We start from the raw sequence: 144179 nt of genomic DNA, 5'->3' as shown, positions 1-144179 counted from the left end.
AAAAGGTCCTTTCAACATGTGTCCGGAAATGCATCGTTACCACGGTAGATGATGCTGACGAATGACAGCTTCTCTGAGCATGTACCGTGTGTCCCTTTTGTCTTGCAGGCTGCACGATTGATGCAGCATTCTATAAGCAGTAGAATGGTCTGGTACTCATGTCCGGAACAAGCCGAGATGGTGTTTGTGTGCGACCAAGCACATGAAAATGGTCAAGAGGCAGCACAGTCCTCCAAATCTGGAGTACACACTGTCTGCCTACTCATCTGTATGAAAGGACCCGTGATCACACAGACGGCCAATACAGCTAGATATGTTGTGTGATGTGGTTAGTATCTATGAGGATACTTGTTTTGGTATAGCCATGCTCCCACTTGACTGTTTCCACCTGCTCGGCCGTACACAAGCGCCATCTCGGCTTGTTCTCCAACATGAATACTGGACCATTGTGCTGGTTACAGCATGCTGCATCACTCACACAGCCTGTAACACGCAAAGAACACATGGCACGTGGTCACAGGAACTGTCATTCGTCAGCGCTATCTACCACGGAAACAATGCATATCCAGACACGTGTTCATGGGACCTTTTATCCTACACTTCCACTCAGGATTCCAACCCTGCAGTTTGTAGGTTTTATTAATGTTCACCCTGTATATAAGTGCTGTCTGTTCTTTCACACATATCCAAAAGAACAGACACTATTTTGATGCAGCACCCACTATGAATTAAGACACATCGGAATTGCAGACATTGGCTGTGAGTGGGCACTGATTTAAATCAACGGGAAAAGTTGAAAATTTGTGTCAGGCCAGAATTGGTACTAGGATCTCCTTCTTACTAAGCACATGCTCTGACCACTAAGCCATATGTGGACACAGTGGTCATTGCAACTGCTCAGACTATCCTGGCATGCTTCTCATCTGCAATTCCTTTGTGTTTGAAATAATAAACAGTTTACTCCCTTTTTTCCATTGACCTCATTTTCATTAGACTGCCCCTTATACAGTATCAATGAGTCACAATCATAGTCAATCAACTCACACAAATACCTGGGTGTAATACAAGGGTCACTCCAAAAGAAATGCACACTATTTTTGTAAAAGTACAGTTTTCATACTGCATGTGTGAAAGTTTTACAGTGTGTAGATACATCCTTCCCACTTGTTTTCAAACTTAGTCAACCTGTTCCTGTGAGTGGCGCTGTCACAGTATGTCTTCGAGATGGCTGCTACATTTGACGTTCGTCAGAAGCAACGTGCTGTCATAGAATTCCTGTGCTGTGAAAACGAGACAGTGGGAAACATCCACAAGAGGTTGAAAAAGGTGAACGGAGATGCTGCTGTCGATCGCAGTACAATTAGTCGGTGGGCAAGAAGGTTACGTGATGAAAGTGTGCACGGCAATATTGAGGATTGTCCTCGCAGCGGCAGGCCTCGTACTGCACACACTCCAGACAATGTGCAGAGAGTTAACGAATTGGTGACTGCTGACAGACGCATCACAGTGAACGAATTTTCACACTACGTTGGGATAGGGGAAGGAAGTGTTTGCAGAATACTGAAAGTGTTGGCGTTAAAAAAGGTTTGTGCCAAGTGGGTTCCCAGGATTTTGACAGTGGCTCACAGAGAAACAAGAAAAACGGCATGCAGTGAACTTTTGGAACAGTACGAGAATGGTGGAGATGAATTTCTTGGAAGAATTGTGATGGGTGATGAAACATGGCTCCATCATTTTTCACCAGAGATGAAGAGGCAATCAATGGAGTGGCGTCATGCAAATTCACCCCAGAGAAAAAGATTCAAAACCACACCTCCTGCTGGAAAAGTTATGGCTACGGTGTTTTTTGATTCCAAAGGACTCTTGCTTGTGGACCTCATGCCAAGTGGAACCACCATAAATTCTGATGCATATGTGGCAACACTGAAGAAACTTCAAGCTAGACTGAGTCATGTTTGACCACATCGGCAAAAGCAGGATGTTTTGCTGTTGCACGACAATGCACAGTCACATGTCAGTCAAAAAACCATGGAAGCGATCACAAAACTCGGATGGACAACACTGAAACACCTGCCTTACAGTCCTGACCAGGCTCCATGTGACTATCATCTCCTTGGGAAACTGAAAGAGACTCTTCGTGGAACAATGTTTGAAGATGATGACTCCCTTGTGCACCAAACAGTGGCTCCAACAGATTGGTCCAGAATTTTACCGTACGCGTAATAAGGCACTGGTTCCAAGATGACGTAAGGCAGTTGAGAGGGATGGAAATTATGTGGAAAAATGAAAATATTGTTCCTAAAGGATGTGTCTACACACTGTAAAACTTTCAAACATGTAGAATGAAAGATGGATTTAAAAAAAAGTAGTGTGCATTTCTTTTGGAGTGACCCTAGTAATTTGTGGGGATATGAAATGGAGTGATCACAAGGGCCTAGTTGTAGGTAAAATAGGTGGCAAACTTTGGTTCATTGATAGCTTTAGTTCATTAATAGGTTACCGGTAAGTGCAGTCAGTGAAAGAGGCGACTGCTTACAAAACACTCATGCAACCCACACCAGAATATGACTCAAAAGTGTGGGACCCATATCAAATTGGATGTTGATAATGATAATTACAGGTTTAAGCTAAATATCTATGGTCATCAGTCTCTTATTCACCCTCCCAGGATGGAATCTGTGTACAGAGTAAATTTCATGTGAAAGTATGAAAATATTTTCTACACGTTTCTGTAGAGTGCATCTGAAGTGGAACTTGAACACTGATCCAGTATTTACAAAGTCGGATATATGAAACCACCTAAAAACCACATCCAGACTGGCCACCTCACCACCCCTCCTCGTTAACCGGCTAGTCAGACTCGATCCAGGACAGATTCATCTTTCCAAGTCTGAGAAGAGGTGCATTAACATACGCAGGTGTCTTGGCGGGTGCCAGATACGACTAACAGGAGATACTGAATGTATACGTCTGTGGGTTTGTTTGGCCTGTGGAAGAATCAACATAGATGGTGAAGAAACTGAACTGGCAGATACTTGGAGATAGACATAAACTATCCTGAGAAAGCCTTCTTACAAAGTTTTGAGAACCAGCTTTAAGTGAGGACTCTAGGAATATACTACAGTTACCTATGTATTGTACCTGCAGGGACCACAAAGATAAAATCGGACTAATCGCAGCACACACAGAGGTGTTGTGCCATGTTGGTACTTGTCGATAGTCACATCGAGGGGCAATGACCTATCTTGTAGGCTGGGAAGTTCTGGCAGGCTCTCTGGCACGGTGGTCAGCTGAGAGGGTGGTGGTAAAATATAACTTACTATTTATATTTTACTTGAAAGAATGTTAAATCTTGTTAAATAGAGAGAATATTTTATAATTGAGATGATTTCTATTGACAGTAAATAGTAACTTTTATAAGTTAAGTTAGTAACATGAAATTTACCTTTTGTATTTTCTGTAGCGAAGTTCTGGAAGAAGTCATTCAATGGTAATTGAATGTGCCAGTAGAGTCAGTGTCGTCGTAACTGCCGTCTGCTTCACGTCTGCTGTGCAGCGAGCTACCTTAATTTAAGTATTAACTGTATTTTTCTTACTTGTCACTTCTTCCGTGCGTATTTGCTTTTAGGAACCTTTAATTGTCGGGTGCTATTAATATTCTTCCATAGATTTCGTGTTTGTTTTGAATACAGTCAGAGAGAGTCCCTTTAGTCAGCCATAGTGCCAGTAGTGCTAGTGTTTGTTTTCAATACAGTCCAGAGACAGGTAGTGCTATTTTCATTGTTTTCTACAAGAAGTGCCTAGCAACCACAGTTTAGTTAATAAACAGCCGCCTTTAGTGAATTAGCAGTCTAGTTAAAGGTTGATTAACTCTCTTCAGTAAATTGATTCCTTAGGATGGATAGGATGTGTGACTGCTGTGTACGGACGCAGGGGGAGCTGGCCACTGTTCGCGAACAGCTGAGCGTGTTGATGGCAGCGGTCAGCCGTCTTCAGGCTGCTGCCTCGGAGTGTAGCGGCAGTGGGGAGTCTGGTGCGTCGCAAGGTACACCCCAGGTGTTACATGCTTCACCCACTGTCCCTGCTGTCGAGACATCTTCGCGTGTACTGGGCGCGGTTGGGCCACCCTCTCCCCAAGGGGAGTGGCGGGTTCAGCGGCGTTCGCGGCGCACGAGGCGGAGGGTCAATGTGGAGGCTGGCCGTGTGGCATCGCCCACTCTGCCTGTGAATGGACATGTGGCTTCTCCTTCAGCAAGGTCCGAGCAGGTACACGGGGGGAGGGGTTTATTAGTTATTGGGAGCTCCAACGTTAGGCGGGTGATGGAGCCCCTTAGGGAAATAGCGGGAAGGTCTGGGAAGAAGGCCAGTGTTCACTCTGTCTGCTTGCCGGGGGTCTCATCCGAGATGTGGAGGAGGCTCTGCCGGCGGCGATAGAGAGCACTGGGTGCACCCGACTGCAAATTGTTGCTCATGTCGGCACCAATGACTCCTGCCGTCTGGGTTCAGAGGTCATCCTCAGTTCGTACAGGCGGTTGGCGGAATTGGTGAAGGCGGAAAGCCTCGCTCGCGGGGTGAAATCAGAGCTAACTATTTGTAGTATTGTTCCCAGAACCGATCGCGGTCCTCTGGTTTGGAGCAGAGTGGAAGGCTTAAACCAGAGGCTCAGACGATTCTGCGGAGATCTGGGGTGCAAATTTCTCGACCTCCGCTATCGGGTGGAGAAATGTAGGGTCCCCCTGAATAGGTCAAGCGTGCACTACACGCCGGAAGCGGCTACAAGGGTAGCGGAGTACGTGTGGAGTGCACATGGGGGTTTTTTAGGTTAGAGAATCCCCTCCCTAGGCCCGACAAGACGCCTCCTGAGACGCAGCAAGGTAGGAATAGGCAAAATGCAACAGGGAATAACAATATTAATGTGCTAATAGTAAACTGCAGGAGCGTCTACAGAAAGGTCCCAGAACTGCTCTCATTAATAAACGGTCACAACGCCCATATAGTACTAGGGACAGAAAGTTGGCTGAAACCAGATGTAAATAGTAATTGGAATGTATACCACAGAGACAGGCTGGACAGTGAAGGGGGAGGCGTGTTTATAGCGATAAGAAGTGCAATAGTATCGAAGGAAATTGACGGAGATCCGAAATGTGAAATGATTTGGGTGAAGGTCACGGTTAAAGCAGGCTCAGACATGGTAATTGGATGTCTCTATAGGCCCCCTGGCTCAGCAGCTGTTGTGGCTGAGCACCTGAAGGATAATTTGGAAAATATTTCGAGTAGATTTCCCCACCATGTTATAGTTCTGGGTGGAGATTTTAATTTGCCGGAAATAGACTGGGAGACTCAGACGTTCATAACGGGTGGCAAGGACAATGAATCCAGTGAAATTTTTTTAAGTGCTTTATCTGAAAACTACCTTGAGCAGTTAAACAGAGAACCGACTCGTGGCGATAACATATTAGACCTTCTGGTGACAAACAGACCCGAACTATTTGAAAAAGTTAACGCAGAACAGGGAATCAGCGATCATAAAGCGGTTATGGCATCGATGATTTCAGCCGTAAATAGGAATATTAAAAAGGGTAGGAAGATTTTTCTGTTTAGAAAAAGTGACAAAAATCAGATTTCAGAGTACCTGTTGGCTCAACACAAAAGTTTTGTCTCAAGTACAGATAGTGTTGAGGATCGGTGGACAAAGTTCAAAACCGTCGTACATAATGCGTTAGATGAGTATGTGCCAAGGAAGATCGTAAGAGATGGAAAAGAGCCACGTGGTACAACAACCGAGTTAGAAAACTGCTGCGGAAGCAAAGGGAACTTCACAGCAAACATAAACATAGCCAAAGCCTTGCAGACAAACAAAAATTACGCGAAGTGAATTGTAGTGTGAGGAGGGCTATGCGAGAGGCATTCAATGAATTCGAAAGTAAAGTTCTATGCACTGACTTGGCAGAAAATCCTAAGAAATTTTGGTCTTATGTCAAAGTGGTAGGTGGATCAAAACAAAATGTCCAGACACTCTGTGACCAAAATGGTACTGAAACAGAGGATGACAGACTAAAGGCCGAAATACTAAATGTCTTTTTCCAAAGTTGTTTCACAGAGGAAGATTGCACTGTAGTTCCTTCTCTAGATTGTCGCACAGATGACAAAATGGTAGATATCGAAATAGACGACAGGAGGATAGAGAAACAATTAAAATCGCTCAAAAGAGGAAAGGCCTCTGGACCTGATGGGATACCAGTTCAATTTTACACAGAGTACGCGAAGGAACTTGCCCCCCTTCTTGCAGCGGTGTACCGTAGGTCTCTAGAAGAGCGTAGCGTTCCAAAGGATTGGAAAAGGGCACAGGTCATCCCTGTTTTCGAGAAGGGACGTCGAGCAGATGTGCAGAACTATAGACCTATATCTCTAACGTCGATCAGTTGTAGAATTTTGGAACACGTATTGTGTTCGAGTATAATGACTTTTCTGGAGACTAGAAATCTACTCTGTAGGAATCAGCATGGGTTTCGAAAAAGACGATCATGTGAAACCCAGCTCGCGCTATTCGTCCACGAGACTCAGAGGGCCATAGATACGGGTTCACAGGTAGATGCCATGTTTCTTGACTTCCGCAAGGCATTCGATACAGTTCCCCACAGTCGTTTAACGAACAAAGTAAGAGCATATGGACTATCAGACCAATTGTGTGATTGGATTGAGGAGTTCCTAGATAACAGGACGCAGCATGTCATTCTCAATGGAGAGAAGTCTTCCGAAGTAAGAGTGATTTCAGGTGTGCCACAGGGGAGTGTCATAGGACCGTTGCTATTCACAATATACATAAATGACCTTGTGGATGACATCGGAAGTTCACTGAGGCTTTTTGCGGATGATGCTGTGGTGTATCAAGAGGTTGTAACAATGGAAAATTGTACTGAAATGCAGGAGGATCTGCAGCGAATTGACGCATGGTGCAGGGAATGGCAATTGAATCTCAATGTAGACAAGTGTAATGTGCTGCGAATACACAGAAAGATAGATCCTTTATCATTTAGCTACAAAATAGCAGGTCAGCAACTGGAAGCAGTTAATACCATAAATTATCTGGGAGTACGCATTAGGAGAGATTTAAAATGGAATGATCATATAATGTTGATCGTCGGTAAAGCAGATGCCAGACTGAGATTCATTGGAAGAATCCTAAGGAAATGCAATCCGAAAACAAAGGAAGTAGGTTACAGTACGCTTGTTCGCCCACTGCTTGAATACTGCTCAGCAGTGTGGGATCCGTACCAGATGGGGTTGATAGAAGATATAGAGAAGATCCAACGGAGAGCAGCGCGCTTCGTTACAGGATCATTTAGTAATCGCGAAAACGTTACGGAGATGATAGATAAACTCCAGTGGAAGACTCTGCAGGAGAGACGCTCAGTAGCTCGGTACGGGCTTTTGTCAAAGTTTCGAGAACATACCTTCACCGAAGAGTCAAGCAGTATATTGCTCCCTCCTACGTATATCTCGCGAAGAGACCATGAGGATAAAATCAGAGAGATTAGAGCCCACACAGAGGCATACCGACAATCCTTCTTTCCACGAACAATACGAGAATGGAATAGAAGGGAGAACCGATAGAGGTACTCAAGGTACCCTCCGCCACACACCGTCGGGTGGCTTGGAGAGTATGGATGTAGATATGTAGATGTAGATGTAGAAATGGTAATTTTTTTTTTTTTTTTTTTTTTTTTTTTTTTTTTTTTTTTTTTTTTTTTTTTTTTTTGCTGGTATACCGGCTAGCTTTTAAAGATCAGGATAAAAACTTTGCTAAGAAAAATATTTTTTCTTATTAGTGACCAGAAGTGGGGTTGACTAACGATGAAATATAGAATATCTGAGACTCTGGAAATCTAACTAATAAATAATTTTGTGAAAACCATCCCATTTTTATTTTACAATAATTCAGATTATTATTTACAAAAATTGTTTTGTACATTTACATGTTTCATGGCAGACATCTTCTGCAAGGAAAACACAATGGCATATGCCAACTTACGTGAAAATTAGTTATCGTTTGCAAAGTTTAGTCCTGTTTAGAAATTAGAATGCTCATCAGCAGAGGAAATCATTGTGGAAAATAATAATATCACAGTAATTGTGATGCATGATATGTCATAAGACACAAGGAGTAATTATAATATTAAGAAATAGAACTCACTAGAACTAAAATGTCTGACAAGATAGAATCTGATAGTCCGAGAGACTAACAGAAAGGCGCTAGAACAATAGGGAGCGCAAAATCGGTCATTCATCGTAATTTACAGTAGTAACAGAGACGTTAATGCTGTGCCGATCACAGTAAGCTTTGCATTAACACTCAGACAATCAGCATTACATGATCACTGCAGTTAACACAAAATATATCTTCTATATTTAAAAACAAAGATGATGTGACTTACCATATGAAAGCGCTGGCAGGTCGATAGAAACACAGACCGACACATACATACACACAAAATTCAAGCTTTCGCAACAAACTGTTGCCTCATCAGGAAAGAGGGAAGGAGAGGGAAAGACGAAAGGAAGTGGGTTTTAAGGGAGAGGGTAAGGAGTCATTTTAATTATTTCTACCGGGTCAAGGGAGGCATTATTTCACAGTGGTGGTTGTCCGGAGTGTGGCAAGCTAGAAGTGTGGCAGGCACACTGTGGCTGGTGGGCCGAGGGTGTTACTGCAGAGGTATCAATGATTGATCAGAAAATGTAATAGCTTCATTTTGTTCCAATGTAAGTGCGTAGGAAGCGGACGTTTGAATTGAAGTATGATTGTACTGTGGCTCTGGTGAGAGTTTACTGAAGTAGCCTATTAGAACTGTTCACTGCTGTTGTCACGGCCTATCTCTTGTAAACTGTCACGTACAATTTGTGCTTCAGAGACAAGGTGCTAAATTTAATAGTGGTCAGTCCATCGCAATGTGTCAATAGTGTTTTAAAAGGAATCCCAAAGGCATCCTTGTAGGGAACCGAAGTAACAGAGTGGTGTTTCTTTAATAGTTTTGGTAGCAGTCTGACACTATTTATCTCATTACAGGTGCTTGTATATTATTTGTTAAACTGATGAAATGATGTTGTTTCCAGTGTGTAACATACATCTGTTACAGGTTAATGAAACCACTGTCTAAGTCCTATGTATATAAAGGCATGGTCTGTGCCGATGAACTCCATGTAATGCTGCTTCTGTAAAAGGAAAATGCACTATATACACATTCTATGCAGCTGAATAACTGGACAGGATAGTGGGAGTGGTTTTGGCATGCTGCAACAGAAGGGAAGCAGCCTTTTGTACTCATTATAGATTTGAACGAAGGGTATTCTTCTACGGGCTTCTAACCTGGATCGTAACACCAGTGGGTTTCACAATAATGGTTTGCTTGATAAAGTGGATAAATCGAGATGACTGTATTATAGTTCTATAAAAGTAATAATTTTCGATTTGTATTTGTTGTTTTTAAAGATTCTTGTCTTAACATCCTGTTGTCTTTCATTACCAGAAGCTATATCATGGAAATTAAAGGCTGAGGACTGTTTTTTCATGACATTTTGCTGCAGCAATTCAATTTTTGGTGGCTTTACCCCATTAGTCATTCTTATTTTAACCTGCAGTCATTACTTTGTACTAAGTATTCTATTTATACTTGAGGTCACTAATCTGCACTTTGATAAATAAATTTGACCTTGCATTGTAAACTCAATCAATCGATTCCATGAGTAATTATTTTAGGACATAACATCCTTCTCCCATAATAGTGTTTAAGGAGTCATTCTTCCCATGCTCCATATGGGAAAGCAAAGAGACCCTAGTAACTGGTACAACAGTACATACCCTCCGCCATGTGATCCACAGTGGTTTGCAGAGTATGACTGTAGATGTTGAAGAGTTGTTAACTTTTCTCCTTCCATTATTTATATTCTGCTGTAGAGGTGTAGAGTAATAAATTCAAGAGTGTGGCTATCCAAGACAAATAATTAGAAATAAAGTCAACTGCCATTAGTATGAAATATCATCACCTGAGAATGGCTTGCCCAGTTTTGTTGCTTGTTTTGTTTGTGTTAGGACAAAGTTTGTACGGAAGAAAATTTTTAGATAAATCCAACAGAAAAGTCAGAAATTAACATCAGTTGCCACATGTATGAAATATCATCAATTAGGAATGGGTTGACAGATTTGGCTAATTCTTGTCTTTGTTATATTTCTAATTATCAGGTCAAGATTTGTATGTAAGAAAATTTTTGGAAAATCCACCAAAAAAGTTGGAAATTAAAATGAATTGTTAAAGATCATCACTTGAGAAAATGACGATTGATTTGCTTTTTTTAATTGTGTTTGTAATTGTGCACAGTAATGGTATTTTTGCTTTGAAAAAGAAATGAAATAAAAAAAATCTTTTCATAACAAAAAATCAGTTTGGGAGTTATTAAAAAAAAAATAAAGGGACGTATAGTCACCACATATCTCAAAAATTTATTGACTAATTTACTTCAAATTTTTATATGATACTCTAACAAACGTTCAGGCAGATGTAAGCAGAGAGAGACACACACCACTGGCCATTAAAATTGCTACACCAAGAAGAAATGCAGATGATAAACGGGCATTCATTGGACAAATATATTATACTAGAACTGACATGTGATTACATTTTCACACAATTTGGGTGCATAGATCCTGAGAAATCAGTACCCAGAACAACCACCTCTGGCTGTAATAACGGCCTTGATACGCCTGGGCATTGAGTCAAACAGAGCTTGGATTGCAGGTACAGCTGCCCATGCAGCTTCAACACGATACCACAGTTCATCACCAGTAGTGACTGGTATATTGTGACGAGCCATTTGCTCAGCCACCATTGACCAGATGTTTTCAATTGGTGAGAGATCTGGAGAATGTGCTGGCCAGGGCAGCAGTGGAACATTTTCTGTATCCAGAAAGGCCCGTACAGGACCTGCAACATGCCGTCGTGCATTATCCTGCTGAAATGTAGGGTTTCGCAGGGATCGAATGAAGATAGAGCCACGGGTCGTAACACATCTGAAATGTAACGTCCACTGTTCAAAGTGCCGTCAATGCGAACAAGAGGTGATTGAAACGTGATGGTACGCATTTCTCCTCCTTACACGAGGCATTACAACAATGTTTCACGATGCAACGCCGGTCAACTGCTGTTTGTGTACAAGAAATCAGTTGGAAACTTTCCTATGTCAGCATGTTGTAGGTGTATATCAGAGTAGCACTTGCAACCTATGTCCTCAATTATTTGGTGGAGATATCCAATCTCTGTACAGTTTTTGATCTCTACAACTCCCTCTAGTACCATGGAAGTCATTGCCTGATGTCATAAGAGATGTGCAATCATCCTGCTCCTTCTTCTTGTCAGTGTTTTCCACATATTTCTTACCTTATCAGTCCACCTAATTTTCAGCATTCAACTGTAGCACCACATCTAAAATACTTCGAATCTCTTCTGTTCCGGGTTTCCCACAGTCCATGTTTCACTACCATACAATGCTGTGCTCCAAATGTACATCCTCAGAAATTTCTTCCTCAAATTAAGGCCCGTGTTTGATACTAATAGACTTCTCTCAGTCCAGAATGCCCTTTTTGCCAGTGCTAGTCTGCCTCTGATGTCCTTGCTCCATCTGACATTGGTTATTTTGCTGCCTAGGTAGTAGAATTCCTTAACTTCATCTACCTTGTGACCATCAGTCTCAATGTTAAGTTCCTCATTCTCATTTCTGCGACTTCTCATTACTTCTGTCTTCCTTCAATTTACTCTCAGTCCATATTCTGTAATCATTAGACTGTTAATTCCATTCAGGAGATCCTGTAATTCTTCTTCACTTTCACTCAGGATAACAATGTCATCAATGAATTGTACCATTGATATCCTTTCACCTTGAATTGTAATTCCACTGCTGAACTTTTCTTTTATTTCCATCATTGCTTCTTCCAATGTATAGACTGAACAGTAGGGGAGAAAGACTACATCCCTGTCGAACATCTTGCACCATTTTACATTGTCAAATGCTTTTTCCATGTCAACAAATCCTATGGACCTTTCTTGATTTTTCTTTAGTCTTGCTTCCATTATAAATCACAGCTTCAGAATTGCTCCTCTGGTGTTATTACCTCTCCTAAAGCCAAACTGCAAAAAGGTGGGAATTTAAGGAGATGGGACCTGGATAAACTGAAAGAACCAGAGGTTGTAGAGAGTTTCAGGGAGAGCATAAGGGAACAATTGACAGGAATGGGGGAAAGAAATACAGTAGAAGAAGAATGGGTAGCTCTGAAGGATGAAGTAGTGAAGGCAGCAGAGGATCAAGTAGGTAAAAAGACGAGGGCTACTAGGAATCCTTGGGTAACAGAAGAGATACTGAATTTAATTGATAAAAGGAGAAAATACACAAATGTAGTAAGTGAAGCAGGCAAAAAGGAATACAAACGTCTCAAAACTGAGATCGACAGGAAGTGCAAAATGGCTAAGCAGGGATGGCTAGAGGACAAATGTAAGGATGTAGAGGCTTGTCTCACTAGGGGTAAGATAGATATTGCCTACAGGAAAATTAAAGAGACCTTTGGAGAGAAGAGAACCACTTGTATGAATATCAAGAGATCAGATGGCAACCCAGTTCTAAGCAAAGAAGGGAAGGCAGAAAGGTGGAAGGAGTATATAGAGGGTTTATACAAGGGCGATATACTTGAGGACAATATTATGGAAATGAAAGAGGATGTAGATGAAGATGAAATGGGAGATAAGATACTGTGTGAAGAGTTTGACAGAGCACTGAAAGACCTGAGCCAAAACAAGGCCCCGGGAGTAGACAACATTCCATTAGAACTACTGATGGCCTTGGGAGAGCCAGTCATGACGAAACACTACCATCTGGTGAGCAAGATGTATGAGACAGGCGAAATACCCTCAGACTTCAAGAAGAATATAATAATTCCAATCCCAAAGAAAGCAGGTGTTGACAGATGTGAAAATTACCGAACTATCAGTTTAATAAGTCACAGCTGCAAAATACTAACGCGAATTCTTTACAGACGAATGGAAAAACTTTTAGAAGCCGACCTTGGGGAAGATCAGTTTGGATTCCGTAGAAATGTTGGAACACGTGAGGCAATACTAACCTTACGACTTATCTTAGAAGAAAGATTAAGAAAAGGCAAACCTACGTTTCTAGCATTTGTAGACTTAGAGAAAGCTTTTGACAATGTTAACTGGAATACTCTCTTTTAAAATTCTGAATGTGGCAGGGGTAAAATACAGGGAGCGAAAGGCTATTAATAATTTGTACAGAAACCAGATGGCAGTTATAAGAGTCGAGGGGCATGAAAGGGAAGCAGTGGTTGGGAAGGGAGTAAGAGAGGGTTGTAGCCTCTCCCCGATGTTATTCAATCTGTATATTGAGCAAGCAGTAAAGGAAACAAAAGAAAAATTCGGAGTAGGTAAAATTCATGGAGAAGAAGTAAAAACTTTGAGGTTCGCCGATGACATTGTAATTCTGTCAGAGACAGCAAAGGAATGGACAGTGTCTTGAAAGGAGGATATAAGATGAACATCAACAAAAGCAAAACGAGGATAATGGAATGTAGTCAAATTAAATCGGGTGATGCTGAGGGGATTAGATTAGGAAATGAGACACTTAATGTAGTAAAGGAGTTTTGCTATTTAGGGAGTAAAATAACTGATGATGGTCGAAGTAGAGAGGATATAAAATGTAGACTGGCAATGGCAAGGAAATCGTTTCTGAAGAACAGAAATTTGTTAACATCGAGTATAGATTTAAGTGTCAGGAAGTCGTTTCTGAAAGTATTTGTATGGAGTGTAGCCATGTATGGAAGTGAAACATGGACGATAACCAGTTTGGACAAGAAGAGAATAGAAGCTTTTGAAATGTGGTGCTACAGAAGAATGATGAAGATAAGGTGGGTAGATCACGTGACTAATGAGGAGGTATTGAATAGGATTGGGGAGAGGAGAAGTTTGTGGCACAACTTGACTAGAAGAAGGGATCGGTTTGTAGGAGGTGTTTTGAGGCACCAAGGGATCACAAATTTAGCATTGGAGGGTAAAAATCGTAGAGGGAGACCAAGAGATGAATACACTAAGCAGATTCAGAAGGATGTAGGTTGCAGTAGGTACTGGGAGATGAAGAAGCTTGCACAGGATAGAGTAGCATGGAGAGCTGCATCAAACCAGTCTCAGGACTGAAGACCACAACAACAACAACAACAAAGCCAAACTGTTCATCACCTAACACAGCCTCAGTTTTCCTCTCAATTTTCCTGTATATTATTCTTGTAAGTAACTTTGATGCATGAGCTGTTAAGCTGGTTGTGCGATAATTCTCACACTTGTCAGCCCTTGCAGTCTTTGGAATTGTTTGGATGATATTTTTTCCGAAAGTCTGATGATATGTCACCAGACTCATACATCCTACATACCATCGTGAGTAGTCATTTTGTTGCCACTTCCCCAATGGTTTCAGAAATGCTTGTGGAATGTTATCTATCCCTTCTGACTGATTTGATTTTAAGTCCCCCCACACCTCTCTTAAATTCTGATTCTAATACTTGATCCCCTGTCTATTCTAAATTGACTCCTGTTTCTTCTTCTATCACATCAGACAAATCTTCCCCCTCATAGAGGCCTTAAATGTATTCTTTCAACCTATCCACTGTCTCCTCAGAACTTCTGTTGCACTCTTAATGTTACCACACTTGCTTTTAATTTCACCAGAGGTTGTTTTGACTTCCCTAAATGCTGAGTTAGTCCTTCTGACAATAATTTCTTTTTCAAATTCTTCACATTTTTCATGCAGCCATTTCATCTTAGCATTCCTGCACTTCCTTTTTATTTCATTGTTCAGTGACTCGTATTTCTGTATTCCTGAATTTCCCCAAACATTTTTGTACTTTCTTCTTTCGTCAATCAACTGAAGTACTTCTTCTGTTACCTTCTTTGGATCTATGTTTTTCTTTCCAACTTTTGTGATTGCCCTTTTTAGAGATGTCCATTCCTCTTCAACTATACTGCCTACTGAGCTATTCTTTATTGCTGTATCTATATATAGCCTTTGAGAACTTCAAGCATATCTCGTCATTCCTTAGTACTTCCGTATCCCACTTCTTTGTGTATTGATTCTTTTGATTGATTTTTGACATACATGCATATATACGCAATATATAAAGGGGGAAGCATTGTTACCACAAATCTCGAAAAATTCTTGACTAATTTACTTCCCATTTTTACACAATACTCTAATGAACATTCAGATGCACATAGGCTATACATGTATATGTAACATATAAAGGGGAAATGTTACCAAAAATCTTGAAGATTTTTATGGATTTACTTGAGATTGCACTTCTCCAGTATTTCACCAATGAAATGGAGTCTACCACCTGCTTTACCCACAACTGAGCCTTTGTGATCGTTCCATGTTATATCCCTGCAAAGTGTTACACCCAGGTGTTAGTAGAGTTGGCTGATTCCAACAGTGACTCATTGATATTATAGTCAAAGGATACTACATTTTTGTTTGTTTTGTGAAGTGCACAATTTTAGATTACTGAACATTTAAAGCAAGTTCCCAATCTTTGCAGCACTTGGAAATCTTAGCATGATCTGACTGGGTATTTATGCAGCTTCTTTCACACAGTACATCATTATACGAGGGCTATCCACAAAGTACATCATGTTTTGGAATTAAAAATTAATAAAGTATTGGAATTTTTTTTTTATTATATACAGATGAAAGCCACACTTAAATACTACTTTTCTACATAGTTGCCATTTAAATTAAGGCACTTATCATAGCGATGGACGAGCTTGGAAATTCCTTCGTCGTAAAATTCGGCCGCCTGCGCCTTCAACCACGTAATGACTGTCTTTTGGGACAGAAAAGGTGTGATTTTTGTGGATTTCCTGGAAAGAGGCACTACAATAAACTCTCAAAGGTATTGCCAAACTCTGCACAACCTCAGAAGAGCAATACAAAACAAGCACAGGGGAAAGTTGGGCTCAAAGATCTTGCTGATTCACGACAACGCCCGGGCCCACAAGGCAAATGCCACTCTGGAAGTTCTCGAATCTTTTAAGTGGGAGTTGTTTCCTCATCCGCCGTACAGTCCCGACCTGGCACCGAGCAACTTCCACTTATTCCCAGCAATGAAGAAGCGGTTGGCTGTGCAGCGTTTTGATGACGACGCACAGCTTCCAGAAGAGGTAGCCACGTGGTTGAAGGCGCAGGCGGCCGAATTTTATGACAAAGGAATTTCCGAGCTCGTCCATCGCTACGATAAGTGCCTTAATTTAAATGGCAACTATGTAGAAAAGTAGTACTTAAGTGTGGCTTTCATCTGTATATAACAAAAAAAATTTCCAATACTTTATTTATTTTTAATTCCAAAACGTAATGTACTTTGTGGATAGCCCTCGTAGATCACTGCATCATCTATGAAAAGGCTGAGGTTAGTATTAATATCATCTGCACAGTCATTAATATACAATGTGAACAACAGAGATCCCGAAACATTTCCCTGGAGCACACTCAAAGTTACTCCTATGTCTGATGATGAGCCTCCAGCCCAGATAACATGCTGCATCCTCCCTAGTAAAACGTCCTCAATCCAGACACAAATTTCACTTGAAACCCCATTTGATCATACTTTTGACAATACATTTAGATGTGGTACCGAGTCAAATGTTTTTAGAAAGTCAAGAAATACTGCATCTACCTGACTGCCTTGATCCAAAGCTTTCAGTACCCATGTGAGAAAAGTCCAAGTTGGGTTTCACGTGATCAATGTTTTTGGAATTAATGCTGCTTGGCATTGAGGAGATCATTATTTTCAAGGTATCTCATTATGTTTGAGCTCAGAAGATGTCCTAAGATTCTACTTGGCATTGGGCCACAAGAGTCGGTACTGGATTACTGAAAACAAAAATTGAAGTAAAAATATTTTAAAATTAACAATACCGACACCCCCTGGACTGGCCAGGTGGCCCACCCATTGGCAAGGGATTTTCTACAACCACATTCTCAATTTTCTTTTAATAGAATACAGTGAAACCCTTTGTGGTAGACAAATAATGCAAGAATTGTAGGTCCCTTATGGCATTCACAGTACATACCTACATATATATTCCCCCAAAACAACATAGTTCCAAGAAAGTATACTCCCAGAAGATTACCCACAATTTGTCTCATTTACAAACTTGTTGATCTCTTGACATCTTGAGTGTGCAGTGATTAGTCACCTTCTTGCTTCCATTAGTTTTAGTTTACAATGTTTCCCAGTTTCTTATCTTATACCTTCAGGCAGCTTCTTTTTTTTTAAAAAAAAAAAAAAAAAAAAAAAAAAAAAAAAAAAAAAAAAAAAAAAAAACACCTCTGAACCAGACTACAGATCTCCACAAGAAGGAAAAGCCAGCTTGGATATTACTTTTGGGTCTCAAATTGTGGCTATGTTAAGGGGAGGTTTACTATCTTTTGGTTAAAAAAATCGTTTTTTTTTTTTTTTTTTAAACTGCATTTTTGGGTCCATAAATGTGTTTAGAATCCACCCCTGAAACGGTTTTTCTGAATACGGAACGGAAATGTTTGTTATTCGTGGTTGAACAAAAAAAATGCACCTGCCTGAAATCGGCCTTTTTCACGCACCAGTTTTTTTCGGGAATTTCGGCTCTGTAGCCATGAAAAATTACTCTATGTGCTTGCCCACGACTAAAACTGATAAAGTGATCAAGGAGATTACGACGTCCTACGGCTTGGCAATCCGACAGCATTCCAATTTGGTGGAACAGATGAAGAAGGCAATTTGGGCAACGTATTTCCACAAATGTTCGACGGATGACCACCCACAACACCAAAATTGTCCGGCTGGGGAAACTAGTTGGTGCAAGTGGCGCATTGCAGAGGCTACTGGACATCTGGACAAATATCAACATGACCAGCAGCTCTCCAAAGAAGTTCAAAAAGTGATTCATACGATCTATGAGGCCCTTCCAGAGGACGAGTTCTTGTACTGGTGCTTATACCTTCAAGCAGCTTCTTTAAAAAAAAAAAACTCTGAACCAGACTACAGGTCTCCGCAAGAAGGAAGAGGCTGCATGCATACTACTTTTGGGTATCAAATTGTGGCTATGTTAACGGGTTATGTAAATGGGAGGTTTACTATCTGTTGGTCCAAAAAATTGAGGAGGAAACACACAAAATTCAAATGAAAGTTTGAACGCGTGTGTTTGAAAGTTATCCCCCAAGCATTTGCATTCTGGTGTGAAGACTGTGGAGATGTGACTTTCCTAGCAGTGAGCAGTTTCAATGAAGGGTATTCATCAATTCTGAAGACCATGAAAACGATGGACCTCACCCTGGGACTCTATTTGATGCGGTTTGCCAAGCATTCGGATGACCACCGGATTCAAGAGGCCAAAAACTGCTTTTCAGCAGCCATTCGAGCGGTTCTGGAGCAGTGCAGGATGGGCCAGATTCCTCTGTGAGGAAGAGGAAGGACTAGTTTATGGACCCGGAATAGCAGATTGAATGTAAGTTGCATAATATTGCATTTATATGTAGTCAAAACTTCAAATGCTTTTTTCTCAAAATGATTTTTTTTTTATCGCGTGGTATGGCAACTTCAAATCTACTGAACCAATTGGCATGATTCTTTGTTTCTGATGATGCTAACTACATTGTCTAGGAGTTGTACCACTTTCATTCCGATCCATCAACTATAAATATTTTTACTTGGCCGACAAAGTCGAAAAACCAGTGAAAAAAATCCTTTTTTTTTTTCAAATGGCCGCCATTTTGCTTCCTATGGTCCAAATAACTTCAGAGAGGTACAACTCCTAAAGAATCTTATATACTTCGCTAACGTCGACTCAGTTTCGATTTCAGACAAGCCGGCTGACCTGTGACATACCGCGCGTGGTCTACATCGAAATTTTGTTTCGTTTTGATGGCACTTCCGCCTTTGCTCTTCATTTACGGTCAAAAAAATTCGAATTTGTAGAGGAAATATCAACAAACATTTTGACCAAATTTGACATTGATATCTATAACACATCCCGAGAAAAAAATTCCCAAAGAACCTGCTTTTTTCTCGCCAAAGATAGTAAACCTCCCCTTAATCAGAGAGAGAGAGAGAGAGAGAGAGAGAGAGAGAAAGACTGATTTACAGGCATTCAACGGTGAGGTTCTAATCATCCTTTGTAATGTTCCTTATTTGACTTCTGGTTGAATTTGTCAACTTTCATAGTTCTGAATTTGTGTTTTGGCAACGGTGGTGCAGATCTGTCAGACTACACCGCTGTTGCAATCTTGAGTCTTGCTGGAATCAGAATCTTCAAAATGATATGAAGCTCTGGTAAATGAATAAGAAGATTTTCTTCTACAACAGCCTTCGCATATTGTTCCATAAATATACAACAACTTTTTCTCTAGAAGACTTTTCAACATAGGAAACATCTCATAAGACTGTGCACATGAGTTTGACAGGGTTAGGATGAACAGACGTCCCAGTTTTGATGGGACAGTCCCAGTCTTCACATAATGTCCTGGTGTCCCAAGACAATCATTCAGGACATATAACTGTCCCTGTTTTTATTGAGTAACAATCTGTGTGCAATAACATTTATCATTTAAGTGGAACCTAGAAGTTGAATGTTATAGAAATAAATATTTTCACAATACGTAGGCCTACTGCATTTGGTTTAGCTAGTATTAGGCTTAAAGAAAGAGTAAGAGATATGTTGAATATTTCCTATGCCAACATGTTCATGGGCCATCTAGCGCAGACCTTCCTAGCCTCCCAAAACACCATACCCTTAGTCTGGTTCAGGTTCATTGATGATATCTTCACGATATGGACTCAGCGCCACAACACACTATCTTCATTCCCTCACAATCTCAACAGCTTCACTTCACCCGGTCCTCCACAACCCAGCGCGCCACCTTCCTAGGTGTTGAGCTCCTCGCCTCTGATACCTCCACCTGCACCTCTGCCCACAATAAACCAACCAATGCTACCTGCATTTCAACAGCCGTCATTCCTTTCCCACCAAAAAATCCCTCCTGTCCAGCCTGGCCACCAATGGATGGCGTATCTGCAGTGACAGGAACTCCCCTGCCCAGTCTCATCGAGGCCTTCGCAAACAGGCACCACCCCCAGACTAGTCTGCAAACAGATCTCCCTTGCCATTTCTCCTTACACCTCACATCCTCCCACCACCCCCAAGAACCAGCCACAAAAGAGTGCCCCCCTCATCACACACTACCAACCCAGACTGGAAGAACTGAACCACATCCTTTGCCAGGGCTTTGATTACCTATCGCTGTGCCCTGAAATGAAGGACATCCTACCCGAGATCCTTCCCACCCCTCACAAAGTGGTGTTCTGTCATCCATACAACCTGCTTGTCCATCCCTATGCTACTCCCAATCCAAACCCCTTTCCACAAGGATCATATCCATGTGGAAGACCCAGGCCTGTCACAGGTTCATCCTACCACATCAGGGGCCAAGCCACTTGTGAAAGCAGCCATGTCATTTACCAGCTCTGCTGCAACCATTGCATAGCTTTCTATATTGATATGACTACCAACCAACCGTCCACCTGCACGAGTGGCCACTACCAAACTGTGGCCGAGAGAAAAGTCGACCACACTGCGGTACAACATGCAGCTGAGCATAACATGCTCGATTTCAATGGCTGCTTCTCTACCCGAGTCATCTGGATCCTTCCATCCACCACCACCTTTTCTGAAGTGCACAGATGGCAGTTATCCTTACAACACTTTCTCTACTCCTGTAAACATCCTGTGGTCGATCTACAGGAACATACTGTCCCCACACCCTCCATCCGACAGTTTCCATCCTCTATGTCCTATCGTCTCCTCCCTGTTCTTGTCTCCCAGCCTCTTTGTTTGCTGCCCTCTGTTCACGCACCTGTCCATCTTCCCCTGCTCCTATCCTTTATCACCACCTCCCTGCCCCACAACCTCCTGATGTCGCACCTGTTGACATTCTAGTCCGTGTACACTCTGCCAGATAGTGTTCCTGTCTCCCCACACATTACTATACCATCCGCTTCTGTGCCCCCTCCAGACTCCTACTGCCATCTCATGTGACAGATGCATTCTGGCCCGAGCTGCTGGAGCTGGCGGTCATGTGTGCACGAGATGTGCTTGCTTTTGTTTATGAATAGTGTGTGTTTCTCTGTTCCTCTTTTGCTGATGAAGGCTGTGGCCAAAAGCTGTGTGTAAGTATCTTTTCATTATACCTGCCTGCAACTTAACATGTCTTCTTTATGATAAGTAGTAATTAATCTTTTCCTGTATTCCTGATATTCCTACATGGATTTTCCATTAAAACAAAAGTAGTAGAAGGGGGAGGCTAAAGTAATTACATGGGTATATCTGGCTGGCTGGTCACTTATAAAACACAGCGAGGGGCCAGATACCCTGAACAACACATTAAAAAGTTCTGCCCACAATTCTAGGGAACGGATCGGACATTTCACACAACCGTGAAAACTCATTCCACAATTGTGTCATTGTCAGTTCAAATACAGTGCAAATCTTAAAGTAAACTAGCTGTTGCCCTCTTGTTGAAAATACACGCAAAACGCTTTGCATCACCCTGGTTCGCAGTATAGTGGTTAATAAAAAAGAAAAAGACATGAAAAGAAAAGAAAAGGTTGAAAATATGGGAAGAAATGGTGAATAAAAAAGGGGTTTTAAAATCATTAATGACCATGAAAAAGGGAAAGAATGAAATGCAAATCGGACTTCGTATTACAGAAAAGCTATGGTTGGGGTGGTCCTTGTGGCGTTTCTGAGCAAAATTTAAACCAATTTCCACTACAAAAATTATTGAAAAAGAACAGAGAATAACAAAATGTAGCTGACAGGGGGAAATGGCGTAGATAAGAGTTCATCCTTTACCATGTTAACATGTCTTCTTTCGTGCGGCGTCCAGGTCTTCAAAAATCTCCTACTTCATTTCTGCGTGAATAGTCTGCTCCGAAATCTTGCAATTGTCCAGGAATCACTAATTTATACAAATTAAAATCATCTTGATACTGAATGCAATTTATTTTACGTTGCTACTTCCATCCTCCGAATTTCATAACAACTTCCACAATATGTCTACACATTAATAAGTTTTTCCGTCTTAATCAGATCAAGACTAGCTAATAAGTTTTTTACGTCTGAATTAAGCTTCCACTCTTGAGAGACAATAGATGGATAGAAAAACAAAAAAAAGAGTTACAATTTTAGTATTTTCTCTGCCGTCGAGCATCAATACCGCTGCGACGGTGTAATTCATATCTGAGGGAACGAGTGTAGTACAGCGAAATTCAAAGTCCCGCTACATCAGAACTCCTGAAAGTAGGCATTGACTGTGGATACTGTATCACAGACACAGTCCCTTTGACTGTTCAGAGATGTCACTAAACCCGCCCAAAGACGTAAACACCCATGGATGAGCAGCACCTATTAGACAATGTGGGTCCAACAGCTAATCAGTTCCAGTCATTCCACCAGGAAGGAGCTACACGGCTCATGTTGTCTGTAGTTCAAAATGCCTAGACAGTCAATACCGCAGTTTGATCGCATCTGCATTGTTACTTCGTGCCAGAAAGGGCTCTCAACAAGGGAAATGTCCAGGCATCTCGGAGTGAACAAAAGTGATGTTCTGACATGGAGGAGATACAGAGAGACAGGAACTGTCGATGACATGCCTCTCTCACCCCGCCCAAGGGCTACTACCGCAGTGCATGACTGCTACCTACAGATTATGGCTCGGCTCGGAAGAACACTGACAGCAACACCACCATGTTGAATAATACTTCTCATGCAGCCACCGGATGTCGTGTTATGATTCAAACTGTGCGCATTAGGCTGCATGATGCGCAAATTCACTCCATGGCGAGATCCATCTTTGCAACCACGACACCACTCAGTGCAGTACAGATGGGCCCACCAACATGCAGAACGGATCGCTCAGGATAGGCATCATGTTCTCTTCACTGACAAGCATCACATATACCTTCAACCAGACAATCGTCGGAGACGTGTTTAGAGGCAACCCAGTCAGGCTGAATGCCTTACACACACTGTCCAGCAAGTGCAGCAAGGTGGAGATTCCCCACTGTTTTGGGGTGGCATTATGTGGGGCCGACATATGCCGCTGGTGGTCATGGAAGGCACCGTAACGGATGTACATTACTCGAATGCCATCCTCCGACCAATAGTGCAAACATATCGGCAGCACATTGGCGAGGTATTTGTCTTCACGGATGACAATTCATGTCCGCATTGTGCACATCTTGTGAATGACTTCTTTCAGGATAACGACATCGCTCGACTAGAGAGGCCAGCTTGTTTACCAGACATGAACCCTATTGAACATGCCTGGCATAGATTGAAAAGGGCTGTTTATGGACGACGTGACCCACCAACCACCCAGAGCAATCTACGCCGAATCGCCATTGAGGAGTTGAACAATCTGGACGAAATGCCTTGATGAACTTGTGGATAGTATGCCACAATGAATACAAGCATGCATCAATGCAAGAAGACATGCTACTGGGTATTAGAGGTACTGGTGTGTACAGCAATTTGGACCACCACCTCTGAAGGTCTTGCTGATGGTGGTAAAACATGCAATGTGTCGATTTCATGAGCAGTAATTAGGGCGGAAATGATGTTTATGTTGATCTCTATTCAAATTTTCTGTATAAGTTACAGAACCAAGGTGACACAACACTTTTTTTTGTGTGTAAAATACATTCTACTAAAATGTGGTGCACTGAGACCTGTACACCACACACATTGAGGGCCCTATTGCTGGAACAAGAAGCTGTATATCACAGAGCTGTGTCCTGTGTGAAGACAAGTTAGAAGGATCTCATCCTATCTGCATGGGTGTAGTTTCTTGACTGTCGCTAGCAGCCACCGATACACAACCAACCAGTTTTCGAAACACATTGCACTGATTGATAGTTCATTTAGGACAAGTAAACACCAGATTTCAATTAACAGGCTAATTATAATGTCAGGACAGTGTTGAAACCAGTACTCTCTACCTTGTGGACGATATAAAATATAAATATCTATGGAACATCAGCACATCTAATTTACAGAATTTGGTCAGCTGGTAAGAATGTCAGAAATTAAAGTATTCTGTTGTAATTAACATGTAATGAAATGATACAATACAATGTTACTCATTTTTGTTTATTAGTCAAAAATACCTGAGATAACATCTGAACTGCTGCTGTTAATCTCTAAAATAAATGTACATAATGTTAAGTCTTTAATTTTATAAGTAATGAAAATAGTTTGTTGAATAATGCAGCCTAAAACATGTCAACAAAATTATCAAAAAGTACTTTCAGTCTGAAGACAAGAACTTCTGTTTATGCTAACAGAAAGATCTAATTTCCATTGTAGAACATTGAATCTAATTTTGTCTTTATGTAATGAAGAAAACTAATAAATTCATTATTTATTTTATATATTGATGTAAATTTCTGTAGTAACAATGTAATTTGGCTGAATTGTATGTCTAAAACTGATAAGTGTATTTGAAACTACTTTGTGACTATGTTAAATCGATTTGATGTAGTAATCTTTAATTGTAATATTAAAAAAAAATGTAAATTTAACAATGTACATATATATATATATATATTTTTTGACTCCATCATGAGTTGTCTGCACCAAGACTGCCTTACAGCTTGGAAGCAGCTAGCCCATCTGCATTTGCAGCTTCGGCCTGACAAGTATGCTTCACTGATATTGCCAGATATTGCAACTGTATTTATGAGTCCACTTGGCTTTAATACTAGCACTGATGATGGTCACACAATGATTGAAATTGATTTGCAACAGAAATAGAGATTTCTACTTCCAACACTGACCCTCTTTTTGTTATTAGTGTAAGAATTGTCTAAAAGGGTATATAAAAATGAGGGCTGGTCCACTGGGCATCATTGTTAATCAGAGATTTTGTCATGCACCATCTATGCCACTTCGTGTAGTAAAAATGTAATGTAAAATATAAAGATGTATCTGTTCCCTAATCCACATAGAAAGCTGAATGGACCTAAAATATTTATCCCGTTCTCAGTATGAACTCCAGCACAATGAGCATATATCAGGTTAAGTATCCTGAGATGCACCACCCATTTGGACTGTTCATATTTCATTGAGCGTAAAATATAAGCACGTTTATATCATTTGAACTGTAAGAAATAGATATTATGTTGCATAGTGGTTAGAATATTAGGAACTAGTCTATAGTAACATCACACTACGAGGTGCATTCAAGTTCTAAGGTCTCCGATTCTTTTTCTCCGGACTGGAAAGAGATAGAAACATGCGGATTGTTTTAAAATGAGGCCGCGTTCATTGTCAATACGTCCCAGAGATGGCAGCACCGTACGGCAGATGGAATTTTACCGCCAGCGGCGAGTATGAGAACTGTTTTAAATACTTAAAATGACGACGTTTTCCTTACTCGAACAGCGTGCAATCATTCGTTTTCTGAATTTGCGTAGTGTGAAACCAATTGAAATTCATCGACAGTTGAAGGAGACATGTGGTGATGGAGTCATGGATGTGTCGAAAGTGTGTTCGTGGGTGCGACAGTTTAATGAAGGCAGAACATCGTGTGACAACAAACCGAAACAACCTCGGACTCGCACAAGCCGGTCTGACGACACGATCGAGAAAATGGAGAGAATTGTTTTGGGGGTTCGCCGAATGACTGTCGAACAGATTGGCTCCAGAGTTGGCATTTCTGTGGGTTCTGTGCACACAATCCTGCATGACGACCTGAAAATGCGAAAAGTGTCATCCAGGTGGGTGCCACGAATGCTGACAGACAACCACATGGCTGCCCGTGTGGCACGTTGCCGAGCAATGTTGACGCGCAACGATAGCATGAATGGGACTTTCTTTTCGTCGGTTGTGACAATGGATGAGACGTGGATGCCATTTTTCAATCCAGAAACAAAGCGCCAGTCAGCTCAATGGAAGCACACAGATTCACCACCACCAAAAAAATTTCGGGTAACTGCCAGTGCTGAAAAAATGGTGTCCATGTTCTGGGACAGCGAGGGCGTAATCCTTACTCATTGCGTTCCAAAGGGCACTACGGTAACAGGTGCATCCTACGAAAATGTTTTGAAGAACAAATTCCTTCCTGCACTGCAACAAAAACGTCCGGGAAGGGCTGAACGTGTGCTGTTTCACCAAGACAACGCACCCGCACATCGAGGTAACGTTACGTAACAGTTTCTTCGTGATAACGACTTTGAAGTGATTCCCCATGCTCCCTACTCACCTGACCTGGCTCCTAGTGACGTTTGGCTTTTTCCAACAAGGAAAGATACTCTCCGTGGCCGCACATTCACCAGCTGTGCTGCTATTGCCTCAGCAATTTTCCAGTGGTCAAAACAGACTCCTAAAGAAGCCTTCGCCGCTGCCATGGAATCATGGCGTCAGCGTTGTGAAAAATGTGTACGTCTGCAGGGCGACTACGTCGAGAAGTAACGCCAGTTTCATCGATTTCGGGTGAGTAGTTAATTAGAAAAAAAATCGGAGGCCTTAGAACTTGAATGCACCTCGTACTCTTCTTCCAATCTGCGCATAACTCTGTACGCCAACAGCGAGGTGACAGCACGTAGGACACCCGAGCGAGTTGGTGCAGTGGTTAGCACACTGGACTCGCATTCAAGATGATGACCACTCACACCCAAATCCAGCCATCCTGATTTAGGTTTTTTAAGTCACTTCAGGCAAATGCTAGGATAGTTTTTCTCAAAGGGCACGGCCAATTTCCTTCCCCAACCTGAGCTTGTGCTCTGTCTCTAATGACTTTGTTTTCGATGGGACGTTAATCACTAATCTTCTTCTTCTCCTCCTCCTCCACCACGGCATGTAGTGGGATGGCACACTGAACTGTCTAATCATTGTGACACACATCTTTGACTGCTACATCTGCCATTTTGTTTCTCTTAGTATCTGTGTGCCCAGGTACCAAACAAAAATACACTTCCTTCCCATCATTGTAGGTGGAGAGGGGTGTTCTGGGAATGTTTAGATTAGTACTTGTTCCATAGAGCATGAATACGACACTTCGTACTGATGTCGAATGTGTCAGGTTAATAAAAGGTGTCCATGCAAGATATTGCATTACACAAAATATTACATGACACTTAATAATTTTATTTCTTTTTATTTCATTTTTTTGTGGGGGTTGAGGAAATTACCCACATACTATACCCAAAAATTCGTCTAATGAGTAGAAGGAGTTATCTGTCAGGCTTTTGATGCTATTAGATAAGTGGCCAAAGACTTTTGTGGCAGCATAATTTACCCCCTTCTGCCCCAAAGTTAGATTTAACCCTGAGTAGTGAAATTCATCCTTTCTCCCAGTGTTGTAGCCATGTACACTGCTATTACTTTTGAATTCATTCGGATTGTTAATAACAAATTTCATAAGTGAAAATATATATTGTGAAGCTACAGTGAAGATCTCTAGCTCTTTAAATAAGTGTTGCAGGATGATCTTGGATGAGCTCCAGCAATTATTCTGATTACACGCTTTTGTGCAAAGAACACTCTTTTACTCAATGATGAGTTACCCCAGAATATGCCATACGAAAGCAGAGAATGAAAATAGGCATGGTAAGCAAATTTACTGAGATGTATACCGCCAAAATTTGCAATGACCCTAATAGCATAAGTAGCTGAACTCAAAAGTTTCAGCAGATCCTCAGTGTGTTTTTCCCAGTTCAACCCCGCATCAATGCATGCACCTATAAATTTTGAATATTCTACCTTAGCTACCGATTTCTGATCAAAGTCTATATTTATTAATTGTGTCATTCCATTTACTGTGTGGAACTGTATATACTGCGTTTTGTCAAAGTTTAATGAGAGCCCATTTGCAGAGAACCACTTAATGATTTTCTGAAAAACATTGTTTACAATTTCACCAGGCAATTCTTGTCTGTTGGGTGTGATAGCTATACTTGTATCATCGGCAAAAAGTACCAGCTTTGCATCTTCGTGAATATAGAATGGCAAGTCATTGATATATATTAAGAACAGCAGAGGACCCAAGAACGAACCTAGCGGCACCCCATTCTTGGTTGATCCTCAGTTTGAGAAAACACCAGTTTTTTGCATATTATGTGAACTGCTTATTTCAACTTTCTGCACTCTTCCAGTTAGCTATGATTTAAACCATCTGAGCACTGTCCCATTCATACCACAGTATTTGAGCTTATCTAGAAGTATTTCATGATTAATCAATCACAGTTCGTGATAATGTAGTTTTTGCTTCTATTATGAATCACTAACATATTTTGAGACTTAAATACAGTAGGGAGTGATAACGTGGCCTATGTAAGGCATGTGGTTATCTGAAGTGCAGGCAGTGATGTGCCGATGTACAGTTCATCTTGAGCATAGGGAAGATTCTAAATAGTAAAGGAGCTGTGGAAATGTCACCATCAGATAACAGTAGTGAGAAAAGACAAAGGGATTAAAAGGCATTTCAGTTAATGCCAGAGAGATAAGATAGGTGATAAAGGAGAAACTGTGGACAGGCTGGATGTGTTGTGACAGTTGACTACAACTGAGTCTGCTCCTGTCTTGTGTGAAACTTTACAAGTAGGGTTTGTACGTAACTAACAGCTTTTCAAATACAAGGAGCCCACAAGGGGGAAAGTAAATTTGGCTGCTGAGTGTCATGAACTGGGCACTTTAGAGGCACACTAGATGCAGTATGTTGCTTTCTGGGTAAAGGATTTCAGAACACAGCAATAGCAGAGACAGAAGTGTAAAGTTTCTGAAATAGACATAAGCACGAAGTACGTCTTTTACAATTTTACAAAAAAAATGCGCAATAAATCTGTTGTTGTACAACTCACTTTACCTCCCCCCCCCCCCCCCCCCCCCCCCCCACACACACAAAATAAAATATTCAGGTTTAAAATTTATACACTTCACCCCGACATCGATTCCTCCAAAATGTGGGTTTGCATGGATTCACCGGACTTTCAAGCTGATGAAAATCTTTGTCGGCACATTTTTTATTTGAAGTAGGCCTAGTTAGTTTGTTGTGTACTCCATACAACAAATGTTATGATCTGAAATGTGTCAATTTAACACACATAGGGCATATATTTAAAAAAATTATATGGCTAAGAGACAGTCATTTACAGGGTTATTTTCAGTATAAATGACCAATTATTTCTGCTCAATAATCCCTCTGTCCTATATGACTTGTTTTGTAGAAATATCTTTAATCTGTATTTGAAAACATAGATGCTATCTGTTGGTCATTTAACTGAGTAACTGACAAAGAGTTTTATAGCTCCAATTTCACCCCATTCTGTGCCAAAGTGATAATGCAGATCAGTTTTGTTTCTAGCGCTGAACTTGTAAATATCTCCCCTACTCTCATACTCAGATGGACTGTTGATAAATTTTAAATGTAAATGAATGTAGTGTGAGGCTGTGGTTAATACTGCCAGCTGCTAAAAGGATACCTGTAAGATGCACACAAGTAAACTTCATACATAATTCCAATTACTGTTGTCTGTTCAATGAATACTTCTTTTGTCTAAGTGAATACTTACTCTGGAATATTATTCCATAAGGTATCAGTGGATGAAAATATGCAAAATATGTTAATGTACTGACTTCTATAATCTCAAAGTTGGCAGTTATTCTTATGGCAAAAAGTAGCTGAACCTTCATGTATTCACAGGTCCACTATATGGTTTTTCCAGTTTTAAGTTTTCACCAGTATGCATACCTAAAAGAACTTACAAACTGCTACATTGTTTCCTCATAAGATCTTTTTAAATGTTCCTTTGTGTTCCTTCATGTAATATTTTTAACAAAGAAGAAGAAGAATGGTACAGTGTAGCTACTTAATGTGTTGCACACAAATGCAATGTCAGTCTCCAACGGCAATAACTGTACTACAAAACTTCGGTATTTAAAAAAATCTCAAAATTATCGAAAATCTACTCTGTGAAAGTAACCAACGACAATGTTATTTAACACGCTGCGGTATCAAATTAATACAGCTGCAACAAAAAGTTATGCACTAGAACCCGAAGGCAGGTCTTCCATTACGGTCCATCATTTACAAATTACAAATATTTTTAGATTTCGTTCTACTCTACAATCTGTTCAACGACGGTGTTCGACTTCCACTTTTACGTTCTTAAAATTTATAATTTTCCTCCTAAGCTGATGTCAACAGGAAATTCGATGAGACTATTGTTCGTGTTGTAAACGAGTGAGGAGAGAGTGAAAGTTACTGGAGTCCTTAGTCCCAAATGTATGAGTAGTAACGTGCATAACCAAGTTATATGAATGCTTAAGTTCGTGAAAATGGACTACTCTTTAGTTCGCCTTGGACGTTTGTAGAATGCAGACACAGCTTTTTCACGTTTCTGTGGCAAGGACCAAGAAAACCCCCACAATCACTACGCAAAACTGGAAAAGACGCCACCTCTTTCCTAAATTCCTACTTTTCTAGGCTCACGAGTCACGAACATACTCGACTATGGATAATTGGATATCAGGTTTGGTTTCGAATTCGATACACCCACTGCCGTCAACTCAAGTCGGCTCTAACTGACACTCTCCCGAATTGAATAATTTTTTTCCAGGTGTCACATGCTATGCGACCATCCTCACATTCGCTGTGCATGAGGAAAATTGTAGAAATAGATGTTCCTCGTTCTTTTTTAGAACGTGATGGATCACTTGTATTGAGTATTTAAGGTTGGTATTAATTCCATAGATGTATTTGCACTGCCGGCGCACGGAAGCTGCCAGAGTCCTCTTTCGGTAAAAGTGTTGTCCAAATTTGTTTTATGGTTTCGTGCACGTGAAGAATATTCCTAGTGAAGATCTATCGAGTAAGCTATCAGTTATATTGTATGCATGAAATGATATGATGAACTGAGGTAATTCTGCATGTGTGCAGTGTGGTGCAAAATTAATCCTAAAGAGCTTTGACGTCTGGGTTGCTGGCTTTTGTTACGCTTTTGTCGTGGCTCGAGTTTGTCATCGTGAATTTCCGTGGACCGAGGTTTGTGGAAATGAAGCAGTAGAGCAGTTGATGACCTGAATGTATTGCTGGAAGATTTGTTGCGATACCTTGTGAGTGCATCATTGTTTCCCGTCAATACCACCGTTTTCTTACGCCTCGCAGTGGCTGTCGTTTCATCTCAGAAAACGAAATTTGTATTCTGACGTAGAAATTCTCCGAAGTTTTGGCGTGACGTGTGTTTGGTTTTAAGAACCGTATCTAGAATCGTAAGAATGGTTCTTATTGCTTTTACTCTAACGCGACTCCTGCTTTGAAATACGCTTGACTTGCTGGTTGGAGTACCGTTAAACTGATAGTTTTTTTGGCGCTGTTGGCAGTCTTTTCGGAGCTAGACGAGATAATGCATACTACACGGAATTTGAAGGCATTGAAGAATGGCTTGCGTTTACCGGTACCGTTTCGTTACTGAGAATGAGAAAGTAGTAGGTCATCTCCATAAAGAAAAGTATAAACTTACTTTTGGAGAGATGCAGATTATTATTTTTTTTTTAATTAGCCACAATGTCAAGTCTTGTTTTTCAGTTTACTGCAGTGCTCGGAAATTTTATAAATGGTTCTTCTCGTTACTTCTTTCTATCGATCAGATAGTGTAATTTAGATGTAAGCTATAAATTAAAAGAAGGCATGACAGAGCCTTCATTTAAATGTTGCCTTTATTTCTGTATAAGTCAGACTCTTATCAAGTCCTGTTAACTATGTGCCACTTGGTCGTACATTGGTTGGTCACATTAGTAAACTCAAAGATGCTTTGTTTACTTGCGTAAAACGCATGAAGCTTGTGATAATGATTTTTTTAACATACCAATGTATTTATTTCCAAATACTGTACTATTCCATTAGCTATAAATAATCATTTTTATTATTATTTTATGGTAGCTTTCTGTATTTATACTAAACTCCACTCAGTATTTTGATAGTATTTTTGTTTTGGAGGTGCAAGGAGCATTGTGTAATAATGCTATTTTCTTTTCCCACACTTGTTCATTTAGTTACCCAACCTAATTTATCATTTCAAAACACATTTTTGTCTTTTTTGAGGAATTAGATTTTGTAACTAATAGTGACAGATGGTTTGGTGTGTCAGATGAGCTGTGATGAGGCACTCTCTCCTCAACCACCATCTATTTTCATCATGCCTGTTAAGAGCAACACAAGTTAAAACCATTGTTTGGATTTGCTAAAACAGTTTTAATACTAAAAATGTTACAGCTGACCCTGTGCCGAGTATTTGATTGCAGTATTCAGACATTTGCTTAATTTTTACCCTCAATACTACATTGAAGTAGGTCTAGTGTGACTTTGGTGGCGAAGACAACTTACAATGAAACACACTACACGTATTCACCAACTGTGGTGTGGCAAATACTGAATCTAGCAACACCAGATGTGGTTTCACCTATGACATGATTGAAATAGCAGAGATAAACAATGTTTTGGCATCCAGTGTGCTCCATTGAGAAGTACACTTCTTCTCAGTACATCACATTCTTTGCATTCGCCAGTTCTCAACGGAGCAGTCTCTTTCCAACCCAAACAAGATATCAGGCCCTGCCACAGGTTGGTTTGTCACAACAACTGTTTGGGGGGGGGGGGGGGGGGGGGGAATTGGAATAGAAGCAGATAAATATTGTGCAGTATTCTGTCTGTGTATATACACATATGTTGTCATATATCCCATCAGGGGTCAACCTGACATCCAGTAGGCCGACTATTGCTTTCAACCAGACTCATTAACTGTTAATTTGTAGTCTGTATACTCTTTATGTAAATCAGCATTCAGAGTTATGTACTGAAGAGGTTAACTTAATGGTCTGATTCAAAATTGGATTTGCAGTACCTACATCTAACTTCTACTTTGACCCATAATGTAATGTTGATGGGCATGTTATGTCATCTGTGTGCAAATAGCTAAGCAGAAATCTGATGACAATATTAATTTTGTTCCATGTAACATTTGGAAAGCAGGTTGTGCTGACAAGCTGTTCTGTATTGTAGCCCAAAGCCTAATTGGGCTGGAAGGTAATAACTCAATTAAGTTAACAAAGCCATCAAATGCGATGTCATGATAGGTCCTGCAATTCTCGCTATGTTGCCTATTGGTTTGCGGCAAGTCATTCATGTTTGCCATTATGATGGCTTCACATCTCAAAGTAGACAAATTTAGGAAGATTTAGTATTTCCTAACATGCTAACACAGCTTTTATTTTTTATAGCAGTAATTTTTGCTGTTAAAAGACACGCAAATGGTGTTTGGACAAAAAGTGTTACAAGAAATCAGCTAAATTATTGTCAGTCACTACAAGTGGTAATAGTGCAGTTATGGTGCCTGTTGCTGTTGTGTTGCATGTTGATGTTGATAACTTGTGGATGAATGATATAATCTGGATACGACGAATCATGAATCGGTAGCCATTGAGTATGCTTTTCTGTAATTTTCTGGGGTTTAGAAACAAATTTAGGTAGTGTTTTGTCTTACTACGTTAGAATTTAAATGCATTGGCATTACTGACAAAATGGGAAATAGAAAATACAAATAAGTTATTGCAATGACAGTCATATATTTTAGGCTACGCTAAACGCAGTCCATTAAAACAATCCTCTTTATGTGTTGAGATCATTGGCTCTGCTAACTTAAAAGCAAGGTGTCACAGTCCACCTAACCAAACCTAGACCTGGCTTTGCTGCAGATCGGTATGTCATCTCATCTAGCCCTTAACATAATAAATACAACAATAATCAGATCAACAAAACTTATTCTGGTGTTCTCCGTATCAATAACGGATGTAATGAATTTGTATTTTCCACCAAAATAAAACATTAGGTTCAGCAATTCTCGTCGGTTGCCATATTGACACCCAATTGGATACATCCAGTGTCAGCACACGATACAAGAATTAGTTGAGATGCACTTTAGCTGTGGGTGCAGCCGTTGCTATAACCGTTGCCTGACATCCTGCTCTCCTGGCAGGTAACAGTAGCGTCCAGCAGTCAACGCAGCCACCAACATGCCATCTGACGCAAAGAAGAGAGAGCAGCAGCGAAAGAAGGAGGCGGCCAAGGCACGGCAGTCGGGCCGCAAGCCGCAGCAGAGCAAGGCGCAGGCCGTGGAGAACGGTGCGGCAGCTGGCGACAAGGACAAGGAAACTACTCCGCCCGCAGAGGCCAATGGCATCGCCACTGAGAATGGTGACCGGGAGATAAGTGCAGAAGGTGAGTGGATGGCTGGAGCTGTTTCTGATTTTCGTAGATTTTTCTGATTCCATTTGGCTAAAATATTTTATACACCTTAGGTGAAACATACTGTGAATTGCGTAAATATATATGCTGGAAAATGCCACTTGAACCACTTACTGTACAATCTTTATTTATTGGTAATATTCTGCTGGTTGGTAGTACAAATTTTCACTGTTTCATTATGCCAAAACAAAAGTGTAATTTTTAGAGGAATACAACAAAACTGAGTTCACTTTTATCACTGGCAGTGGAGAAACTGTTGAGTGCACATTGTGTAATGAAACCTTGCAATTGGGCGGTCTGACATTATGCATTTTGTTAAAACAAAATACATCGCACTAAGTTCGAAGTAAAATACGCTCCTTGATAAAATGCATCATTGTGAAAAGTATGGTGACAGTGCAGCAGACTAATTTTAAAGTCACTTGGGATCACCTGAGTGCATGACCCAAATGTAAATGTCAGTGTAAATTTAATTTTGTCAATACAATTTTTTTCTTAATTGTCCCTGGATTTTTCCTAAACTTATTTTTAATAAAATTGATATGGACGTCCTAGCATAGGTGAAATCTCAAATAACTGATGTCCTCTAAAAATGGTAAGCTTAAGGGGAGTTGGAATGCCCTATCTCGCCAATGTTAAATTTGCTAACTTTGTGTACCTTTTTCTTTGGAACTATTATCTTCAGAACTTTGAAATTCTGGCAGAGGTTTTCAGCATATATTGTGAGCCCACTGAACTAGAACCAATGTTTTCTTTTTGTTGGTATAGTATTTATGAATTTTTTACCATTAAGCCATTTTTTATTGGAAAAAGTATAACATAAACTTCCCTAGTTCAGAGAATAAGCCAGTTCTTGTCATGATTCTAGTTCAGTGGCCTCTTTGAACTGTTTTGCAGCATTTCTGAAAATTTGAATGTTGTTGGTTGAGTGGTTTATGAGATAAAGGTACATGTAACACTAAAAATGTCAAATGCCAGAAAATGCGATTAAAGTAATTTATTATGAAAATTCACAAATACCTTTTATTCTATTATCAAAAGTGTCCAGCAGAGTAATCAGGGTCATCTTCTAGTTCTTCTTCTTCACCTAGAAGCTTTCTTCTCCTTGCTGCCCTTGCTTTTTTTGTATTAAATTCAGCTGCATACTGAGCCTTCCTTACTCGCACGCTGTCCAGAAGCTGAAGACCTCTGATGGTGTTGATACCAGGAGCAATGCCGAGCCTTGCCATGACCTTTAGCCTACCCATATGACCATCATTGAATGAAATAACAGCATCACTGACTCCCCATTTCAATGTTTTTATCCCAACAAATACATTCTTAGGTACACGAGTCCAAATGAGGTTGTTGAACGACTCGTTTTGATTCTGGGTACAACCATGAAGACATTTTCGCAGAAGATCAGGATGCCCCAAGTCTCTATATATTGGTTTAATTACTTCCATAACAGCCAATGGAATATAATTTTTATGGTGATAAGGATCCCCAGTAGCTTGAGATTTTCTATAATTGCACCATGACTGAGGACCATCTGGACAAGCAAAATGTTGAGGATTATCATCAGTTGATGATCGATGTAAATATGTGGCCCATACAGCTTGTCTCATTTCCTGCAAATTATTTGCATTATTTCTTATTGCCATACCATAGTATTGTTGTAATTCATTTATAATTTTATCTGACAGGCGACCTCTAATGGTTTTACCATCTGACAAAATTTTGTCCTTCAGATTCTGTTTCAGTTTCCTTAGACGAGTGCCCATTCGTTTCTGAACATGACCGACACATTCTAGTTTAGTTATTGTCTTATTGACATATGGCATGGATTCTGTAACACTTTTGTATGCCTTGGAGTCCCCATCTCCAAGGAATTTTGTGTAAAATACTCCCCGTTCTTTTTCTGATCTGCTAAACATTTTCACAGCAGCGGCAGCCTCCATGCCTCCACTCGTACCTTCATAATTCTTGCTACATATGTGAGCTGCTTCTATCTTACCAGATGCACAATGGTAACAATGTTTAGTGAGCACTTCATAGTCCAAAACTTTACCGCTGTCCACACTAGTAACAGTAGCAACAGCATTTTTGGATGTGTGACCCCTTTTCTGCCAGGTTCCATCAAAAGCAACAGGGATATCTGGGTTTCCTTCATTTATATATTTTGCTTCACTGGCAGCAGCTTTCATTGATAAATCTGCTACAGACTGAACAGCATCTCCTATCACTTCAGTGTAATTGTCAATTTTAGCAGGTGGAGGTGGAAGATTCATTATGGCACAAAATGTTGAGCAGCAGTATGTCCTTTACCAATTGCTCTCATTGCATACATTAGCCTGATATTACTCTCAAACAAATTGCTACTGCATGTTTTAGAGCTCCAAAAACAGGTCTCATTTTCACAACTGGCACAAACTATAGCAATTTTGCAGGAAAGTCCTATAGATTTTGTTATGTTCATATCAAAAGAACCTCCACAAAGATTACAACACAAACATTTCTTCATAAACTCAGTAAAAACAGGAAAGTCGACTAAAACATATTGTTCATTAGAAGCTTCATCTGTAATTTCACTTGCACAGTTTGATAACTTCTTTTTTGATGCACTGGTGGGCGTGTCTCCTTCACACATCTCAGCTGTACAAACGTCAGAACTTTCACCAGCATCAACAGGTGCTGAAGCAGAATCACTTGAACAAACGTTATTTGTAAATCTATTACCGCGAAACTTTCGCTTTTTAAATAATGATGCACTCCTAGGCATCGTAGAAACTACGCACTCACCACTGAAAGTCAAAACAAGACAGATAACAAACTCCAAATGAGCGACAAACTAAACTCGAGGCTCAAAACAAACACTCACAGATCAAAAACTGAACAATAAACACAGCTAGTCGTAAAAACAATGGTACCTATGGAAGGATCAAAGATTCTACAACTGAAGAGTGAAATCCACAGCCTTCTATATGTAATGTTTTCGGAAATGCGAAGATTTAAATGTGTACAAATCACAAGATGGGTAACTTTGCTGGGCGCACATGTAATTTTGAAAAATTAAATAAAAATACTTCCAATTGGAATTTCTTAACAAATTTTGCACCATTTTAAGCAGAAAATTTCAAATTAAGTTATAAGGTTAAAAACTGAAAATGTGAATTTTTTCCATTTTCCGGCATTCCAACTCCCCTTAATCTGTGAAAAATCAAGAAACAGTTAGCAGGCACAGTTGGACTGGGCTGAGATCTGAAAAGGGGCACATCGCTGGTGGTTGCGAACTAAAGTAACATTATGTACACAGTTTAATATTTGTTATTGAAACAGGCAGTTCATCATGACCGTAAGGCACCAGCACTAAAATTGTAGCAAACCAGCCCACCCATTCTGAATGGGATTGAAGGAATCTCCATTATGTGATTTATCGTATGGGGGTGGAAATGTGTAGTCTACTATTTTTGTACACCACATAAGAGAGGCGACAAAAGTCTTTCATTTCGACGTTAGTTAAGGTGGAGCTTGCATTCTAACATTGGCAGCAGTCTCCCTGTCAACACAGAGTGGGCTCACCTGTATCTACATGGCTATTCTGCAAATCACACTTAAGTGCCTGGCAGTGTGTTCGTCGAACCGCCTTCACAACAATTCTGTTAGTCCACTCTTTAACAACGTGTGGAAAAACACACGTATATATTTCCATTATTTTATTATGATGGTCGTTCCACCCTACGTAGGTTGTCATCAACAAAATATTTTCACATTTGGAGGAAAAAGCTGGTGATTGAAATTTAATGAGAAGATCCCGCTGCAATGAGATACTGAGATACACCTTTGTTTCAATTATGTCCACCTCAAATCCTGTATCAGGTTTGTATCCCCCCCCCCCCCCCCCCCCCCTCTTTCTTGATAATACAAAAACATACTGCCCTTTTTTGAACTTATCAATTTACTGTGTTAATCTTACCTGTATGGGTTCCACATCACACAGCCGTATTCCAAAACTGGACAGATAAGTGTAGTGTAGGCAGTTGGTTTAGTAGATCTGTTGCAGCTTCTAAGTGTTATGCCAATAAAACAAGTCTTTGGTTTGCCTCCTGCACAACATTGTGTGTTCTTTCCAATTTAAGATGTTCATAATTGTAATTCCTAGCTACTTAGTTGAATTTATGGTCTTTAGGTTTGATTTATTGTGTGACCAAAGTTTTAATGGATTTTTTAGCCACGTGTTTGACCTCACACTTTTCATTATTTAGGGACAGTTGCCAATTTCCGTACCACACAGATATCTAAATTGTTTTTCAAATGGTTTTGATGACTTTAGTAGATGATAAGACAGCATCATCTGCAAACAACCTAGGATGGCTGCTCAGATTCCCTCCTAAATCTGTTTATATACAGAAGGAACAGCATAAGGCCTCTAACATTTCTTCGGAGAACACCAGAAATGACTTCTGTTTTTCTCAGTGACTGCGTCTATTACTGAACTAAATTTAATGTTAAATGTCTTAAATATTTGCCAAGTTAGTTTGATTGTGGTATGCAGCCATGAGTTTAACCCCCTAATGTGTTGCCACCAGGGCAACAATTCTGTCCCATTGTACCAATTATTTTTTCTTTCTGTTACATTCAGGTATGAAGTGCAGGAAGAATGATTGTCCTTATCCTCACGATCTCTATGTGAGCGATACGTTATGGATTGTAATATATTCCTAGTTTAATCGTTTAAAGCTGGTTCTTGAAACTTCATTAATTGACTTTCTTAGGATAGTTTATGTCCATCTTAAAGAGTCTACCAGTTCAATTTCTTCATTATCTCTGTGACATTCTGCCACAGATCAAACAAACCCATGACCATTCATGCTGCGCTTCTCTGTATATGTTAAGTATCCCCTGTCAGTCGTATTTCATACAGATCCCACACATTTGACCAATTCTTGTGGACCAATGAAGACCGTGTTACACTCGAAGGATGTGTCGGCAGAATTTGGGCTACCAAAAATTCTAGAACTGTCATGGTAACCCCATTGCGTGAAGAGACCGTCATGCTGTGGTGTGGATTAATCACATAAGTTGTGGTCGGACACTTTTACGTAGAGGAAGTGCAGGGTGCTGTTTTTCGAACTGCCAGCGTGAGTGTTGTGAGGTATGCTGCTGATAGTTACAATATCCTTTGCCTGGCTGATAGGAACCTGCTGGAAGGTACGACTTTTATGCATGATGGTGCTCTATCCCATATTGGTACACATGTGAAACATCTCTTGCACACATTGGTTTGGTGAGGATTGTGTGCTGAGCTGCAACTTCTGTCATGGTTGGCCTCCCAGTTCCCCAGACCTCAATCCTTATGGTTATTGGTTGTGGTGTTACCTGAAGTCAAGTCAACTGTGATTGTCTGACCTCATTAGGGATCTGATGGCAATTTCTCAACATACCTACAGATATGCTGTACAGTGCTGTTGACAACACTGTACCTGAACTACAGGTTCTGTTGATGAGTGATGGCCTATATGGTGAACATGTATTATAAAGATCATCATCTTTGCTAAAAATAAGTTGCTGTGCTAATTATTGATTTCGTATTACATGAAGCATTGGACATTTGTGTACTTTCTTTTGGTTTCAATAAAATCCCCGAGTCATTTCAAGCAAGTGTGTCAATTTTTACCTCTCTACTTACACTTTTTGGTGAGTACTGAATTTTCAAATGTTAATGTACTTCTGGTTCACACTGTGTGTGTGTGTGTGGGGGGTGAATATCTGACCATACAGTATTTTCCAAATGACAGTAAATATGTAAATAAATGTCAGAGTTTGATGAAAAAAAATATTAAAAGCAAACTGAACAAACATCTCATCGCAGAGGCACTGTGCATGAAGCTGGAGGCAGATGCGCGGCTGAATGCGGAGGCGCGGGCGTGCACGGGCAGTCTGGCGGTGCATCCTCGGTCACGTGACATCAAGATTGACAACCTGTCCATCTCGTTCCATGGCCACGAGCTGCTGCAAGACTCTGTACTGGAGTTGAACTGTGGACGCCGCTACGGTCTGCTGGGGCTTAATGGCTGTGGTGAGTGCCTAGAGGCTCTGTCTGTGTGTTGTATGCATGGACAGGATTATGAGTCAGTGGATGGAGGGAATGTGAGGCAAAAAGTATGGTGTAGGTGTTAGACCATATCTGGTATTGGGTTTCAGGGAAGTCGACACTATTGTCTGTGCTGGGGAATCGGGAGGTGCCCATTCCAGAACACATAGACATCTTCCACCTAACACGTGAGATGCCGGCGTCAGACAAGACAGCTCTGCAGTGTGTCATGGAGGTATGTATGGCCTACATTGGCTGCACTTGCTGTAGGGCTTTAGCTTTAGGTATGTCAGGGCCCTTGCAGTTGTTGCCTATTAAGGTGCTGTAAAGGATCATACAGTTTGCCAAACTTCTCCAGTTCTGCAGTATGTAATTGTATTTGTGGAACACTAATCTCATTGAGAGAAATTTCGATTGACATCCAGATTGACACAATGTGTGAAATGTTTTGTGTCGATGTAGGAATGCAGTGTTTCATAGGCAGTATTACATTACTATGTTGTAAACAGGTTTGTTAGTAAGAAATGTCTTGCAGTTGCCATTGTCAGTACATGGAGACTACTTGGTTTGCAACTACAGATTGGAGGACCTGAAATGGGCTATTCGGTCTGACTCTATCCTTGAAGCTGGTTGTACCAGGTATGAATGCCAACTACTGCTCAGTGAACTCAGTGCATCTTCTCCTACAACACACATGTATAGTACTTCCATTATTACTGTTCATTGCTTGTTACATCCAACTTAGAATCAGATATTACCACTGTTCTCAATAGTTTTGTCTATCTCATCTGGTAGCTGTCTGTTAGCCAAACAGAACTGCATTTTCTGTTGTGACAGTGGGATTGTCATGAGCTGCAAGGGTCTAGGGTCCACAGTGTATCTCCTTAACAGAACGGAATGATTGTCTAAATGGCAAGTGTCGCAACGGGAAGTTGACCGTCCGTCCATTGTCCCATGTTGCGAGTGCACTGTGTCCAGCCCTCCTCATGTCACAGTCACAAGAGTACAGGAACTTCCCACACGACACTTAGCTTGATAGTGACCTCTCAACTATTAATAATATCACTTAGAAATCCTGACTATCCTTCGTCAGTTGGGACAGAGGTGTGGGGGATAACATAAGACTTTCTCAGAAATTCTGTTAAATCTTGCTGCACATAAAGTGAGTTTTCATTACACTGTGTCCCACTGATCATCAGTTTCTGCAATTGTGGAAAGTAAGATCAAAAGATTACGTGCATAAAACCAAGATTACTAGCAATTTCCACAGTGGTAGTGGGTTGCATCTTTTGCAGCCATGTATTATACAGGAAGAAATTGAGAAGAAAATGAATATTCTTTGTATGACAGTATAATTGATTTCTTCATCTGTTAAATTAATTGGAACATTGCATTGAAATATGTATTAAAGCATACAATGTAATGAGCAATCAAAAATTTTCTGTTTGACGATGCTACAGCATGCATGTAAAGTAGTGTCACTCAGAAGCGGGTACATAAGCGTTGACACGTAGGTAAGGGATTAGTGAGATGATAGTGTCTCTGTGACGTGGGTGCGGTAAATGCAAAGATGTTTACTACCAAAAGCATTCAAACAGGACCTCTGCGCTGTTGTCCTTTCCGTGGCTGCCAAAGGAGAAACACTGATAGACATTTGTTGAAGTGTGAAGAATGTGTATAGGCCAGCATGTCTGTGCAACAAGGCTTGCTGCTGCTTCCTGAAAACTCACAATCCCATATTGCAAATTTCAAAATGTATGAGTTACACCAACTCGAGTAGGGGGCCGCATGGCTACGCTCCCCAGTCTGAGGCCCCTTGCCACAGTTCACACGGCTGCTCCCGTCGGAGGGTCACGTCATCCTTTGGGCATGGCTGTGTATGTTGTCCTTAGTGTAAGTTAGTTTAGGTTAGATTAAGTAGTGTGTAAGCCTAGGGACCAATGACCTCAGCAGTTTGGTCCTATAGGAACTTACCACAAATATAAAAAAAAAATTTAAGTAGAGGACATTCAAGCACTGACCCTACAGTCCTGTCTCCCTATGTGATTATCACACATTTGGTCCCTTAAAAAAAGGCATTGAAGGGTCGGCGATGTTGTCAAACGAGAATGTGCATCAGGCAGTTATTGACTTCTTCATGGAGTAGGACATGGTGTTTTGCTAAGAGTATCTTCAACCTGGTGTGTCAGTGGGATGATTACCTCAATTCTCACGACGATTTTGCCCAATTGGCATACTGATTCTGGACTGTACGGCCTTCAAATGGAAACTCTTTGATCACTGATTTTATGTTTGCAACAAGAAATCATAGACGACAGAATGAAATGGTTCATTAACTTCAAAAAATAGTTGTGAAAATCTGAGTGGTAAAATATTTTGCAAACAAGTTCTGATCAACATAATTTGGTGTCAGTTGGTCTAATCACCAGGTTCTGAATGTAACATTCTGTTGACAGAATTTGGTGGATATATTTATATCTCAATGTCATTTATTCCCTGCACCAACCTGTTGTTTACTTTTTCTTCTCTATATACAGTGCTAAAGTTAGTGCAAGAAGTGTTTTGTCTACATTGATAGCCATTCAGACTAGTCTCAAAATTTTACCCTCATGATATGCACAGTGTGAGAGCTGTTTCAAATGTCAGGTTAAACTTGCCATACTTGGGTTGAATATCTGCACGTTTGTTTGACGAACCAATGGAAAGCAAATAGCAAATTCCATAAAAAGTTTGTTTGTTTACAGTGTTCCTTAGTGCCCTCTCAGATAATATTAATATTGACATCACACTTTCTGCAGCTAATGTGGTTGTATATAACGAAGTTCTATCTGAAAAAAGCTGCACCAGTATGTTGGATCTGATGACATTTCAAAGTAGTACGAAGATTGGCATCTTGCTTTAAATGTTCAGAAATGTAAAATTGTTCATTTCACAAAACTGAAAAGTAATATCTGTAGAGTACAGTATCCACAAGCCACAATTTCAGTCAGACGCCCTCAGTTACCAGAGTGGTGTTACATTTTGAAAGTATTCATTGACAGCTAAATTGTTTAAATTAGAGCACTAACCTTCTTCCCACAGGTAGAAGGTAAGTGACTGACAAATTTGTTATTCATGAAAATATTTTGAGGTCCCTATGTCTGTACCTGTCAACAACAGTAGTTATTCCTTTTGGTGTCTGCACTATAACCCTTATTCAAACGACAGAAAATCCAGGATTGGTTCCTTTACCACACAATGCCTGCTTGCCACTATTGATGCCACCTCCCTTTACACTGACACCCCAATGCCCATAGCCTTGCTGCTAATTAACACTAAGTTTTCCGGTGCCCAATGAATTCCAAACCCACAGCCTCCTTTCTGGTCATGGCGATCAGCTATATCTTCACCCACAGCTACTTCATATTTGAAGGCATCGCCTACAAACAAATCTGTGGTGCAGCAGTGGGCACCCGCATGTCACTATCCTGTGCCAACATATTTGTGGCAATCTAGAGGAATTCTTCATAACCACCCAAAATCCCAAACCCCTCATCTGGTTCAGATTCATTGATAGCATGTTCGTGATCTGTATTGAGGGTGAGGACACCCTATCCACATTCCTCTTGAACATCAGCACCTGATCCCCTGTTCACATGACCTGGTTGTCTTTACTCCAACAATCCACGTTCCTCAATGTTTACCTACACCTCAAAGAAGGCTACATCAGTACCTCTGTCCGAATCAAACCTACCAACCACCAGCAATACCTCCACTTCGACAGCTTCCACCTATTCCGTACCGAGAAGCTCTCCTGTACAACATACCCACCTGTGGCTGTCGCATCTGTGGTGTTGAGCAGTTCCACTCAAAATATACTGAAAATCTCACTGAGGCTTTCACAGTCTGAAATTATCCTTCCAACCCTATATGCAAACAGATCTCTTGTGTTTTCTTTCTCCAGTCACCCACCACCTCCCAAAGCCTCGCCGTCTGACCACAGAGGAACATTCCCCCCATGACTCGATACTATCCTGGACTGGAGCAACTGAATCACATTCTATGACAGGGTGTTGACTACATCTCATTGTGCTGTGAAATGAAGAATGACCTTCCCACTATCCTTTCCGAGCCTCCCACTGCGGTATTCTGCCGCCCGCCAAACCTACAGTACCCTCTTCCATCCCTACTCCATCTGTAATACCCGTGTTCCCAACCCCTTACCTCATGGCTCATATCCCTGTAGTGAACCGAGATGCATGACCTGTCCCGTACATCTTACCACAAACATTGCATTCCCATCAAGGCAGGGCTACTTGTGAAAGCAGTAGAGTTATCTACAACCTAAGCTGCAACCACTGTGTTGCATTCTTTGTGGGCACAATTACTGACAAACTGTGGCTGAGAAACAGCGGGACCACTCAGTTGCCGAGCACGCTGCCCAATAGAACCTTCGTTTTACTGAGTACTTCACAGCCTAGTGCCACCTGGATCCCTCCTACTGATAACAGCTTTTTGACTTGTGCAGGTAGGAACTCTCCCTGCAGTATATCTTTTTTTTCCCGTGGCCCTCCTTGCCTCAACCTTGGTCTCTCCCTGTCCTTCACTCACCCACAGCCTTTTTACCCCCCCACCCACCACCCACCCTCAATTTTACTGACTGCACCTAGCTGTCCTACCATCTGTCCAATACCATCATCCACCCCTACCGTATTTACTCGAATCTAAGCCGCACTTTTTTTCCGCTTTTTGTAATCCAAAAAACCGCCTGCGGCTTAGAATCGAGTGCAAAGTAAACGGAAGTTCTGAAAAATGTTGGTAGGTGCCGCCACAACTAACTTCTGCCGTCGAATATATGTAGTTCTGCCGTCAAATATATGTAGCTCTACACAAAAGAAAGAAAGGAAGAAAGAAAGGTGTAAGACGAGCTTTTTTCTCTGCCCAAAGTTTCCATATTGTTCATCTTCGAATGTAGCAGCACTTCAATGTACTACGAAAATCCGACTGGCAAGACTGTTGGGATGTTGTCACTATTGCCAACTATACGTTCTGAATTTTTTCCTACCTGTGAGAAGAGATGGTTGCTAATAGAAACTTTTATGAATTGTGAATCACATGCAGTATTCACTTCACTGTAAGAATAATACGAATATAAACATTTTGCCATGTATTCTTTCATGTTTGCTGCTATCTCATTTAAATCCCGTCTGCCTAATAAATTACGAAACTAGAGTGAGACAACAGCAAACGCGGAAGAATATACATATCATGTCATGTTTCTATTCGTATTATTCTTATGCCTAATAGTGATAGTCAGAAATGAAGCACGGCAATTGACTAGATTTGTAAATCTAAGATGACTCTAATTTCTGTGCAGAATGTAATGTAGTAAAAAGGTGTCTGCAAAGATTTTCAAACGGAGAAAAATTTTCACTACGCTCTCGTTCAGAACAGCTATCATACGCAAACTATTATTTGGTTCTTGTTGATCATTATCAAAGAAAGCAGCAGTGTAAGTAACAACAAATAAGTCTCTTGCCATTGTTTTGCTAATGAGACTATTCCTCTCTCTTTTTTAAAATTGTAAGCGGCGGTAGCGCGCACAAAAGCAAGCCATGCCGCGAGCGCCGTCAGGCCATAAACACTCATGATCAGAATGCAACAAACAATGCACGACACAGTACAGTAATGCATTTTCAGCTAAGAGTGACGTAAACACCTATAACAGAGAACGGCACTTATCAGATCAAAGAAAAATAATCATTCAATTCAAACCAGACGAAGCACGTGAAAAAGGAAGGGTACCCGTAAAAATACGGACGGAGCGCCTGACGCATAGCAGTGGCTACCTGGTAAAGCTTAACTGCTAAGCTTACGACTGGAACCAAACTACTGTAGCTGTATCGTCATTCATTTGACCTAAATTGTGTCTCGCATTACAATGGACCAACTTTGTTTCGATTTGGAGGTGCGGCCTAAAACTTCTCTTCAGGTGCGGCTTAGATTCGAGAAATCTTTTTTTTCCCTTGATTTAGAGTCTCATTTTTCAGGGGCGGCTTAGATTCGAGTGCGGCTTAGATTCGAGTAAATACGGTAACCTGCTGTCCCTTCACCCTCACCACCCCAGCCTCCCCTCACCTCCCACTACCTAGATTGCTTGTCACATTTGCTATTGCTTGCAGTCTGGCCTTTGTGGCCATGGTGTGTGTGTGTGTGTGTGTGTGTGTGTGTGTGTGTGAGAGGGGGACTCTATTTCAGGACGAGGCCCCTTTGGCCAAAAGTGTACTTGGTTAGCAGTCTTTTTTGTTGCCTGTCTATGATTCAAAATCCGCACTAAATGGTAGCAATCTATTCTATTACCCTTTTTCTCACTTGGCTCTGCAAGCATTTCCACATCCTGTCAGTGTTATCATGGAGTGCAGCTTTCTTCTCTGGTGACTCGTAAGAAGTGGGAGAGGAAGGACAGGCTGAGTACAGAGCACGGAGTTAGTTCTCTCTCCCCGGCACCCCTTTCTCGTGTGAAACAGCAGATATTGTGCCGAGGCAACGTCACACTGAAATTTGCATTCTAAATAATACAGAAGAAGAGAGTTACACAAAATAATTCTGCTGTCTGCTCACTTTTTTTACACTGGCCATTGTAGTGTTCTATTTAAGAAATTGTTGTAGAGGAACTGGAACTAAATTGTGTTACTTGCTGAGGTTTGTACAGTACACGTGTCCCACCAAAAGAATTTGAACTTGTTTTAAGCTAAATTCAGTTCAGATCATACGTGCTGAGATTTGTTGGGACGGTTGGCCCGACCCAGAAACTGTAAACTGTATGGAGCTCGCATGTCGGCAGATCTCGGACAACAGTTGTGCACGTGCTATTACGTGCACCAGCAGCTGTTTGTTGGTATTCATGGTCAACTAGATGGAGTCGGAGGCCTGACAGACAGTCAGTCGAATCATGGACCAGGACCACTCCGATCTGTTTATCGAGTTGTGTATATGAGAGGACACTGTGCAGTGTGAGAGGGTTCAGATACCTTAGGCAGATGGGTCAGCGGCTGTATTTACCGGTCAGCGTCTCGAGAATGTAGCAGAGGGGCGGAGGAAAGAGAGTGCCGACAGATTGCCGATCCTGCATACTTTTGTGGAAGTGAATGACAAGCTGTTATGGTGCCCAGCCAGAGGACTTGGACGGTTTCTGCAAAGTGGGACATAATGACTGACATTAGTGGTGTATTTCCTAGTTGATGTAGCTCCTTTGTCAGTAGCATAGCGAGGCCTTGTGTTTGTTTGGTGTGCATTTGATTTTGGACACTCGTGCAATATATTTGGAAATTTACATCTCTGTTGGCATTTTTTGGTTCTGACAAATGACATGACGATCCACATCGTAATAGATTGTAAATTGAAGTTCTTCTTTTTTCTTGTAAGTATTCCAGTAGTGTCTGTAGGTACATGGACAATCTGAGGCTGCAAGAAAGTACAGGTATAGTCAATTCATTTCACAGTTTTAATTAACTGTTTTATTCAGCCCGATCAGATTAGGGCCTTCCAACCTTATTCAGGTTGGTCCTGGGGCTATGCGAAACAACAGTTTCGAATTTTGATATTTTGTGTAATTGTTGATCTAATTTAAAAATTAAATATTCAGTTGTAATCTAATTGTGAAGAGAGGAGATGATTTTATGTTAAAAGTTTAACACAATAAGACAAGTATTACTGTTAGAAATGGTGTAATTGTCTTGTGGCAGTGTAACTCGTGGTATGCGAATAACTTGAACAGTATTCATCCAATATTTTGGAATGAGAGCACTTAGCAACTTCTGACAAACTTTATTTGTATTTTCAAACTTTTGCAAATCTTTGTCTGACACACCCTACAAAATGTTGGAAGGAAAAAAGTTTATTGTTCAGTACATTTTAACTGTTAGTGCAATAAAACTTGAGCATCAGGCATAATATTTTAATTTATTCCTTCCTTACTAGTAACTTCATTGGCACCACACTTTCCAGACAGTATCTTCATATATCACTGAATGTGCCATTGTAAGACACAGTTCAGGAGATGGAACATGATAAACATTAAGATGCATGAAAAACTAGCTAGGCGTAAAATATAGCACAAATTAACCAGTTCATATTCATCCAGTGTTACATAATGATAACACTTTCTCAGCAACTTCCGAAAAAGGTTAATCTCAATTCAAAACATTTACTAAGCTGTTTCTCGCTTTCATGCTTAATGTCAAGTATTAAACACGTTAAATCATTTGTAAAGTAGTCAGATATTTGAAGCTGTTTTGTACATAGAAGTTCAGTTCTTTAAAAATTTGGGATTTTAAAAAGTTCTCAGTTTCTACATGTACTTGTGGTTCAGTTATGTAGATCTGAGATATTGTGGTGGTGATAAAAATTATCACTAATGCTAATAATAATAATAATAATAATAATAATAATAAACCCCGTGGAGGCCCGGGAAAAGAATAGGCCTCCGGTATGTTCTGCCAGTCGTAAAAGGCGACGAAAAGAACAAACCACTAATAGGGCTAACCCCCCTTTTAGTGTGATTACTTGATTCAGGACAGAACTAAAGAAGCCTCGGACAAGCGCCGTCATGGTCGGGGACGACGCTTGAACCCTATGCCCGCCCACAATGGTAACGACACTGCTAGCCAACTGGAAAATGATTTAAATCCAAATAGAGGTGTTTTGCAGGATATGCTTCCTGCAACCACCCTAGAAGGAAAACAAAGACAGAGGATGAGATGGTCAGATGAAGTTAATCGACACCTCATGTTTTGTTATTACCAAGCAACAAACCTAGGAACCAACACAACTGGATACAGATCACAAGTATACACAACATTTATTACCAGATACCCGGAATTAAAATTTTTAACAGAACAACGACTAGCTGATCAGATCCGTGTAATAATAAAAAATAACAGGATACCCCAGTCAGAATTAGAAAACATCAAACAACAAGTACAACAAATACTGGAACAAAATAATGTGCAATCAGAAGAAGAAGAAAATGCAGTAATGGACTCAAACATCCCAGAGCAAACAAACAAAGAACAACACGCATCAATTAAACAATCAGAGGAAAACGAAATCTTAAGACAGCCACCAGAACAAGCACAAATAGAACACGAAGTGACACACATGTTAGATATAGAAGAAAAATTTCAGCTGACACATATAGAATACAAGGACACAAATACAGACATTAGACCATTCTTGCATAGACCGCCAAATAACCCACAAGTCGAAACAACAATAAAAACTATCAACACAATCATACACAACAAAATAAATGAAAACATAACTATGGAAGAGTTAAAACTACTGGTTTATATAGGAGCACACACTAGGCAGAGATCAGAACCAACCAACACACAGAAGAAACCCACAAAACCAGCATGGCAACACAGGCTACAGATCAGAATAGAAAAACTGAGAAAAGACATCGGACAGCTAACACAATTTATAAGAAATGAAATGTCAGTATATGTGTCTGTATATGTGTGGATGGATGTGTGTGTGTGTGTGTGTGTGTGTGTGTGTGTGTGTGTGTACCCGTCCTGTGTATGTTTGTGTGTGTATCGACCTGCCAGCACTTTCGTTTTGGTAAGTCACATCATCTTTGTTTTTAGATATATTTTTCCCACGTGGAATGTTTCCCTCTATTATATTCTTATCACAAATTCTTTAACAGTTACATTGCAGACCCATACACATTCCCTGATACACTTTCACATGGAATAACTTATCTGAAACCTAAATATCAAGCAGACCCAGCTAAGTATCGCCCCATAACATGCCTACCAACAATATACAAAATATTAACTTTACTATTACACAGAAATTAGTGACACATACAACACAGAACAAAATTATAAATGAAGAACAAAAAGGCTGTTGCAAAGGAGCACGAGGATGTAAAGAGCAACTGATAATAGATGCAGAGGTGACATGCCAAGCTAAAACTAAACAAGTGTCACTACACTATGCATACATTGATTACCAAAAAGCTTTTGATAGCGTACCCCACTCATGGTTACTACAAATATTGGAAATATACAAAGTGGATCCTAAATTGATACAGTTCCTAAACATAGTAATGAAAAATTGGAAAACCACACTTAATATCCAAACAAATTCAAATAATATCACATCACAGCCAATACAGATTAAGTGTGGAATATACCAAGGAGACTCATTAAGTCCTTTCTGGTTCTGCCTTGCTCTGAACCCACTATCGAACATGCTAAATAATACAAATTATGGATACAATATTACTGGAACATACCCACACAAAATCACACATTTGCTATACATGGATGATCTAAAACTACTGGCAGCAACAAATCAACAACTCAACCAATTACTAAAGATAACAGAAGTATTCAGCAATGATATAAATATGGCTTTTGGAACAGACAAATGTAAGAAAAATAGCATAGTCAAGGGAAAACACACTAAACAGGAAGATTACATATTGGATAACCACAGCGACTGCATAGCGATGGAAAAACAGATGCCTATAAATATCTAGGATACAGACAAAAAATAGGAATAGATAATACAAATATTAAAAAAGAACTAAAAGAAAAATATAGACAAAGACTAACAACAATACTGAAAACAGAATTGACAGCAAGAAACAAGACAAAAGCTATAAATACTTACGCTATATGAATATTGACCTACTCATTTGGAGTAGTGAAATGGAGTAACACAGACCTAGAAGCACTCAATACACTTACACGATCACAATGCCACAAATATAGAATACATCACATACATTCAGCAACAGAAAGATTCACATTAAGCAGAAAGGAAGGAGGAAGGGGATTTATCGACATAAAAAACCTACATTATGGACAGGTAGAGAATTTAAGAAAATTCTTTATAGAACGAGCAGAAACTAGCAAAATACACAAAGCAATCACTCATATAAATACATCGGCTACACCACTGCAATTTCATAACCACTTCTACAACCCTTTAGATCACATAACATCAGCATATACAAAGAAAGTAAATTGGAAAAAGAAAACACTATATGGCAAGCACCCGTATCATCTAACACAGCCACACATCGATCAAGACGCATCCAACACATGCCTAAGAAAAGGCAATATATACAGTGAGACGGAAGGATTCATGATTGCAATACAGGGTCAAACAATAAACACCAGATATTACAATACCACAACAGATAAATGCAGACTTTGCAAACAACAAATAGAAACAGTAGAGCACATCACAAGCGGATGTACAATACTAGCAAATACAGAATACCCCAGAAGACATGACAATGTCGCAAAAATAATACATCAACAGCTTGCCTTACAACATAAACTTTTAAAACAACACGTTCCTACATACAAGTATACACCACAAAATGTACCGGAGAATGATGAATACAAATTATACTGGAACAGAACCATTATAACAGATAAAACAACGCCACACAACAAACCTGACATCATACTCACCAATAAAAAGAAGAAATTAACACAACTAATCGAAATATCCATACCCAATACAACAAATATACAAAAGAAAACAGGAGAAAAAATTGAAAAATACATCCAACTGGCTGAGGAAGTCAAAGACATGTGGCATCAGGATAAAGTTGACATCATACCAATTATACTATCAACTACAGGAGTCATACCACACAATATCCACCAGTACATCAATGCAATACAGCTACATCCAAAGATATATATACAACTACAGAAATCCGTAATTATTGATACATGTTCAATTACCCGAAAGTTCCTAAATGCAATATAACACATACTGTACAGTTAAAAGGAAATGACGCTTGATCAAGGTCCGCGTCACTCCATTTTTAACCGGACTTAACGTCTGAGAAAGTGAAGGAAATAATAATAATAATGGCAAAGAATTAGCCCTGATTGAAGCCAACAACAGAAAGCTTCTGAAGGTACAGCAAATTATGAATCGATGCCAGAAAGCTGTAGTTCAGTGCTGGACTGTCAGCTTGTGCAATAATGCGTTGCAGGAGAAGATCGGAGGCAAAAAATAGTAAGGAAAAGACCCAATCTTGGCTGACCAGTGGAACACTGAAGAAGAAAACTGGAATCATTCTTTCTGTGCAGAAGACCAAGCTATCGGAATGAATGCCATCAAATCCAGAATAATCAAGAAATTGGCAAAAGATCCGAAGTGTGAAGAAGCTGATGAAACAATTTATCATGTCTTCTGCTGTTCCAAAAGGATTCCTCAGGCCAGTTTAGAAGTACAGGCACAGTGATGTGCCACAAATGATACAGAGGAACTAGGCCACAATTACCATCTGCTGCTGGCAAGAAATTAGTGGTACAAAGAGCCAGAGAAAGTTTTAGAAAATGAATTTTCCAAATTACTGTGATAATCAAAATTTTGGACAGATTGAATGCTGGAACACATTACACCAGGCATCACAGCTGTGGAGAAGGGTGAACAGTAAATGATTGACATTGCTGTCCCAGCTGATTGCAGAATTGGTGAGAAATAGCTGGTACAACTTGGCAGGTATTTGTGCTTTATGAAAATACAACTACAGCAACTGTGGTGTAAACCAGAGAATGAAGTCCCAGTGGTTTGTAGCATATGCAGTAGTTCAGGAGATCTTGGTGGGCTTTTGAAGATCAATGATATTAATAAAATATACATCTGACAACTACAAAAAAGGAAATTTACTGAGATCTGCAGAAATACCTGCAGCTACAGCATGCAGTCATAAATGGTTGGGTATTGTCAGACTGACACACACACACACACACACACACACACACACACCTCCAGCATTTCCGGCCAGAGATGCTGCTGTGTGTGTGGGTGTGTGGGTGTGTGGGTGTGTGGGTGTGTGGGTGGGTGTGGGTGTGGGTAGTTTTTTTTTTTTTTTAAAAACTGATGAAGGTTGTGGCTGAAAGCTTTATGTAAGTGTCTTTTAATTGTTCCTGTCTGCAACTTGATGTGTCTTTACAGTAAGTAGCAATCTGTCTTTTCCTACATTGTTGATATTACCTCCATGAGTCTCCATTGTTTAATAACAAACATTGGTAATAATAGTGAAATTGGTTTAGCTCTTTTGAAGCTGTGTTTAATGCCATTAGAAACAGAATGGATAATGACAGAAGATGGGAGTGACAGAGTAGCTGTTCAGAAATAAGTTTATATGAAGACTCAAATGAAGAATGAAAATTTGTACCAAAGCCAAGATTCGAACCTGGGTGTCCTGTACAGTTGGCAGATGTGCTGCCAGGCGGGGTAGCCACACGGTCTGAGGTGCCTTGTCACTGTGTGGCTCCCCTCTGTCAGAGGTTCGAGTCCTCCCTTGGACATGGGTTGTGTGTGTGTTGTCCATAGTGTAAGTTAGTTAAAGGTAGATTAAGTAGTGTGTAGGCTTAGTGACTGAGCAGTTTGGTCCCATAAGACCTTACCACAAATTTCCAATTTGCAGATGTGCTAACCAGTACACCACCCTGGCACAGTAGCTTTGCACGACTGCACAGACTACCCTAGCACACCTCCGTCTTCAAGCCAAATTCCCTTTCACTCCTCAGTGCACTTGGTTTTCCCCTTAAACTCGAACAGCTTTGTAGAGGCTCTCCAACTATGTTGGAATAGCATCTTGGCATCATATGAAATGGATAATCCTGCCTGAAATGCAGGCGTAGGTGCTTTGACCAAATGAAGCTATTTGGTTCCAGAGACGTTTTCAAATCTCGGACATCTGTTACGTATATATGCAAACTGAAGCAATGAATTAAAATTTGTAAAAGGCTGGGATTTGAATACATTTTCATTGGTAGCTGCAGTTTGCCTGCATGCATCATCGCGTTTGAGACTTGAAAAGGCATCTGGAACCAAATAGTATCATTGGTTCAGAAAGATCAGATGGTTTAGAGGTATGTGTAGGTGGGGGAGGTGTGGAGGAGAGGTGGTCTTTGTAGAGGGGGGAGGTGTGGGTGGAGGAAGGTGCTGGCGCGGGGGGGGGGGGGGGGGTTGTGACTAAAGTGAACTGCGGAAGACATGCATGTCAAAGAAGAGAGAACTATGGTGGTAAAGGGACCATTAACTGTCTTTTAAGCCAGGAAGGAGATTTTTGGTGAAGATCAGTCCAAATTTAGGTTCCCAATATACAAATTGTTTGAGACATTGGCTGTGTTACTCAGTGCTGTAGTGAAAATTTTGATTTGGGCGGGGGGGGGGGGGGGGGGGAGGGAGAGAGAGAATTTCCTTTACACTGTTTGGGCACTAGCATTACAAAAAATGACATTTTGTTAGGCATGGCTTAGAAAATGGGGAGAGACAGAAAAGTAGCCCAGAACATTGGCTCAATGGAGACTTACTGGATGTGATGAGGAGGAGACTGACTGCTGGCGACTGCACTCATTGCATTGGACAGCATTTCAATAGCCCCATTTCTCCTGGGCATTGCTGCTTCTGTGTCATCCAATTCAGACAGAGTCAAGTCGCGACTTGTTTAACTGCGTAAATTTGAACATTGTGACTCTCTTCATGGGGTTTGGAATTAAGTGGGCATTCTGGGGTAGATGTTCTGTCTAACATCCTTTGTTCTTCTCGCAGACACAACAAATGTTTGACTCCATACGTGGTCCAAATGTTCCAGGCTGCCTCTGTCACACATCTGCTGAACTCGTTCAGAAAAATAAGTCAGAATTATTTTGATTCCTCCACTTGGCACTCCACTTTCTGGTGTCCATAACGCCACTTGCTTTTTTTTTTTTTTTTTTTTTTTTTTTTTTCCCCAGGTGACCGTATGTAAAATCAAATAGCAACAGTGAACTACAAATGAAAAATGTCAGTCAATAAATAAACTCAAAGCAACTCGAATACCAATGTGCAAAACAAAGATGCTATGAACTTGTGCACCAACGTAATAGTAAAAAGATGAGTTTCACAGTAGCAAAGATGAAAATGTGCTCGTACTTTAGGTACCCATTTCACAGCCCATGTTACCAAACATTTTCATCTTGTTTTGGTCCAGACTACCACCTTTCAAAATGTGGTACACATTTTTAACATCCCATATAGACAATGTGTTACAAAAGGAACTGAGAAAAGAGAAAGAAAGTATTTATGCTGGGAGTGGGACTGTAGCAAGTGCAAGTATTGCACCTCACTATGTCTGACACTGCCAACAAGCACAGGTATTAAAGTGTCTGCCGCTGGCAGGTGGACGAGGAGCGCATCCGCCTGGAGAAGCTGGCGGAGTCGCTGGTGTCATGCGAGGACGACGAGTCGCAGGAACAGCTGCTGGACGTGTACGAGCGGCTGGACGACCTGTCGGCGGACACGGCGGAGGCGCGTGCCGCCTGGATCCTGCACGGTCTCGGCTTCTCGCCCGACATGCAGCGGAAGCGCACGCGCGACTTCAGTGGAGGCTGGCGCATGCGCATCGCACTGGCCCGCGCCCTGTATGTGACACCGCACCTGCTACTGCTGGACGAGCCGACCAACCATCTTGACTTGGACGCCTGCGTCTGGCTCGAGGAGGAACTCAAGTCGTGAGTAGTGCGAGGGTGTGGGCTCTGTCACTAGGAGCAGGTGGGACTGTTCGTTTATTACGAGCCGGTTCTCAAGTTGTTTCCTCTGTTGTGCTTTTCGTATTATACCTGTGTGCCCCAGGAGGAATGGTCAGTATTCAGAGATATGAGAACACTCGTGTGAAGGAAAAAACTTGTGGACTTGTACCCTATTCCAAATGGTGTTCAAAACTAGGACATTAATGTATATTTGTTTTTGGGCTAGTGCTGTGTAGATAACATGCCGTACCCACCCAACCTCTTTGATGATATATTGTAGCCCAACCTAGATCGTTGCTGTAAAGCTCTTTGCGTGGACTGTCTTTCTGTTATTAAACTAGCCTGTTAAATACACAGTTGTCTGCGGTGTGTTGAGAGTCAAGTTGTGCTCTAGGGATTGGGATTGTACTAGAGAGAAGCATCGGTTAACTATTTGTACATGTGTTCGCTAAAGTGCCACACATCTACACTAACAAAGAATATGCAGATATGGTGTACATTTATGGGTTTTGTGACAGTGCTCCTACTGCTGTGGAATTATGTCGGCTGCACTTTCCGACACATCGGAATCCTGATTATAGAGTATTTACTAGAGTTTTCAGCACATTTCGTGTCACTTCTTCCTCCAAGTACCCATTTTTCTTATACATATATATATAATAGAGGGAAACATTCCACATGGGAAAAATTATATATAAAAACAAAGATGAGGTGACTTACCGAACGAAAGCGCTGGCAGGTCGATAGACACACAAACATACACACAAAATTCTAGCTTTCGCAACCAACGATTGCCTCATCAGGAAAGAGGGAAGGAGAGGGAAAGATGAAAGAATGTGGGTTTTGAGGGGAGGGTAAGGAGTCATTCCAATCCCGGGAGCGGAAAGACTTACCTTAGGGGGGAAAAAAGGACAGGTATACACTCGCTCGCTCGCGCTGCGCGCGCGCACACACACACACACACACACACACACACACACACACACACACACACACACACACACACACATATCCATCAACACATACAGACACAAGCAGACATATTTAAATATAAGCTAGAATTTTGTGTGTATGTTTGTGTTTGTTTGTGTGTCTATCGACCTGCCAGCGCTTTCGTTCGGTAAGTCACCTCATCTTTGTTTTTAGGTATATTTTTCCCATGTGGAATGTTTCCCTCTATTAATATATATATATAATGATTATAATTGAGGGAAACATTCCACGTAGGAAAAATATATCTAAAATCAAAGACGATGTGACTTACCAAATGAAAGTGCTGGCAGGTCGACAGACACACAAACAAACACATACACACAAAATTCAAGCTTTCGCAACAAACTGTTGCCTCATCAGGAAAGAGGGAAGGAGAGGGAAAGACGAAAGGAAGTGGGTTTTAAGGGAGAGGGTAAGGAGTCATTCCAATCCCGGGAGCGGAAAGACTTACCTTAGGGGAAAAAAAGGACAAGTATACACTCGCACACACACTCATATCCATCCGCACATACACAGACACAAGCAGACATATTTAAATATATTTTATCCACTTTATATTATGAAATTGTAATATTTAGGAGCATTGTTATTAAAGTTAACTCATAAAATTTTCGTATATAGGCTAGTGACTATAGTCTTTGACAGTGGTAAAGTTTGTAATTTTATGTTCAGATTGTGATTTCACATTCACCTCAGGCAAGAGGCCTGGTAGTATTTGTGTTTCAAGGATGATATCCGCCTTCCACCTATGCATTTGGCCATTAGACCTTCCAAGACATTTACAAATTGTGGGGAAATGACAAATTGTGGTTTCCCTCAACATGGCTTGCCTAAATGGCCTCCCAAGACTCCAGTGAAGAGTGTGTTACAGTAGTGTCAGTCTCTCTGATTATGAATTACTACTATATATGTTATGCAGAAATTAAATTATGTTGAAAACCTGAAGTAACAATTGAGCAGCACTGGCAAGGAGATGTCCGCAGTTGTGGGATTGACTTTGTGAAATAATCTGTATTATGATGCATGTTAAGCTCCATGGAATCATACCCTACAACAGTTCACCCTGGTGGATGTCAAATATTTAATGTTTTTACTGGTGCTTCTTAAGAATTGTCAGCTTTCTGAATCAAATATTTAGCGGTTTGCATTTTTTGAAAAAATGCAGATTTTAACCAAAATACTGCTCTGATCAAGTTGGGGCTTGTAACTTTTGTGATGTACAATTTCATATTCCAGGGTGTATACGACCCAGGACAACCAGGAGATCCGGGAAAAGCCCGTGAATTTTTTCATTCGGGAGAAAACCGGGAAGAACTTGGGATTTTTTAGAATTCCGGGAATTTAGTTTTAGTTTTCAGTTAAAAATTTCGTGATTTTGATTGGTAAGAAATGATGCTCTAACAAATAATTTTACTTTAGACCGCTGCAGCAATAAAACATAAACATTGGAAAGAAAACCGAAATAAACTTAAGTTGCAAAGGAAATGCGCCATTTCCAATGACAAATGACAGCGCACACAAAGTGCCTGCCAACACCAAAATGTGTCGAAGGTTTTAGGACGAAGACTATGCAATACTTAATAACAACAAACTGCTTCTGATTACTGTGAGGTCACAACGGTTTGCACTAGATTCGTTTGAGCAGTTGCCAGGGGGCTTGTGCGCATGCGCAGTTGATTCACATATGAGCAGAACCTGCTCCCGCTTATGGCTATTTAAAGTATGGCTGTTAGCTGTATCAACTGTAGCAACAAGCATTCACACACAGCTGGAAAAATTCTTCTGGTGAGTCCAAGATGCCAAATTCGCGCATGCGCAGAGTGGTTTAACTAGCAGTGGAGGGGAGGGTAGTCTCCATGTGACCCATCTTTAGATTTAGTGATTTTGCTGTTTCTTCTTTGTTGACAACTCTCACGTCAAATGAAAACAAAATGAATTTCTGTGGCCGAGAGCTAGCAAGTGAATTAAAATGGTTATTACAAAAGACTGAAATTTTATTAGTTTCAGTTTCCTGATTTTATTTTAATTCCAGGTTTTTGGCAGTCAAGCATTAATTGCTTTTCAGAATACTGAAGTAATTTTTGTTGATTTGCTAAAAAAAATGTGGCTTTTATTAATCTTTCTGGCAGAGGCAGTCTATTTATTTGAAACGAAGTGTTTTATTCCACAGTATTGGCTGGTGTCAACTGTTTGCTGAATTACAAGTGCCTGTGTTTATCCCCTGGCTCATGTGGTGTTATGCTATAATAAAGAACCAAACATTAGATACTGGTACTCCAAGGAAATTTTCAGCCCGAAAACCACACTGAAAAGCTTAACATCAGTTTGGGGGCTATTTCTTTGTGAATCTGGACATATGAATATGCACTTTCCGCCGAATTAAGCATTTTAGTCTGGTTTACGAAATTCCGATGCTCTTGGAGTACCCTCTGATATTCTGTTTCATTTACGACGTAATATAAGATCTCTTACTGCTATATAGGTATGAACGTGTAGGCTTCCTACATCATTGTAGCTGCACACGCGCAGTAACACCGTTTTCTGGTGCTGTCTGACAACTGCTGAAATGAATTCTAACATGTTGCGGGAAAATACTGTTAATGGTGGTTGAAAAACGTTAACTTTAAAAATAAATTTCATTTTACGCAAGATGAATTATGTTACGTTTGCGGATGTGCTTTGAATTTCTTAAATCACGGAGCGTTTGATTCTCATTTAAAGCTTAACACTGTGACTGCCAACCACTTAGCAGAATTTCGTGCCTAGACGTTTAAGTTTACTAGCACCTTTGTGTGATGTATATTAAAGTGTAACACGTGCAAAAAAGACTAGCATTATATGTGAAAGCTTTTCTTGTAGCTACACCGTGTGTATTAATCTAAATCATTAACTTTTCATATTTGTGTGTTCGCGCCACTGAACAGTGATGTTGGTTGCTGTTTGTACGTCGTGTCGTTTGCTCCAAAGATCTGCTATCATCGGTTGGTGAGATCACGTGACGTCAGCTATGATTGGCTTACTAAAGCGCATCGCCGTCTTGGTTTCAATGCGTCGGAAACTAATGTGTTGTGTTTGGTGGAAGAAATATATACTTTCGTAATACGAAAATATGCAGTGTACATGCTGCTGCACATGAAACACCTTTCAAAATGATTCTTTTTTTAGGAGGGAGGGGGGGGGGGGGGAGAGGGAAGTGCCGGGAAGTTCTACACAGGTGTATAAAATCTGAACCATTCAAAGGGTTTCTAAATTTTATGGTTCAGAGAGGAAGTATTCTGTCACCTAACACAGAAAAAGTGTCTTTTCACCCGGGACAGTGTGTTCTTTTACTGGGACATCTGAGAAAAATCTGGGAATTTTTTTCTATGTCCACGTATACACCCTGTATCCTGATCAGTTTTTAGCTTTGTAGTTTAATTATTCAGCACCATTTAAATTTTTCTTAAAATCATATTTTGCTTAACATATTCATTTGATCATCCTGAGACTTTGCAACGTTAACATTAATGTACTTAATCATACACTTATGAATTTTTAATTTCACTCTTCAATTATGGTGCAATCGTTTGCGTGTTAAGCACATGCACGTTATGACGACGTGACGCTGATAGTAGTGAACTGGGCACACTCGCTCGCCTCCATACCTCTTACAACGGTACAGCACTAGTTTCGCCACAGTGACTCACATAGGAAAATTAGAGAGAACTTTGGAGAAAACAAAAGGAGCTGTACGAATATCGAGAGCTCGGATCACAATGCAGTACTGAGTGAAGAAGGGAAGACTGAAAGGTGGAAGGACTGTATGGAAGGCCTGTAAAAAGGAAACGAACATGAATCCAATATTATGTTAATATGGAGGTGGTATCTGTTCTTTTGGACATGTCTGAAAGAACAGATACCATCTTCACATAGATAAGGCTTACTGGCCAATGATCTTCTTCTGTGCGGATGCACTCATATTGCCCGAACTCTTACGGGAATCGGTAGACTGACTGCTACAAGTAATGAGTATAGTGGGTAGGGGCACTACTAATGTAGCGTGTGCACTATAAGTTGGAAGTGTGGGTCTCAGGGGGAGCGTGCCAGAGGTAAGGCCGGTATTACACAATCAAATTTCTTTGTCAAAGATTTGATCAAATATTCCATCAAATACGTTTGACAAAGATCTTTGACGTAGCGCTAGAAGGGATATTACATGGTCATCATATTTTTCGTCAAAGTTCAAGATGGCTGACAACAACAACAACAACAACAACAACAACTTGTTATTAACCGCAGTAGTTGCATGTACCACAGTTGCACTGTGTGCACATGCGGAGGAGAAGCGAGGGGAAAAAAAAGGAAACATCCACGTGGGTGAAGCCGTGGGTTTTACGACGACACGATAAAAGCATTCAACAAAACTTGTTACGTGAGCTTATAGTGGAGGACGTCAAGTGGTACATCAATTACTTAAGAATGGATGAGCATACATTTCTGTATGTGCTCAATGAAGTGTATCCTTATATCACAAAGCACAATATTCACTTAAGAACTGCTACATCTGCAGAAGACAGGCTCACTGTAACTCAGACTCCTTCCAACAGGAGAGGGTTGGGTTGGGTTAGGTTAGGTTAGGTGAGGTGTGGTCTGGTCAGGTCAGATCAGGTTTCCAATCTTCTTAATCTATTTTTGTATTCAGCATGCCTCACGTTGTAAAGCGCCTCATCAGCTTCATACATCTCTATTAATTTTGTAGTTGTCGGCACACATCAATTGTATTTACAGGCAAAGTTCATAAAATCACAACAGACTACAGAATGCTGCAGCGATGCTAGCGCTCCACGTGGTAACATATCACATTGCAGTGAACAGAAGACAAGCGACTTCTTTGATCAAATCTACAGCGAAGCCCTAGATTTGATCAAATATTGGACGACATTTGACAAAGTTCCCTATTACACCATCAAATATCTTTGACAAAGATATTTGATAGAGTAATACCGGCCTAAGACCCTGTAGTCGCACTATCCTGTGTGTCCTCGCTGGCTCAGTCGGATAGAGTATCCTCCATGTAAGCAGGAGATACTGGGTTAGAGTCTCGGTCGGGGCACACTTTTCATTTCAACTGCCCCCGTTGATATTTATCAATGCCTGCAAGCAACTAAAGGTCTGGATTTCATTGTAATTTCAATGTTGTGTAAGTTGATGAATATGAAATGGGAGATTTGATACTACAAAAATTTGACAGAGCTTTGAAAGATGCAAGTCAAAATTAGGTCCTTGGAGTAATTATTGATATAATTGGAGAACTTACCATGACAAAACTACTTCACGCAGTTTGCAAGATACGTGAGATGGGGGATATACTCTTGGACTTCAACAAGAAAATAATAATTCCACTTCCAAAGAAAAGTGCTGACAGGCGTAATAGGGAAGTGTCAGTTTAAGAAATTATAGGTACAAAATACTGACTGAAATTATTTTCAGAAGAAGGGAAAACTGTGAGAAGCTAACGTCTGGGAAGATGGATTGGGGTTCCGGAGAGAGGCAATACTGATCCCCACATGTAGCCTTGTACAGTAGTGAAGTGTGGATGATAAACAGTTGTGACATAAAGAGAGAGTAGAAGTCTTTGAAATGTGATACTACAGGAGACTGCTGAGGTAACCAATGACGAGGTACTGAATGAAACTGGGGATAAAAGAGATATAAGGAAAAGTTAGTTCGGTAATGGAGGGAAGTGTGAGGTGTAAAAATTGTAGAGGGAGACCAATGTTTGATCACAGTAAGCAGGTTGAAGTGGGTGTGAGCTGCAGCACGTAAGCCGAGATATAGGGGCCTGTGCAGGATAAACTAGTGTGGGGAGATGTATCAACCAGTGTGTGCACTGAAGGTCACAATACCAGTGTAAATTGTAGGTATTGGTAAATAAAATACAGTGTCATTTTTGTTGTGTAAATGTTGGTATTCCTCAATCTGTGGACAGAGGCCAACTTAATGTGGTTGGCTTAAATTTTGCGTCTCTGCCAAACAAGTTGTAACATGCTACTATTTACATTCAATTGTGAGGTTTATTTCAATGTGACTTTCCCTCACTTCTTCCACAGAACTCATATTTACTGAGGAGTGTGGTAAATTGGTTAAGACAGTGGTTTCCATTGGAGCAACTGGAGTCCAAACCCCTACCTTGGCACCTTCATTTAAACAATTTTTGTACAATTCACAGTAATATGTTTGTAGGTTTCCCCAAATAGATTGAAGTGAATGCCACAGTAGTTGGTCTTGAGAATACATGGACGTTCTCATCCCGCCAACTGTAGCAGGTGTTGTACCGTGCCCTGTCGGGCCATCTATGCCTTGTGCTCCACCCTCCTTCCTTCTTTATTAAAGTTAATTTTTTTGCAAATGTTAACGAGAGATGTGTAACTGAAAGTCCTGATGTGTGTGTATCACTTTTTACAGGTACAAGCGAATCCTGGTGATAATCTCACACTCTCAAGACTTCCTGAATGGTGTGTGTACCAACATTATCCACTTAGACAAGAAGAAATTAAAGTATTACACGGTGAGTAGTTTTTTTTTTTTTTTTTCACTGCACATATTCAGACTCATTTGACTCACTGTAGTGGGACCTGAGACACAAGTATGTCCGAATGTGTGCAGTACTGGATGTGCTCCTCCAGGCACTCATAGGATGGATACTGTTTAGAGTGTTCGCTGTACCACTCGGATACTGACTGCTGCTGTCGTGTCCGAACTCTCAGACGGGGTGAGGGCAGATTGTCGATGCCTCATTTACCAGTCACTTTTGATGAGTTGCAGACTTTCTTCTCTGTCTGTGATCTGTTAATCTTAACACAGAGCTCTTGGGGCTGATTTGTGAGAGGAAAGTTGATTTTGAGTGGTCTCGCAATCGTCAGTCTCTCCTGAGCTCGCACTGGAGGTAGAGAAAAGGTGTAGTGTATCTGAACAGAACTACTTTACCCTCTTCAGTACCACTGATAAAATAAGTAAGGAAAAATGTTTCTGTTTTGGATTTTATTGTTGTTAAGCTTAGTTACATTCTAAATAAGAGGATCATTTTTAACGTAAAACAGTGCGTCCTGTCACGTGATGTCCATCCACGGTCGGCCACACTTGGCCAGTCTCTAACTGTGCCACCATTACATTTCACATCTCTGCCGGTGTTGATTATACTGCTTCATTTGTCACCATGTCGATCAGCAATCCTGCCGATTGTGAAGCACACTCAGTAATTTGGTTCTTAAATGTGAAACTAGTTCATCCTGCTGAAATTCACTGGTTCAAGAATGGCATAGGAGTAATAGCCTCAGAGTGGTGAAGCATCTTAAATCACCTAATAAAAGCAAGTCTTATGGACCAGATTGTATACCAATTAAGGTTCTTTCAGAGTCTGCTGATGCAGTAGCTTCATACAAAAATTTACAACTGCTCACTTGACGAAAGATCCATACCCAGAGGCTGGAAAGTTAGGCAGGGCAGACCAATATTCGAGAAAGGCAATAAGAGTAATCCACTAAATTACAAGCCTATGTCATTAACACCGATATGCTGCAGGATCTTGGAACACATATTGTGTTCGAACATTAGGAATTACCTCAAAGAGCATTCTGTTGATACACAGTAAACATTAGAAAAGGTAATTATTGAGAAAGACAGCTAGCTTTTTACTTACATGAAATGTTGCATGTTATTGACAAGGGATTTCAGGTTGATTCTAAATTTCCATAAACCTGAAGATACCATGCCTCACAAGCGGCTTGTAATAAAATTACATGCTTATGGAATATCATCTGTTATGTGATTCAGTTTCCGATTTCCTGTCAGAGGGGTCACAGTTCATAGTAATAAACAGAAAGCCATGGAGTGAAAAGAGAAGTGATTTCTGGCATTCCCCAAGGTAATGTTAATAGGCTCTCTGCTGTTCCTTACCTTTATAAACAGTTTAGGAGTGATCTTAGGTTGTTTGCAGAATTCGCTGTCGTTTATCATGTAGTAAAGTCATCAGAAGATAAAAACAGTTAAAAAATTTAGATAAGCTATATGTATAATGTGAAAATTGTCAATTGCCCCTAAGTAATGAAAAGTGTAAGGTCAACCACATGAGTGCTAGAAGGAATTCATTAAACTTCGGTTACAAGATAAAGCAGTCAATTCTAAAGGCTGTAAATTCAACTAAATACGTAGGAAGACTATTACAAACAAGTTAAATTGGAGAAAACACATAGAAAATTTTGTGGGGAAGATGGAAAAAACTGCATTTTACTGGCATAACAATTAGAAAATGCAACAGATCCACTAAAGAGACTGCCTACATCATGCTTGTCCATCCTATTTTGGAGTACTGCTGCACTGTGTGGGATCCTGACCAGATAGGATTAACGGAGTACATCGAGGAAGTTCAAAGAAGGGCAGCATGTTTCATATTATCGAGAAGTAGGGGAGAGTGTCACAAACAGATGGGATTTGGGATGGACACCATTAAAACAAAGGTAGGATCTTCTCACGTAATTTGTCACAAACTTTCTCCCCCAAATGCAGAAACATTGTGTTGATGCTGACCTACATAGGAAGAAATCTTCATCACAAAAAATAAGGGAAATCGGAGCTCGCACAGAAAGATATAGGTGTTCGTTTTTCCCTAGAGAATTATTGTGAAGGTAGTTCGATGAACCCTCTGCCAGGCAGTTGAATGTAGATATAGTGTAGGTAGAAGTGGGGGGAGTGTCCAGTAAACGGGGTATGTTCCACAGAGAGCTGTACGGTGGCTCATGGGCTGCAGGTGTAGTGGAGGGCCGGAGGACAGCACAATAGTGTAGACAGCCGTGAGACCTTGGTAGTTGGTGCAGTGGCTCTGCAGTTTCTTGGACCAATCCTCTTGTTCCTCTCTGTTTGCAGGGGAACTACGACGCATTTGTGCGGACGAGGCTGGAGCTGTTGGAGAACCAGATGAAGCAGTACAACTGGGAGCAGGACCAGATCGCCCACATGAAGGTATGTCAAAATTGCACAACAGGTGCCATTGGCAATATTCTGGTGTGTCGTGTAGTAGCCTCTACTAGTGATGGGACCACACCTACTCGTCACCAGTAGAGTCCAGATTTATGGTTTACACAGGGCTAGGACAGAAATGAGTGGCAGAAGTGGGAGCTCTATGACCAGCCAGTTGGGAAAACTATTGTTTTGTCACAGGCTGGGTGATCTGTGAGTATTTTGTGATAACATGATTTCAAGGCAATGGTTGTCACAGTGGAAAGAAGACAGAATGGTAAGCTGAGGAGTGTGGGATTGGGACCTTATGCAGAAACTTTATTTTCAATTTTTACATTAATATATTACGTACATTGCAAATAAACCAAAATAATGCTCACTATTATTAATATTGCCATAAAAGGTGTAAAAACAAAAAGCAAACAAAAATTTGGTGGATGAGTACTGGGAAAAAGGAATGTTACTTCATCAGAATCTGGGAAACTTAAAACAGTTTCATTCAAAAATTTGACTAGTGGGTGAGTGAAAAACACACACACACACACACACACACACACACACACACACACATGGGGGTGGGGGGGAGGGGGGGGAGGAAGACTGCTTCAAAATAAATTCCATTGCCAGTATTTGAAGAAATGTGTTGCAAGTGATTAGCTGCTGCACTGTGCGATGAAGAAGAATCTCTGATGAATTTAACAGTTTGATTTTCTATAGAAACTGTAAAACCACCAAGTAACTGTAAAAATGCAGTGTTATTTGAAGTGTGAAAGTTGCCAAGAAAATTTTCCCCTCCTTTTTATAGTGAATACCACACCAGTACTAGTAAAACATAAACTACAAAATAATAAGTCTGTAATTTTGTGTAAGTTCTCACGTATGCCTTAAAATCCCTCCCTGGAAATTTATTTGCAATTCCAAAGTTTTGTTGCTCTTTACTTTTCAAGCCTTTTATAAAAATATTAATGAATACTATATATTGAGCATTTTTTTTTTTTTTTTTTTTTTTTTTTTGTTTTGTGCTGTGTAAGGTTCCTGGTTGTTGTGGTCTTCAGTCCAAAGGCTTTTTGATGCAGTTCTCCATGCTAATGTATCCTCTGCAAGCCTCATCATCTCCAAATAACTACTGCAACCTACAAAAATCTGAACCTGCTTACTGTATTAATCTCTTCTTCTGTGTCTAAGATTTTTACCTCTCACCCACCCCCCCTCGAGTAATAAATTGATCGTTTAATGATCTCTCAGAATGTGTCCTGTCAACAGATCCCTTCTTTTGACCAAGTTGTGCCACAGATTTCTTGTCTCCCCAATACTGTTCAGTACTACCCCATTAGTTAGATGATCTACCCATCTAATCTTGAGCACTTTTCTGGAGCATCACGTTTCTAAAGCTTCTACTGTCTTCTTGTCTAAACTCTGTATCGTCCATGTTTCACTTCTATACCTTGCTGAAAAGACTTCCCGACACTTACATCTGTACTTGATTTTAACAAATTGCTCTTCTTCAGAAACTCCTTTCTTGCTCTTGCCAGTCTGCGTTTTATATCCTTTCCACTTTGACTATCTTCATTTATTTTGTTGCCCAAATAGCAAAACTCATCTACAACTCAGCGTTTTGTTTTGTAATCTTATTCCCCAGCATCACCCAATTTAATTCTGGTACATTTCATAATACTTTCTTCACTTTTGTTGATGTTCATTATATATGCTCCTTTCAAGACAATGTCCCTTCTATTCAACTGCTCTTTAAAGCCCTTTGCTGTCTCTGAGATGGTAATGATGTCATGGGCAAACCTCAGAGTTTTTATTTCTTCTCTGTGGACATTAATTGCAAAGCAACATAAAAATTGAAAATAAGACAAAGAAATGTTTCCAGATATGGACTCGATCCCACTACTCTCAGATTACTGTTCTTGTCTCTTTCCTCTGTGTCAACCCTGACTGAAAGCTATGCTAATGTTAACGCCTAGACAATGCAGTAACGCTATTTTACTTCTAAACACAAATTCCTAAAACCATAAATATGTATGAAATGATTGACTCACTCACCAGTCGGATTCTGAACATCGTGATACATTTCCCAAAATTGAAATGTATTCATTTTACATTGACCTCATGCCAAGTTGTGGTGGTGGTGGTGGTGGTGGTGGTGGTGGTGGTGGTGGTGGAGGAGGAGGAGGATAAAAATCTGCATGCCATCTCGTTGAATTGGGTGTACTGCTTGTGGTCTGCGTTTTTCTAACACAATATTTCAACGCCATACCTCGGCGTCTTCATCAGGTGCTTCCTGTGACTGAACGACAGGCTGACTGTCTCCCGTATTTATGTCTGGACTGTGTCTGGCGTTCCCTACGCCGTCTGCTCACACCACGACTATGTTGGTTGGTCGCCGGATGTTCCGCCCACCAGGTGCGTTCCTAGCACTGTCGACAGGCTGTTTGCTGTTGGTGACCATTCCGACTTTCTCCAGTGCAGCCGTATTGGTTTGTCACTAGGTGTTCGGTCTTCCGTCCGTGCCCACTTCTGCTGTTTCTCCGGTGGCGGCCGTTTCATGGCATTCCATATTAGGTCGGCCCCTGTCAGACACGTTCCTCGCACTGCCGACAGGCTGCATTTGCTGTTGGTGACTGTTCTGACTTTCTCCAGTGCCCCTGTCATTCTTCTGGTCATGTATTTTCTTCGATTCTTTTTGTAAGAGGTCCGAAGCTGGGTTCCATGCCGTGCTGAGTTGGTACCCAGCTTCCCGGTTTATCAAGTTCTGTCATCTTGATTTCGATAGATTCAGTGATGACACTATACCAAAATTTGGGGGTCTGAGATAAGATCCTGGTTTTATCATAATTCATGGTGTGCTCAAGTTCCAAGCAGTGTTCTGCTACTGCTGATTTAGTGGCTTGTTGTAGCCTGGTATGCCTTATGTCCAAGGTCCTGGCCAATGTAAGACATACCGCATTCACATGTATGTGGTAGATACCAGGTTTTCTCAATCCCAGGTCATGCTTAACCGTTCCAAGAAGTGCCCTGATCTTGTTTGGTGGGCTGAACACACTCTTGATATTGTTTTTTTTTTTTTTTTTTTTTTTTTTTTTTTTTTTTTTTTTTTTTTTTTTTTTTTTTTCCCAGTATTCTGCTGATCTTAGCAGATATAGGCCCTGCATATGGTATAAAGGCTACCCTCCTGGCATCTCCTTCTTGTTCCCCTCCCTCAGTATCAGGTTGTCTGGAGGATGTAGCACCTTGTGGATGTCCCCTGATGAGTATCCATTGCCTGCGAACACTTGCTGTAGGTGTTCTAACTCTGCTGCCAAGCTGTCTGATTCGAACAGTGTTTTGGCTCGGTGAACAAGAGTTCTCAGAACCCCATTCTTCTGTTCCGGATGATGGCAGCTGTCTGCTTGTAGTTATGAGTCGGTGTGTGTAGGTTTTCTATACACACTATAGCCTAATGTACCATCTGTCTTCATTTTCATCAGAACATCCAGGAAAGGAAGTTGACTATTATTTTCTAGCTACATTGTGAACTTAATGCTGGGGTGTCTAGAGTTCAGATGGTCAAGAAACTCTCACAGTTTTTCCCCACCATGTGGCCAGATGACAAATGTGTCATCAATGTACCTAAAGAAAGAGGTTGGCTTGTAGGCAGCGGTCGTAAGTGCCTCATCCTCGAATCTCTTCATAAACAGATTTGCCACTACCGGAGATAATGGACTACCCATCACCACTCCTTCAGTCTGTTCATAAAATTGGTCTCCACATAGGAAGTAGGTTGATGTTAAGATATGCTTGAAAAGGTCCAACACAGCTCCACCAGATTTTTCACTGATTAAATCAAGTGTCTCCTGAAGTTGTATCCTAGTGAATGGAGACACAACATCGAAGCTGACCATGATGTCTTTGTTTTTGAGACGTTCTACGAAGTCTGATGAGTTGCGGATGTGGTGGACACACTTTCCCATATACGGTGCTATCATCATCTTAAGGTGGGTGGCTGTAGGATAGGTGGCTGCACCAATATTGCTCACAATAGGACGCAACGGTATACCCTCTTTGTGGACCTTGGACAATCCATGTAATCTAAGTGGTACTGTTGTCTTAGCTTTTAGTTGCTCGACAACCTTCTCAGACCATCCTGTTTCCTTGAGCAGAGCTCTGGTTTTCCTGTCCACTCTATCGATGGGGTCGTTCTCTAGTGGACTGTAAGCAGGGTCCTCTAAAAGTTGGCTGATCTTCTGGTCATAGTCAGTCTTCAACAGTAGAACAGTAGAGTTCACCTTGTCTGCCGGTAACACCACTACTCTTTCATCTTCCTGCAAACTCTTGAGGCCATCCTCTCATGTCTTGAAATGTTTCATTTGGGTGGTCTTGCTTTGGTGAGCGCCCTGCACGTCTCTCTCCGAATCTCTTTTGGAACGCTCGATGGTAGTGTGTTGACCACTTGCTCCACAGAGCTAATGAAACTGGAAATTGGCAAGTCTCTAACTGGAAATTGGCAAGTCTCTAATAGTGACTGCAAAGTTGAGGCCCCTTCTGAGTACTTTTAAGGTGGAATCTTCTAATGGGCGACCACGCAAATTTACCACCTTGAGAGTATCATGTGCCTGTTGCACTTTTTTATTCCTACGCTCAAATTTTGCCAGTTGTCGAGCTGTAGCATTGTGTATAATGCATGCCGCCAGCGACCATGACGTACTGTCCACCCTGTTCCAGTCCTCTGGTGCTAAGTTGTTTGCCAAGTCCAAGTGTAGTCAAAGCAGATCCCTGGAGGTGACATCCACTCTATGCCACATATCACGGATCCTTTCCCTTGCCATGGCCATACTGGCGTGATGCTCAATTCTGTTAGCAGCCTTACATGTTATATGGTGTTTAATTTTGGCAAAAACAGTGTCACGTCTTCTATGCACCTAAATAGGAAAATGAGTGCGCTCACCATCCTCTCTTTGTGCTGTCATAACTTTTCCAGTAACTTCATCTTCTTGCACATTTCAAAATGGTTCAAATGGCTCTGAGCACTATGGGACTCAACTGCTGAGGTCATTAGTCCCCTAGAACTTAGAACTAGTTAAACCTAACTAACCTAAGGACATCACAAACATCCATGCCCGAGGCAGGATTCGAACCTGCGACCGTAGCGGTCTTGCGGTTCCAGACTGCAGCGCCTTTAACCGCACGGCCACTTCGGCCGGCCTTGCACATTTCCTCCCCATAGAGTCTTGCAATGTAATTTCTTAGACTTTCCTGGCAGTTTTGTGACATCTCGTTGAATAGGGTGTACTGCCAGTGGTTGCGTTTTTCTAACACAGTATTTCAACGTCATACCTTGGTGTCTTCATCAGGTGCTTCCTGTGACTGAACGACAGGCTGACTGTGTCCTGTATTTATGTTTGGATGGTGTCCGGCGTTTCCTACGCCGTCCGCTCCCGCTGTGAACGTGTCAGTTCGTCACCTGATGTTCTGCCTTCCATCTGTGCCCGCATCCGCTGTTTTCCCCGGTGGTGGCCATTTTATGGCATTCCCTACTAGGTTGGTGCCCGCCATATGCTTTCCTCGCACCGTCGACAGGCTGCGTCTGCTGTTGGTGACCGTTCAGACTTTCTCCGGTGCCCCTGTCATTCTCCTGGTCTTGTTTTCTTCTGTTGTTGTTGTTGTTGTTGTAATAGGTCCAAAGCCTATTTCCACGCCGAGCTGGGTTAGTATCCAGCTTCCCTGTTTATCAAGTTCTCTGTCATCTGGATTTTGAACGATTCAGTGATGATGACGCTATCCCAAAATTTGGCGGTCTGAGATAAGATCCTGGTTTTATCATAATTCATGGTGTGCTCAAGTTCCAAGCAGTGTTCTGCTATTGCCGATTTAGTGGCTTGTTGTAGCCTGGTACGCCTTTGATGCTCTTTACATCTTATGTCCAAGGTCCTGGTGGTCTGGCCAATGTAAGACATACTGCATTCACGTGGTATGTGGTAGATACCAGGTTTTCTCAATCCCAGATCATCCTTAATCGTTCCAAGAAGTGCCCTGATCTTGTTTGGTGGCAGAACACTCTCTTGATATTGAGCTTTTTCAGTATTCTGCTGATCTTAGCAAATATAGGTCCTGCATATGTTAGAAAGGCTACCCTCGTGGTCTCTTTTTCTTGTTCCCCTCCCTCAGGATAATAGTAATAATAATAATAATTATAATAATAATAAAAAATTCAAAGGAAGTCACGCTTGATCAAGGTCCGCGTCACTTTCCATTTTTGACCAGACATAACGTCTGAGAAAAGAAAGAAAGATTATTATTATTATTATTATTATTATTATTATTATTATTATTATTATTATTTAACAGTTACATTGCAGACCCATACACATTCCCTGATACACTTACACATGGAATAACTTATCTGAAACCTAAAGATCAAACACACAAAGCAAACCCAGCAAAATATCGCCCCATAACATGCCTACCAACAATATACAAAATATTTACTTCAGTCATTACACAGAAATTAATGGCACATACAACACAGAACAAAATAATAAATGAAGAACAAAAAGGCTGTTGCAAAGGAGCACGAGGATATAAAGAGCAACTGATAATAGATGCAGGGGGACATATCAAGCTAAAAGTAAACAAAGGTCCCTACACTGCGCATAGATTGATTACCAAAAAGCTTTTGATAGTGTACCCCACTCATGGTTACTACAAATATTGGAAATATACAAAGTAGATCCTAAATTGATACATTTCCTAAACATAGTAATGAAAAATTGGAAAACCACCCTTAATATCCAAACACATTCAAATAATATCACATCACAGCCAATACAGATTAAGTGTGGAATATACCAAGGAGAATCATTAAGTCCTTTCTGGTTCTGCCTTGCTCTGAACCCACTATCGAACATGCTAAATAATACAAATTATGGATACAATATTACTGGAACATACCCACACAAAATCACACATTTGCTATACATGGATGATCTAAAACTACTGGCAGCAACAAATCAACAACTCAACCAATCACTAAAGGTAACAGAAGTATTCAGCAATGATATAAATATGGCTTTTGGAACAGACAAATGTAAGAAAAATAGCATAGGCAAGGGAAAACACACTAAACAGGAAGATTACATATTGGATAACCACAGCGACTGCATAGAAGCGATGGAAAAAAACAGATGCCTATAAATATCTAGGATACAGACAAAAAATAGTAATAGATAATACAAATATTAAAAAAGAACTAAAAGAAAATTATAGACAAAGACTAACAAAAATACTGAAAACAGAATTGACAGCAAGAAACAAGACAAAAGCTATAAATACTTACGCTATACCAATATTGACCTACTCATTTGGAGTAGTGAAATGGAGTAACACAGACCTAGAAGCACTCAATACACTTACACGATCATAATGCCACAAATATAGAATACATCACATACATTCAGCAACAGAAAGATTCCCATTAGGCAGAAAGGAAGGAGGAAGGGGATTTATCGACATAAAAAACCTACATTATGGACGGGTAGACAATTTAAGAAAATTCTTTCTAGAACGCGCAGAAACTAGCAAAATACACAAAGCAATCACTCGTATAAATACATCAGCTACACCACTGCAATTTCTTAACCACTTCTACAACCCTTTAGATCACATAACATCAACATATACAAAGAAAGTAAATTGGAAAAAGAAAACACTTCATGGCAAGCACCCGTATCATCTAACACAGCCACACATCGATCAAGACGCATCCAACACATGGCTAAGAAAAGGCAATATATACAGTGTTCAATTACCCGAAAGTTCCTAAATGCAATATAACATATACCGTACAGTTAAAAGGAAGTCACGCTTGATCAAGGTCCACGTCACTTTCCATTTTTGACCAGACATAATGTCTGAGAGAAGAAAGAAATAATAATAATAATAATAATAATACAGTGAAACTGTGTTTTTACACTTTTCAAGGCACTTCAGAAAAATGGTGTAAAACACAGGAAAATGTAAAATGTGCAAAATAACATTTTAAGCTGTAAAAGTTGCGTATAGGATACCCCCTTGTATTCTCGCCTTTTATGTATGATACATTTACATAACAGACATCAAAATACTTGTCAGGTACTTGTTTATCTAATAAAGGTTTATTATGTAATAAAAACTGCTGATGTAACTGGAACTGATAACTCTCTGGGCAGTAGGAATGTTTGACACAATTTCATACATCATAATCGATGTTTTTGAAAGCCTGCAGCTGTAATTCATTATTTAAATATTGAAATACTGCACTAGTTACATATTTGTTCATGGTTAGCATGATGCGTTTTGAGAAATTCTACTCATTGTCAAGTGCAAAAGTGTACAAAGTATTTTGTGTGGTGTTGAATGTGTGTTATTCTGCATCTCTTGCATTGTGCTGGTCTTTCTGAGGTTATTAGGTACTGTGCCTCCTCAATTATGTGGAAAACCACACACATGCAAACGATCACTCACATTGTTTGTGTAACATAACAAAAAATACATACGTAAATACTGCACTTGACAACCAGATAATTTGTATATGAGATATGTGGAGGTTTTGAGAGGACATTGGTCTTTCCTAAGGCTCCTGCACTGTAAACTTATCTGGGCATAGAGCTCTTGTGGAACTGTTTAATATCATATCTGAAAGTTCTCGCTGTAATTTTACAAGAGTTTGTCAATATTTCATATGTTGAGGTCAGAAGGATTACAGGAACGAAGGCTATATTGCAGGGAGATTTCCCACCAGTGCACTTCAGAAAAGCTGGTGTTGGTGGAAAGGATCTAAATGGCCTGTGCCCTCGTGGCCTCAACTGTCGTTAGTCTTTGCTTTTACCAATCCACCCCCTTCCCTTTTCCCATTCCAGCACTACACATCTCTGTAATCCACCATTGCACCCAGTCTTTCTACTTCTCTCCTTTTTCCCTAACCCCCCCCCCCCCCTCCCCCCTGCCATCCATCTAACCTCCTGACTACACCTAGTTGCCCTACCCTCTTTCCACCTCATCCCTGTACACTTCCTGCAGCTGCACTTTACCATTCCCCACTCTTACCCTCCCAACCATCCCCTTCTGTGCCCCAGCCTCCTCCCTTGCCCTCACCACTCCATTGCTTCTCCCAGCATGCGGTCCTGTTTGCAGTCTGGTGTCAGCAGCCAGTCTCTCTCTCTCTCTCTCTCTCTCTCTCTCTCTCTCTCTCTCTCTGTGTGTGTGTGTGTGTGTGTGTGTGTGTGTGTGTGTGTGTGTGTGTGTGTGTGTGTGTGTGTCTAGAGGCTGAAAGCTTACTTTCGGACAGTCTTGTTGGTCTGTGTGCGACTCGGCATCTCTGCTATACAGTCAGTAGCAACACTCCTTTTCATAATATTGTCTTTTTGTAATATTACACATATAAATATAATAGAGGGCAACATTCCACGTGGGAAAAATATATATAAAAACAAAGATGCTGTGACTTACCAAACGAGAAAAGTGCTGGTAGATAGACACAATAAGAAAACACCCACACACACACACACACACACACACACACACACACACACACACAAAATTTCAAGCTTTCGCAACCCACGGTTGCTTCATCAGGAAAGAGGGAAGGAGAGGGAAAGACGAAAGGATATGGGTTTTAAGGGAGAGGGTAAGGAGTCATTCCAATCCCGGGAGCGGAAAGACTTACTTTAGGGGGAAAAAAGGACAGGAATACACACAAATCCATCCGCACAAATCCATCTGCAAGCAGACATATGTAAAGGCCTTTATGTAATATATGAAAGAGAAATAATGTTATCAAAAATCTTGAAAAGATCTTCATTGATTTACTTCACATTTTTACACAGTACTGTACTAAACGGTCAGATGGAAACGGCCATAGAGAGGGGGTAGGAAGAGGTGGATGGGAGGATTGGTTATGCACAAAGAATAGGTGGAGGAGGAAACATATAGGGGAGAGGGAGTGGGGGTGTGGACGAGAATGCGGACAGAGAGAGGGCGCTAGAAATTCAGGATGTATATGCAGTTTCCATGCGTATTTAGCAGTTTCGAAGCATTTCCGGGTTCACTAGTACTAAATAAAACTGGGAGAGTTCAGACTGGATTATTGGTGGCACTGCCAGTACAGTGATTCGCTTTTGCAGTCATCTGGTGTGACGGAGTGCACGACATTATTTTCAGAACTATATCGCGAGGTTCGGTCACGGCAGTGCCAAGCTGGCCCGACAGGCGCAGTCGAAGGAGAAGACACTGGCCAAGATGGTGGCACAGGGGCTGACGGAGCGTGTCACGACCGATAAGACGGTGCACTTCTACTTTCCGTCCTGCGGCAGTATCCCACCGCCGGTCATCATGGTACAGGTGAGTGAGTGTGGGGTTGTGATGCCTCCGTACTGTGACATTATTTTGTATAAACGTTCACAAACAGACCTTCAACAGTTAGATGATTGCAACGGCATCAGGCTTTGTAGGTACATACCCTGTACAGCAAATTTATCTATATAGTAGATTTTCTACATGACAGTGCAGAACATGAATGACTCTTAGAATGTTTATATTGCTTTCCTCAAAAAAAAAAAAAAAAAAAGGGCCTTTTAGTGACTCAGAGAAGATGCCACTTGTTTACTTGTTTCAATAATGACAGTTGCAGGTTATGTTCTCTGGACATATAACTTAGAGTATATTTTATGCCGATTACTTTTGCGTTAGTCTTAAAAATTCCATTTTATTTTACATCAAAGTAAAGTGTAGTTATTTATCAATGACAAAATAATTGTCTCGGATATCTTTTTAAAATATTTAATATAGATCTGCTGTTTATTGAAGTGACAGTATGTATGTGTACAGGATGATTTTGCTAAGTTGAGGCAAAGGTCAGGAAGCAATCACTGGGAAAATAGGGAGTAAAAACTGTCTTATGGACATAGCCCAGCCAGTGAAGGAAAATTGAGGGAAGAAATTTGTGTAGTCACAAATTTTTGTGCAGTATCAACACTTGGAGAAGATGGATTGCTATTTACTGTAGAGAGAACACATTAAGTTGCAGACGGGCACAAGTAAGAGACACGTAAGCTTTTAGTCACAGCCTTCATCAGAAAGAGGAACACACACCATTCATTCACACAAGCAAGCATATTCTGGCCCGAGCTGCTGGAGTGGGTGGTAGTGTTCATGAGGTGGGCTTGCTGGTGTGCATGCATGGTGTGCGTTTCTCTTTCTGATAAAGGCTGTGACTGGAAGCTTATGTGTAAATGTCTTTTACTTGTGCCCATCTGTGACTTAATGTGTTATCGTTACAGTAAGTAGCAATCTATGTTTTCCTACATTTTTATATGCATCTGGAGTTTCCATTCTTCAATTTTTGTGCAATGTTAGGAGGGAGAATTCTTTATAAATCTATTCTTACTATTATAGGGTTGCAAATTATTGTGAATTGTTACCTTACACTGAATGTGTAGCTTGCTGTGCATACGTGAAGAGAGGAGATTTCGGTTCTCGCGCTGGGACAGTTGGTGCTGGCTGCTGGACTAAGTGAGCTGTGTACTTGGTGAATGCTACGTGCAATATGTTACACGTACACTTGGTGAATCTCAAGAAGTGCTATTAAATATTAATCAATCTTTTTCATACTTACTATACCAATTTCTATGGATAACTCAGTCATACTGATAAAATTTCAAATCAGTAATTTCAATACTTTCGGAAATATAAATATTTACCTAAAACACACAACTGTGCTGGCATTGTGAAACTGTGTTAGAGACTGAAAATTATTCATCTATAGTATCAATTCAAACTACAACCAAGAGGATAGGTTAGGTTCATATAATCTATTTTTCTGGAATTTTCTTTAGTTTCATTACCACAGATTTCTGATGTAATTAATGGAAAATTATTATTTCATCCCGTTTTGGTTGTAGGAGTATTTTGGAGGGACTGAGAGGCTGAACAGAGGACATACTTAAAGTGAGAATGTAATATTGTATTAAAACTATGTAAATGTGTGCGTGAGAAAGTTGTTGTGCAATAAGGGAATTTGTGACCTATGTCAGAGTGAGTTTGATTTTGTGAAAGGCAGCAGAAGGAGCGTTGAATATTAAATTTATTAGTAATTTATTTTGTGGAAAGGAATTGTATTTTGTTCTCATTAAATTTTATTTAGTTTTGGAATTCCGAAATTTCTAGTTTCTATTGCTTACGTGGTAATCATATTGGCTGACATTAGAAATACTGTGAGTATAGAAGTGCTCGAGATGATATGATTAGGCGCTTAGCATACTAGCCAGTAGGAATTCAGCATTTCCCAAGTGTTTGAGTAGGGCTTTGTGCCTCAGATCTTGGAGTCAATATAGTTGCTCGGAAGCTGTCTTCTGGGAAACACATGTTCAATTGTGCTGATCAAATTTGTACCGAAAAGAAGATACTCAGATGTTAGATCGGGTCTTGTGGTTGATGAAGAGTGAGTACAGTATTCAGTATTTTGTGAAAATGGAGCCTTGTCAGTGATTTATTTTTAGGCGATATTCGCGTGTGAACATTTCATGTCATCCATAAACTGTGTGTGGCACATTTTGTGCAGATAATGAGACATTATGGCGAGCACTTCTCAAGATGCCTACCGAACAACTAAATGTTTTAACTTGCAAGTGGTTGCAGGTCAGTGACTGTCTAGGATATTTAAAATATTGAGTCAGGCTAAGTATCTTTTGGCTGCTTTTGGGTGTGAACTTGTTACAGACACTTGGTAACATTTCATAATTGATGTTGGGATATTAAATGCAGACTTGGTAGCCATTTTCTTTATTTTAAAGATAATAAACCAAGTAAAAGGAAATTTTAGACTTTTCCCCCCCACAAATGAGTCGTGCAAGAATCCCGAGCAGTCAATAGTTTAACTTTCAGCTAGTGTCCATGGACTGGAGTTATGTGCCCTTTGCATTGCAGGTATTCAGTTGAATTTTCATTAATGATGCTTTTGTCTGCTAAACGAGTATCTACAATTGCAGAGTGAAGGGGCAGATAACCTGAAACCTGTCCATGTAGGTGGACTGATTGTTTAATGGATAGCGAGAGAGCACCCTGCCACACCTTGCTATTTGTTGAAGTGATGAGGAATGAAGATAATAACTGTTTCAGAAGTTTTTATTGGCATGGAATACCCGAAAAAATACAGCCATATGCAGTGCCAATTGACATTTCTCACACTCTTACTGTGTATCACTTCTCTTATTCCTGGCTTTGCACACTACATAATTTCTGGGGGGTGCTTTCTTAATGGAATTGGGGGGGGGAGGGGGGGATAAACCTAACAAAACCTGAGAATGGTTGCTTCTAACTCGCGAAATATTGAAAGAAATGTTGTCTTATACACCACTAAACAGATTGATTTCTTAGATTTCCAATGGTATGTAAATTTCATGTTATCACCTAATAGAGAAGAAGAAACATGAAGAAAAAGGTATAGCTGCTTGGCCTGTCTCACAGCCAGCAATATAATAATAAACTTAAAACGGGCAACCTGCTGTGAGCCAGCTTTGTAAGCCAGTGGGTGTTAATATGGCTCTACTACAGTCTGACATGGTTCACACATTAGTATCTGTTTTTAATCCACTTCATTTAAAAATAAATGCTAATTTTATACAGTTAAAATAATACTTTTAATAATCTGTGATTTTCCATCCCTTTCAAATTGTAAACTTAGTCCTAGAGAGAGAAATGGATCAGTTCTTTCTTGTTGTAAAGTTAACGTAGTTTAATTTATTACTGGGAAACATTGTTGGTGGAAGTTCCAGTTTTAGACTTACTGAATAAAAACATAAATTCACCTTCAACCACCACCATCACCACCCGCAGCAACACTAAAGACTCCATTGCTCAGAATTTTTAGTATGTTGTTCATGGCACTTCCTCATACCACTGTACAAAAATTAGAAACTGCATGATTTTTTCTTCCCCCTCCAAATTTTTTTGGTCTTGTTGACTGGGTTAATATGGCTGGAAATGCGTTCTTAGGCAGGTACACCCACTTCAAAGTGGAGATAAAAGATCTTTGATAGTGATGCTCAAATCGGCACGAAGCTGGTCCAGCACAAGGTAGTCCGGACAACTGTGTGGAACATCCTCTGAGAAAACTGTCACTATCTGTATCATAATGCGTACTGGCCTCAGTATGTCGAGACTCGTATCCACAGTGACTCTTTGGTCGTGGGTTCATCACCCGGGCAACCACTGTGCTGGGGTATGTCGCCCGTCCTTCTCGCAGATGATGCTGTCTTTATGACGGGTGGTACCGTTCACCTCCAAGACATCTATTTTTGCGCTACGGAGAATCCCTACACTATGGTTAACTGCAAGCATTGGCAACAGTTTGTTCTCTTTGTGTGGGCAAGGAAATTTGCCAACTGCCTCATGGGACTGGTAACCCTTCAACAATGTCTCTCGGGTGAGGCTCATCTGTCCTCCCTATAGATGACCCTGCCTCCACAGTTGCAAGATGAGCCTTTGGCAGTACATATGGATGGTGCTTCAGTGTCTAGCTGAAACACTAGTACAGGCAAAACTTTCCTATCTGCCTGCTCTGTTCTCATATGTTGTTGTTGTTGTCGTCTTCAGTCCTGAGACTGATTTGATGCAGCTCTCCATGCTACTCTATCCTGTGCAAGCTTCATCTCCCAGTACCTACTGCAACCTACATCCTTCTGAATCTGCTTAGTGTATTCATCTCTTGGTCTCCCTCTATGATTTTTACAATCCATGCTGCCCTCCAATACTAAATTGGTGATCCCTTGATACCTGAGAACATGTCTTACCAACCGATCCCTTCTCATATGTGCTTTTGATAATTGAAAGCTACTGTCACAGAGCCTTTATCTTCGCCTTTAAGTGGATGTACTACCTCTGAATTTTCTTCTTCTTCTGTTTAAAGTCATTCAGTCTTCTGACAGACCTGCCACAAATTCCTAACCTGTGCCAACCTTTTCATCTCGCATCAGCAATTGCAACGTATGTCCTCAATTATTTGCTGGATGTATTCCATTCTGTTTTCCTCCACAGTCTTTACCCTCTGCAGATCCCTCTAGTACCATGGAAGATATTCCCTGATGTGTTAACAAATGCCCTATAGTCCTTTCCCTTCTCCTTGCCAGTATCTTCCATATATTCCTTTCCATATCATTCCACCTAATTTTCAACATTCTGTAGCATCACATCTAATATGCTTAGATTCTCTTCTGGTCTGGTTTTCCCATCCCCCATGTCTCACTGTTATGCAATGCAGCTTTCCATACATACATTCACAGAAATTTCCTCCTCCAGATTAAGACATAATTTTGATACTAGTAGACTTCTCGTGGCCAGGAAGCCCCTTTTTGCTAGCGCTACACTGCTTTTTATGTCGTCCTTGCTCTGTTACAGGTTAATTTGCTGTCTAGGTAGCATAATTACGTAAATTCATCTACTTCGTGATCACCAGTCCTAATGTTAAGTTTCTCATTGTTCTCAGTTCTGCTACTTCTCATTACTTTAGTCTTCTTTCGGTTTATTCTCAGTCCATATTCTGTTCTCATTGGACTGTTTATTCCATTCAGCAGAACCAGTAATTTTTCTTCACTTTCACTGAGGATAGCAATGTCATCAGTGAATAATCATTATTGATACCCTTGCATCTACACACATCAAAAGTTTTGCATCACCTCGGTTCTCAGAGTTCCAGAACAGGTATAGAAAATTGTAAGAGAGATCAGTATAAACATTAGTTCCAAACTTATTGCTCATGAAAACCACACATTTAATGTTGTATTACCTTCAGAGGTGGTGTTCCAGATCGCTGTACACATCGGTACCTCTTATACCCAGTAGCACGTCCTCTTTTTATTGATGCATGCCTGTATTCGTTATGGCATACTATAAACAAGTTCATCAAGGCACTGTTGGTCCCACTCCTCAATGGCAATTTGGCGTAGATCCCTCAGGGTGGTTGGTGGGTCACATCGCCCATAAGCAGCCCTTTTCAGTCTAGCCCAGTCATGTTTGATAGGGTTCATGTCTGGAGAACATGCTGGCCACTGTAGTCGAGCAATGTCGTTATCCTGAAAGAAGTCATTCACAAGATGTGCACGATGGGGGCGTGAATTGTTGTCCACGAAGACGAATGCCTTGCCAATATGCTGCCGATTAGGGTTGCACTATCGGTTGGAGGATGGCATTCACGTATCGTACAGCCGTTAGAATGCCTTCTGTGGCCACCAGTGGTGTATGTTGGCCCCACATAATGCCACCTCCAAACAGCAGGAAACCTTCACCCTGCTGCACTCGCTGGACAGTGTCTAAGATGTTCAGCCTGACTGGGTTGCCTCCAAACACGTCTCCAACGATTGTCTGGTTGAAGGCATGTGCAACACTCATGTGTGAAGAGAACATTATGCCAATCCTGAGCAGTCCACTCAGCATGTTGTTTAGTCCATCTGTGCCGCGCTGCATGGTGTTGTGATTGCAAAGATCGGCCTTGCTGTGGACGTCAGGAGTGAAGTTGTGCATCGTGCAGCCTGTTGCGCACAGTTTGAGTCATAACATGACATCCTGTGGCTGCATGAAAAGCATTATTCAACATGGTGGCATTGCTGTCAAGGTTCCTCCGAGCCATATTCCACAGATAGCGGCCATCCACTGCAGTAGTGGCCCTGGGGCGGCCTGAGCGAGGCATGTCGTCGTCTGTTCCTGTCTCTCTCTATCTCCTCCATGTCCGAACATCACTACTTTGGTTCACTCTGAGATGCCTGGACACTTCTATTGTTGAGTCCTTTCTGGCACAGAGTAACTATGCAGACGCAATCAAACTGTGGTATTGACTGTCTAGGCATGGTTGATCTACAGACAACATGAGCCATGTACCTCCTTCCTGGTGGGATGAGTGGAACTGATAGGTTGTCGGACCACCTCTGTCTAATAGGTGCTGCTCATGCATTGTTGTTTACATCTTTGGGTGGGTTTAGTGACCCCTCTGAACAGTCAAATGGATCGTGTCTGCGATACAATATCCACAGTCAACGTCTATCTTAAGGAGTTGTGGGAACTGGTGTGATGAAAAACTTTTTTTTTTATGTGTGTAGAATTTTGATTCCACTCTTGATCTTTCTTTTATTTCCATCATTGCTTCTCCAGTGTACGGACTGAACAGAAGCCACGAAAGATTCCATCCCTGTCTTACACCCTTTTTAATCTGTGCGCTTTGTTCTTGATCTTCCAGTCTTACTGTTCTTTCTTGGTTCTTGAGCATATTGTATATTACCCATCTTTTCCTATAACCTACCCTTACTCCTCTCATGATTTCAAACAGCTTGCACTATTTTACATTGTCAAATGCCTTTTCCAAGTCAGCAAATCCTATGAATGTGTCTTGATTTTTCTTCAATCTTGCTTCCATTATCAACTGCTACATCAGAACTGCCTCTCTGGTGTATTTACTTTTCCTAAAATCAAACTGATTCTCATCTAAAAGAGGTCAGTTATCTTTCCATTCTTCTGTACATATTATTCTTGTCAGTAACTTGGATGTGCGTTGTTAAACTGAAGGTGTGGTAATTGCCACACTTGTCACCTCTTGCAACCTTGGGAGTTGGGTGGATGATGTTCTTCTGAAAGTCTGGCAATGTATAGCCAGTCTCATAACATTCAATCTGGATAATAGTTTTGTTTCCACTTCCCCAATGATTTTAGAAATTCTGAAGTAATGTTATCTATCCCTTCTTATTTAATTTTAAGTCTTCCAAAGCTTTTCTAAATTCTGATTCTAATGTTGGATCCCCTGTCTCTTCTAGATCATCTTCTGTTTATTCTTCTGTCATGTCATCAGACAAGCGCTTCCACTCAGAGGCCCTCAGTGTTCTCTTGCCATGTATCCACTCTCCCCTCTGCATTTAACAGAAGAATTCTAATCGCAATCCTAATGTTACCGCCCTTGCTTTTAATTTCACAGACTTTAATATACTGACTCAGTCCTTCTGAAAATCATTTCTATTTTGACTTCCTCACATTTTTCATATAGCCATTTTGCCATAGCTTACCTGCACTTCATATATATTTTGTTCCTAAGTGACTTGTATTTCTGTTTTCCTGAATATCCTTGCACATTTTTATACTTCCAGCATTAAATATTTTTCAGTTATCCATGGTTTCTTTGCAGTTACCTACCTTGTACCAATATTTTTCTTTCGAAGTTCTGTGATTGCACTTCATGGAAATGTCCATTCCTCTTCAACTGAACTGCCTACTGAGTTTTTCATTAGCACAGTATCCGTTGCCTCAGAGAACTTCCTTAATACATCTGTATCCCACTTCTTTGTGCATTGATTCTTCCTGATTATTCTGTTAAACTTCAGCATACTCTTCATCATTAACAAATTGTGATCTGTTCATATGTCCTTTTCTTCTTAAATCGTCTGTGATCGTTTCCTTCAGTAGTGCCCATTGAGTAAAATCACTCTGTATGCAGAATGTTTCCTAAACCAGAGCTGATGCAATGGCTCTATGCTGTGACATACAGTAGTCCTTTTAGAAAGTCAGGTGAGAACTGAACCAGTTCCTCAACTCGAAGTTTGATTACAGTGATTTTACATCCCGATGTATTTCATTATTACAGTAGAGCACCATGGCTGTCAACTATTACAGATTGTCCGTAATTGTTATAGCCTTATCACCTTAATTATGGAGTTACAGGAAGTTACTAAAGTATTACGGAAATAGACATTTTACAGTGTGATGTTTTATAAGAATAACAACTACAAAAATTGGAAAAAGTACTGTATACAGTTCGCTAATTGTATGGTACCAAAATGTTTCATATAGTGCAATTGGATACATAAAAAAATCTACTCACCAAGTGATGGCAGAACACACACATAAAGATACTGAAATTCACAAGCTTTCAGAACCAGTGGCACCTTCTAGCAGGAGGATTGAATAGGAATGAAAAGAGGTGAATAAAAAGGACTGGCGAGGTTTAGGAAATTTGCAAAAGTTGCCCGGAACCCCCCTGGTTAGGGGAGCTTATAGGGAGTGATGAGAAGAAAAGATTGATTTGTTTGGCATTACAGCAGATGAGATTTGAAAACCTGTGAGCTTAAAGGTGGTAGATAGGGTAATATACAAAACAGAGTTACTGACTAAACATTGTACACGAGCTAATAAGAGCAGAGTGGACTCTTTTGTGGAGAGTTGGGGGGGGGGGGGGGGGTTGCCACCTCTTGTATTATTTTAATTTACATAAAATGCTTCATAGATTGTAATTATTTCCTTCCTGATTATGTAGTAAACTTATCAGCTGAAACAATTCAATCCTAAGGACAAACTTGATCACTTTCTGATGAATTTACTGGAAAGTGCAAACCATAACTTAAAGTTCGTGCAGAAGTTGGAAATGCCACAGTTGAAAGAGGCTTTTCTGTTAACAGTAAAGTTTCAGTGAAATCTTACAAGAAGATACAGCTCTTGCAGAAAGAAATGCTTACAATGTAATAAAACTTACTCAATTTACTTAATAGTGAGGGGAAAAAAAAAAGTATGGAAATGAAGGGCCCAATCGTAAAAGAAACAGTTGAAGAAATAAGAGCTCAAAAATAAAAAAAAGAGTGATCATAGAAAAGGCAGAAGCAGCACCTGAAGTTATAGATGTTGAAATTTCGAGTTCAGCTAAACAACTTAATAACATTTGACATAAATTTTGTACATTTAAAATTGTAATATTGTCTTAAGGATAGTTGTAAATTTTTGTCACATTTACAATGTTAAAACAGTTTGTATTTTAATTGATGTGATGATAAAGATATCTGAAAGTATTCATACCCTATCCTATGTGAGAGTTTGTTTTTATAGCATTTGATGAATGGTATACTGCAAGTCATACATCGTTAAATTACTCATGCTGACATACAGTTTGTGATATAAGAAGTTTTACAGCCAACTTTAATTTCAGTCTTTCAGGTTCATAAGTGTTTTTGTCATTGTACCACACACATTTTCGAGAAGTCATGAACATAACTTGAGGTAGTAAAAAAGTCACGAAAAGGCCATCGATTTGACCCTCTGAAAATCTTTAGACACCCTGCTGACGTCCCTCGGCTGGAAAAGCAACAGTGTTTCCAACACTATTTGTAACACAACAGCATGCAGTTGGTGACTCTTTTGATTGTACATTTGTGTAAATAACTCCATATTTGAGTTTGAAGTGTCACCAGAGCACATTACCAGTTAAATTACTTTGTGCCACATATTTTTTTTAATGCACTGCTTTCTTCACAATTCTAGAATGTGAGCTTCCGGTATACGGACACGGGGCCTTGGATCTACAAGAACTTGGAGTTTGGAATCGACCTGGACACGAGGCTGGCCCTGGTGGGCCCCAATGGAGCCGGCAAGAGTACACTGCTGAAGCTGCTGTATGGGGATGTGAGTAGCTGGTGAGAGAGAGAGAGAGAGAGAGAGAGAGAGAGAGAGAGAGAGAGAGAGAGAGAGAGAGAGAGAGAGGGGGGGGGGGGGGGATTGTTGCGGTTTAAGGGCTGTGCTGGAAAGCTCTTTTGGATATGTTGATCACTTTCCACTGTATATAAGAAACTGATTGACGTAACATGACGACTAAACTACTAATCTCAGAAACAAAAACATTAACGTACTTTGTGTGATGCAGGCATCTGCTAGGAAAAAAGCTGTTTTAAGTTTAATCCCTAAGGGGGTGATAGGGAGAATCAGTTTTTTCCAAATCTGCATCTGGGCAAAACACTTGGGCCTAGACGTACAGAATTTAGAGGAACACATTGTGTAACAAACGTGCTTGCTTACAAGGGAACCTCCCCATCACACCCCCCTCAGATTTAGTTATAAGTTGGCACAGTGGATAGGCCTTGAAAAACTGAACACAGATCAATCGAGAAAACAGGAAGAAGTTGTGTGGAACTATGAAAAGATAAGCAAAATATACAAACTGAGTAGTCTGTGCACAAGATAGGCAACATCAAGGTGAGTGTGAGCTCAGCAGTGCCATGGTCCCGTGGTTAGCGTGAGCAGCTGCGGAACGAGAGGTCATTGGTTCAAGTCTTCCCTTAGTGAAAAGTTTACTTTCTTTATTTTCACAAAGTTATGATCTGTCCGTTCATTGACGTCTCTGTTCACTGTAATAAGTTTAGTGTCTGTGTTTTGTGACCGCACCGCAATACCGTGCAATTAGTAGACGAAAGGTTGTGCCTCTCCAATGGGAACCGAAAACATTTGATCGCAAGGTCATAGGTCAACAGACTCCTCCACAGGAAAACACATCTGATATATTATATACGACACTGGTGACAGCATGTGCATCACATGACAGGAATATGTTGTCGACCCACCTAACTTGCACACTTGGCGAATGGGTAAAAAGATTCTTCTACCTTGCCCGATTTAGGTTTTCTTGTGGATGTGATAATCACTCCCAAAAAGTGATGAAAACATAAGAGTTTGTCACACAAACTGCAACAAATGAATGGAACAGTTTCAGTCGCACAGTTTTCCCTGTGCTCTGTCAAAACATATGTTTTTAACGTTTTCAAATTTTTCCGTGTGTAGACTGTCAAATCCTGCATATGTCCAAACAAATCTGAACATGTCCTGGAATTTTGGAGAGCGAAGTTGATTATGTGTGAGTGCCTGAACTTTGATAATTGTCTGAAAATAAAAAATTAAACTTTTCACTCGAGGGAAGACTTGAACCAAGGACCTCTCGTTTTGCAGCTGCTCGCGCCAACCACGGGACCACGGTGTTCCTGAGCTCACACTATCCTTGATGTTGCCTATCTTGTGCACAGACTACTCAGTTTGTATATTTTGCTTATTTTTTTCATAGTTCCAGACAACTTCTTCCTGTTGTTGTTGTTGTTGTTGTTGTTGTTCAGTCCTGAGACTGGTTTGATGCAGCTCTCCATGCTACTCTATCCTGTACAAGCTTCTTCATCTCCCAGTACCTACTGCAACCCACATCCAATCTGCTTAGTGTATTCATCTCGTGGTCTCCCTCTACGGTTTTTACCCTCCACGCTGCCCTCCAATACTAAATTGGTGATCCCTTGATGCCTCAGAACATGTCCTACCAACTGATCCCTTCTTCTGGTCAAGTTGTGCCACAAACTTCTCTTCTCCCCAATCCTATTCAATACTTCCTCATTAGTTATGTGATCTACCCATCTAATCTTCAGCATTCTTCTGTAGCACCACATTTCGAAAGCTTCTATTCTCTTCTTGTCCAAACTATTTATCGTCCATGTTTCACTTCCATACATGGCTACACTCCACTACACTTCTTCCTGTTTTCTCGATTTATCTGTGTTGAGTTTTTCAAGGCCTATCCACTGTGCCAAGTTATAACTAAATGTGAGGGCGGTGCGATGGGGAGGTTCCCTTGTTAGGAAGGAGTTTCAAAATGTTAACGAGCAACACATTGTGTATCATTCCCAAACGTAAAATACACTGGTGAACAAAACTTAAGGATGAAAGTAACTTCCTTATGGTGTCTGTGAATAAACACAGCTCAATGAAACACGGACTGTACATAGAAAGAACTGCTACAGAATAGTACAGAAGGTAACAGAAAGGAATATGAAGGGAGACAAGCAGAAATGACACTTTAATTCAGAGAATAATGTCATTGAAGTCACCACGATTTATGATGATCCCCTGTACATAATAAAATGTGGTGCACGGTTCTCAGTGGTATGTGTGATCATCGTGGTGGGCAGTGTGTGCTCTGCAACATGCTCCCACGCTGGCCACAAAGTTAGTAAGAAGTTCATGTGGTAGGGCATTTCATTCCTCGACCTGCGCTGTTAACTGGTGTGTGGTCGTTGGTGGAAGTGGAGGTATTGCAATTTGTCTCCCCAATATATCTCACATGGGCTTCATGGGATTGGAATTGGAGGGAATGGGCGGGCCAGTTCATTCAGGGAATATCCTCTCGTTCAGAGAGCTGCTCCACCTGCACAGTTACCCCCATAAAAATGAAGTAGGGTCCGGATGTGCCCCCAAAAAGAGATTTGTAGGGAAAGAGTTCAGTGTCACAGTTATGTTATCTGGTGAATGGACCGTACAGTGTTCAAAGTTTTGGAGCCCAGTATGCCAACGCAACATTATGTCCCGCCACATCACAACAAACGGAACACCAAAACTGTCCTGTTTGACGGTGTTCCCAGGTGTGTTTTGTGGAACCACCGTGCTCTGTATGAGGGTTCGTAATGCTCCCAGGAACACAGTCGAACACAATCGTTTTGGAGGTCTTGGTGTTAGGTTGCTGGGAGGCATAATGTTGTGTGGGTGTACTGACCTCCAAAACTCCGAAGATGGTACAACCACTGGTCTGTGTTCGTGTGAAACAGTACTCCTTCCCCATGTGCGTCTTTTCTGGGAAGCTTCAGTCCGGAGTTTATTTTTAGGGGTGACAATGTGCGACCGCGTGGAATGGTGCAGGTTGGGGAGAGCTCACGGAACGAGAGGATATTCGGTGAATAGCCTGGTGTGCCTGTTCCCCAAACTGAAATCCCATCGCGCACATGTGAGGTGTGTTGGATCCACCTGTACAAGTGACCATCCAGCAGTTATCAATCATGCTCGCGGAGGAATGGAACTCCTTACCGGCCTTCTGCTCAGACTGGGAGTACCTTGCAGAGTGTGCATTGCCCATCATGTTGATCACACAGCCTATTAAGAATCATGTCCCACCTTTCCTTATGTCCAAGGAACCATCATAAATTGCAGTCAGTGCAATTATTGGCTTCAAATTAGTATCATTTCAGTTTTTCTTGTTGTGTGCTTCTTTGTCACCACCTGTAGTGTAGCAATTCTTTGTCGGTATGGTTAAAGTTTACTTGGCAGTAACACATCATGCTAAAGTTACTTTCGTTCTTAAGTTTTACACACTTTTTTAGGCCTAGCAACTTGAAATTTCAGGGTAACGTAGTGTATCACCTAAAAAATGTGCACTGTAGTGTTAATCTAGCTCGGGGAATGCTGATGTTCAGATTTGGAGTGCTATTATCCTTAACTTTCGAGCTGCTACATCTATAAACACTGTTCAAACAAGCCCTGTAGTTTGCATCGGTGTGGACTTCTTCACCACTGCGGCAATCTGTAAACTTTGATATATTTTCAACTTTCTACTAAATATTAGAAAACAGTTCTTCTGAAACACCATTATATTGGTCCTTTTGTTACAGAAAGGTAACACTTCACGTACTGTTTGTCGTCGTACATTCATTGTGGTATTACATTAGTTTTTTTTACATTAGCAATTAATATGACGGCTAACTAAGCACAGTCTGTGTTCCGTGACATCAGCTCCATTATCATGGCGTGCCCTTCTATTCGATGGCACATTTGGTGCAGCACAGGATAACTGCTGAGCTGGCAGGTCCCATGAACTGCAGTAAAGCTGCTGCTATTGTTCCACCTCAAAGACATGTGGCATTCGTCTGTACCAGTTCGTTTGCACAAACAGTAATAGTACGAGGGCAGTTCAATGAGTAATGCAACACATTTTTTTTCTGAAACAGGGGTTGTTTTATTCAGCATTGAAACACACCAGGTTATTCCCCAATCTTTTAGCTACACAACACTATTTTTCAACGTAATCTCCATTCAATGCTACGGCCTTACGCCACCTTGAAATGCGGGCCTGTATGCCTGCACGGTACCATTCCACTGGTCGATGTCGGAGTCAACGTCGTACTGCATCAATAACTTCATTATCCGCGTAGTGCCTCCCACGGATTGCGTCCTTCATTGGGCCAAACATATGGAAATCCGACGGTGCGAGATCGGGGCTGTAGGGTGCATGAGGAAGAACAGTCCACTGAAGTTTTGTGAGCTCCTCTCGGGTGCGAAGACTTGTGTGAGGTCTTGCGTTGTCATGAAGAAGGAGAAGTTCGTTCAGATTTTTGTGCCTACGAACACGCTGAAGTCGTTTCTTCAATTTCTGAAGAGTAGCACAATACACTCCAGAGTTGATCGTTTGACCGTGGGGAAGGACATCGAACAGAATAACCCCTTCAGCGTCCCAGAAGACTGTAACCATGACTTTACCGGCTGAGGGTATGGCTTTAAACTTTTTCTTGGTAGGGGAGTGGGTGTGGCGCCACTGCATTGAGTGCCGTTTTGTTTCAGGTTCGAAGTGATGAACCCATGTTTCATCGCCTGTAACAATCTTTGAGAAGAAATTGTCACCCTCAGCCACATGACGAGCAAGCAATTCCGCACAGATGGTTCTCCTTTGCTCTTTATGGTGTTCGGTTAGACAAGGAGGGACCCAGCGGGAACAAACCTCTGAATATCCCAACTGGTGAACAATTGTGACAGCACCACCAACAGAGATGTCAAGTTGAGCACTGAGTTATTTGATGGTGATCCATCGATCATCTCGAACGAGTGTGTTCGCACGCTCCTCCATTGCAGGAGTCACAGCTGTGCACGGCCGGCCCGCACGCGGGAGATCAGTCTTGCTTGACCTTGCGGCGATGATGACACACGCTTTGCCCAACGACTCACCGTGCTTTTGTCCACTGCCAGATCACCGTAGACATTCTGCAAGCGCCTATGAATATCTGAGATGCCCTGGTTTTCCGCCAAAAGAAACTCGACCACTGCCCGTTGTTTGCAACGCACATCCGTTACAGACGCCATTTCAACAGCTCCGTACAGCGCTGCCACCTGTCGGAAGTCAATGAAACTATACGAGACGAAGCGGGAATATTTGAAAATATTCCACAACAAATTTCCGGTTTTTTCAACCAAAATTGGCCGAGAAAAAAAATGTTGCATTACTTATTGACCTGCCCTCGTACTTCCAAATATGGCTACAGAGTTTTTCACGGCAGAGTCTTTGCATAAAAATTTCATTATTCACTTGCTGTGTCAAATTTTGATAAAATTTCAATGTTTAGATGATATCCACCATCATAATATTTGTTGGGGACTAAAACTGACTGTCGTGAGCTGGCAAGGTACCCTCTCTTATACGTGCAGAACAGCATCTGATTGGCTGGATTACGTCGTCGTCGTAATAGCACGTACAGCGGTGGTGTGCTCTTCATCTGTAGAATTTGCTTGCATTCTCTATCTAGCGTCGCTTGCAGCACCACCCATCACGTGAGGTGGTGAACTGCGAGCAGCATTCCCCTATTTTTTTTCCTGTCAAGTGCATGCTTCTATGCATTGCTAAGTGCAGAGCCAGTGTCTCTAATGAAGTTGTTTTTACAGTCTAATTTAAACAGCTTTTGTGATCTGAGTCCCAATAGTTCAGGTGAAGTCATGGTTAGCCTTGGACGTGGTCTCCCTGTTTACAAAGGTACCGGTGGCAGATGCGTGAAAACTGTTGGGCATTCATTTCTCCCCAGAAATTCTGAAATTATTTTCCCACACTTTGATGCCCATGTACTTATTGTTTGGTGGAAATTGTTATGAAATGACTGATGGTGCAATCATGAGTTCGTCATTGTCACCAGCCATACCTAACTTTCTCACCGAATATTTTGATAGACGACTGTTGAAGAGTGCTCCCTTCCAGCCATCTTGCTTCTTTAGATATTTTGATGATACATTTTTAATCTGGTTGCATGACAATGAGGCTCTGCAGCACTTCGTTGGCCATTTGAATAGTATATATCCCAAATTAAGATTTACAGTGAATATGGGGAAGAATGGGAATTACCCTTCTTAGGTGTCTTGGTCGAACGGAAATCTGTATACGGAAAACAGACATATACAGATCTGTATCTCAGTGGGCATAGCTTTCACTAGCCAGCTCAGAAGAGAGCTATGCTGTACAGCTTAGTACACAGAGCAGAACTATTTTGGATGTGGACCACGTAGGTTCTGAGATACAGCATCTGAAGATGGTGTACAGAAGAAATGGGTATTCTTTCCTGAGCTTAGATAAACACTGTTGAGAAGACACGACTCCATTCAAACAAGCAGATGACCAACACAGCGCAGCTTCCATTCTGCGGTATAACAACTAGCCAGATAGGAAGAGTCCTAAACAGGCAAGGAATCGGACCAGTCATCTGGGCACTCAGAAAAAGTAAAGAAATGTTGCAAACCATTAAAGATAATCTCAACCTGAGAGTTCCGCGAATTTATAACATTGCTTGTGAGTGTGGCAAGAGTTACGTGGACCAGTTTATAGGGACAGTTGCCGATTGTTGCATTGAACATCGTCACCTTAAATACAAGTATTTAGATAAATTAGCAGTGGCAGAAGACAGCAAAAGATCATTTTTTGAACAAATGAAAATAATAGTTCACGCTTCAAACTATTGGGACTCTGTGATCAGAGAAGCTGTGTTGAAATTGTGTGAAAACAACTTCAAGAGAGACACAGGCTATACACTTGGCAATACATGGAAGCGTGCACTCGACAGAGAAACACGGAGGAATACTTCCTGCAGTTGATTGCCTGATGTGATGGGTGTCACTACAAGATGCACTAGATGAAGAGTGCAAGGAAAATCTGCGGATGTAGAGAGCGGGACCTCTGTTCGCACCATCATGACATTGACGTTATCCAGCAAATTGGATGCCATTCTGAGGTTATAAAACAGGTAACCTTGCCAGCTCATAAGTCAGTTTCAGGCACCGACGAAGATAATGGCGAATATCTTCAAAAACTTGGAATTTTATCCGAATATGATGTGGCAAGTGAACAGAGAAATTTTTGTGCATACAGTAGAGCATCGATTATCCGAAGTAATTGGGGAACATGGGTGTTCGGAAAACTGGTTTGTTCGGATAATCGAACTGTACATGTTTATTTGCCAAAAAGAAGTACTGTACAGTAAATTTATTCATAAAAACAGGCATCTCTTTTAGTATTACAAAATAACATACAAAGGCAACTTCAGTAGGAATATATAGGAATAATCTCGTACTTGTCCCTCATAGAAAGGACAACATGTTTACGTTTAAGCATTTTGTATCGTCAAGTTCATTTCTTCACGCAGCAGCACACAATTGGTCGTCACAGAGAGCAGAAGGTGACTGTTTGCGCTTTGAGAAGCTCTTCTTGGGGGCGCACAGTCCTTCAAAGTGCACGAAGCAGCTGTTGCTGTGAACAGCTTTGATACTGGCGCTACTTCTACCGCCAGAGCCAAGCCGACAAAAGTGTGCTGATTGTTGAAACACAGCGACTGGCGGCTTGGCCGGTCAGCAGCGCCTTGTGAAGGCCCCATTAGAAGCAATGTTCCGCCAGCGGTGGCCCAGTGCGGCGACTACTGTGGGAAACTTGGTTTCGGAGTGAGGGGGATGATGGACGGTGGGGTGGAAGAGTAACAGGTGCGAGCGAGTACACGGTTCGGTTAAGCGGTTGTTCGGTTGACCGACATTCGGATAATCGACGCTCTACTGTACTTCCAAATAGTTAGCAATTTTAAACTATTTTAGTAGTTAAAAAAATACTTTCAGCTGTTGTGACCATTGTGTGTCAATTAGGTAGACACTAAAAAAAACATCATTTTATCAAAGTAATGTGTTGCACCAAAGCACACTAAGTGTTCTGCACAGTTCCTCCCTAAGGAGGTAAATTGGCTGAACAGTGTGCAGTGCAGGTTGCACTCTGACCCCTTGGATGAAAATAAGGTACATATCAACAAACACAGGTAGCAGCAGAACAAAAGTCGCCCCTAAAATGATTAAGATACTTCTTTCCCCGAACTCTTACGCAGGTGGGTGCAAGTAATGAGTGGATGGGCAAAGTATCTATTAGGAACATTACGTTTGTAGATTGTGGACAGTTGGGAATGTGGGTCTCATGGGAAGCGTGCAAGGGATAAGTCCCTGCAGTCGCACTATTCATCTGTGTCCTCGGTGGCTGAGATGGATAGAAGCATCTGCCATGTAAGCAGGAGTTCCCGGGTTCGAGTCCCGGTCGGAGCACACATTTTCAGCTGTGCCCATCGAGGTATATCAATAACACCTGTTGGCAGCTGAGGGTTTCATTTATGATTTACGCTGTTAAAGTGTCTCAACACAGAGAGGTATCCTTTAGTATTGTAGCTGGAGAGTGGTCTTTCCATTTTCTACTTGTTCTTCTTTTTCAGCATTTGCAGCATTGCCTCCTCTACAGTCTGCCTCTGTACATCCGCCTCCCTTGCTTTTCTCTTTCATCTTCACATCCCCATTTTGGCAGGGTTATCAGACATGCCATCCATCGTCCTTGTTCTCGGTCAGCTCTTCCTGTCTGCCTTTCATTATTGCATTGCACATCCTGCAATCTCTTGCCCTCTCCAGACATCCTGAACGGCACATTCAAAGATTTGATCGGATGGACATAACTTTGTCTTTCATTCACACAATTTTCCATATTTAAGCCGTTTGTCTTACACTGTGACCCTCCACCCCCTTCTTGACTTCACAGGTTTTTCATTCGACTGCCCTTTGCTTTTTGTTAATTGCTTGTGACATTCCCTACAGCTTAGTCTACGCAGCAGCCAGTGTGCGAGAAAACTTTACACCGTGAACTTCATTCTTCTTGTAGTTAGAGTATTACTAACCTTCCATAAGTTTGGACATTTGGCTATATTTCCTGTCATATGTTCTGCGTCTTATTACGGTGGTAGTATTAATTGAAGGTGCGTGTTGCAGCTGATCCCAACGGAGGGCATGATCCGCAAGAACTCTCACCTGCGCATCGCACGCTACCACCAGCACTTGCACGAGCTGCTGGACCTGGACCTGTCTCCACTCGAGTACATGATGCGCTCCTTCCCCGAGGTAAAGGAGAAGGAAGAGATGCGCAAGATCATTGGCCGCTACGGCCTCACCGGCCGCCAGCAGGTAGGTGCTAACGTGGCACTGTGCTATGATAACGACCTTATTTACTCTAGAGTGTCTGTTCTCTCAGACAACTTCAGGCCTTGTTCTAATTGTCTTAAATTCCAGAACTGCTACACCATTTTCATTGAATAACTTAACATACTATTGTTGAAAAAAATTGGTATATTCTCTTAGTTACTGTAGTGGCGTAGCAAGACAGCCACGCCACTCGGAAGTAGCCGAAAGGCACGCGTTAAGCTCACGCAGGCTGGCGTGAGGTCTGAAACAGGATACGTAATGAATGCTATAAAGAAAAGTACGTAGCTGCTGGAATACTTAACTTTAATCCACAATTGGTGAACATTGGTCTTGTTGATACAGTATTATCATTTCAATATAACTTGGTGATGGCGCCTTGCTAGGTCGTAGCAATTAACTTAGCTGAAGGCTATGCTAACTATCGTCTCGGCAAATGAGAGCGTAATTTTCAGTGAACCTTTCCTAGCAAAGTCGGCTGTACAACTGGGGCGAGTGCTAGTAAGTCTCTCTAGACCTGCCGTGTGGTGGCGCTCGGTCTGCAATTAATGACAGTGGCGACACATGGGTCCAATGTATACTAGCGGACCGCGGCCGATTTAAAAGCTACCACCTAGCAAGTGTGGTGTCTGGCGGTGACACCACAGTTACCACATACATGATATGCGTTATGTGACTACCAACAACATCCCATATGTCTGCTTGTGTCTGTATATGTGCGGATGGATTGTGTGTGTGTGTGTGTGTGTGTGTGTGTGTGTGTGTGTGTGTGTGTGCGTGCGCTTTATACCTTTCCCTAAATCTCCCCAGTCCTTTCCTTTCACCTGTCTCTTTCCCCTTCAACTCTTCCGCCGGGAGGAGGAGCCACTGGTTCCAAAAGCTTGTAAAAGTTAAAACCTTTTTCCTGCTGTCGCGTGGTGAGTAGATTTTTTGTCTGTCCATTCACATTATATTGTCAACAATTGAACATGTTAACTGAAGACATTCTCAATTATTCCCAACACCATTTTCCTCACCCACATCTTTTTCTTTTACTTATTGTGATTACTTGGGTATGATGAAAAAATTTGATCAGCTTGTCTCATTGGTTTTGGTAACTCGAAGTTTGTCGTTGATTGGCGATACATTGTTGAGAATTAGTACAATAGTTAATAAACAGAGGCTTGTTAAGTGCCCAAACATTAAAAATACCGGAAATTATCCAATTTGAAGAAAATTTATCATTGGTTTAGTTGTTAGGGAGTGGCTGCAATGTGTCCACTGGTTAAGAATCTGGTATACATATGCAGCTTAATTTCGCCAATGTATGTCTAATAGCATAGCATGCTTATTTCTACTTATGCCACCTTCCCTCTAAAGAGAGCCATTTTAATGTGCACATGTCATTTATAGCAATGAGTGTGGTATGTGACTCCCAATTATCTGCTCTTGTGATCGGATCCTTGTAGGCAACAGAAAAATTTATTCATTTTCAAAGTGACATTAAAGGATAGTGTGATCCTTTTGCTTTTGATACCCCAGGCTTTATATAGCCAACATATTTCTACAGAAAAATCCCGCAAGGTAATAAAATTACACTAGGGTGTATTAAATTTTCCACAAGTTTGAGATATACAGTTTCTTTACAAGACTAGCAGGAACCTAGAACTTCTTATTTTCAATTAGAATGCTATTAGACTCAACACACAGAGCTCTGCACATGCACATCTTTGGAGCAGGCTTATTAAAGGCTTTGGAGCCAGTCACAAGAATTTGCTCTGATCAGGCAAAACTGGTTACAACTGACCATTGGCCGCAAATCAAACAGCTTACACTCAGTCACAAACTACAGAAACTGGGAGAATGCATACGTCGAATGCATTAACATGGTTGCAACAGTTGCAACTGTATCTCAAACCAACATAATCATTCAATCTTATTATCTTGGTTGTCACAAACATTTGACTTTCTTTTACCCAACTATGTAAAAATTTTCGGGCTTGTAGTTAGGCTGGCATCTTTATAGTTCAGTTTAAATTGCTGCAAGCGAAACAAAACACTAGCTAACTTCATGTACAAATCTTGGGAAATTACTTATGAGCAACACGATAGGCTACACAACTTGGACACATCAGATTGTCGTGTGCACTTCCCATAATTTATCACACAAACAGTTACCAACAGCAGCATGCTGTGCAAAAGTCGTGGGCACTGTAAGTGAATTTTTTTACCATCTACAAAGTAACTAAAATTCTTTATAAAGTGCCATTGAGCAATTTAATCAAGTAAAAAATTTCTGTTATAAATATTGCAGATTGCTAACTCTATGTTAATTCTAGAAGCAAACAGATTGAAATATCAGTGTTTACATGACATCACTCAAACGGGAAGCGGACAGTGTTACTACCAATATTTGTAGCACTGGTGCATGTGCATGCGCTGGTACTAATTGTAGACCAGAGAGATGGATGTGATGAATGACGTAAAGGGATTAAATTGAAAGTTGTCACCACATGTCATGTAAATAAAGTGTAACAGCCTAGGCATTTTTCAAATAGATGCATAATACGATAACAGTCTTTCACAACAGCACTGTTTTACACTACGTGATCACAAGTATCTGGACACCTCCATAAACATCAGTTTTTCATATTAGGTACATTGTGCTTCCACCTATTGCCAGATACTCCATATCAGCGACCTCAGTAGTCACTAGACATCATGAGAATGGGTCACTCCGCAGAACTCGCTGACTTTGAACGGGGTCAGGTGATTGGGTGTCACTTGTCTTATGTCTTTACACAATATTTCTGCACTCCTAAACATCCCTAGGTCCACTGTTACTGATGTGATAGTGAAGTGGAAAGGTGAAAGGACATGTACAGCACAAAAGCGTACAGGCCGACCTCGTCTGTTGACTGACAGTGACCACCGATAGTTTAAGAGGGTCATAATGTGTAATAGACAGATATCTGTCTGTACCATCACGCAGGAATTCCAAACTGCATCAGGATCCATTGCAAGTACTATGACAGTTAGGCCCGAGATGAGAAAACATCGATTTCATGGTCGAGCAGCTGCTCATAAGCCACACATCGTGCCGTTAAATGCCAAATGGCGCCTTGCTTGGTGTGAGGAGTGTGAACATTGGACGAAAGTATTATGTGGAAGAATGAATCACAGTACACAATGTATCGATCCAATGGCAGAATGTGGGTATGGCGAACGATCGGTCAACATCATCTGCCAGCGTGTGTAGTGCCAACAGTAAAATTCGGAGGCGGTGGTGTGATGGTGTGGTTGTGTTTTTCATGGCACCATCACATGAAAGACCTACACTGGTGCTTTAAGCACCTTCTTGCTTCCCACTGTTGAAGACCAATTCGGGGATGGTGATTTCATCTTTCAACACGATCGAACACCAGTTCATAATGCACGGCTGTGGCAGAGTGGTTACATGACAGTAATATCCCTGTAATGGAGTGGCCTGCACAGAGTCCTGACCTGAATCCTGTAGAAAACCTTTATATGTTTTGGAATGCCGAATTCGTGCCAGGTCTCACCAACGGACATAGATACCTCTCCTCAGTGTAGCTCTCCATGAAGAATGGGCTGCCATTCTCCAAGAAACCTTCCAGCACCTGATTGAATGTATGTCTGCGAGAGTGGAAGCTGTCATAAAGGCTATGGGTGGGTCAATGCCATACTGAATTCCAGCAATACCGATGGAGGGCGCCATGAACTTGTAAGTCGTTTTCAGCCAGATGTCCGGATACTTTTGATCACATAGTGCAGGGCTTCCCAACCTTTTCAGCTGGCGGACCCCTAGTCAGTCAAAAGCACAGTAACTTCAAATTTCAGAGCGAAGCCCATGGGAACTGAAAGCTTCTTAATGCAAGTGCCATGTTCCCAATGATGACCAATACCCCCCCCCCCCCCCCCTGACCCGAGGAGTATCAATAGTTTTTGGTTTAGCGATGAATGAAAACAACTTGAAATTAACGATCCAATTGGAATTCTCACTGTATCCAGACACTTACTAGTGGATTTACTCCCTTTGTTCAACACACTATAGCCTGATTAAAATTACTTCGTAATTGAAATTTCACACGATCGAGCTGTCTTCTTCCAAGAGCAATCAACGTCATGTCCAAACTCTTCGCTGTTGACAAGCTGTCACTTACGGTCTGTTCACTTCCACTATTTGGCTACTGTTATGTAAGGAGCATGCATATTTCGTAACAGTCTCGTGTGTGTGTGTGTGTGTGTGTGTGTGTGTGTGTGTGTGTGTGTGGTTTTTCGTGAAATCCGAAGAAAAATGTTCAAATGTACGTAAAGTCTTCCTTTGGCCGTCCTGCCTCCTCATTCATTTCAACTGGAAACTTCCCTTGTTGTGAAGGTGTTGGAGAAACTGCAGCCTTCTTCAATGACCCTGACTTCAGCCACCGATCCTTGTCAGAAGTAATAAACTGGTCAAAAATCGGCTTATGAAACAGGTAGTGCACTGACAAGGCAAGTTTAACATTTGATGTTGCCTGGGGCCACATACATGCCAGCAAGCGCTGCGATTGGTCGACAAAGCTCGCTCCGCGCATGCGTAAAAGGTTTCAGCGCATCTAGCGCCGTGAGCCAGAGCACAAACGACCCCCGTATTGTTGCTAAACAGTCGATCAGAGAAGCCGCATTCTCCGGCACTAAACTGTGTATACGTTCTCACTTACGAACCACAAAGGCTGCTTGGGGGATACAACCTGAAGTAGAAGTACACATGCTTTTTACACGAAAAAAAATTAGTGATGAATTTGATAATCACATTTTTATTCAATAATTTTACTCATTATTTTACACTATTTGGTGAAAGGTGGCCACGGACCCCCGTAGAAAGAGCCGGCGGACCCCTAAGGGGTTCGCGGACCACAGGTTGGGAAGCCCTGACATAGTATATAAGACATTCTCTGACTTCTTGCTATGTCAGTTCGGGGCAAATCCTTGAGCTTTCAATGATTATCTTATTGTCTCCGTCAGGAGCAACTGACTGTTGAATCTGCTGCTGTTGTGGCCTTATATAACCCAAAGGTGGCTTCTGATTGGTCAGTAGTTATGTCATGCTGTTGCAGGTAGTGTCAGAGTCTGCGCTGGAGGTGCCACCGCTCCTGCCATAGCTTACCGTATTTACTCGAATCTAAGCCGCACCTGAAAAATGAGACTCGAAATCAAGGAAAAAAAATTTTCCCGAATCTAAGCCGCACCTGAAATTTCAGACTCGAAATTAAAGGGGAGAGAAAAGTTTTAGGCCGCACCTCCAAATCGAAACAAAGTTGGTCCATTGTAATATGAAAGACAATTTAGGTCGAATGAATTAAAATACAGCTACAGTAGTTCGGTTCGAGTCGTAAGCTTAGCAGTTAAGCTTCACCAGGTAGCCATTGCTATGCGTCAGCCGCTCCGTCCGTGTTTATATGGATACCCTTTCTTTTTCACGTGCTTTGTCTGGTTTGAATTGATTGCTTATTTTTCTTTGATCTGATAAGTGCCATTCTCTTTGTTTTAGGTGTTTACGTCACTCTAAGCTGAAAATGCACTACTGTACTGTGTCATGCATTGTTTGTCGCATTCTGATAATGCGTTTTTACAAGCCGGCCGGTGTGGCCTAGCGGTTCTAGGCGCTTCAGTCCGGAACCGCGCGACCGCACCGGCCGCAGGTTCGAATCTTGCCTCGGGCATGGATGTGTGTGATGTCCTTAGGTTAGTTAGGTTTAAGTAGGTCTAGGGGACTGATGACCTCAGATGTTAAGTCCCATAGTGCTCTGAGCCATTTGAACCATTTTTTTGTGTTTACGACCTGTCGCCGCTCACGGCATGGCTTGCTTTTGTGCACGCTACCGCCACTTACAATTAAAAAACAAAAGAAAGGAATCGTCTCATTAGCGAAACAATGGCAAGAGACAGCTATTTGTTGTTACTTACACTGCTGCTTTCTTCGATAATGATCAACAAGAACCAAATAATAGACTGCGTATGATAGATGATGTTCTGAACGAGAGTTTAGCAAAAATTTTTCTCCGTTTGAAAATCTTTGCAGACGCCTCTTTAGTACATTACATTCTGCACAGAAATTAGTCACCTTAGATTTAAAAATCTAGTCAATTGCCGTGCTTCATTTCTGTCTGTACCACTATTAGGCATAAGAATAATACGAATATAAACATGACATGATATGTATATTCTTCCGCGTTTGCTGTTGTCTCACTAAAGTTTCGTAGTTTATTAGGCAGGCAGGATCTAAAAGAGATAGCAGCAAACACGAAAGAATACATGGCAAAAGGTTTATATTCGTATTATTCTTATGGTGAAGAGAATACTGCATGTGATTCACAATACATAAAAGTTCCTATTAGCAACCATCTCTTCTCACAGGTGGGAAAAAATTCAGAACGTAGAGTTGGCCATATTGACAAACGTCCCAAACAGTCCTGCCAGTCGGATTTTCATAGTACATTGAAATGCTGCTACATTCGAAGATGAAAAATACGGAATTTGTATTTACTTCGTCGGATGATGTATGAAAACGCAGTGGTTGAAACTCGGGGCGGAGAAAAAAGCTCATCTTCCATCTTTTTTTTTAATTTATTTACTGACGCAGAGGTTTTGGTGCCAGTATTTATCTTTGTGCATGCAAAGCAAGCCTGTATAGCGCTACTTATATTCGATGGCAGAACTTAGTTGTGGCGGCACCTACCAACATTTTTCAGAACTTCCGCTTACTTTGCACTCGATTCTAAGCTGCAGGTGGATTTTTGGATTACAAAAACCGGATAAAAAGTGCGGCTTAGATTCGAGTAAATACGGTAAACATTGAGACACTTTTCTCTGGCTCTTTCCTGCCTTGAGAACTCGCTTCCACACACTGCTAAGATCATTTCTGCCATCATTGTTGAACATTTTCTCACACAGTTTTATTTCTACAGACTCTTCAATATTGTACATTTGTTTGTGAGGCTGTGCTCAGCAACTGTAGATTCCTCAAATTCTTGATTTTTATTTATTTATTTATTTATTTATTTATTTATTTTTTTAATGTGCCACTGGTATTCTGCACAGCAATCTGAAACAGTGCAGATGGACTGACTAATGTAAGTGCTTTTGCAATCACATGAGATTTTGTAAATCCCAGGAATCCTAATGCCAAGTCTGGCCTTGTGTTAAAGGTATTGTAGCATGTACAGTAATAGAGAAAACTAAGAACTTGCCTGCATATGAATAGCGGATCACGTTCCGGAATCTGCAAATGTTACTCATTATAAAGCTTAAACTTGCATCCAGTTTCATTAGAAGTTGAGAGTAGTATTCTCCAATTGTGGTTCTAACTTCTTCAATATAATAAGACAACAAAATCCCTTTTGCATCCCGAAACACCGACACGGTGATCTTTCCAGCTGATGCCACTGTTCTTGTCTTCTTTGGAGCTGAAGGACTGCCTTCTAACTACTGTGTAGACTGCTCTTCAGATTCAGGTGTGTGGGATGAATCCAAGTTTAATCTGCTGTCGTGTATCAACATAAAAAGTCACTTCTGTCTTTTGAAAAAAAGCACTAAGCATTTCTTTGCAATTATTGTGTGAATGCAGTTTATTTGCAGTGAGCACATGCAGGACCCATCTTGCACAAACCTTTCATGTGCTCAGTTCCCAGTGCAAGGTGTGATATCTTCCTTTGATGTCTTTAGAGCAATAGCAATTTCGTGCACCTTTATACACCGATCTTCTAAAATCGCATTGTGTGCTTTGTCGATGATTTCCAATGTGCAATTTTTTGACGTCGTTTGCTGGACTATCTCGTATACTTTCACGGCCAAGTTTAAACTCGGTAGCCCATTTCTTCAGGGTGCAAATTGAAGGTGAAGAGGTGCCATACACATTTATGAGCCACAAATGAATTTCTGTTGGTGTTAATCCTTCGTTTATGAATTTAAATATTGCATGACACTAGAGTTCTTCAATTTTCAACACCGTGCACACAATTCCTTGGAAAGACTGCCTAGTCAACTTCGGCCTGAAATGACTTGCAGTTGCACACGCCATTTACTAACACGTATACCAATGTAAGACGTAAAAAAGTACATGAATAGTGCTGTGATTCTGAGTGAGGCTGAGAACTTTTTGAACACACATCATATAGGCAGGGTGTCCCAGGAGGAATGGTCAGTATTCGGGGATATGAGACGAATGAACATTTGAACAGAGGCATATGAATGTGGGCTATAAACTGTGCATCTTCTACTGAACAAGTGCTCATGGCTTTTAAGGTAACCATTTTAGAGTCCATCTTTACATGACATTTTTTACTTGTTTTTGTTCCTTGCTATGGCCTCCCAGTAAGTCACAAATGCAATCGGACAACTTGTACAAATACTCGTGTAATGATTCGCAGAAATCTGAAATGAAATGACCACGTAGGCTGAGTCATAGGTGGGGAAAAAAGTGGATTTCAGTTCATTGGTGGGATAGTATCAAAATATAGTCAATCTATAAATGAAAATGCTTACAAATCTCTCATGTGAGCTGCCCTAGAATATTGCTAGTGTGCAGGGGATCCATACCACATAGAGCTAATAGGGGATATTGAACATATACAGAGAAGAGCAGCACGAATGGTCATGGGTTTGTATGAAGCTAGGGCATGTGTCACAAAGATTCTGAGGAAACTTTAACTGGCAGCCACCTGAGCTTTCTGGAGAAGGCCTTGTAACATGCCCTAGAGTACAGATGGGTGGGGTGGTACCTTTAAACTGTTCGTTGTTTCGACTGTGCTCCCTGTCCACACCACATAACTGGTAATCCTGCGGTGGTCGTATTGTTCTGCTCCACACTGCTGCTGGCTTGCCTAAAATTATCTATCGAAATATGCAAGTGAGTTAGGGGAGCCATTCAACATCAAAACACGACACTGTTCTACGTCTGGTATGAACAACTATTTTCTGAGACTATTAAAGACAATCACAGGTTTCCCTGTTTACATTCTAATTCAGAAGTGTTATCCCAATTAATGGATGATTAACAGTCCACAATATCATTCGGACGAGCATACGTGTAACCGAACACGGCGCAGATGATTGTTGATGAGGGTGCAGATGATTGTTGATAATGCGAAAGCCGAATGAGTGCACGAAAGTTCTTACGCTCGTCACGCGTACACAGATATTTGGTGCCAGTCCTCCTTTACACTAGTAATGATATAGCACTGTTAGTAAAGTTAATTTTTGAGTTCTCACTTGTATGAGGGTGCACGTAACCGTTGCGGCACGGGTGATTGTTGATAATGCGGAAAGCGATGACCAAACGCACGTTCTCACGCTTGCTACAAGACACTGGCAATTGACTGCACTCTTTTATGGTAACTAATTTTTACTGATTCACATCAGTTCATTCTGGGAGACCGCAGATGATTGATACAGTACGGTACTACACGCAACGAGAGGATACACAAATACGTTATCATCTACATCTACATCTACATCGATACTCCGCAAGCCACCCAACGGTGTGTGGCGGAGGGCACTTTACGTGCCACTGTCATTACCTCCCTTTCCTGTTCCAGTCGCGTATGGTTCGCGGTAAGAACGACTGTCTGAAAGCCTCCGTGCGCGCTCTAATCTCTCTAATTTTACATTCGTGATCTCCTCGGGAAGTATAAGTAGGGGGAAGCAATATATTCGATACCTCATCCAGAAACGCACCCTCTCGAAACCTGGCGAGCAAGCTACACCGCGATGCAGAGCGCCTCTCTTGCAGAGTCTGCCACTTGAGTTTATTAAACATCTCCGTAACGCTATCACGGTTACCAAATAACCCAGTGACGAAACGCGCCGCTCTTCTTTGGATCTTCTCTATCTCCTCCGTCAACCCGACCTGGTACGGATCCCACACTGATGAGCAATACTCAAGTATAGGTCGAACGAGTGTTTTGTAAGCCACCTCCTTTGTTGATGGACTACATTTTCTAAGCACTCTCCCAATGAATCTCAACCTGGTACCCGCCTTACCAACAATTAGTTTTATATGATCATTCCACTTCAAATCGTTCCGTACGCATACTCCCAGATATTTTACAGAAGTAACTGCTACCAGTGTTTGTTCCGCTATCATATAATCATACAATAAGGGATCCTTCTTTCTATGTATTCGCAATACATTACATTTGTCTATGTTAAGGGTCAGTTGCCACTCCCTGCACCAAGTGCCTATCCGCTGGAGATCTTCCTGCATTTCGCTACAATTTTCTAATGCAGCAACTTCTCTGTATACTACAGCATCATCCGCGAAAAGCCGCATGGAACTTCCGACACTATCTACTAGGTCATTTATATATATTGTGAAAAGCAATGGTCCCATAACACTCCCCTGTGGCACGCCAGAGGTTACTTTAACGTCTGTAGACGTCTCTCCATTGATATCAACATGCTGTGTTCTGTTTGCTAAAAACTCTTCAATCCAGCCACACAGCTGGTCTGATATTCCGTAGGCTCTTACTTTGTTTATCAGGCGACAGTGCGGAACTGTATCGAACGCCTTCCGGAAGTCAAGAAAAATAGCATCTACCTGGGAGCCTGTATCTAATATTCTCTGGGTCTCATGAACAAATAAGGCGAGTTGGGTCTCACACGATCGCTGTTTCCGGAATCCATGTTGATTCCTACATAGTAGATTCTGGGTTTCCAGAAATGACATGATACGCGAGCAAAAAACATGTTCTAAAATTCTACAAGAGATCGACGTAAGAGATATAGGTCTATAGTTTTGCGCATCTGCTCGACGACCCTTCTTGAAGACTGGGACTATCTGTGCTCTTTTCCAATCATTTGGAACCCTCCGTTCCTCTAGAGACTTGCGGTACACGGCTGTTAGAAGGGGGGCAAGTTCTTTCGCGTACTCTGTGTAGAATCGAATTGGTATCCCGTCAGGTCCAGTGGACTTTCCTCTGTTGAGTGATTCCAGTTGCTTTTCTACTCCTTGGACACTTATTTCGATGTCAGCCATTTTTTCGTTTGTGCGAGGATTTAGAGAAGGAACTGCAGTGCGGTCTTCCTCTGTGAAACAGCTTTGGAAAAAGGTGTTTAGTATTTCAGCTTTACGCGTGTCATCCTCTGTTTCAATGCCATCATCATCCCGTAGTGTCTGGATATGCTGTTTCGAGCCACTTACTGATTTAACGTAAGACCAGAACTTCCTAGGATTTTCTGTCAAGTCGGTACATAGAATTTTACTTTCGAATTCAATGAACGCTTCACGCATAGCCCTCCTTACGCTAACTTTGACATCGTTTAGCTTCTGTTTGTCTGAGAGGTTTTGGCTGCGTTTAAACTTGGAGTGGAGCTCTCTTTGCTTTCGCAGTAGTTTCCTAACTTTGTTGTTGTACCACGGTGGGTTTTTCCCGTCCCTCACAGTTTTACTCGGCACGTACCTGTCTAAAACGCATTTTACGATTGCCTTGAACTTTTTCCATAAACACTCAACATTGTCAGTGTCGGAACAGAAATTTTCGTTTTGATCTGTTAGGTAGTCTGAAATCTGCCTTCTATTACTCTTGCTAAACAGATAAACCTTCCTCCCTTTTTTTATATTCCTATTAACTTCCACATTCAGGGATGCTGCAACGGCCTTATGATCACTGATTCCCTGTTCTGTACATACAGAGTCGAAAAGTTCGGGTCTGTTTGTTATCAGAAGCACTGCTCATTTTTAAACTACTTCTTGATGCACTTCCCTCTGAATCATATACTTATTTTATCACTTTACTGTAATAGCACTTGTAGAAACACTTCAACTTCCGTACTAACAATGCCTCTCATATGCAGAGCTACACACTACACAACATAACAGTTCCGTGTCCAGCGATCGACTAGACAGAGAAACTCCACAACTAAGCCAGCGATATGGCAATACACTTACAGCCTGTTTACAAAGTTAAGAGAACCAGCTTTAAATAATAGGGATCATGAGGTCAAGAGTAGATCAATTTCAGTGCGCACAGACGTATTTCTTTGTCACTCTAAGAGTAAGGAGTTTCATGAGTAAGTTAACTTTGTTACAAGGGCTTGCACCATACTTGATAACAAACTGTGAATAGTGGATTGGCTTGTTTTTAAGTTCGTGACACTATCTCGTAACTGTTTGTGGCTTTCTGGAAGTTGTGATACTACTGAAAGTTCTTCTAATGTTTGTCCTCTTACTGTTCATATTAATCCCATTAACTTGTTATTTTTTAGCAGTATCACAACTTGCAAAAAGCACAAACAGTTACACAATAATGTCAGGCACTTACACCAGCCTATCCACTATCAATAGTTCATTCTCAAGTGTGGTACAGGTATTTATAACAAAGGTATGTTCAATGAAACTCCTTCCTTTTAGAGAAACACAAGCAGTTATTAGGAACAGTGGTGCTAATAACTAAGCATTTTAAATAAAATAATAAAAACAAATAATTTACTTTGGTTCCCTACAGCTACACTGTTGTAGGTGCCTCCCTCAGTTCTTCAAATTTCTACATAGAGAGGGGGTGCAGTATGGGGAAAGGGCCCTTGTCATAATTTTTGATTCAGTCATGTGCTGCAATGAGTGAGTCTAAAGTCAACGGTGTGACTCTCGTTCAAAAAAAACTGAATCTGAGAAACGCCACATCGGTAACGTGATTCTTTCGAGCACCTAATCAGCTGGCAATTGAGCATCAGTTTTCACTGGTGTTGTGACTCTTACTTTTCCACACTTTGCTGACTCATTTAGATTCAGGTGTGTGTGTATATATATATATATATATATATATATATATATATATGTAGTTCTGTCACAGGTCACGAGATTCAAAAAATGCATCCACTTTAGCTGCAGATATTTGGACCTCTATGTTCAGGCAAAATTTGACGACCCACCCAGAGTGCTCTTGGCGGTGATAAAGTTGTTCTGCGACGTGGCTGAATGGTTGTTGCAGCTTCTTTCTGAGAAGGAATTCCAGATACTGTCACACTTTTGTTGTCTCGAATAAGATCACCAGTATTGCAGACATTCTGTCCTATACTCTTAATCTGCATACGACTGCTTTCCTACTTGTTTACGGACCTTCTCAATCTCTGTATTCTGAGCAAACATATGAGGTCTGTAGAGTGTTTTGTTCCCAAATTATGCCTCATCTGTAAAATTTCTACTGCTTCACACTGTCAGAAGTGAGAGATACCATACACTGTGTTTTGTAGTGCACACAATCTGCCGAGATGCAATAAGCACTACAGATGCGTGTGTCTGAGGTTTGACCATTTGCCTGCCTACTTCTGCTGCACGGATGTCAGCACGCCCCTCTCATCGGCTGCATGCACTCGGAACAGAGAATTTAGGATGAAGACGGTTCAAACCTGCGTCCAGCCATCCAGATTTATGTTTCCCATGATTTTTCTAAATTGCTGCTGGCAGATGCCAGGGTGGTTCTTTTGAAATGGCACGACCAATTTTCTTCCCTATCCTTCATGCAATCTGAGCTTGTGCTCTCTCTAATGACCTCAGTGTCGAATGTTCCACAGAAAATCTCATCTTTGATAGAGCGCGCAGTATCGGAAGTTCGTTAATTTTCCTGGCATACCACAGCTGTGTGGCTGACTGGGACTCAAGCTGGAATTACACAATCCACTGGTGATGCCTAAACAACTTTAAGCTTTCGCTGAAAGATTCTGGGTTTGAGTCCCAACCGGACACAGTTGGATCTGCATGGCACGCGGTACATCTGCTGCTAGAGTACGGAAAAAATTGTGTTCGGTGCTACCTTTCAAGCAATGGTATGCTGTATGGCATGCTCAGTGAGTTGTGGACAGGTTGGAGTTGGTTGTCGCACCGAAATGATTGGAAGTTGTAAATACGGTGCACAAAATTCTGCCTTTATTCCACATACCGATTGTTGGGAAGCCTCCAGGGAGATAAGAGTTACAGTGAGTGTCACTGTCCTAGGAAATGGGATCTTATGGTGAACATTAAGCTACTCAAAAGGAACAGCGATGTTTCAGGCTAATTGGAATAATTGAAAGCAGAAGGCCTGAAGCTGCCTGGCATAGAGTAGAAGCAGTGTGTGTGTGTGTGTGTGTGTGTGTGTGTCTACTTCCACATCTATATCTGTACTCTGGAAACAAACATGAAGTGCATGGCAGAGGTACACCACATTGTACTAGTTATTAGGGTTTCTTCCCATTCCATTTAGGTATAGAGCGCATTAAGAATGATTGAATGCCTCTGTGCATGCTGTAATTATTCTAATCTTATCTTCATAATCTCTATATGAGCGATACATAGGGTATTGTATGTTCCCAGAGTCATCATGTAAAGCAGGATCTTGAAAATTTGTTAGCAGATTTGCTTGGGATATTTTACGTTTACCTTAGAGTTTGCCAGTTCAGTTCCTTCAGCACCTCTAACACTTTCCCCACGGATCAAACAAACCCGCGACCATTCGAGCTGCCCTTCTCTGTATGCGTTCAATATCTCCAATTAGTCCTACTTGATGCGAGTTCCCCATTCTAGAACTGATTGCGTGAGTGTTTTGTAAGCAATCTTTTTTGTAGACTGTGTGCACGTCCCCAGTATTATACCAATAAACTGAAGTCTACCACCCACTTTACCAGTGACTGAACCTTCGTGAGCTTCCATTTCATATCCCTACAATGTTACATCCAGGTATTTGTAAGAGATGGCTGATTCCAATAGTGACTCATTGATACTACAGTCATAGGCCACTAAGTTTTTTTTCATTTTGTGAAGTGCACAAATTTACATTGTTGAAAATTTAAAGCAAGTTTAGTCTGTGCACCACTTTAAAATCTTACCAAGATCTGACTGAATATTTATGCTTCTTCTTTCAGATAGTACTTCATTATAGGTAACTGCACCATCTGCAAAATACCTGAGGTTACTATTGTATACAAGGTCATTAATATACAACACGAACAGCAAGGGTCCCACCATATTTCCATGGGGCACATCCGAAGCTACTTCTACACCTGCCAATGACCCTCCATCTGAGACAACTTATTGTGTCCTCGCCACCAAACATCCTCAGTCCAGTCACAAATTTTACTTGATACCCTGTATAATATTATTTTTGACAATAAGTGTAGGTGTAGTACTGAGTCAGATGCTTTTCAGAAGTGGAGAAATACTATGTCTACCTTACTGCTTCGATCTAAGGCAGGACCAGCCATAAATTCTGCACGCGTGCGGTGCTCCTGCACACATGCAACTTCCGGGTCACAGCCTGCACGCCGGTGCCGTCGGCGTTCATGTAGTGCATGTTTCTACGCACAGATGTCGCTTTATCCACTTGCTGGGATACTCTGTACCAGTGCATTCTAGTGCTCTTTCCACAGCTTGCAAGCCAACCATGGGAAGGTATTTCGCGTATTAAAACATTTAAAATACTGTCATAGTCTATTCATTGAGACGTCTACTTTTAAGTTACCAGTTTAATCCAGTAAGACAAGTAACACAGTTAACAACCGTGGGTTTTTATTAAGGCAGCTTGACTGACGGCACGTGCATACGCGTAATGTTTCTGATCTAGTATTTAAGAAAGGGAGCAGTCAGCGACTTCCAACGAGCCTTATTCATGATTTCAAATAACATTAAACTAATGCAAGGTTTCCTATAACTAATTCTCGGTGCCCTCAGTTGCACCCACACAATTTCTGTCTCACTGACCTCTGAACAGAATGGTAACCGCAGACCTCTCGATGATCACCTGTTATTTCAATACCATTACTGCTATATCTTTCATCAGTTCCGTCTGAAATCTCCATAATAACCAACAATTAGATGAATGTTATGTTTTATCGACTTCAGCTGAGCGTACCCCTTCACACATTAAAAAAAGAACCCTAAATGTAAGTATACATTGGAACAATCGGTTTAATGACCAACTTTCCTGATAATAATGTAACATGGAGCAGAATGAGGCAATAATGCACAGTTAGTAAACAATAACTTTTAATTATGAAAGGAATAAATCGAAACACGTTTCTCATTGGTCATGAGAAATGATAATCGAGTTGATGTGTCTCACCCATTTTCTTACCGACATTTAATTTTGCTTGCCGATCTTCACTGTTGAGTACACTACACTCGTCTTTGTGATATGTATTGTAGTGTCTTTCAATTGAAAACTTACACTGGCCGCCTATTATTCGGCGGCATAGCAAACACTGAGTTTTCACCAATGGCTACAAAAAAGAATTGCAGTTCCCAGTAATTTTTAAACGACTGAGAACATAGATCTCCCGTCCTTTGCTTTTCCACAGTACCTGCCTTTTCTCAGTACTTCTGTTAAGGTTTCGGTTACCAGGGGTAAACGAGACTGGGTATGTTGCGCTCTTGCTTGTACCACATAAACATGGAAGTGGAGCCGCCGCCGTTCATTTAGGACACGTGTCTAATAACAGATGTCGCTGTCGCACACGTGTGCACATGTGCACCACTTCCGCACGTCTGCACACTGTGCAGCGTTTGGCCGGTCCTGATCTAAGGCTTTCAGTATGCCATGTGAGAAAAGTGCGAGTTGCGTTTCACGTGCTTGATGTTTTTCAGAATCCATGCTGACTGGGGTGCTGAAGAGCGCATTTTGTTAAAGATAACTCATTACGTTTGAGGTCGCAATATGTTATAATATTATACAACAAATCAGTGTCAGAGATATTTGATGGTAGTTTTGTGGATCACTTGTACTCCCCTTCTTGTAGATGGGTGTGAGCTGTGTGTTTTTTCAAGAATTGGGCATTTATTTTTTTTATGGATCTATGATAGATTACAGTTAGAAGAGGGGATAACCCAGTCGCATATTCAGTATAGAATCTGACAGATTCCATCAGACCCTGGAGCTTTGTTCAGTTTTAACAATTTCAGATGTTTCTCAGTTTCATTGACACTAATACTTACAGTGAAACCCTGCTTTTACACCTTTTCAAGGGACTTAAAAAAAAATAAAATAATGGTGTAAAACGTGCGAAAATGTAAAATGTGGGAAATACAGTTTTCAGCTGTAAAAGTTAAGTTCAGGAAATCCCGTTGCACTTTATGTATGATGTATCTACATAACAGGCATCAAAACCTGTCCGGGACTTTATTATCTAATAAAGGTTTACTATCTATCTAATAAAAACCACTGATGTAACTGGAATTTATAACTGTCTGGGAAGTGGAAATGTTCTGACTTACTTTCAAACGTCATAATCGATGTTTTTGGAAAGCCTGTATCTGTCATTCATTATTTAAATAATGAAATACTGCACTAGTTACGTATTTTTTCATGCTTAGCAGACGCTTTTGAGAAATTTTTCTGGTTGTCAAGTGCAACTATGAAAATAAGTATTTTGTTTGTTTGTGTGACATCACAAAAAATACATACATAAATACTGCACTTGACAACAAATTCTCGAAACACATTTTGCTCAGCATTAGTACAGTACGAAACAGGCACTGTGTTTACACTAAAAACATTGAGCAACACAAAGTGAACGACTGTGTCAACTAGCGCTCCACGTGGCCATACACCGAGACACGCGAAATATGGTTCGACAAAGATGTCAAGATGATCAGAACAATCACAAAACTGCATTTGCGCAGTAGAGACAGTATGGAAATGGTTGTGATTGGTCATGATATCTCCATTCGAACGAACCTAGTTACTCCCATTGGCCACCATGCCACATAGAGCTAGGTGGCAACGGGAGATACGGCAGCAATTGTTAAAACTTTTACTCGTTTAGCCATTCAAATCCATTGAATAGAGTGCCTTGGTGTCAAAAAACTTCACTTAATATTTGTAAACACTACTGGACAGCCAACATTACGCCAGCATCATATTTTCTCCACAAACATTTTCTCGTAATGTGTAAATCGTGGGAAAATTATAAATATGTTGACGCAAAATCAGGTGTACAATAACATTGTGGGCATAGGGAATTTGACGGGACCGACAAAAGTCTTAAACGGTGGGAAAACATTAATTCCGGTAATTTAAAAGCGGGGTTATACTGTATTTCATTCATGTTTTCAGTGGTGCGAGTATTAAATTGGGGCAGTTCTACTCGGTTTATCTTAGTAAAAGAACATTAGAAAGTGGAGTTAAAGTTTTTGCTTTGCTTCACTGACCTCAGTTAGAAGCTGCAGTTTGCCAACAGATGGGAGAGTAGTCATGCGGTCCTCCTCCTGCACCTCCCAATCGGTCAGTGAAGGAATGCTGGACTGTGCTGCATCCGTGTACAGGATTCATACTACCATCGGACTACGGTCTGCCAGTGTGGGACTCGTTTAGCCGGTGGTTGTACAAAAAGATTGGGTACAAAAAGTGGAATATGAAATGAAACAAAAGGTATTAAAAATGACTAAAATACAGGGGTGCACATTGACGATGACAAATAGCGTGAGACATAATGCCGTTTCCTCCTTTACACTGTTAAGAGTATACAACTTTTTCAGAGTGCTGTAGCCAGTAGTGTGTGCTTTGGGCTCTGCAGTGTAGTAGAGGCTATCACTGGTGGGGTGTCTGTCGGCAGGTGTGCCCCATCCGGCAGCTGTCAGACGGGCAGCGGTGCCGTGTGGTGTTTGCATTCCTGGCATGGCAGGCGCCGCACCTGCTTCTACTGGATGAGCCGACGAACCACCTCGACATGGAGACCATCGACGCACTCGCGGATGCCATCAACGATTTCGAGGGCGGCATGGTGCTGGTCAGCCACGACTTCAGACTCATCTCGCAGGTCAGTTCTTGCCCCACTTCCACCATCCTATCTGTCCTGCTTGTCACCTGAATGTGTAAAAATATGCTGTGGGTTGTTAATGTTGTTAAACTGTAAAATGCTATTATCCTTTCTGATATTAATGTGTACTGTACATTTGAGAGTGGTATTGTGCAACACACTTACTAATAATTTTCCCCCATAGTAACTCTGTATTTACTATTTAAATTTATGAAAATCAGTGTATTTTGTCTTACACTTTTTCTCAAAATTGTATAATTTTTTGATAGGAATTCTTCATAAAGCTGTCATAAGTAGAGAAGACAATACTGTTTTAGAAGTTTTGGATGGTGTGGCATACTTGAAAAATACAGGCATGTGGAATACCAGTAGACATTTCTCACACTCAAACTGTATATTGCTTTTCTCCTCCTCCGCTTTGCACACTTCACAATTTTTGGAGGGTGTTTTCTTGATGGGGTTGGGAGGATAAACCTAACAAATCCTGAAAACAGTTGCTTACTAACTCACAAAATATCGAAAGAAATAGTGTGTTATGCACCACTAAATAGATAGGTGTCTTATTTTTCCAATGGTATAGAACATGTCCTCTGCCGCTCGTGGTCTAACAGTAGCGTTCTCGCTTGCCGAGCATGGGGTCCTGGGTTTGAGTTCCGGCGGCGTCAGGGCTTTCCACATCCCCCGAGATGACTGGGTGTTGTGGTGGCGTTTCCATCATCATTCATCCCCATTATGGTCAGAGGAAGGCAACGGCAAACCACCTCCATTAAGACCTTGTCTAGTAAGGCGGTGTGCATCTCCCGCATCATTCCCCTACGCTCTGTCAAGAAGTATGGGACTTCATTTCCATATAACATGTCATGCCATCTGTTAACAGAGAAGAAATATTAAGAAGAAACTAAGACTGCTCAGCCCATCACACAGCCGGCAGTGTAATAACAAACCTGAAACTTCTGTCTGTGAGCTGGCTGTTTAAGCCAATGGGCGAGTAGGCAGGACATCTGCCCACACCTTAAATTAACCATGCCAAATCCATTCATAACCGTGGCAACGCTGTGCCACTGCAGGACAAAGACACAGGAAAAAGAAGAGGAGAAACACTGAGATGTTTGTTTTAATGCTTCATGTGTTCTGCATAGTCTGCCCCACTTCAGTAAAATGCACAGAACATTAATGCAGCCATGTCAGACATTCAGAAAAGTCTTTCTTTGGGATGATGATCAACTCGCTTGTCACTTTGGCTGGAATATCAATTGTCATCAAAGCATTTTGCCCCTTTGTGCATATTTCTGCACTGTGCTTCCCCCCCTCCCCCCCCCCCCCCTCCTTTTTTAGCGTCATACTGGTAAGTCTCATCACCTGCGATGATTTTGCACCCCCGCCCCCCAAGAAACGAATTGTCCGTTTTTTTTCTGCATTTTAGTCTAACTGCACCACTGTTTTTATTTGGTAGTCAAGGTGCGCCAGACAAATTTTCCACACACTTCTCCATTCGTCAAAATGTTCTGGAGAATGTATTGAATACTTCGACTTAGAGATGTTGCATTAGTTAATTACGTTGTTAAACAATGCTGCAACTATTTGAAATTGTGGCTTTCTCTATACAGTTCAGTATCATGGCCTCCAAAAGGAAACCCATTATGCAAGACGTAAAGCAGAAACCCAAAATTTTGAATAAATTGAACTGACCTTCACAGAAAGCCATTGTTGCTGACTAACTATTATTTATGACATAAAAAAAAGGAAGATGATCGACTGTGCAGGAAACGAGTTGGGGAAAATGGAAGGTCATGTGAAAGTGAGAATGAAGAACTGAATCTGTCTGTTTATATGAGGTTCATACAACACAGTAAAGGAATTGCAGTCAGTGGTCCAATAATTAAACAAAAAGCAGTTGCATTTAATAAGCATCTTGGCAAGAGTAACTTGCTTGCAGCACATGAGGGTTGGCTATCGCACTGGAAAAAGACACAGCATTTGACTCCAGACACTTGTCAGAAGATAATGCTGAAAGATGCAGAAGAGCTTGTAAAGGAGGGAAACACGAGGTTGGAATATCTCCACTGAAGGAAAAGATAGATTGCTACATTCAGTAAAGATGACACAATTAAGACACTTGCATAAAGCTTCTGGCCACAACTGTAATCAGAAGAAAGAACACACACACACACACACACCATTCATTCACACAAGCAAGCACACCTCATGCTCACACTGGAATTGTCGTGTTTGTGATGTGCGCTTCCCTGTGTGAATGAAAGGTGTGAGTTTCTCTCTTCCTTACAAAGGTGTGACTGAGAGCTTTGTGTAAGTGTCTTCTAATTGTTCCTTTCTGCAGCTTAATGTATCATCTTTACGGTAAATAGCAATCTATCATTTCCCACATTGTTAGTTTGTAAAGAAGATAAGAGGTAATGGAGGACGATGATGCTTTGTACAATGCTGATGAAGTCTGACTCTTGTAAAAGATGCTTCTTTCAAAAATATTAGCTGCCAAGAATGAGAAGGAAAACAACAGAAACACCTGATATTAATGGCATGTTGTAATGCAAATGGGAGTAATTAACTGCTGCTCATGGTTAATGGGAAATACCAACATCCTCATTGTTTTCAACACAGAAACATAAATACACTATCATTGCAATATTGTGCTCAGAAGAAAGTGAGAATCGGCAGAGAAATATCCTCTTCGTGGCTCTGTGAGATATTTGGACCCACTCTGAAAGGAATTAAAGAAGAAAAAGCTTCAACTGAAAGCTGTCATTGTAATTAATATTGCTCCGAATCATTCTTTTGATGTGATCTAAAGTCCGTTGTTATGAAAGTATTCTTTCTTCCACTCAGTGTGAAAACTGTGACTTGGCCCATAAATCGGGGAATTTTGGAATCAATTAAACGTTATTATTGATGTGAACGTGTCTCCTTGGTGAATGAATGTGAAAAAGGTTGTATTGGTGCTATGTTGAAGGTGTGGAAAGCAGTTAAGTGACATTTTCCAAATAGCAGAAGATTGAGATAAAGGGGAGAACGGTACCATGAAAAGGAGCTGGAGAAAAGTGTGGCCATACATTGTTGAAGAGCTGTAGTCAGTACTGATCAGTAATGATGAGCCAGTCAATTCGAAATAAATTGCTGCCAGTTAGTACATTGACATCTTCAGAATCTTCCAGGAGGAGAAATTGATGAGGATGATGTTGGTAACTGTCTGAATAAGGAACACCGTGAGAGAGAGCAAACTTTTAACAGGTGAAGAAATAATCAAAAGCATGCAGTAAAGTAATGGTGAAAGCAATGAAGAAGAGGACATAGGAAGAAAGAGAATGGAGCCTTCTCAGGTTGAAGGTGCTGAAGCTGCAGTCTTCCTGGAGAGAATTATGTAGCAATCAGATACATGACGGAAAGTCATCGAGTAGAACAGAAGTGATTTCTGGCTTTCCCCAATGTAGTATTATAGGTTCCCCGCTGTTCCTTATCTAGATAAACGATTTAGGAGACAATGTGAGCAGCCATCTTAAGTTGTTTATGCAGATGATGCTGACATTTGTCAACAGTAAAGTCATCAGAAGATCAAAACAAATTGCAAAACAATAGGATATCTGTATGGTGCGAAAATTGGCAATTTGCCTTAAATAATGAAGTGTGAGGTCATCTACATGAGCACTAAGAGCAATCCATTAAACTTCTGTTATACAATAAATCAATAATGTCCAATAGCTGTAAATTCAGCCAAATACCTAGGAATTACTATTGTGAAAAATGTAAATTGGAAAGAGTAGATAGAAAATGTGGGGATGGTGAATCAGACTGCATTTTATTGGCAGAGCATTAGAAGATGCTGAAGCAATGATCTAATACCTCTTAATCGAGGAGGGTTTGGACGAGGTGGACTGTGGGTGGCTTACAACCTTTGTTTGGCAGCGTGCAAAAACTGCTCCAATGGCGTGCTTGGTGGCGAAGGAGTTTCAAAATGCCCAGGGGTAGAATAGTAATAAATCAGCCTGGTAGTCCTGGCACAAACTGCACTTCCCCTGTATCCCAATTGCTGATACCAGAGGACGAACTGGGCATCTGGCAACTGCCTTTGTACTCCTATAGTCTATAGAATCACCTCAATGCTGCAGCTTGGGTAACAATGCAGTAGCACTCCTCTTACTAAATGGGCTGCCACAAGATGACGACGACGACGATGACGGGTGTGGGATAAGAATTGTATAGTTCACACATATACCAGCAAAATGCGGTGGACAATGACGCGGGTCCACGTGGCGTTGTGCGGCCGAGCTGCCGAGAGCACGGCCGGGGATGTTGCCTCGTCGGAGCGGAACGAGACTGGTCGAGCGACAGCTCAGCGTGCCTAATGTCAAGAAAGTGGCTGTCTTAAGTTTTCCCCCCAGCTGAAGTGACCATCAAGGGTGTTGTGGGGCTGGCTTCCAGTCTGTGCAAAGCGTTATCTGCTGCTACAGATGGAGGCAAGGGAAAGAATTGACACAATGCAACAGGTGTACCCAAGTGACTGCCTACCCTAGGCTTGTCTGTCATTTTTCTTTCTTTTTCTTTTGTTACTGCTGTGGGATCCTTATCAAATAGGATTAATATAGTACATTGACAAAGGTCAAAGAAGGGCAGCATGTTTTGTAGTATCAAGAAATAGGGGAGAGTATGTCACGGACATAAGAGAGTTGCAGTATACATCATTAAAACAGTCATTTTTCATTGTGATGGGATCTTCTCATGGAATAATAGTCACCAACTTTCTCCTCCGAATGTGAAAATATTTTGTTGATGCTGACCTACATATGGAGAAATGATAGACATGATAAAATAAGATCTTGCACGGAAAGATGTTTGTTTCTTCCGCTGTTAGAGAATGAAACAATAGAGAATTAGTGTTAAGTTGGTTCAATGAGCCCTTCTTCAGGCACTTAAGTGTGATTTGCGGAGTAGTCATGTAGAGCCAGATATAGCACCAATGTAAAGTTTGTAAAATAGACGTGTGATAAGCATGCTGCTGTCGGGTATCATCATTGCAACAACTAAGTAATTGTGATATTTTTCATAATGAGTGAACCTATTGCATATGTACATGTTCAGAGGCTTAAGTTTTCTATGAAAGTAACTGTACCTTTAAATTCAGTAAATTGTAGTCCATATGTTTTTAAACTAAATTTCAGATATTCTCAATAATTTCGCACCCATTATGTGCAAGGAATGGCCAGATTAGTGAGAATCTGCTATACATCTTTTAATAGCATTTAGTACCTTGTCAAAAAAGAATCCTATGGCATTGAAGACAGTAATATTTATGGTAGTCTATGTGATGTACTCGGCTTTAGTTGAAATTTGTTTGTTTGTTGTGTCACACGATGCAATTGCTAAGTAATTAAATGTTTTAATTATTTCAGGTCGTATTGAGATCTTGCGTTTATTTAGAACCTTTAGAATTCATTATTGCTACATGTAATGATACCAGCTTGCCAATTAGCTTTCCAGCAACACTATGGCAATGGTCTTTACGAGGACAACTGGAGAGGTCTAGGGAAAGGGGTAGATTTCAGGAAAGTCACCAGGAACCACGGGACAACGGAGACTCGCCATATGGGATGAGAAGGAAAGACTGATTGTCTTTCCTTCTCATCCTGTACAGTAAGTTTCCCTTGACCTGTGGTTCTGGGTGACTTTCCCGAAATCTACCCCTTTTCCTAGACATTTCCAGTCCTTTTCCTTCACCCTTCTTCCTTCCCCTTCAACCCTTCTGCCTGAAGAAGGAGCCACTGGCTCCGCAAGTTTGCCAGTTACAACAGTCTTTTTGCCACTGTTTGATGAGTAGATTTTTTATGTATCCAATTAAGTAATTTATATCTAAAAACAGAGATGATGTAACTTACCATATGAAAGCGCTGGCAGGTCGATAGACACACAAACAAACACAATCATACACACAAAATTCTAGCTTTCGCAACCAACGGTTGCTTCATCAGGAAAGAGGGAAGGACAGGGAAAGACAAAAGGATGTGGGTTTTAAGGGAGAGGGTAAGGAGTCATTCCAGTCCCAGGAGTGGAAAGACTAACCTTAGGAGGAAAAAAGGAAAGGTATACACTCGCACACACACCCATATCCAACCGTGTCTGTGTATGTGTGGTTGGATATGGGTGTGTGTGTGCGCGAGTGTATACCTGTCCTTTTTTCCCCCTAAGGTAAGTCTTTCCGCTCCCGGGATTGGAATGACTCCTTACCCTCTCCCTTAAAACCCACATCCTTTCGTCTTTCCCTCTCCTTCCCTCTTTCCTGATGAAGCAACCGTTGGTTGCGAAAGCTAGAATTTTGTGTGTATGTTTGTGTTTGTTTGTGTGTCTATCGACCTGCCAGTGCTTTCGTATGGTAAGTCACGTCGTCATTGTTTTTAGATAATTTTTCTTGCGTGGAATGTTTCTTTCTATTATATTCATACAATTAAATAATTTTGTCAATAATAGATTGTTTTTGTTGTTACAGTAGTATAGTTCATTTTATCCAACTATAATTGCCTGTCACTGTCTTAATGATTCCTTCCTGCATACAACCAAAAGAGCATGCCATTTTCGCTGTCAAAATTGAGGATGAAAATGGCAACACAAATAAGATCACAGCATCAGATGCCACAGGCCAAATGACTGAAAGGTGCAGAGCACTCGGGGCAGAAATGTGGCTACTAGGACGTTGTACCTGACTTAAGTGCCTCAGGTATTAACTCATTCAGAGCACGCAGAGACCAGAGTGGCTGGCTGCATTAACATGTCGGAAGCAGAAACACGTTGGCGAGGGAGGGCATGTACGTGCATTTAGAGCACCTGATGGAAGGCTCGAAGGTGTGCATAAACATGTCCAGGGCACCCGGGGACAGTAGCAGCGACATCTGTTAGTATGTCCAGAACAGTCATTGGGTTAAGGCTTGCTGATTCTGTCTGCTCCATCTTTTACCATCTTCCTGGTTGTATGTTATTGTGTCCATCTTCATTATGTCCATGAAATTTCATTCAGCACACAGCTGTACCTTGCTTAAATCTAGATTGGGGAAGCACAGGTCTATATAAACACTCAGTAGCACTAATAATTTATTCCCTCGGTCTTCTGGTGGGTTGTCATTCTTTTCTCAGAAATGTTGCAGCTTGCTGCCTCTTTTGCTTCTTGTATGCTTGCTTTGCTTTGGTGTGCGTGTGCAAGTCAATTAGAGTTTTCACAGGTTATCATAATGATGTCCTATGTTTCAGGTGGCGGAGGAGATCTGGGTGTGTGAGAATGGCACGGTGACAAAATGGCAGGGAGGCATCCACACTTACAAGGAGCACCTCAAGGCGAAGATTCTCAAAGACAAGGCCAACAACAAGAAGCTCTTCAAGTGATGAGCGGGCACGCTAGGCGGGACAATGAATTGACGACACTGCAGGAAAATTCGACCGACACACATACTCCACTATATCTCTCTCTCGGCCTCCTCTCTCGTGTGTCGAGGTCGTTCATTTTCTTTCTCTCTCGATTTCGACAAAATACTTGTCGTAATCTCTAGTTTTTATTTTCACTTTCCGAGCAGTAAGAAAGAACTTGGGTTATAGGAGCAACTGTTGCAGTGAATGTGCCACACTGCTACAAACAGTGACGATCGTTCGGTGTATGCAGGATCGTTTTGTAGGGTTCGGTTTGACCTGTTCTTAGCGAAGTACTTGCTGTCGGTATTCTCTCCCTCCATCTTTCACTCCCTTCACATTCACTGGTTTACTAACTGTAATTTCGGGTCAGTTTCAAATGTGGAGGTGACTCTTTTCAAGGAATAGATGGTTGGGGTATGATGGGCACCTCGTGTCTACTCGCCCACATCTGCTGCTAACTGACACCTTCTAGTAAAGTGCAGTGTGCCTGCTGCTGATATCATTTGAGATTATTTTTGAGGTGTGAGAGTGATGCTTCCTGACAAAAAATTTGGTTATCATAAGAAAGCAGGTATGTGCAAAGTAAAATCAAAGGACAGTGGGGGGACAGTTGAATAACAGTCGTGCCTGTGTTGCGGTTATTGTTTTGCACCTCGTGGGATATATGTGAATGGCTACTTCCATCTTGAAAATGCAGAAAGCAAGTGGCACGTCACTTCTGATAACGACCACTGGAAATCGGCGACACCAGCTCCCTCTTTCCGTTGCTATTCTACAAGGTGTTAGAAGAAAGCAAGGGAAGAGACACGTGTTGTCAGCTAAGAAGTACTGACGCATTTTGTATCTGCCTCAGTCTAATTTCAGTCTTGTACAACTGCCTAATTTGACGTGTTCTAATTTTCAGCCATCCCCTCAAACAAGTGACAGGATGTGGACAAACAGTTGAGAATAGATGCAAACTGATTTTTAGGTGTGAGGGACAGTGTGTTTATTTTGAAGTGTTAGCCGAGAGGAATACTGGGTAGGTTAGTTGGGTGTCAACTGTTAAGAGGACCGACGTGTCGCACAGTTGTTCTTATCTTCACCGATAGTATCGTACTAGAGTTGTGTATCGGAGAAATTACTGTAACAATGCACATTGCATATTTGAAAATTGGTACAAAGCATCAGACTTGGCTGATGGATTGCTGCAGAAGGAAATGTGAAATAAGTTTAGAGTTCTTCACCCACTACAGCTGTCGGCATATTGAACTGCGGGCCAGAGAGAAATAAGAATTTTTCCTATGCTGTCGGGGTGCCCATCATTGTAAAGGAAAAAAAAAAGTATAAATCTCGTAGGTATCTTATTACAAACTGTCTAGGGTATTATAAATTTTCTAAGGTATTATTTATTCACTATTTCTCGTTCTCTCTAGGAATATTATCGTCAAATTTTAGCAATGAAAATAATCGGCGGCAATACGTATGTTAATCGTGCACGAACCGTATGTTTCGGAAATGTCTGTGAAGAATTGAAGCTATTTTTAGAACTTTTTGTAATTTGTGGGACTTTTGAATTGTCACCTGTGCAGTAGGTACTTGTGTTCTTTTTTTTTTGTTTTAATTTTTGGAAATAGCTGTAATTTAGGCTTAACTAGCTGCTGCGGCAGTCCTGTGATATAGCTGACACACGACACACTGGCTCTGGGTAGGAAATAAGGTTACCGGCACACATTATTGTTAAAATTAGTGAAGTTAATTGCATGTGCCGTCTTTTTGGAAAAAGCTCTGTTACTTTGAGCCCGTGTATCTGATGAAGTGTGTTTGGTTTCTGTTCCTGGTTGTTAAAAGTTGTTACCGATTTTTGTGGAAACACATTTGTACTTGTCCCACATGACATTGGCTGAATGTAATAAAAATCTGGACATTGCTAGAGTCTTGTTTTTTCCTGATACACACTTTTAGCTCACCTTTTTATCACTCTGGTAGCTTCTACTAAATGGAGGGAGAGAAAGAGCTTGTGTGAAATATGAAGTTTCTATCGTATTAGGTATGGAAAATAAAAATTCATGAGCTATTCTTCTCAGGTGAGTGCTTTGCCCCCCGACCCAACTTGTGTGATGCCGTCATGTTAGCACCATAGCCACGCCAGTCAATTGCAGAGATGACTTGTCAGTCATATTGGGTTGTGAGCCTACATACTCCTTATATGTGGAAGTCTCAAAACCTAAACTATTGAAATTTTAATTTTTGGCTTCATTACATGTGTAAAACTATTACATAATTAATGAAATATTTAAATATACAGGCAGATTTATTTAACTTGTCCTTGACAACTTCTGCAATATCTTTCATTGTGAACATCATCCTGGCATGTCTGACACACACATACTTACTGATTCAGCATAAAGTTAAACAGTTAACTTCATTTTTTTTCTTATTTGACCAATGCAGCCATTTTTCCCGCAGGCTGTGGGTGGTGAATTATCAGTAAAAACTGCCCATTGTTTTTGAAAGACACCAATTCTCTCGGTACATTTTTTATAAAAAAAATATTGAATCTTTTTATTCTGAACAACAGAATTGAAGCAAAGAAATCTTCATGCAGTGCAAACAAGTGAGTAATAGGCTGCGGCAAGGGTGGGACGGTGTGACAGATGTTGAATCAGAGGGGGCAGCACTTGCCAGAGGGAAATGACTTGAGAGCCGTGCTTTACCAAGTCTGTATTTTATGGTCAGTAAAAAATAATATAATTCATTACGGAAACGGAGACTCACGTTTCGTTGAAGGCAAAGTGGTCAACATGGCATATTTATACGTCAAAGGCAAACATAAATGAATGTGAAAAACCTTTGTTTGGGTTGGAAACGGTGGCATATGAAGTACCCTTTACCTCACAACACAAGGTAGCGTGCGCACGAGGAAAACATGGCAAGTATCGGAACCCAACTTCCCAGAAAAACTGATCAATGGAAGAGGGGTCAAAATGTGTCTTGGCTTATCCGTAGATACTTGACTGTTTCAGAGAAAATATCTGTACAGTTTTCTATGTACTTTAAGTGCCTTTTAGCAAGTAAATAGTAGAATTGAAGTCGAAGCACTGTGGCTAGCATTGTGGCTTCGGACTTTAAAGCCCCGTGTTTGAAACCTGATTATTATTTTTTCTTTTGTAATTTATTTATCTACTCATATCTGTAGGACATTACTACATGAACATTGTCCATTGTATGCTGAAATAATTTTGTCCTTTTTTTATCTGCTGACTGTCTGTTTTCAGTGAAATTCGTGTAGTGTGCACTTCTTCAAAAAAGTGTTCATTATGCATGGTCTACCGTGAAATTATTGTGTAAACTGATCAGCAGTGTTAATGACAGTTCTTTCCCAAGTGGGATTTGCACAAACAAATGTCACTGTTGAAAGCCTGCTTTCGTGCAATGCTTGTGATGTTCAGCATTTCTATCTTTCCACTTTTTCTATGATTGGTTTCATCTGAGGGAATGCACCTAATATTCCCGAAGAATAAAATATAAGAATTAATGTAATCGGTATATGAAAGAAATGTAAGAATAAGAAAATTTAAAAATATTGTAACCCCTGAAAATACCATGCACACATATAGTAAATGTATGACATTGTGAAACTCGGCTGTAATTGTACAATTAACGTAATGCCGTTATATCCCAGAACTTGAAAAGGAATATTTGTGTAGTAGCCTCCTACAGACGTGAGTACATAAATGAAAACATAAATAAGATAAAATAAATGAAAGCAATTGGGTTTAAAATATGGGGTGCAGAAGTGAGGGACTGTGACCCTAGTCACAGTGCAACCATTTTGGCTGAGATTATTGTGTGCTAAAAGGCATCTAAATTATGTTGAAAACTTTGAATTTTCTTCTTCTTCTTCTTCTTCTTCCCCCTCTCGGAAACTGTTGACTACGGATAAGCAGACATGTATTCCCTTATTTTGACTCTTCTTCCACAGAATGAAGTACCTGAGAAATCAGATTATGCACTTGCTGTGTACTCCTCGTGTTTAAAGAATTCTACAATATGCTTCCTGTACAATACTCCAAAAACAGCTGAGGGGACTTCAGTTAAGAGAGCACTGACCAGTTTTTTCTGGGCTTCTGTAGCTGCTCTTATTGTCACTCTTCCTGAAACTGTCTGTTTAGTGACCGGGTTTTTGAATGATGGACACAACACTGTGCAGGTTAACTTGAAATATTTTCACATTTATTGCTCTCAAAAAGATGACAAACAGGTTTCACTAATGAATTTGTAAAGTTACACATCACAGGTCAGTGTTTAAAATTCATACATCTTAATAGTGCCAACATATTTCCTGAACAATTTCATCTTCAAACTTAGTACCATAGTTGCTCCAATATATAAAATTTATATGCCGGCATGCACATTCGTAATTAATCACAAAGTTAATTGCATCGTAATAGGACGTTTGTTGGGAATCATTTAGCTGACTGATGATACATTTCAGTATGGATGCGATTGTAAGATAATGATAATATATATATATATTTTTTTACACCACATGCTCCATTACACACTGTTTGTAATAACTCTCTCTCTCTCTCTCTCTCTCTCTCTCTGTCTGTGTGTGTGTGTGTGTGTGTGTGTGTGTGTGTGTGGGTGTGTGTGGGTGTGTGGGTGTGTGTGGGGGGGGGGGGGGTAAATGTAGTGTTTGTGTTGGGTGACGATGATGGGAGAAAGGAGGGGGTGCAATCCAGTGCCAGTGCTGGCATACAGCCTATTTGTCATGAATAGCAACAAGGAGGCTGCCAAGCTTAAAGTCCCCATCGGCCAGACTGATCGCCATCAAGTCTCGCATGCCCTCCCTTCATGACTCACTGTAAAGAGGTTTGATATTTAAACCAGAGCATTGGTACAGAGTTTGGTAATCAGGAACTTTATGCCACCACTTCTCCTTCCCTTGCCAGCCAAATACTGGCAGCGAAATTTTTTTCCACCACCAGGATTCGAACCAGCTTACGCTCGGGTCTTGTGCCCCTGCACAAGCAGGCGTTAACCACCTCGGCCACAGAGGTGGGTTAATTATCGGAGTAATTAAAAAAGAAATTATCTGGAGGCTGTAAAATGAAACCCACTGAAGAAATCTTAATGCCGTTGCCCACAGAAAGAGGTGTACTCCCTATAGGAGTGCTGAGGCCTCAAACTCACTGCTACAGAGCACTGGTTTACACCCACGTGATGTCAGTGAGCACTGCACAGTGGAACAGAGGCTTCAGAAGAAGAGCAAAGGGGTGTAGTGCATTTCCTGAAAGGAGAAGGGTTCCAGGGCATGGAAATTTTTTTTGAAGAATGGAAAGGATGTACAGAGTGCACCCATGAATGGCTAGAGTGCGTCTAGGGATGATGCACGTCAGTGACGGGTGATGCACGATCTGGAGTACCACACGGCACTACCTGTATCATTGTCCAACAGCTGGATGCTCTACCGTATTTACTCGAATCTAAGCCGCGCTTTTTTCAGGTTTTTGTAATCCAAAAAACCTCTTGCGGCTTAGAATTGAGTGCAAAGCAAGCGGAAGTTCTGAAAAATGTTGGTGGGTGCCGCCACAACTAATTTATGCCGTCGAATATATGTAACGCTACACCGGCATGCTTTGTAGGCACAAAGATAACTACTGGCTGCAAATCCTCTGCCTCAGTAAATAAATTAAAAAAAAAAGTGGAAGATGAGCTTTTTTTTCTCCGCCCCGAGTTTCGACCACTGCATTTTCATACATTATCCAACAAAGTGAGTACAAATTCCGCATTGTTCATCTTCGAATGTAGCAGCATTTCAATGTACTACGGTCCGCAGCCCGTGGTCTTGCAGTAGTGTTCTCGCTTCCCGCGCACGGGGTCCCGGGTTCGATTCCTGGCAGGGCCAGGGATTTTCTCTGCTTCGTGATGACTGGGTGTTGTGTGTCTTTCATCATCATTTCATCCCCATCGACATGCAAGTCGCCGAAGTGGCGTCAACTCGAAAGACTTGCACCAGGCGAACGGTCTACCCGACGGGAGGCCCTAGCCACACGGCAATGTACTACGAAAATCCGACTGCCAAGACTGTTTGGGATGTTTGTCCATATGGCCAACTCTACATTCTGAGTTTTTTCCTACCTGTGAGAAGAGATGGTTGCTAATAGGAACTTCTATGAATTATGAGTCACATGCAGTATTCTCTTCACCATAAGAATAATATGAATATAAACATTTTGTCAGGTATTGTTTCGTGTTTGCTGCTATCTCATTTAAATCCTGTCTGCCTAATAAACTACGAAACTAGAGAGACAACAGCAAACGCGGAAGAATATACATATCGTGTCATGTTTATATTCGTATTACTCTTGTGCCTAAAAGTGATACAGTCAGAAATGAAGCACAGCAATTGACTAGATTTTGAAATCTAAGATCACTCTAATTTCTGTGCAGAATGTAAAGAGGTGCCTGCAAAGGTTTTCAAACGAAGAAAAATTTTCGCTTAACTCTCGTTCAGAACATCTTTGATCATACACAGTGTATTATTTGGTTCTTGTTGATCATTATCAAAGAAAGCAGCAGTGTAAGTAACAACAAATAGCAGTCTCTTGCCATTGTTTCGCTAATGAGACAATTCCTCCCTCCCTTCCTCTCTCTCTCTCTCTCTCTCTCTCTCTCTCTCTCTCTCTCTCTCTCTCTCTCTCTCTCTCTCTCTCTGTTTTATTTATTTTTTTTAATTGTAAGCGGCGTTAGCGAGTGGCGACAGGCCGTAAACACGCACTATCAGAATGCGACAAACAATGCATGACACAGTACAGTAACGCATTTCCTGCTTAGAGTGACGTAAAAACACCTATAACAAAGAAAACGGCACTTATCAGATCAAAGAAAAATAAGCAATCAAGTCAAACAAGACGAAGCACGTGAAAAAGGAAGGGTACCCGTATAAATACGGACAGAGCACCTGACGCATAGCAATGGCTACCTGGTAAAGCTTAACTGCTAAGGTTACAACTCGAACCAAACTACTGTCGCTGTATCGTCACTCATTCGACCTAAATTGTGTCTCATATTACAATGGACCAACTTTGTTTAGATTTGGAGATGTGGCCTAAAACTTTTCTCTCCCCTTGAATTTCGAGTCTCATATTTCAGGTGCGGCTTAGATTCGAGTAAATACAGTAATTGAAGACTGAGTTACAGTGGCAGCCCTAGTCCCAACATCGGATTGAGCGTCAGGACTGCAACAAGCCTGTGGTGCTCTCCATACAATCGTCATTGTTCGATGAATTTGTGTTCCCTGAAGTCGTTCTGCTGAGAAGGAATGCACTAAACCTGTGTGCTCTTCTTTTGAAGCTTCCATTTTTCATTTTCAGCACTGCCGAGTGCTATGGGCGATAGACGTGTGCACGTGCTCACTCTTGTTACGGGGATGTGCGCACCTGTCTCTGTGTAGCGCAGCTTTGAGGCCTCAGTGTTCTTGTATTGGCCAGCCCATCTTCCACAGATGCCAGCATTAAAATCACCTCAGTGGTTTAATTTTCCAGCATGCAGCTTGTTTATTTTCAAACGTCCCTAACAGGTCATTACTTAATCCTAATCGACTCAAAGGAATATCAAATAACATTACACTTAGATTTTAGCAAGTTGGTAAGTGATGCAGGACTGTCGGATGAATAGTTGCACAGGTAAGTTGATTGTAGGTGTCAACAAAATAAATTCAGACCTTGGAGTGAAGTATTGTTTAGCATGACCACTTATAAAAATGTGTACAAGAAAAATTCGGAATCCTTGGCTAATTTTATTTCATAACAGGAAAGTTAGCAAAATTAGTGGACACAAAATTACTGACCCAAGGAGCAATCTGGTGTAAGGACAGGAAAGGAAAAAGAATGATATAATTAAGTACTAAGCTATAAATACATGGTTTCCCAGATAAGAGTAAAAATACTACCTCTCGACCACCGGCTATCACTTATGGTCATATTGCTTTTGAAGTGGTAACTGTCTCAAAATGTCCATGGCCACCACTTCCAGCATCTCTTATAAGCGCACACATTTTTGTGATGTCACTATTGTATGTTCTTTTGAGGTAGTTCATTGTCACCTGAATGTTGTGTGAGAGTTGTACTGATTTATGTGGCACACCCTGTACTATGCAACCAAAAACAGTGATTACCAGGTCGTGACAAAATTGGCTAAAACATGAAATTCTCTAAATCAAATTTACTGAGATTTTGCACTGAAAGTGGGCATTTTTATAAGAAAAAATTGGACTGCGAAACAATGTTGGAAATGGGGACCAGGTAAGTGTGGAACATTCTGTATGATAAAACATTTGATTACAAATTACATTTGAAATAGGATGTTCTAGCAGAAAGCAAGATGCTTGCTGAGAAGAGAGGCACGATGGGTAGATGACATATGTTTGTCAGAACTGCTTATTAGCTTGCTCCAAATTCTGTATCCACCTGTTTCTACAGATACTTAAATTGAGATTTACTTACTAAAAATATTTCAGGGTAAACCAATTGGGTAATAAGGATCAGTACTTGCAAAATGATACTGTGACCTATAAAACTTAGATTCTCCACTTGAGAAAGAAAATAGTTCATCTGTGTAACAATCGTACATGCGATATTCATACTACTACTACTACATCCAGTAAAGAAAAAAAATAATTATAAAATGGTCAGAAGAGCTATAAGAACAAGAGGATGGTCCAGTCTGCACTGTTAAATCTCCCGATTTACACTCGTTGAAAACTTCTGGGACATTTCAGAATGCTGCGCTGAAAGCATGCACACATGATCTAGCCATTTCAAGAAGACTGGGCAAAATATTGGCAGTGGAGACATTGAAACTGATGTAATCAATAACAGATGCTCCAAAACAACTTCTGCAAAGAAGAAAAAATATGCACTTTACGATGGTGCTCAGCGTGACACAGTGAATGCCACACTGTGTTTTTGTCCGTGTTCTGTAAAGTTGGTTTGAATTTTCAAATTACTTTGTGTGTTTACACTGTCACAGTAATTCATCCTTGCACAGCTGTTGATGTTGGCTTTCCTTTCTCACAGAACTCTTTTTTAAGTTTCCAGATACCTCCAATTGATGTTACCTGGAGAATTTGACAACGTGCTACTGAAAGAAATGTTAAGTGTCTGAATATTTCCTGCACTCCTAAAATGGATGATGGCATAAAGCTATATTTCATTTGATGGAGTGTTTCATTTTCACATGAAAATATACTGATTAGCCAGAACATTATAACCACTTGTAAGGTAGCCGTTATGTCCACCTTCGGCACAGATAAGTGGCGATGCATCGTGGCATGGAAGCAATGAGGCCTTGGTATGTTACTGGAGGGAACTGACACCACATCTGCATGCACGAGTCACCTAATTCCTGTAAATCCTAGGAGGGGGGGATGAGCTCTGATGCCACATTCAATCGCATCCCACTTGGGTTCGATTGAGTTGAAATCAGGCAAGTTGGAGCACCAGCACATCAACTGGAACTTGCCACTGTGCTCCTTGACCCACTCTGTTGACGGACGTGATCACGTTCCTAGCCATGTGACACGGCCCGTTACCTTGTTGAAAAATACCACTGCCATTGGGAAACGTGATAGTCGTGAATGGGTATATGTGGTGAGCAAACAATGTACAATACTTGCCCATCATGATGCCTCTGCATGAGCCCCACTGGACCAACTGGTGCCCACATGAATTTTCCCGGGAGCATAATGGCGCTCCTGCTGGCTTGTCTCCATCCTGCAGTACAATTATTGAGGAGCTGTTGCTCTGGAAGACAAAGAATTCGTGCCCTCCCATTGGTATGACGGTATCAGGATTCGTCAGACCACACAATGCTGTGCCGATGGTTATGTGCCTATTTCAGTCGTAGCTGCCAATGTTGTGGTGTTAACATTGGCACGTGCGAGGGTCATTGGCTGCGGATGCCCATTATTAGAAGTGTTCAGTGCACTGTGTGTTCAGACACAATTGTACTCTGCCCAGCATAAAAGACTAATGTAAGTTCCGCCACAGTCTGCCCCTGTCCTGTTGTTACCAGTCTGCCCAGTGTATGCCGTCCAGCACCTGTAATGAGGAGTGGCCGCCCAATCCCGCAATGTCTTTACTAGGTTTCGCCTTCGTTTCACTGAAGATACCACAGCACTCCTCCAACACCCAAACATCTTGCAATTTCTGAAATGCTCGTGCCAAGTTGGTCCATCACAGGCTGCTCTTGGTCAAGCTCAGATCATGCGGCTTCCCCATTCTGCTTATGGACAGCATGCTCAGTGATACTACACGCGCTGTGTGTGTGTGTCGCTAGCTACACTACTGGCCGTTAAAGTTGCTACACCAAGAAGAAATGCAGATCATAAACAGGTATTCATTAAACAAATATATTATTCTAGAACTGACAAGTGATTACATTTTCACGCAATTTTGGTGGATAGATCCTGAGAAATCCGTACCCAGAACAACCACCTCTGGCCGTAATAACGGCCTTGATATGCCTGGGCATTGAGTCAGAGCTTGGATGGCGTGTACAGATACAGCTGCTCATGCAGCTTCAACTTGATACCACAGTTCATCAAGAGTAGTGACTGGCGTATTGTGACAAGCCAGTTGCTCGGCCACCATTGACCACACGTTTTCAATTGGTGAGAGATATGGAGAATGTGCTGGCCAGGGCAGCAGTCGAACATTTTCTGTATCCAGAAAGGTCCATACAGGATCTGCAATATGCGGTTGTGCATTATCCTGCTGAAATGTAGGGTTTCGCAGGGATCGAATGAAGGGTAGAGCCACGGGTTGTAACACATTTGAAATGTAACGTCCACTGCTCAAAGTGCCATCAATGCGAACAAGAGGTGATGGAGGCGTGTAACCAATAGCGCCCCATACCATCACGCCAGGTGATACGCCAGTATGGCGATGACGAATAGACGCTTCCAATGTGCGTTCATCGCGATGTCGCCAAACATGGATGCGACCATCATGCTGCTGTAAACAGAACCTGGATTCATCCGAAAAAGTGACGCTTTGCCATTCGTGCACCCAGGTTCGTCGTCGAGTACACTATCGCAGGCACTCCTGTCTGTGATGCAGCGTCAAGGGTAACCGCAGCCACGGTCTTTGAGCTGATGGTTCATGCTGCTGCAAATGTCGTCGAACTCTTCGTGCAGATGGTTGCTGTCTTGCAAACATCCCCATCTGTTGACTCAGGGATCAAGACGTGGCTGCACGATCCGTTACAGCAATGCGGATGAGATGCCTGTCATCTCGACTGCTAGTGATACGAGGCCGTTGGGATCCAGTGCGGCGTTCCGTATTACCCTCCTGAACCCACCGATTCCATATTCTGCTAACAGTCATTGGATCTCGACCAACGCGAGCAGCAATGTCGCGATACGATAAACCGCAATCTTGATAGGCTATAATCCTGCCTTTATCAAAGTCGGAAATGTGAAGGTATGCATTTCTCCTCCTTACACGAGGCATCAAAACAACGTTTCACCAGGCAACACCGGTCCACTGCTGTTTGTGTATGAGACATCGGTTGGAAACTTTCCTCATGTCAGCAAGTTGTAGGTGTCGCCACTGGAGCCAACCTTGTGTGAACACTCTGAAAAGCTAATCATTTGCATATCACAGAATCTTCTTCCTGTCGGTTAAATTTCACATCTGTAGCACGTCATCTTCATGTGTAGAAATTTTAATGGCCAGTAGTGTACTTGTATAATTCCTTGCCAGGTGACACTGCTATTGCATGGACAGGTTTATACCAATTGCAAGTTGGTGGTCGTAATGTTCTGGCTGATCAGTGTAAATGTTACAGCATCTATATGATCTGTGACCTGCCGGCCGCTGTGGCCGAGCGGTTCTAGGCGCTTCAGTCTGGAACCGCACTGCTGCTACGGTCGGAGATTCGCATCCTGCCTTGGGCACGGATGTGTGTGATGTCCATAAGTTGGTTAGGTTTAAGTAGTTCCAAGTCTAGGGGACTGATGACCTCAGATGTTAATTCCCATAGTGCTTAGAGCCATTTGATCTGTGACCTATTCTGTTATCAACATTGATATTTGTTACAGAGTAAAATTCATTAATCAGATTTTTTTAATTTTACTGGTTTCAACAGATTAATCTGTGATCATGACCTTAGTTTTTGTTTATCAAATGTCATTATCTTCTTCATAGAAGAATATGACATGGCCAAAAATATACATGTATGTGATATACATTTTTTGACTTATCATGGCATTAAGCTTCTGTGAAGAAGATAACGACATCTGTTAAACATATACTAAGCTTACGGTCACAGATTAATTTTTTCAAGCCAGTAATATGAAGCTTCTGAAGGTGACATTAATCGGTTGAAACCACTAAACCCAAATAAAAATATAAATGTAATTGATTGAATTTTATTCTGAAGTTCATACTACAATTACTGAGAAAATATATAGCTATTTGTCACCGAAAAAATTCCAAACATGGAATATGTGCTGCCTGAATAAAATTTTTACAAAGTGTAGACAAAGACAGAGCAGAGGTAAGTAAGGAGCTAACTACTTAAGGCTACTACTAAGATAACAGATGTACTGTTTAAATCCTTTTGTACAGCCACTATTGTGACTAACTATAAAAAAATCTTTCATCCCTATAAAGTGAGTGAAATATTACTGCTACTGCTCTTTCTCAGACCAGTAACTACTACTACTACTCCTACTAAATACTGGACTGCCAGAAAATATTTCGTAGTTCTTCAAACAGCAAATAGAGTCCATTGTCTTTTGGCTTTCAAAACTAAAATGCCAGGAACAAACGTGATGTTGCAGTTTATTTTCTGTGACACACATGAAATATTCTAAGGCCCACAATTCCCTGTTCACAGCTATTAATGTGCACTACAAGTATTGACTTTAGTACAGGTCTCTTCTACTGACACCAATCCCTAATGCTACATCTCAAATGAAATGAGTAAATTTTTCTTGTATGTCTTGCGTTGCAGGCTTACCAGATTGTTCGTATGCCATGCTCTGTGAAGAGAAGGCCAAACTTAATTTTTGACCCATTCCCCACAAGTGTGCCACAGAATCATGACGTTGAGACAGAACATACATTCCCATGTCTCACAGGTTAAGCTTCACAAGAAATGCTCTTGGTAGTCTCGAGCCATGCCATCCCAACTAGAAGATGGCAAATTCAAAAGACTGTACAAATTATAGGATACTAATCCTCCTGCCTCACACAGCAAGACTATTACCATCAATCGATAGGGAGGATTAAAATGAAAATGATCAATTTGGTTTCATTACAGGAAAAGGAACCAGGTATGCAGTATTGGTTCTACATCAAATTTTGGAAAGATTACAACTAAACAGAAAAACATATATATCACTTATTGACCCAGAAAAGGCAATTGCTATGTTTTATTGGAAGTTGTTATTTAAAGCAATTCAAAGTATGACCTGAGCGAAAGGACAGGTGACTGAATTTTGAGAAGATACAAAATTCAAACTACTGAACTGGATATTAGGAAAAGAAAAGTAAAAAATCAGAAGGGCGTGGAAGATTGGCATGCCTTACTTAACGTGTTCATCATGGAGGCAATAACAACAAAAAAGTAAAAACCAGCTGGAATTAAATTTAATGGTATTCAGATACAGGGCCTTCCAAACAGAATAGTTATACATCTTACGTAGTATTATGTTGTCAAAGCTATCAATCACTGTGCCATGGTTCAGTCCGATTATTGATACAATACTGCTTGTGTCACTGGTGGAGGACATATTGAACGTCTATAATATGAACTTGACGGATTCTTAAGTGTGTGTACAAAGTTTCATAGCTGTATGTCTCGCACTTTAATAAATATCTTGTGTTAGAAGTACATATATTCTTTCAGAAACAACCTGTACACTGATTTACTGATGACATTACAGTAGTGGCGGACCCAGAAAAAAAAACTAAATAAAAAAAAAAAATTACAAAAGTCATGTTTACAGACAAGAAAGGTGGTGAAGGTAAGACTAAGAATAGGCAGTGAGAAACTAGGGAATAGCTGAATTCTGGTATCTCAGTAGCAATGTAGAGGAAAACAATAGGAATCTTGAGGAAACTGAGAGAAGACTAGCAGTACGTGAGAGCACCTTCAAAAATAAGAACCTTCTGATTAACAAGCATAAGGGCTTCCATACCAAGAAAAGATGGCTGAAGAGTATAGTGTCCTGACATATGGACGTGAAACCTGGGCATTAGAAAAGCAGAAGAAAGCTCGCCTCAAAGCTGTGGAAACACGGCTCTGGAGGCGAATTAAAATAAACTTGCAGAAAAGCAAATGAGATGTTTCTACAAGAAATAGGAGAGAAGAAAGAACTACTGAAAGTTACGGGTCAGTGAAAAGCAAAAGTTGTCGAGCACTTAGACACAATAGTCTTTTACAAAACATTTCTGATGGCAAGTTTGTAGGTACGAAAATGGATTACTGAGGACACCCTTTTTGGAGATATGATCAATGAGCTGGGATGTCCTTCATACATGGAGATGAAGACAGGAAGCTGTGGGTGCAGAGATGACGCTTAGCCCATTGAAAGGGCGACATGTGAAACGTGTGGTGGTCGATAACAGGTCCCAGTATTCTATACTGCTAGCAACAGAGAACAAGGGATCTACAGATTCTGGATGATGGAGGGCTGAGCCACAGAAATTTGGGGGGGGGGGGGGGGGGGGGGGGCTGAGGCCTTTCTCACAATGTGAGATATTTGAGTCTTTCCTTAAATTCTTCATGGAAAGTTCGAAGTATATTTAAGCCGATCAGATCAGATCGGCATTCAGGACCTCTCTTCATTAGAGCAGTGATTTAAATGTAACAGAACTTTTGTGTTATGTTTTACTTAACATAATTATACCCCATCAGTCCAAAAAGTTTCAAGGCTGGATTAATAAAAAACCAGGGGACCCATACAAAACTTTTGCAGTTTTATAGTTTTAAATAATGACAGTATTTGGAATAAGTGTAGTCAATCGGATAAGGGCAGTTGTGCAAATGAAGAGAGAACACCTTTAAAAATGAAACAAATGATGTGAAAGAATAATCATGAATTTATGACACATCCTTGTTAATACATTTCCAAGTGTCTAAAAAATGTTTTGCATTCGGAATATTTGTCCCAGCTTGTACGACAGGCAGACATCAGGGACTGTCCGTAGGGTCTCAGAACCTATAACTTTCACTAAACAAACATTTTCAGTTTCAGTAAGCACATTAGGCCATAGTAGCAACAGGTAAATCACAACTTAAGGCAACAATGACAACGAGTACATTGTTTTGGAAAGTATATTCATTTAGAAAAGTGAACTTGTATGACAGGTAGAGATAATTATCTATGACATTGCTGTATACAAATTATCCAGTTAATTAGTACTTTAAAACACAAATCAAATGGTATTTGTAAGAAGATAATATGAAAAAGTAGTCTCTTATTTGTAATTAATAGGTTAGCTTCATAAAAAACACGGTAAACATCAATAAAACTGACAAACTGCGGTGACAGATTCCTGACTGGAAATGGAGGATTAAAGGTCGCATGAACATGTGTCCAGAGCTGCATCGTTGCCACGGGAGGCGGCGCTGACGAAAGTTCTCTGGGCACGTTCCGTGTGCTCCTCATGTTGCTGGCTGTGTGAGTTATGCAGTGTAATAGAAGCAGTAGAATGGTCTGGCATTTGTGTCAGGAACAAGCTGAGATGATGTATGTGTACGGCCAAGCAGATGGAAATGGTCAAGATGCAGCACAGCTAAACCAAAAGCATGTACTCTCACAGACAAATGTCATTTCGAGACCTTTTTGGGTATTTGTGTGATCAGGGGTGCTACCAGACAGACGAATGTGCAGGGAGGCAGTGGACTGCATACACCAGATTTGGAGAACTGGGTTGTACAGGATATTGAGACAGACCCTAGTACAAGCTCCAGGCAAGTGGCCCGCCAACATGATGTAAGCCAAAGTATGATTATGTGTATCCTGCATGACAACTGCTACTATTCCTATAATCTGCAATGAGTACAAGGATTATCAGCAGTGGATTTCCCTCTACGGGAAGGATTTTATCGGAGTTTTTTTGCACAGGACCATCACAATAATGGGATTTCTGTCATCAGAAATGGCACCATCAAACCGCATAATGATCATCTGTCCTGATATGGATATGATCCAGCTCTGCACTGTATTCCAGGATAATTTGTTATACACACATCAAAAAATGTTTTGCATCAGCCCGATTCCCAGAACTCCTGAAGATAGATGTTGACTGTGCATATTGTATCACAGACACAGTCCCTTTTACTGTTCACAGATGTCATTGAACCCACCCAAAGATGTAAACAATCATGCATCAGCAGCGCCTATTAGACAGAGGGGGTCCTACAGCCAATCAGTTCCAGTCATTCCACCAGGAAGGAGGTACACGGCTCGTGTTGTCTGTAGTTCATCCATGCCTAGACAATCAATACCGCGGTTTGATCGCGTCCACATTGTTACTTTGTACTAGGAAAGGCTCTCAACGAGGGAAGTGTCCAGGTGTCTCGGAGTGAACCAAAGCGATGTTGTCCGGACGTGGAGGAGATACAGAGAGACAGGAACTGTCGATGACATGCTTCGCTCAGCCACCCAAGGCTACTACTGCAGTGGATAACAGCTACCTACGGATTATGGCTTGGAGGAATCCTGATAGCAATGCCAACATGTTGAATAACGCTTTTCGTGCAGCCACAGCACACACTGTTATGACTCAAACTGTGCGCAGTAGGCTGCGTGATGCACAACTTCACTCCCGACGTACATGGCGAGGTCCATCTTTGCAACCACGACACCATGCAAGGTGGTACAGATAGGCCCGGGAACATGCCGAATGGACCACTTAGGATTGGCATCACTTTCTCTTCTCCGATGAGTGTTGCATATGCCGTCAACCAGACAATTGTTGGAGACACGTTTGGAGGCAACCCGGTCAGACTGAATGCCTTAGACACACTGTCCAGCAAGTGCGGCAAGGTGGAGGTTCCTCGCTGTTTTGGGGTGGTATTATGTGGGGCTGACGTATGCTGCTGGTGGTCACGGAAGGCGCCGTAACGGCTGTACAATACGAGAATGCCAACCGATAATGCAACCGTATCAGCAGCATATTGGCGAGGCATTCGTCTTCATGGACGACAGACAATTTACGCCCCCATCGTGCACATCTTCTGAATGACTTTCTTCAGAATAATGACACTGTTCGACTAGAGTGGCCAGCATGTTATCCAGACATGAACCCTCTTGAACATGCCTGGGATAGATTGAAAAGGGCTGTTTATGGATGATGTGACCCACCAACCCTTCTGAGAGATCTAAGCCGAATCGCCATTGGGGAGTGGGAAAATCTGGACCATCAGTGCCTTGATGAATTTGTGGATAGTATGCCATGACGAATACAGGCATGCATCAATGTAGGGAGGACATGCTACTGGGCATTAGAGGTACCGGTGTGCACACAGCAATCTGGACCACCACCTCTGAACGTCTGGCTGTATGGTGGTACAACAAGGAATGTATGGTTTTCATGACCAATAAAAATGGCAGAAATGATGTTTATGTTGATCTCTAATCCAGTTTTCTATACAGGTTCCAGAAGTCTCGGAACCGAGGTGATGCAAAATTTTTTTTTGATGTGTGTAGTTGCACGCACATACACCATCCATTCTAACACATGTTCATAGGACCTTTTTTTTTTTTTGTCCACTTCTAGTAAGGAATACGCCCCTGTAGTTTGTCAGTTTTATTAATATTCCCCCTGTACACATGTGAAGCTGGGCATCCTTGACGCCCTTTTGCCTATGAGAATTAAGTCTTTTTTTTATTTTAAAATTTTCTGCAAAAAGTAAGTTTTGCCACAAAATCAGTGTGCAATGTCAGAAGCTGGTTAAAAAAACCTTTCTAACAATATCTGATTCGTCCCACTATGATTGGTACGTGTTGGAAAATAGGGATAAAGGGCTGGCAGGTCGATAGACACACAAACATACACACAAAATTCAAGCTTTCGCAACAAACTGTTGCCTCATCAGGAAAGAGGGAAGGAGAGGGGAAGACGAAAGGAAGTGGGTTTTAAGGGAGAGGGTAAGGAGTCATTCCAATCCCGGGACATATATGTCTGCTTGTGTCTGTATGTGTGAATGGATATGTGCGTGTGTGCGAGTGTATACCTGTCCTTTTTTCCCCCTAAGGTAAGTCTTTCCGCTCCCGGGATTGGAATGACTCCTTACCCTCTCCCTTAAAACCCACTTCCTTTCGTCTTCCCCTCTCCTTCCCTCTTTCCTGATGAGGCAACAGTTTGTTGCGAAAGCTTGAATTTTGTGTGTATGTTTGTGTTTGTTTGTGTGTCTATCGACCTGCCAGCGCTTTTGTTCGGTAAGTCACCTCATCTTTGTTTTTATATATAATTTTTCCCACGTGGAATGTTTCCTTCCATTATATTGGAAAATAGGGATTGAGAAATAATATATGTGATTGAGAAAAGTTAAGGTGGTTTGAATGCTTCAGGTGTTTACATAGTTACCTCCCACTAGACAACTGGGCATAGAATTATCATACTACCATGCGAAACAGTCAGAGAAGTCCTCCTTTTGGAACGTTGAACAAACTTTTCGTCACACCAGCTTGAATGGCTTATATTGCAAAAGCGTTGACCCTTTGTGTGAATTTCTGCACTTTATCATTTTGTGGTAGATTCATATTGATAATACCAAATCTTGATATATGTGATGATATTTTCTAGAAAAAAAAATTGTCCCCCTTTTTGCTTTTTAGTCACATCACAGCAAGTGTCCATGTCTTGTTTTTTTTCAGAGCTTGAGGTGCGTGGGGCAATCTTTGCATGCACTTTTCTCCTCTTCAATATCTTCTGGTGGATGTTTTGAACACTCAGTTGAGATATGTTGTTCCATTGTAATTTGTTACATAACAATATTGACACACTACAGCCTGAATCCACGTTGTAACACAGCATGCTTGCAACTGGCTGGCTAAATGCACGTCTGTTGTTTTCAGTTATTATTGCAAGTTGCCAGCATAATATGGTGCTGATGTCACTTGTACACCAGGAATAAAACTGGTCTTAAATCGTTTTGGTCAGTCTGTGTAAATAATAATAACTATAACTGTACTAAAATAATTGAAACAATGATTTGAAACTAGATTTGTAATATCTTAGGGTCATTTGGAATAGCAGAACTGAGGATTATGAGAAAACACTACTGATAATTATTAGCAAACTCGCCGAGTATGTGCAAACAAATGCCATCTTAAGAGTGTGAACATTCACCAAAGGTGTACCACAGGGCTCAATATTGGGTCTACAGTTGCTCTTGCTACAGACAGGGTGTAACTAAATTCACTTTACCAACTTTGAGGACAAGTTCCTTACACCAAAACAAGAAGAAAATGTTGGTAAACATGAGCTCCGAAATGCATACCTTAATTGCTATAAGCACTTGTTCATTTTCAATGTTGTGAAACACGTCTATTCTACTGGAAGCTCTTTGCTTTCCATATTTTGGGTGGAAGTAGTATAGAGCAAAATAAGAAAAAAGAAATCCAGTAAAAATGGGCTCCAAAATGCATATCTTAAGAACGATGAGCACTTGCTCAATATAAGGGATGCGTTTCACAGTAATGAAGATGACCAAGTGCTCATGGCTCTTAAGATGTGCACCATAGAGCCCATGTTTATGAGGATTTTTTATTTCTTGTTTTAATGTAAGGAACATGTCCTCAAAGTCTGCAAAGAGAATTGAAAATTACTACTAACTGGTTCTGTGCAGATGGACTGTTGCAGAGTTCAGTTAAAACACAATACATTAGTTTCAGTACTGCAAATTGCCTGACCATTTTACTGTTTCCAAGATTCATTTTTGAATACAATAGTCTAACACCTGATTTCATTGCTCATTTTGTTTATTACTCCAAATAAATGGAGAATCTTGATGACAATTTTCTGTTACATGTTACACTGACTTCATTGATTTATACATTCCAGTTTTTAAACAAAGGAAACTCCAGGTAGGAATATCAGCAAGACAGAAAAAAATACGTTTCTATTTACCATTCAGGTAAAACACTAAGATTCAGACAGGCACAATTAAAAGATACTTACACATAAACTTTCAGCTACAGCCTTCATTGGAAAAAAAAAAAAAAAAAAAAAAAACACCATACACACACTCCATTCATTCACAAAAGCAAGCTCACTTCACACACATATGACCAATGATTCTGGCAGCTCAAGCCAGAATGCATCTATCATGCCATAAGGAGAAGGACAAGGAAAGGGGAAGAGATGAGTACTGTCTGGCAGAATTTGCATGGAGTAGAATGCCAACGCGTGCAGCGTCAGTTTGTGGGCTAGGGAGGTGGGGAACACCAAGGGAAAAAGGAGAGGACAGGGGGAAGATGGGTGGTTGTGTTGGCAGTGGTGGCAAACAAAGAGTGTAGAAGAGGGGAATGGGGAGGAGGAAACTGCTGGGTGGCAGGTTTAGGGACAGTATGTTACCATAGCCTGAGGCCAGGATAGTCATGGGAGTGGAGAATGTGTTGTAAGGGTTACTCCAATCTCTCAGATCAGAGAATCTGCTGGTGGAGGGGGGGGGGGGGGGGGGATCCAAAAGGCTCCGGTAGTGAGGCAGCCATTGTAATCAAGGATATTATGTTCAACTGCATGTTGTGCCACAGGGCAGTCTACTTTGCTCTCAGCCAGAGTTTGGTGTTGTCCGTTCATCCTGGTGGACAGCTAGTTGGTAGTCATACCAATATAAAAAGCTGTGCAATGATTGCAACAGAACTGGTAAATGGCATGGCTACTTTCACAGGTGCCCTGGCCCATGATGGGGTAGGATAAATGTCTGATAGGACTGGAATAGGAAATGCTGGGTTAGTGAACTGTGCAGGTCTTGCATCTGGGTCCTCCACAGTGATATGATCCTTGTGGCAAGGGATTGGGATTGAGAGTAGCATAGTGATGGACTGGGATGTTGTGGAGGTTGGCTGGGCATGAAACACCACTTTAGAAAGGATGTGAACGATCTGGGGGAGGATGTCCCTCATTTCAGGGCACAGTTGTAGGTAATGAAAGCCATCCACAGGATGTGGTTCAATTGTTCCAGTACAAGGTGGTTTTGGGTGACAAAAGGGCCACTCCATAGTGGCTGGTTCTTTGGGATGGTGGGAGGATTGGGGATGTGAGGGGAATTGGCACAGGAGATCAGACTGGGTCGGGGGACAGTGCCTGTCTTCAAAGGCCTTGGTGAGACCCTCAGCATACTGGGCAATGGAGTTCTTGTCACTGCAGATATGCCATCCCCAGGTAGCCAGGCTGTACAGGAGGGATATTTTGGTGTGAAAGGAATGCAGGTATTGTTGGTGGGTTTAAAGAGGACAGAGATGTGGATGGAGACTTCAGAGAGGAGGTCAATGTCTAGGAAGGTGGCATGTTGGGTTGAGGAGAACCAGGTGAAGCAGATGGGGGAAAGGTGTTAAGGTTGTGAAGGAATAAGGATAGGGTATCACAGCCCTGAATCCAGATCACGAAGATATCATCAATGAACCCAAACCAGGCCAGATGTTTGGTGTTTTGGAAGCCTAGGAAGATCTCCTCTAGATGGCCCATAAACAGGTTGGCATGGGAGGGTACCGTGCAGGTGTTCTTGGCTGTGCCACAGATTGTTCGTATACCTTCCCTTCAAAGGAGAAGTAGTTGTTAGTAAGGGTAAAGTCAGTGAGGTGAGTGCGGTAGTGGATTTAGAGTCTGAAGGACATTGGGAAAGTTAGTGTTCAATAGCGGTAAGACCATGGGTATGAGGGATGTTGGTGTATAGGGAGGTGGTGTCAATAGTGGTGAGTAGGATCTTGGAGGTAAGGAGTGGGGATGGTGGAGAGTTGGTGAAGGAAGTGGCTGGTTGGTATCTTTGACGTGGGAGACTAGATTATGGGCAAGTCGATGGAAGTGTTGGTCGCTGAGAGCTGAAATTCTTTCGGGGTCCACAATATCCAGCCACAATGGGGCATTCAGAATTGTAGGCTTTTAGCTGTT

At 41.2% G+C, this 144179-nt stretch overlaps 1 protein-coding gene across 2 annotated transcripts; it reads left to right on the top strand.

The window, feature by feature from the left end:
* The first annotated feature begins 30872 nt into the window (after positions 1 to 30872).
* LOC124720000 (ATP-binding cassette sub-family F member 2) lies at positions 30873 to 123964 on the top strand. Of its 2 annotated transcripts, none has more exons than XM_047245231.1 (12): positions 30873 to 31003; positions 34166 to 34407; positions 40286 to 40492; positions 40618 to 40742; positions 55703 to 56034; positions 63490 to 63592; positions 65947 to 66042; positions 76219 to 76398; positions 86338 to 86478; positions 95683 to 95874; positions 114448 to 114651; positions 121900 to 123964. In XM_047245231.1, the coding sequence occupies exons 2-12, from the start codon at positions 34203 to 34205 to the stop codon at positions 122029 to 122031; spliced, it is 1917 nt and encodes a 638-aa protein (XP_047101187.1). In that variant the 5' UTR covers positions 30873 to 31003; positions 34166 to 34202; the 3' UTR covers positions 122032 to 123964. The 2 variants fall into 2 exon arrangements, with proteins under 2 accessions (XP_047101187.1, XP_047101186.1); XM_047245230.1 differs by lacking the exon at positions 30873 to 31003 and adding an exon at positions 31157 to 31247.
* Positions 123965 to 144179: the final 20215 nt, after the last annotated feature.

Source organism: Schistocerca piceifrons, chromosome 11 (assembly GCF_021461385.2).
Source record: "Schistocerca piceifrons isolate TAMUIC-IGC-003096 chromosome 11, iqSchPice1.1, whole genome shotgun sequence".
NCBI lineage: Eukaryota > Metazoa > Arthropoda > Insecta > Orthoptera > Acrididae > Schistocerca > Schistocerca piceifrons.
Note: the sequence above shows the minus strand (reverse complement) of the source record. Positions and strands in the feature narration are given on the sequence as shown.

Excerpts from the sequence above, each read along its gene's own strand:
- LOC124720000 (XM_047245231.1), top strand. The coding sequence starts at position 34,203 with ATGCCATCTGACGCAAAGAAGAGAGAGCAGCAGCGAAAGAAGGAGGCG. Across the intron at positions 40,743-55,702 it reads CTCTGCAGTGTGTCATGGAG|GTGGACGAGGAGCGCATCCG; the intron begins GTATGTATGGCC and ends TGCCGCTGGCAG. Across the intron at positions 56,035-63,489 it reads CTCGAGGAGGAACTCAAGTC|GTACAAGCGAATCCTGGTGA; the intron begins GTGAGTAGTGCG and ends CACTTTTTACAG.